The 132835-nt window shown below is 38.8% G+C and overlaps 2 protein-coding genes and 1 pseudogene across 11 annotated transcripts; all 3 read right to left on the minus strand.

Annotated features, from left to right (window-relative positions):
- Positions 1–13684: 13684 nt before the first annotated feature.
- LOC140512539 (ankyrin repeat domain-containing protein 26-like) lies at positions 13685–74235 on the minus strand. 10 transcript variants are annotated; one of them, XR_011969796.1, is made up of 16 exons: positions 70165–74234; positions 64546–64806; positions 50246–50506; positions 45531–45589; positions 43461–43551; positions 41262–41475; positions 40581–40764; positions 38816–38959; positions 30772–31743; positions 26245–26391; positions 20929–21041; positions 17412–19005; positions 16950–17110; positions 16560–16663; positions 15261–15306; positions 13685–13859 (listed from the first exon to the last, which is right to left on the minus strand). XR_011969796.1 is itself a non-coding variant. In XM_072621695.1 (9 exons), exons 5-9 carry the CDS (start codon positions 43510–43512, stop codon positions 31375–31377), a joined length of 963 nt encoding a protein of 320 aa, XP_072477796.1. In that variant the 5' UTR covers positions 43513–43551; positions 45531–45589; positions 50246–50506; positions 64546–64806; positions 70135–74234; the 3' UTR covers positions 30490–31374. The 10 variants fall into 10 exon arrangements, 1 of the variants encoding a protein (XP_072477796.1); XR_011969791.1 differs by having other exon boundaries at positions 70135–74234; XR_011969794.1 differs by lacking the exon at positions 13685–13859 and adding an exon at positions 13892–15063 and having other exon boundaries at positions 70135–74234.
- LOC140512541 (importin subunit beta-1 pseudogene) lies at positions 36950–38072 on the minus strand (annotated as a pseudogene).
- A 4890-nt stretch (positions 74236–79125) lies between the features above and the next one.
- On the minus strand, positions 79126–106302 carry LOC140512540 (putative ankyrin repeat domain-containing protein 26-like protein). The gene is made up of 6 exons (XM_072621697.1): positions 105868–106302; positions 89055–89169; positions 88721–88894; positions 87050–87156; positions 83242–83379; positions 79126–79425 (listed from the first exon to the last, which is right to left on the minus strand). Exons 1-6 carry the CDS (start codon positions 106095–106097, stop codon positions 79401–79403), a joined length of 789 nt encoding a protein of 262 aa, XP_072477798.1. The 5' UTR covers positions 106098–106302; the 3' UTR covers positions 79126–79400.
- Positions 106303–132835: the final 26533 nt, after the last annotated feature.

Consider the following 132835-nt stretch of genomic DNA (forward strand, 5'->3'; position numbering starts at 1 on the left):
CTATCTTGATAGACCCAGTCTTCACTGAAAAAGTCACAAAGATGTACCTTATTTCAAACCCAACGTAGACAATCCCAGAGAATGAGACAGGGCCAGAGCCCAGTTCAGTATTTTTGCCCTCTCCTGCTCTGAACACTTCCCCAAGCACTCTGAGAGGAGATACAGGCACAGCTACTCTTTCCATGGTCATGGAACAGGTCATAGAACTGCATCCAGCTCCATCCCTGAGGCCATAGATAATCTCCCCACCCCACTCCGTCAATCCAGGACAGCACATTGGTAACATTTGAACACTGAATACTCCTTGATCTCAGGAAATGATCTGCTTTGACTCCCTCAGTATGGGACCCAAGCTGGGCAATTCTACCACTCTCCTATCTCCCTCTGCCCTGCTGGGCATCATGACTCCTCTTGCCTTGAATTGAATGCAGAGGAAACATTCTCCCTCCTTGGCCTCAATGGAGACTCCATTTCCATAAGAGGTCACTCGTTCCATGACTTCCACTGAAGAGCCACTACTGGGTCCAAGATATCTGCAGGAATGAACATGGGTAACAGTTGCTCCCCTTGCTTCAGATGAAAGAACAGTTACCTTTGACTCAAGTACTCCTTTAAAGACCTGCCTGCCAGGGAACCTTTCCTCTCCACTCCCAATGATTACATTTAGAGAACACACAACTACCATGGAGAACTCTTCCATTCCATAGAAACAGGGAAAATCACTGCACCAACTCCAGTGCAAGCTGAGGTCACTACCCCAGAGAAGTCAGATGCCCAAATGTGAACAGAATTTGGCTCAGCTGCCCAACACCCTCCTGCTGTAAGGATAGTCCCAAATCCTGCTGGGGGAGGCACATGTGTATCCTTGGCACTGACAAAAGGGAAAACTGGGTTCAAAATACTGTCTGTTTCCTTTGTGGAGAGAAGAGATAAACCCCATGCAACTCTCAAACAGCAAACACATTCCGTGGGACACCCAATTTTTCCAAGGCTACAGACAACACACACTATTGACATCATGATATAAGAAACGAAGCCAACCATTCTACAACCATCCCCTGTCTGCCCACGATGGGACTCGCAACAAGCCAAACTCTACCTCCTACCACTGAACCTAGGAGAACTTTCATCCTGAGGGGGTGACCATTACAGTTCGACCAGGGGCTGCAGATACATCTTTCCCTCCTAGTGTTAGTCCAGAAGAGATCCTAGATTTCATCGTTCCTGAAAACAGGCAGTTGGCTAATAATATGGCTTTCATCACCATCCCTGCATTTGAGATGAGTCAGGAGTGTGGAGCAATGGTACTAAGACTACTTTTCCTACTGAGACCTCAGCTGATCTCGAGGCAAGTCCTGCTGGACTATCCAGCACCAGGTCAGATGGTTATTCCATTCTACACCACAACCTCCTTACCATGGGCTTCAGGCTTGGAGCAGGAGCAGTCTTGTCTCTTGTATCAACAATGGTAACTGATGATACCTTTAGTAGCAGTAGCTCTGTGGCTGCAACAGGAGAAACAACCGATAGCACCTCCTTGTCTGCCACATCTGAAGTCATATCTCTTCCCATGACTGGGATGGGTAACACCTCTACTTGGCCAACAATTCTGTTGGGGGTGTAAGCTAAGTTTCACGTGGACAGTCTTGGGCAGGTAAAGGTGAGGACTTCTAAACCCCAGAGTTCTCATGAGGCCCCCCAGGGAATAGCTGGGAATTGAGGCATGAGACACGGGCTATCTCATGCATCTCCACCTCTTCTCCCTGGGATACGTGCTGGGAAGAGCATCCCACCCTTGAGATTGGCCCAGCGTCTGAGCACACCTATTGTTGACTAGCTAAAGGCTGAGAGCACGCCCGGTATTCACGTGCAAACTATGCGGCGGGAGAGCTTAAGTAGGGTCAGGAAAGCCTGAATGCGCTCTTTGCGCTGAGGGGCCCTTAGAGGGCAGATTGTCCCTCCCCTCTCCCGCTCCCATCCTCTTGCTGTACGATCTTTGCCCCTTGGGAGGAGGAGGATTCCTCTCTCCTGAGGAAGAATTCACCCTGCACATGTAACCAAGACCCTGAATAAAGCCTAACCCTTGTTCGACTCTGGAAAGTCTCTTCTCTCAATACGTTCATCTGGTGGGCCACCGAAGACCTGCGAAAGGTAAGACTCGGGTAGCCCATCGGCCTCAAGCCCGAACACAATTCACTATTCTGCATGACCTCCTGAAATCATATTACTAGAAGCTGTGATATAAATGTCTTAAAGTAAAGAAAACTCTGAAGTAGACGTGCACCTTTGTTCAAAGACTCATAAGGAGTAAACATTAGAGGTGTGGATTGAATCATGTTCCTTTGAAATTCTTCCAGAAATGTAGTAACCAGATTTTCCTGTCTCATTGCTTTCCACAGTGAAACCTGTGGAGTAATAGCAACTTTGGAAAATTATTGGTAAGGGATAATACAGGTATCTATCAGTCAGTTGAGCTTAGCCTAATTTTCCTTTTTTTTTCTTTTTGCAAGGTAATTGGGGTGACTTTGCAACGGTCACACAGCAGGTGTCAAGTGTCTGAGGCTGGATTTAAACTCAAGTCCTCTTAATTTCAGGATGAGTGCTCTATCTACTGAATCCTCTAGCTGCCCCTGAGTCTAATTTTCTATCCTAATTCACTCCTCTTCCACAGATATCAATAAAATTGCAAGTAAGGATCAATAGCTTATCATCTTATTTCTCTTCCGCACGTCTCCGTGGGATCTTCATGAGTCAAAAATAAATCTTGTGATGGAATAGGTTCACATAGATTGGTGCCTCACAGACAAATGTGGCCACATGAAGGCTAGCAAAGCAGTGTGTAGCAGTCTGAGAGAATCCTTAGGCCAGAAGTAAGACTTGTCCATGAACTGAAGCTTAACTAAAGAATGAGGGTTTGGGAGATATCTTCAGTAGAGAGGGAGCTGAATGAATGAATGAATGAGTGAATGAATAAAAGAAAATCTGTCTACATAAGACCAAATTTCGCCCATTAACCCTTAGGCACGCTTCAACCAACTGCCAATCCCAACTAACTTCCAAGGGCACAGGATTCTCCAAGAGAAGCACAATTGCATTGGATAATATGGGTGAATCTGACCTGGGAAGAGAATCATCAGAGTCCACCAGCATCACCATGACTGTCTTGATGGTGAGAGATTACATTTCTGACACTACAAAAGAGATAGTCAACATGGATAAAACTCCAGGTTCAACAGCCATTGAAACACCACCTTCTCATGGTGGCCACAATAACAGGTGGCCTCGGGCCTCAGACACACAGGAGAGTCATGCACCTTCTCAAAGAATCCTCAGTGCTACCTGTGACATCTCCTGGAGTTACCTTGGGCACTGAAAGTCCCATACTTTCCTTGCCCCCAGTAGAGGCAACAGCCAGCTTATACTCCAGTGGTCTCTTTAAAGGTTAGTTCAGCTGGAACAATTACTTCTCTATGCCCTTGGGACACTCTTGTATGAGAAGTATCCCATAGAAAGAATCCCAGCATGACCCAGGTTCCATGACCCACTCCAGTTGATTCTTCCTGTGTCACTGTCTCAGTCACAGGAAATGAAATCAGCCCCATTTTTCCTCTGTCTTCAAGTTCTATGGCCATCAGTGCCATGGGAATTGCACCAAGCCCAGATATGCCTATGAGGTGAATCACCCCAGAAAAGCAGGATACCTGCCCCAGACAGTAATAGAGTCAGGATCTGCCCTGTCCTCAACTGCTCCTAGCATCATCCCAACATCTACGAGAAGAGATATGAACATTTTCTTAGTGTCTGAAGAAAAGTAAAGGGAGGGTAAAATACTGGGCAACACTTTCCTTGAGACCACAAGATATTCCTAGATATGGAGGCGACATGTCCAGGAGTAACTTTTTTCACCTCATAGGACCTCCACCTCTTTTGTCCCCAACCTCAGTAAAGGGCCCAGTCATTCCAGGACTTTCGCTTCACGCTCTGAAGGGAGTATGACATGCTGAGAGAATCCCACCTCTATGGCTTGTGACTGAACCCACAAAGCCCACATCTCCTGAGGTTACTGCTTCTGACTAATCTCAATGGTGGTTTTGCCTTCTCCACCAGCACCTTTATTTGGAAAGTCACTGGAATAGGCCACCCTGCTCTCTCAGAGCCCAGCAAAATTGTACCAGGGATGTCTCTCTTGATGAGCTGAATCCTGTGGAAGGGATGAGCGAAATACCTGATCATTTTGAGATAATCAATAAAAGACACTGGATTTAGTAGTAATCACTTCAGAATCAAGGATGTCATGCCCATTAAGATCCCACCTTCCTATAGACAGAAAGGGGGGACCTTTCTAAAGGAAGGGGGGAATCTTAGCAGGAGTTTGATGGAAGTCAGAAAAATGAGGAGGGAAAGGACAGCCAGTGAAAATGTTCTGAGTTGGGAAATGGAGAGGCAAAGCAAGGAAGAGCAAGAAGACCAGTGACACTGGGGGAAAGGAGGTGTAAAGTACCAGAATCTTCCCAAATAAAAGCAGAGGCAGATTGTGAATGGCTCTGAAGGAAAACTGGCATTTTCTATTTAATGCTTGAGGTAACAGGAGACCATTGGAGTTTATTGAATGGGATGACGACGTAGTAAGACCTGGCCTTTATGAAAATCATTTTGGTGGCTGAGTGGAGGATGGACAAGAGTGTCTTATGACAAGAAAAACAACCAAAAGGCTACTGCAATAGTCCAGGAATGAGGTGATGTGAGCCTGCACCAGGATGATGATAGGGTTGTAAGAGAGAAGGGGCATATAGGACAAACGTTATGAGAGCAAAATCTGCATTCCTTGTCAACAGATTGGATAAGGGGGTTTGTGTGAAAGTGAGTAGTCAAGGCTGACCTCCTGGGTTGTGAGCCTGAGTGATTGGGAAGATGGTGATAACCTGAAATACAGAAGTGAAGAAGAAATGAAGTTGTTTATAATTTCAAGTAGGTTTTACTTGATTCTCTGGGATTCTCTAAGTATGTCATCCAGGTAAGTATAAGCTTCTGGGTACAAAGGGAGAAGGTACCACAGGTGCTTCACTGATCACTTTTCTACCTGGGCCTCATATGTCCTCAGCTTCTCTTATGGGAGAAGTAGCAAGTAGGTTAGGTACAACTTATGGCTGAATTCCACCAGTGATTGTAGCTTACAATCTCTAGTCCCATTTAGAGACTCAGAGAGAATCTCAGAACTCCCACTGGCCACAATGGAGCACACTCCATAATGTCACAGTCAAGACGGCTGAGGATATCTCTATGGCTCCTACACAGAACAGCACAGAAGCTCAAGTGAGCTCAGTCCTGCTTCTTACCACCAGCACCAGTTGCCTAGTTCTCCCTGGAAAAAGCACAAGTTCACTCCCCCGCCATCTACCAAAGCTGAGCAAGGGATTTAATTATCACTGACACAGATACCACCCCTACATGGCCAAGGTCACTCTCTTCTTCACCTCCTGTAAACTTATCTGGAGTTACTCCCTTCACAGTGAACATGAGCTCAACTGCCCCAAGTACTGATGTCACAAGTCTCATCTTCAGCACTAAAATCACAGACATTGGACCGTTCTCTGCTATGGGCACTCTCGGCCTTGAACACCTAAGTACAGTATCAGAGTACAGCACAAATGGGGGCAGATCCAAAATGGTGAAGTAGAAAAACGCACCTACTCTAACTCTTTCCCCACAGCCCATAAAATGCCTGTGAAAATGACTCTAAACAAATTCTAGAGCAGCAGAAGTCACAAAACTACAGAGTGAAAGGGATTTCCAGTTCAAGACAGCCTGGAGGGCCACCAGGAAAGGAACAGGACATGGAGCAGAGCTCAGCACAGCCTTGGCCATGTGGTGCCAGCAGGAACAGGACCAGAGCAGAACTTGGGGGTAGAATTCCTGGAAGCAGCTGCGGTTCCCAGATCCTTCAACCTACAAATGCCAAAGACAGCTTCAGAGGTCAGTGGGAAAGCTTTTTCACCTGGGTTCTACATTAAGGGCTTGGAAGGTGGTATTCCAGAAGTCAAAGGAACTAGGATTAAAACCAAGAATCATCCATCCAGAAAAAACTGAGCATACTGCTTCAGAGTAAAAGTGGTCATTCAATGAAATAGAGGACTTATAATAATTCTTGATGAAAAAATCAGACCTGAATAGAAAATTTGACTTTCAAAGACAAGAATTAGGAGAAGCACGAAAAGGGAAACAGGAAAGTAAAATCATAATACACTTAGTAATGTTGAAATGTTTACATTCCTACATGGAAAGATAATATTTGCAAATCTGGAAACTTTTCTCAGTCTTTGGCTATTTGGAGGGATCATACAGATATACATACATAGAAATAGATAGATAGATAGATAGATAGATAGATAGATAGATAGATAGATAGACAGATGATAGATAGATAGATAGATAGATAGATAGATAGATAGATAGATAGATAGATAGATAGATAGAGGGAGAGAAAGGGATGATACCAAAAACAAATTAAGTTATGTGAGAGGAATACATTTGGAGGAGAAAGGGAGAAATAGAATGGGACAAATTATCTCTCATGAAAGCGGCAAGAGAAAGCTTTTTCAATGGAGGCAAAAAGGGGGGAGGTGAGAGGGAAAGAGTGAAGTTTGCTCTCCTCACATTTGGCTTAAGGAAGGAATAACAAGCACACTAAATTTGGTAGGAAAATCTATCTTCCTCTACAGAGAAGTAAGGGAGAAGGGGATGAGAGGGGTGGGGGAATGATAGGAGAGAGGGCAAATGAGAAGAAGGAGTAATAAGAAGCAATCACGTTAGGGGAGGGACAAGGTCTAAAGAGAGAATAGAATACATCGGGGGGCAGAATAAGACGGAGGGAAAAATAATCAGTCTTTCACAACATGACAATTACGGAAGTCTTTTGCCAAACTACACATATATAGCCTATATTGAATTGCTTGACTTCTCAGTGGGGACGGGTGGGCAGGGAGGAAGGGAGATATGTTGTAACTCAGAGTTTAAGGAATGAATGTTGAGAATTGCTTTTGCATGCAACTGGGAAATAAGAAATACAGGAAATGGGGTACACACATCTATCTTGTCCTACAAGAAAAGAGAGATGGGGATAAGAGAAGGGAGGGGTGTGAAAGAAGGGAGAGCAGATTGGAGGAAGGGGTAATCAGAATGCACGGTGTTTTGGGGGAGGGGAGAGATGGAGAGAAAATTGGGAACTCAATATCTTGTGGAAAAGGAATGTTGAAAACTAAAAATAAATAAATTTCAAAATAAAAAAAAAGGAAAAACAAAAAGCACAAATGCCCAACTGACCACCACTTCTACTAAACATCAACTGTTCTCGGACATTAATCTTGAAGGTTTATTGGTCACCACTGCTGGTTCAGCTTTAGTGAGGATTGATGCTCATAGTGTTCTGTATGCAGGCAGAGGGGAGCTCAGAGCTTCCTCTGACCACCTTAACCAGAGAGATCACAGAGAGCACCACTCCAAGTAGGACTCAACACAACAGGTGAAGTGTGCTCAGCCATTGCTCCACCTACAATTCCAGAAGAAACTTCAAAAAGTCTGAGACCATGCTGAATGCCAGAGATATAAGCCCTTCCTCCATGTGACAGGAGGTAGGGGAGACCCCAGTGACACTTGTTCATATTGGATCAACTTCAAGTGTGGCTGCTGTGTCCCAAGCTCATCTGAAATTGAAAGTTCATTAATCATCACCAAAGTCCCACCAGAGAGTGACACAGAAGGTTCATTTTCTTCTAATGCAATTGAGGCCATTAACACAGTGACCATAGTAGATTCCACTCTGATCTCAGGGCTGGCAGAGAACCAGGCTTCCAAAGGTGCCATCTCAGAAACAGAGCCCAGCAGGACCAATTCCACCTTGTTTTCTCTTTCAGAAAATCCCATGACACATGACACCTGTCCTGAGATTAGAACACGTAGTGACCAAGCACTGTCCACTGGGCCAAATGAGAAATTACTTGAAACTGGCACCAGGACTGCTACTTTTGTTTTCAAAACGCTTTCTGAAGTCATTGTTTCAGCACCACAGACAAAAACCGAGGGAATTCAAAGTCAAACCATATCTATCCTGGATGGCAAAACTGCACTAACAGTGGCCACTGGCCCTACTTGAACATTGATCTCTCTATTGTCAAAGATCTCAGCTTCTATCAGCATGGATCTGGAAACAGTGTGAAATTGAGCTCCTCAAGCAGTCAGGCTTCAAGAAAGTTGCATACTTATGGGCAAGACAACACAAAGAAAGAAATGGTAGCCAGTGTGAGGCATCTGAGTTATGCATCTTGCAGGAATAGTGTCTAGGGAACCAATGGAGTGTATGGACACATGATATTAGAGAAAAATGGCAGAGAAGTTTTGGTCACAGTTCCACATCTGGAGAGGATCTGGGGGATGAAAATGTAGCTGTGTAGTGGAAAGGTTGTAGTGAAATGAAGCATTACGTTGGATTTCAGGAAAAAAGAGATCAGGAGAATCATTCACCAGTGGCGACCATGGAAGTTCAGGGCACATTTTTTTTTATTGGGGTTGTTCTTTTATTTTAATATTTATTTTTAGTTGTCGACATTCATTTCCACAAAATTTTGAGTTACAAATGTTCTCCCCATCTCTCCTCTCCCCCCATCCCATAAAGCCTTGTATTCTGATTACCCCTTCCCTCAATATGCCCTCCCTTCTATCACACCCCACCCTTCTATTATCCCCATCTTCTCTCGTTTCTTATAGGACAAGATAGGTTTTTATACCCCAGTACCTGTATTTCTTATTTCCCAATTGTATGCAAAAACAATTCTCAACATTTCTTTCTAATACTTTGAATTCCAATATCTCTCCTTTCCTCCCTCCCCACCCATCCCCACTGAGAAGGCAAGCAATTAAATATAGGCTATATATGTGCAGTTTAGCAAAAGACTTCCATAATAGTCATGCTATCATAACTATCTTTCCCTCCATCTTATCCTGCACCCCATTTACTCTATTCTCTCATTTGGCCTTGTCCCTCCTTAAAGGGTTTACTTCTAGTTACTCTCATCACCCATTTGCCCTCTATTCTAGGATCCCCTTCACCCCACTTATCCCTTTACCCCTACTTCCCTGTTTAGAGTGAGGGAATGGCGAGCTGTGCAGGTCACCAGTCTTACTTCTCCTCCAGAGCCATCTGAATCAACTGGCCAGATATTCATCAGGATGCCTGGAGATGACCCAGCTTGAGGCAGTTGGGGTTAAGTGACTTGCCCAAGGTCACAAAGCTAGTGAGTGTCAGTGGTCTGAGGTGAGATGTGAACTCAGGTCCTCCTGAATCCTGCACTAGTGCTCTATCCACTGAACAAGTAGGTGGTGCAATGAAGGATGAACACACACACTTTCCTGTAGTGTAAGATAGATTTTCATACTAAATTGAGTGAGCATGTTATGCCTTCCTTAAGCCAAATGGGAAGAGAGTAAGTTCCACTTTTTCCCTATCAATTCCTCCCTTTTCTTCTCCATTGAAAAAGCTTTTGCTTGCCTCTTTTATGAGTGATAATTTGCCCCATTCCATTTCTCCCTTTCTCTTCCCAATATATTCCTCTGTCACCCCTTGATTTTATTTTTTTAGGTATCATTCATTCTTATTCAACTCAAACTGTGCTCTGTGTTTATGTGTGTGTGTGTGTGTGTGTGTGTGTGTGTGTACAATCCCTCCAACTACCAAAGCGTTGAGAAAAATCCCAAGTTTTACAAATATTATCTTTCCATGTAGCAATGTAAACAGTTCAACTTTAGAAAGTCCTTTATGATTTCTCTTTTCATGCTTCTCTTGATTCTTGTGTTTGAAAGTCAAATTTTCTCTTCAGTTCTCGTGTTTTTATCAAAATGCTTGAAAGTCCTCTATTTTTTTCCCCTGAAAGTATTATACTCAGTTTTACTGGATAGGTGATTCTTGATTTTAATTCCAGCTCCTTTGACTTCCGGAATAGCATATTCGAAGCCCTTCCATCCCTTCATGTAGAAGCTGCCAGATCCTGTGTTATCCTGATTTTATTTCCACAATACTCAAATTGCTTCTTTCCAAATGCTTGCAATACTTTCACCTTGACCTGGGAACTCTGGAATTTGGGTACAATATTCCTAGGAGTTTCTCTTTTCTTTTTTCAGATCTCTTTCAGGTGGTAATTGGTGGATTCTTTCAATATTTATTTTCACCTCTGTCCCAGAATATCAGGGCATTTTTCTTTGATAATTTCACGAAACATGATGACTAGGCTCTTTTTTTGATCATGGCTTTCAGAGTCCCATAATTTTTCAATTGTCTCTCCTGGATCTATTTTCCAGGAGTTGTTTTTCCTATGAGATACTTCACATCACCTTCTACTTTTTTCATTCTTTTGGTTTTGTTTTGTAATTTCTTGGTTTCTCATGAAGTCATTAGCTTCCACTGTTCTAATCTACTCATTAAGGAACTGTTTTCTTCAGTGATCTTTTGAACCTTCTTTTCCATTTGGATAATTCTACTTTTTAAAGCGTTCTTCTCCTCATTGTCTCTTTGAACCTCTTTTGCCAGCTTAGTTAGCCTATTTTTAAAGGTGTTATTTTCTTCAGCATTCTTGGGTCTCCCTTAGCAAGTTGTTGAGTTGATTTTCAAGCTCCTCCATGGCCTGGCACCATTGCGTATTTATTTTGCAGGTACTAGATGCAGGAGTATTGACTTTCTCTGGCAGTATTCATTGTTTTTCCTCGTCCTACAGAATAGAAGAAAATACCTCCTCACCAAGACAGTAACCCTCTATAGTCTTATTTTTTTTCTGCTCTTTTGGGTATTTTCTCAACCAGTTATTTGACTTTTGAATTTTTTTGACAAGAGGAGGGTATATGCTGGGGACAGGTAAGTTCTCACTTCCTCCAAGGTGGTATAATCTAGGGAAGGGAGTTTAGTCCTCTCTTGGCCTGTGCACTGCTCCGGGAGTAAGCAAAAACTTTTCTGTCAGAATTCCCTCTCCATAGCCACCTCCAACTCTGTAACGCCCCACATTCGTGGTCAAGCCTGCAATTCAGATCAGTGGCTTAATTCCCCCAGGAGTTTTAGTAGGGCAGGGCGCTAGAAATCTCTTTCACTCAGCCGTTTTGTGGATTCTGATGCTCTAGAATTTGTTGAGAGTCACTTTTAACACGTATTTTATGGGCTATGGAGGAAGAGCTAAAGCATGTGCTTTTTCTACTCTCTCATCCTGGCTCCTGTCACCTCAGGGCAGACTTTCTAGTGACAAAGCACGAATCCGTCAAGAATAGCCTTTGGTGTGGGCATCAGGGCAGTAAAGTGGCTGAAGGAGAAGTGGACAGAGTGTAATTTCAAGGCCCTAGCAGGGCTGATGAAAGGGTTTTCCAGGATGAAGTATCCATGATGTATATTGGAGAGGAAAGTGAAGTCCGAGACTAGGCATTATCCCAAGGAAAGAAAGAATCCCTCTGAGAGGAAATGGATATCCCTGCCAGAATAACACCAAATCTGTACACATACTAACCAGCTCTTCTGGTAATAGCTTTCTCTTCCAGGGACACAGTTTGTGGGTTAGTGGGTTTGATGTGACAAGCAAATCAACAGAGTCTATCAGCATCCACATGACTCACTCCACGGTGAGACATTCTATTTCAAAGACTGCAAGAAAGAGAGTTATTGAGGAAATCCCTCCAGGCTCAGCGACCATTTGGGGTACTCTTCTCATTGTGGCCATGATCACGAGTGGGCTCAAATCTGAGACTCCCAGAGGAACAATATGTTTTCCCATAGAAGATCAGTTCCATCTGAGAGATTATCTGGATTGACCATGGTTACTCCCATAAACCTCCCATGGTCCTTGGCTGCAGCAGAGCCCACACTCAGCCAAGGATCTAGTGAGTCTTGAAAAGCCACACGAGTGGTATGAGATACTCAGACAGGACCAGAGACAGGTTCGGCTGCCTTGTCCTTCACTGCTCCCAGCACCATCCCAGCAGATGGTGGAGGGGACATAAGTCTTTTGTTGTTGTCTGCAGAAGGGCCAACAGGAGGTCAAGGGGTGTACAGCAACTTCGTACAGAGCACAGACCTGAACAGAGGCCTGAGTTTCCCTGGAGCTCACTGCATGAGGTGTGAGGGAGGGATGGTCTGACTACAGTGGGCCTCCTCTCCTGAGCTAGAGTACAAGCAGGCTCAGTGGTTGGTGAACTCTGCGTTACTGTCTTCTCAATTCCCGTGGCTGAAATAAGGTACACCTGGAGTCCTGGTGTTGGTGCTTATGGGTTTCACTCCCTCTGGGGTTCAGGATCTCCTCCTGGTTCTCTGAGCGGGGCCATCTGGGACAGCTCTGGGTCCCGCATTGTTCCCCTTAAGCCACAGCAACGGGGTGTCTCCTTTTGATTTTCCTAGTCTCTTGAACTAGGAGACTGTTCATCCCTTCAACTGATCACACTAATTCCAGGATTTTTCCTGGAGAGGTATTCTCTGGGTTTTTGAAAGTCAACAAGCCGAGTGTCCAAACACTTACAGATCACTCTGCTATCTTAGCTCCCAGAAGGTCAGGTGAGTGACTTACATTTTATCTGTGGGCTTATAGTCACAGGAGGAGCTGACGTTACCTGAGTTTTCGTGCTTCTCTCTCCCTCAGTTCTGCTGCACTCCTGTCCTTGACTGATATGTTTGAGAATCTGCACTGCTGTTTCTGCTTCAATCTGCCCCTGAGGTTCCTGCTGGTATGGCCTGTGCACTCTGGGCTCTCCCGGTTCTGTGTAACAGATTTTTCTTGTCTACATTCTGGCCCGTCCTGGACTGGAAATCTGCCACATTCCTGTCTGCCAGTGGATTCTGTCACTCTAAAATTTGTTGGGATACTCTTTTTTAGTGATATTTGAAGAAATTTGGGGTAGAAGTTAGGTGAGTACGTAGTCTCACTCCATCACCTTGACTACACCCCCCTCCCCACTTATTCTGTTTTTGTGGACTTTTGTTTTGCGGGGAATAGGGAAGAAGAGAGCAGAAAGATTTCATCAGAAAACTCGAAAAGAATTTTTATGACTAGTGTTTGTGATCAAGTCCTCATTTCTAAAATGTATAGAAAAAGAAGTCGAATTTACATGAACAGAAGTCATTCCTTAAGTGGCGAATGTTCAAAGGGTATGAACAGGCAGTTTTCAGAGAAAGAAATTAAAGCTATTCATAGTCATATGGAAAAATGTTCTAAATCACTATTGATTAGAGAGAGGCCAGTCAAAACAGCTCTGAGGGAGCCTCTGTTGATCCACTGAGATGTTTGCAATCAGCAGCAGGCTGATGATAGATGTCAGCCAAGTCTTCTCCAGCAACGAGAAAATTGAAGAAAAAGACATCTGTAAGTAAGCTCGTCCTCATCTTCAATTAAAATTCGCAATTAGTTTAGCAAATGTATATCAATAATTAGTAAAACTACCTATCTTCTTTGTTACTTTCTTAAATAGAAAACACATTACAACCTTTAAAGATAGATGACTAAAGCATTTTAGTCAATTTAGCGGTTTCTGGAGTACTAATAACAATTAACAACTTGGGGGAGAGTATTACAAATATAAAGAAATAAAAGTTTTTAATAAACAGTTGTACATACATATGAATACAAACATATACACATTGTACATATTAAAACTACACAACATATTTTAAAATACATTAGTATTTTTTCACATTCATATTCTTAGTGGAAAATCATTATACATTATTAAACATAGTTCATTACACAAATGAAAATTATTTCTTCCTTTCAAGTGAGCATTATTCTGGATCTTGATTTGGCTTTGGCATTGTGGAGGATTTATCCACCGATCCTATTGGAGAAGTCCTTCAAGATATAAAAAAAAGTTCATCAGTAGCTAGTGGAAAAAGTAAGAACAATTCACATCATACACACACACACACACACACGTGTGTGTGTGTGTGTGTGTGTATATATATCTGTGTACACACAACATATTTATGTATGTGTGCAATTTTTAAATTTTGCTTGGAACAAATGATTCATGTGAAAAAATTCTGCATGCGAGAAGCATGAAAACGGTCAATGGTCCAACTTCGTCTTAGAGTTTCCTGAACACTTTGAAGTCAAATGACTTGCCCATGGTGTCATGGGTAGCATATATCATAGGATAGGGAGGACATGAACTCAAGTTTACCTGGAAACCATCTACCATACAGAGTTGCATTAAAACTCAAGTCAGATCATGTCTGCATAATGCTTTGCAAAATTATAAGTGCTTTAATAATGTCAGTCACTATGATTACACTTAAGATGTGTGTTGATTTTGGAAGAATTCATTAATGTAATACTGCTTTGTTGTCCTTTGCAAAAATTACTGTGAGAAGAACAATTATAAATATGTTCATGGAGATCTGTTTACTTATGGTCACAATGAGCTCTATTTCCTACTTAATTAGCATAACGAATTGCTTGACTTTTACCTTTGAGCTCACAATCCAACCAACCAGGCCAATTGTTTCATTTGACTATTTGAGGAAAATGCGAACCGCACTTCCATTTAGCTAAAATTTCTATTTTTACGTTAAATTGTTAGCAAGGGTTTCAATATGAATATTGCTTTATTCTTTCAGGAGTATTGGTCACTGGACAACCAGTATAACTTAAGATTCTAACACTTCAACTGATATTCGTAGATGGTTTTTGAGTTGTGGGATTCTTAGTATGTTTTCCTCCTCTCATGACCCTCCTCTGTAAAATCACAGTGGAATCACAGAATTAAATAAAATAATAGAATTTCAGAAATGAATATGAGTTTAATGGCACTCTATGCCAAACAAACCTTGAAGAGCAATCTTGACTACATTCTCCTAAAGTCACTGAATAATTTCATATCTAAAGATCAGAAGGCACTACATAGAATTGAGGACCGATCATTCTTCTGTTTCATGGGATGCTGTGGCCAAAAACTGCATTACCTACTGACCAGTCTTCAGGATCTACGTCACTCTGTAATTGGCCAGCCTTGTCTTCTGGAAACAGACACAAGGTGGCTCGTGCTTATTCTAGCCTATTGGAAAAAATCTGCTAGCTTATTGGAAAGAACCTGTTAAATCACCTGCACAGAAGAATCCAAGGTTACTTCAAAGTGATGAAGAAGAGTGAGATGACACTGAAGCAGCAACTTTGTGAGAGAGTTCCAGCATATTTAAAAATCAGGTATAACATCAAATCATAACATTTTATCTGTGAGCAATTTGGACATACCATCATTAAGTTCCCTAGTTAGTCTTTCTTCATACTCCTTCCGCATCTGAAATAACATTAAAATGCAAGTCAGAACAATGAAGTACATGAGGAATAGAGAACTCTAGATAATACACAGAACTCAAAATCTCTTAAGCAGGGGAAAACAGATTGTTGATCAAGGAGCTGAAGAAATAAGAACACATGTATAGATCTTACACCAAAAGATTCAGTGAAACTAGCAAAAAAGTAGTGAAGATGAGGTGATTCTCAAAGCAAAAGAGTAAATATAATTCCTGTCTATCTACAAGTAAAACAAAGTGGCCAACTGATGGTCAAGAAGGAGACTTTTACGTGGCATATTTTACTCAAAATTGCAAAACTACTGCTTTTCAAAATGAATATTTTAATTCAAGTCTTCACAGGGAAGACAGGTTTGTTAAGTAACATTCATGTTTCCTTATCATATCTAAATGATGCAGTTGTTGACCTCAAAAGTTTAATCCTTTCATCTTTATGAATTGATCGATTCATTCAATATCTACATTTTTGGGGCATTTTAGCAGTGTCAACAAAAAATCTAAACATTTGCTAGATTAAATGTTTACTGTATAACATTTAGCTTGTTCGTACTGGGAGGTCCTTAGAAATGGGCATATTTTCCAAAGGGAGAGAAAGATGTCATAGACATCCAATATCTCCTAAACTTCCAACCCTAGTTGAAGAAAATCTTTATATAAATATGAACTAAAAAAACTAAATTAGGAAATAATTCTTCATAGTACATGAGATCATTTTGTAAAAAATTTCTCTATGATATTGGGGAAAAAAAGAGGGTGTGTTCCTGTGGGTAAGGTTTTTTGTGTTTATGTAGTTGTTTAAGAAGATCTGAAAAAAACAAACAGAAAAATCACAGTTTGACTGTATTTTAAGTGTTAAGATGCCATTGCCATGGGAAAGCAAATAGGAGGAGATGAAGCCTCTCTTTAAGTACTGGTTGGTGGGGAAATAGTATTCCATTGAAAGAATAATTATATGAATGCCACTTGTCAAGGTTACATAAATTGAGTAAAACTAGGTATGACTATTTCTGAGAAGTTCACCAACGATAGTGGTAGATCTAAAAAAAAGTTTTAATACTCAAGATCTAGCACTTCAAAATATTATTAGGTAACAGGACAAGATTTAGTAGATCATTTTAATATCTCACAAAAATCAATATGACACATTCAAATATCTAACCAGGAAATTTAACGAAGATTAATTACTTTAGATTATAGTTTTAATATAAAGGAAGACCAAAAATTCCAAATGACTAACCTTTGCCAACAAAGCATCCACAGTCCTTTGTGAAGATTTTTGGTTTCCAGTATATTAAATTTCACGAGTTGTCGTCTCATTTCAGCTAGCCTCTCCTTAGTACTCTGAACATTTCAAAGCACAAAAATGATTAGAATTTTTCGTAAATGTTTGGTGTTTGTTTTTATTACTGCTATCATTATTGTGTGAATTTTGAAAGAAACTACTGAAAAGAATTAAAGTATGTAGGCTATTAAAGTTTTTCCGTAATTGAGTTATTTCCATTAAGGTCCTTTCCCAGTAAATGATATAAAAAAAATTGAGTCAAGAAAAAGGTTTTCATACTGTCCTCGGAAAATTAAAAACTAAAAAACCAAAAAGATACGTGTAAATCTGAGATTCCTTACTAACCTGATTTTAAAGAAACCGTCAAACTTGCATTCCATAAATTGGTATTGGAAATTAGTCGGTTGGTTTTCAGGGTAGCAAATCTGGGTGATTATCCCAGGCAGTGCTTGTGCAGTCTTTCTCCCAGGATTCAAGTAGCACCAAATGACTCAGGGATGCAGTCTCTTGGGGGGAAAGGAGGTGACTCAGCCGAGGCTAAAATATATTCCTGAGGCTCTGAACTTTATAAGCAGCCTATAATACCTACCAACCATTGTCACCAGTATTTATAGCAAGGAAGATTGCTCCAAACCTTTTTCATGAAAAAATAGTGTCTTCTGGCTGTCCAAAACTCTAATCTAAAACCTCCTGCAATATTTGCTTTCTATCTCTTCCCCTCCAATAAATTCCTTAGATGAGTTTTCATCTGTATAGAAACTGAAGGGATTAGACAGTAGGGCAATTGAGGGACCCGATTTGACTTACTCTGGGTCAATAGGATGTCCCTGCATTCTTCAGTTCTGCTTGTCACCATTGGGAGAGGATTATTTACAAAGCATTACATATTTCTGTAGTCCTTTCATACATTTCCAGAAATAATTTAGACCTTGAAGTGTTGTCATTCAATGAAATGAGAATGATATTCTAATGTTCAAAATATCTACTTCATCCTAGAAGGACTAATCTGTAGTGGACAGTAAAAACAAAAATATGGTATACTTAAAATAATTTAATACGGTTATATATTTATTGAGAACTGAAAGGGATCTCAGAAGCCTCCTAATCAAGCATGCTCATTTCAAAGATGAAAAAAAAAAACCTGAGGTCTCGGGAAGTTAAATGACTTGTTGAAGGTCGTAAGCATCAAAGGCAAGATGTGAAGTCATATCCTCTGTCTCTACAACAAGAGCACCATTTTGCCAATGTACCACACTGCGTTCCTTTCTACTTAGTTAACATTAAAAAAAATTGGTTTACCTATATGTACCAAAATATAGAATCTCTACAGGTAATACTGATTTCCCGATGAAGACATCTATTTGTGCATCAAGAATTCGTTAAAAATCAACATGGAGAGCTTTGAAAGCAATCTGAGAAGTTGATGGACCATTTTAAGTGTCTCTGTTTGGGCTTATAGTTGCTTCACACCCCTCTGGGAAACAACATCTCCTTTTTCATATTCTCACCCTCTTTTTGTATTACTTTATTAAAATACTGACTTTATTTCACATGTATACTTTTGTCTCCCCACCATTTCCATTTGTCTGACCACCACTACAACCATGCCCTAAAATAACATTCAATATATACTTAAATGAAGCAAAGGATGGAGTTCCATCTTTGAAAACTATACAAGCATTTTGGACAACACATTCTTGGCAACATAATCTGGATGACATATTTCAGACTCGGTAGGGAAAGTTCTCACTCTGCATTAGGAAAGGACAGCCAGATATCAACTGTTACAGAAAAAAGAAGGAAAATTTTAACAAACTGTTCAAACTTATTGTCTTAAAAAGAGATTTCCTCCACAGCCCGAGATCTTGAATAGCCTCCTGACCAGACATCCGGAAGCAATTCTTTACATAGTGGATGAAATTGCCTTCCACTTTGGGGAGGGAACTACCCTTTTCAATGCTTATCTTCATTTTTGCTTTAATATCCTCTCGAGAAGTAGGTCCTGTGGGAGTCTTGGGAGTCTTGTCCTGCTGTTTGAAGGATTCTTGACCTTTTGGTTTTGTTGTGGACGGCTTTGAATCTTTTCCATTTTGATTTGATTTTTGTGCATTTTTTTGCTGCAACATAACGAACAGATTTCTTCGCTGGGGGACGATGCAGAATGAGATGATGAAGAGGAAGATGTTATGAAAGTCTTAAATATGTCTGGCAAACGATCTGCTCCGGGAGTTGCTAGCAAGATTCCACAGAGAAAATAAAACTGTCTCAAGAAGATGAAGATGATGATGAAGTAGGTGATGATGATGAAGACGATGATAGCTTTGAAGATGAGGAAAGTGAAGAAAAGATCGCTTCATATTCTCTTAATTTATTGTTTGTTGTTATACACAGGCTTTTATATCTGTGAGAATGAACAGAAAAATTTAGCGAAACTTTTTATAATTTAAATATTATACAAAAAAGTCTTATTTTTGACCCACTCCCTTAAATTATTTTCAGTCATAGCAGGGAAAATAAATCCGTAAAGAGTTCTTGACACCACCCAACTCAACGGAAAGTATTTTGTTAACTAAAGCAGAGAAACAGACGCCTCACTAATCGCTTCATCTATATTTCAAAAGATGTATATTCATCCTCAGCTCTTGACTAACATAACTTCACTGTAGAATATTTGCTAAATGATCACTGGTTATGCTGTCATATTTGCAGAAAGAGGGATACCTTCCAGTAATACATTTATTTTGAAAAACAGATATTTTGCAGTAATGTGTTGTGCCTTGGTCATTTTAATTGTAGATCTCTGTAAAGTAGTTGGTGAAGTATTTAGCGGTCTTAGTCCACAAAACATTAATAATGTCATTTAATATTAGAATACAAAATTTCATTTAAAATGTTCCTTTAGTGATGTAAATATAGGTAGTCCCTAACTTGAAAAGTCAATTGGATCCGAAAAGTTAATCTCTGAATTGACTGCTTGGAACAGGAAATGCATTTGGAACTAGTACTCCAAAAAGGAGTTCAATAGAAGCCCACCAAAACCTAATTTAACCATAACACAACTGAATTACTGTCCTGGAAAATGCATGATGATTTAGAAACTCTCCTCCACCGATGAAATGGCAGCCTCTAGCCTGTGGTCAGAGGATCTTACATCTCAACAGTGATAGGTTTTTGCCCTGTTCAATTAAAATTCATCTATTGTAACTCAATTAGAAATCATTAAACGCTTATGCTTAAAGGTTGTGATGGAATACAAAATTTAGACAGACCTTGGTTCATGCTCTCATTCAAGTGAAATGTAAGATATATGTGTAGATAACTGAGATATAGAACAAAATGTAAGAGCTTTGGGGGAGTACAAGAGATATTTTGATGTCAAATCTGATGATAAAGGTCATTCATCATCAACAACAGAGATCAGAATAGGCCGCAAGAAAGAGGTGGACTTGGGGGATGATGAGTGCAGAGGGCATGGGTGAATATCACAGGCACAGGGCAGAGATGAGAAAGCACAGGGCATGTTTTGAAGGACAGAGAATAGTACAGTTTCACAGCACCTTAAGTTGTAGAAGAGGAAATAACATAATTTAAGTGTGGAAAGGCAGGCTGCTGCCACATTCTGAAGGGCCTTCATTTCCAGGGCAATATATTTTGTAGGGTCTAGCTCAAAAGTCATATCCTTAATGGAATATTAATGTCAGAAGAAGCCTATGTCTCCTTCAGTCTCTGACTTCATTTTCTTCGGAAAAATCTTAAGCACTTACCTCATTCTTATTTGAACATCTTATTTGAGTCCCTACGTTACCTCTTTTACTAGAATCACCTTCAAAGCAGGAACTGCTTAAATCATCCACCTCTGTCCCTCCAAGAACAAATACAGTACTTCATATGCAACAGATGTTGAATAATACTTTTTTAATGAGTGGTAAATGAACAAAATGAAGTAACCAATGAAGGAAATAAATTAGGATGGAAAACCTAGAGACTTACCTGACAGAAACATTTATGAGCAGAAACAATATATTTAACAAGAGAGTGCCAAATGCTGTATAGCATAATTCTAGAAAACACACTTTAAGGTACAAGTGCTATACAGAATTTTACTATAGCTTCAAAGTCGCAGGGCAGAAGGCTTGTTTTCCAGCAGTAATTTAGTGAATAAAATAAAAGTGAAAAACTCTTTCTTCACTTCAAGTTATACATATTGTAATTGTTGATGCAATGGTTCATATATAAAATGAATTTGTACTTAGGATGTAACAAAATAATTAAGTCCTTGCTTACTTAATGTTTGGATGAAAAAGCCTACAAAAAGGAGTCTTACCCACTGAGGTCTTTCTGTAATTCTTCATTTCTCTTCAGTTCTCGTTCTAGACGATTTTCCAGAGACTGATTTAATTCAGTGAGTTTCTTCAACTTTTCCCTTTCAGTATAAGGCTGTAAAAATATTTTTACAGAGAAAAATGTTACAACTCAACTGACATTTCTAAAGAGGATGCTTTTCATCAATTCCAGATACAACTGTAAATATTAGTTAAACCATAGTTTGTAAAACCTGAACAAATATGAGGAGATTTGAAAATGATTCATCTTACTTTAAACAACAAAGCTTTCCTGAGATTTCACAACAAACTCTTTCTTTTTTTTAATGCTTTTTACATCAAAGAAAGTTCTCATTTGATTTCAATAAAAGTATTACCTATCCTAATAATATTAATAAATTTAAAAATGGAAGAAATGCATAGTATGAATAGAAAGGGGGTCAAGTTTGCCAACATACCACACCATGGTGGAACGCTGGCTTTTCTCCTTTCTCTAGAGCCAATGGAAATGTTCCCTTCATTTTCATTCCCCCTTAGTGTTGGCGCAACTGGCGCATGTTATAAGCATTCCTGTGCTGAGATGTCTATATATGTATTCTCAGGTAAGGCTGGAAAACTACTCTCCAAATCTCTTTCTATTTGACTAAGTGAGATGCAACCCGTCAATTGTTTTAGATTATGAGCCAGGTAATCTTCTCTGTCGTACAAAGGAAAAAGAACCCTCCTCATTCTTCTGAATTCTGCTACCCTTTCTAGATTCACTCCTATTTCTCATCTTTGCTTCCACACTTCTCCACTGAATGATTACAACAGCTGCCATTTCTTCATCTCTTATTCCTGTTTCATTCGCCTATTTACCTAGGATTGTTCACTTATTTATTTCGTATGTACTGTGATTTAATTGGTATGCGGAATTCTCAGTGAAAAAATTCAATCTCTCAATGCAAGGAATTCCTGCCTTCAACCTGCAATTGAGAATCTGCAATTCTAAGAGTTTTAGCGAATGATTTAGAGTACCCAGAGGTTACAAGGCTGGCCCAGGCTCACAGAGTCATTTATGTTAGCATTGGAAGTCTGTATTACCTCCTCACTACTTAAAATGCATTCTCAATAGGCACAAATTCTCTCTGCCAAAAATCTTTCTTCTAAGTCCATGACTTCACTGAAACATAGGATTCTCTTGCTCTTATCTGATTTGTCATTTATTATCCTTTCACAGTGTTTGTCTTTCCTCTTATATCTCATGACTACCACTTTAGTCTTGGACTAGTACCTCAAAGAGAGGATTAAAAATTGAGGGGGTGGATATTTTAATCCAACTTTCTCATTTTCCAGATTGGGAAACAAGCACAACGATATTGTCACTCGCCTATGGTTTAATTAAAAACAAAAGGACTACAGGGTCTTTCTGTTCTAGTTTTACCCCTACAACAATCCTTACTACAAGATGCTAAGTAAATCGTTATAAAACACTGTCTAGATCATATTGAGACTGCTACGTATGGGCTAGGAGATTGAGGCTAAAATTCTCTGCCTTCTTTAGTCTAAAATCTGACCTTATTCTTTTTTTCCTAACTTTTACTTCTAGTTTCTTTACAGCAACCCTCCTCACCCTCCTGTGCTTCTTCTAGTTTCCTGGACTTTACTGCACATCTGTTCTGTTGATCCCTTCCCATATCTCAAAGGCAACTCATATTTCTAACCTTTCTTCAAAGCTTTTCTTGGTATCTTGCAACAATGATCCTTGTCTTCACCATATTCTTAGGTATTTTGTTCGGCAGCGCACAGAGAGTATGCCATTCTTGTTAGTTTTGAAATTTTGTACCATCACTCACTTACATCTTTTATTATTTCAGTATCTATAGGTGATATATTGTGTAAGAATATAGCAGGAATTCAATAAATACTTTTTCACCGTAGATTTACAAGAGCTGACTAGGCTAGAAGTAAGGAGCAACAACTGCAGTAAACTCGCTTACGATCGTCAGAGTGTTAGAGCAAAAAGGGGCCCTAGCGTTGAGCTAATACATCATTTTATAAACGAGGAATCTGAAGCCTGAAGACAGAAAACAATTTTTCAAAGTCATATGGATGGCAAGGTCCTGAGGCAGGGCTCAAAATCTGGGAAAAAGTCACTTTCAGGTGTAGGTTTTATACGTGTGTGTGTATGTGTGTGTGTGTGTGTGTGTGTGTGTGTGTATGTAAAACATAAATTGAATTTACCTATTTGTCACTTGTTACAGTAGAGCTGCTAAGTCAGTAAATTTGCATTGAGTAGTATTTTGTGTTGAGAAGAGCAGGACTGGATTAAATACCATCTGCTCTAATCTCCAGCTATAGTGATCTCTACTTTTTATAAATACTTACATGCTTATAATTCAGTTAGCAATTGTTAATATGCTACCACGTATTATAAAGGAACTTGCTATATTTTGTGCTGGCACCCTAGTGAGAATGCACATTCTTCAATGAGAGAGGGCATGTCTTCCACATAATTTTGGTAACCCAGTCTGCACCTATCATAGGGTAATTTACATAACTGGCATTCGCTAATTGTTGTCTGTCCTTCGTTGACAAAGAAGACCATGCCATCAGAGAAATAATGACATGACTTGCACTTCACTCAGTTTTTTTGAGTGAGGGAGAACTGTGCAGGTCACCAGCCTCATTTCTCCTCCAAAGCCATCTGAATCCAGTGACCAGATATTCATCAGTATGACTGGAGATGACCCAAGATGAGGCAGTTGGGGTTAAGTGACTTGCCCAAGGTCACACAGTTAATGAGTCTCAAGTGCCTGAGGTGAGATTTGAACTCAGGTCCCACTGACTCCTTCACTGGTGCGCTATCCACTGCACCACCTAGCTGCCCTTCATTCACGAGTGAATGAAGTGTTGAACCACGAAGAAATAGTCACTTGGATTAAGTATCTTGTAGTGGAAATTGTCAGGGAAATTAGAAAAGCAATGGGGTCAGTTTGCCCTGAATTCCAATTAACTGTGCTAATTCATATTGCTACAGATGGACTCTAACTTATTGCTTCCTTGCTATATATTCTACGGCTCACTTCACACCTAGTTTCTTGACTGCAGCCTGATGCCAAAAGCTTTTGAAGGTTAATATTTTAATCAATATGGGTCAAAAAGAAGATGAGGCAAAGAAAGAGAATGAGTGGCAGGGGAGGTAATTGGGAAACAAAACTTATTTCTTTCCAATACTGTCTTCTGAAATTTAGTAAAATTCTCAAGCATAAAAATATGAAGGAAAAGAAGTCTGCCGAAGAATGAGATTGGATCTCACATTTATTTCTTAGATAAGACAAGTATACTGAAGCTAATCAAGTAAGAGAACACTTTTGTAACATTAGGAGGAACTTATCAAAATGTGGGAGGCAATGATTATTTGCATATAATGGACACTTGCCTTTATGTTTTCAGAGCAGAGAAACAAGAATTTATTAAGTGCCTACTATGTGCCAAGCACCATGCAAACACTTTTACAATTATAATCATTTGATCCTCACAACAACCCTGGGAAACCGAAGGTTTTGTAATCTTCATTTTATAGTTGAGGAAAGTAAGAAAGATTAAGTGACTTGCATAGGATCAGATATATAAGGATCTGACGTCACATGTCAAGTCAGGACTTTCTAACCCCACACCCAATATTCTATCCATTTTTCCCTCAAGGTACCTCTAAGCGGAGAAAAAGCTCATCATCAAAAACTATTTTGGGCCACTTTGGCATAGATTTCGATGACTTTACCATCGGTAATGGGTACTCGCTTGAAAATATGTTTTGGAGAATATCAGAAATATCCATTTCTGTACTTTTTGGCTGGTATAATGAAGAATGCCACACCTTTCACTACTTATAAGTGTGAAACAGCAACTGATGATTGAAAAATATATTCCATAATAATAAAGGGAACACTTTAGGAGAATTTGACTGAAACTCTTCTATGCTTAACGTTGCTTTCATTCTAATGATTTTTAATAATAACAATAACATAATTTAATGCTGAATTTCTATTTGCCCTTCGGGAACTCTGGGAAATTGAAAATTTATGAAAAGTCAGACTAGAAATTCTCAAAGTACTTTAGTCCAAATATCACCTTGGAGAAATTTTAATTTCAGTCAAAACTTCAACTCATGGCAAAGTCAACAAATAGATATTTAGTTTTCTTCTTCCTCTTCTTCCTTTTCATTTTCTTCTACTTTTGTTCCTCTTCTTCCTCCTACTATTCTTCTCCTTTATCTTCTTCTTTTACTACTACTACTACTACTACTACTACTACTACTACTACTACTACTACTACTACTACTACTGCTGCTGCTGCTGCTGGTGCTGGTGCTGCTGCTGCTGCTGCTGCTGCTGCTGCTACTACTACTACCACCATTTCTAGTGCTACACTATCACCACTTCCACTACTATTACTCCTAGTACAATAATAACAATTACTTCTACTACCTACATGCTGTGAAAAGGAAGTTCTATCGAAAATAATGGAGTATAAAAAATCCCTGTCCTCATGAAATTACAATCTAGTTGGGTAAACAAGACTTAGACACACGAAATGATAGTTTGAGAACAGATGTGAACATCATAAGAAAATCAATATAGAGTTAAATACTAACCTATATGTTGACAATGAAAAAGTGGTGCTCAGAAAATTAAGAAATCAATAGGGCTGAAAAGTCACAACAGACTTGTGGGAAAAGAATAATAAGTTTGGAATTCAAAAGCTTCTTGGAGGTGAAGGTGGGTAGGTAGCATACATGGGGAGGTGTAACTACTCAAGAACAAAAACATGATGAAGTTAGGGAGGTGGGAATCAACAAGGTGAGATCAGTTTGATTTAGAGGATAATTATGGACATATTCATCTAATTACTTTAATTCTCAATTTCACTTTGCATGCATAATTTATATATTTACAAATTGTGAAGAAATATCATTTTCCATTTTTTTTGAAGAGTAGTTTGAATAAAAGCATACAAATAACTTCTACTTCACAGAGCTGTTTTGGAGATTAAATGAGAAAATGAATGTAAAGGGCTTTCTAAATATAAAGTCGGATAGAAATGAAAAACACTTGCTTCTTTGTGTCAGGATGGATAAACAAAATTGTCAACCCCCTAAAAAGTGAGTAAAATTACTAAAATTTCAGTGTACAAATGGTGGAGGTTATAGGTTTTGTTCTGTCAGTTTAAATGAAAGGCACAGAGTTCATAAAATATGTAATATTGGTGAAAAAAGAAATATTACGCTGAACACATTTTTCATAAATGGGAAGTTACTGATTTTTTTGCATGCATACTTTGTTTTTGGCTTCATCTCTTTCCTTCGGTGGTTTTTTCTCAACTTCAAAATCATTTCGAGCAAATGATGTAACCTCTAGTGAAGTGTCGGTTATGTATTGCTCTTTTAAGAAATCAGCAAGTTCTTCTTGCCTTCATACTGTAGTCTGATAGAAATATGTCCAAATAATTTCTGTTACTGATTTCATGAATCAATATCAGCTGATATAAAATGAATATACCTACAAAATTAGTTGATATCAATATTCTCACATGCTTAATTTCATCAACCTATTCATAATTATCATATATTAGAGCTAGAAAAACTCCAAGGGACTATTTAATAAAACTACCTCATTTTGCAGACGAGAAAAACTAAGTCTTAAAAGGTTAAATGAGTTATCCAAGGTCATAATGGTAATAGTTAATAAAGGAAAGGATTGCAACTTGCCTTCTGAGATTGCAAAAGTCTTTTGACTATATCACTCACCCTCCATTCAGCATGGATCAAATGCATCCTCCGACCTGCTGAGTACACTCCTCATAAAGCAATTCATTCAGCCTGATTTCCCCATTATCTCTTTTTGAGAATAATTACATCACCTCCAAAGCTTCCTAGGAGCTAATTTTTTTTTTATGCGCAATTCACATGGAAGGTGATGTAATAGGGTAGGGAAGAATATATAGTTTCTTATACTTGACAGAAACATTAGGAGTTTCCCCTTCTATTTTGGAAAAAGGTAACAACGTTATTTCTATGCAACTGTAAGAAAAGGTTTCATTTTCCTTGCTCTCATGGTTTCCCCTGGAGAATGAACATAAGCACTGATATGCTTGTCAGGCTTGGTAAAAGCACTTGATATGAATGATCTGGTCTGCCCAAAGCCAAAATAACCACAAAAAATAAGGTTTTTTAAGGTGAAGGTTACACTTCACATCTTCCACTGTCTTTGCCAAGTCTTCAAAGCAATTCCTTTTTCAGTTCTGATAGGAAATACACTCCTGGTAGCAGTCAATGGACAGAAAAAGAGGAAACTATCGAAAATATGGTAGTTCTCATACTTATGTGTATATAGTATTGTGCAGGGTCTCAGTTTTGTAGAGAGGAGGCATGCCATTTCATTTTCTATCCTAGAAGGAAGACGTACATACATGTACACATGTATGCATGAATATGTACACACAGAAATGCACACTTGTATATGTATATACAGATATGCTACAAAAATCCTGTTGGTTTTCACTATACAGCAAAGCAAATGATTTCAAAGTTACTTATAACAAATGAAGCCGAAAATCAAAAGGAATCAAAACTTTTCTCTTTTTAGATAAGATTAAGTCCCTTGTAAAAATAAATCTAACTAAAGTTTGACAAACTTTTTTAATCCAAATGCAATACCAGTGTACAGTTGTGAAGGATAAAATTGATATAATTAATTGAATTTCTACAAGTAAACTAAATTCTTGTATGGAATGGCTAGATTCAAATACATGATCATACACAAGCAAAATTTGAAAAAATAGTTATACAAAATTGTTACCCAGTATAATATTTGGTAGACCTGCTAGCCATTGCATATATGAAAAAGCACATATAATGAGAACATCTATTAGACTGTAAAACTATTCATCATCAACGAATAAAATCAGTGATTCCAGAAACTCTAATTTTGCACACTGAGCAAGAACTGTTAGTAAAACATTTTTAAAAATGGAGATAAATAAAGAAATTAGTAGGGAAGCAAAAACAATTTTTTTTGAAAAATGGAATTAGTACCACAGGCAAAAAAATTAATGTTTAATGGATAATCATATCCTTTTTGAATAGAATTATTGTCTTAAATTTTAAAGGAAACTATTAATTGATCTTTGGAATTTCATTAAAACTGTGATCCAGATGTTTCTAAAAGTAGTTCACAGCAGTTTGAATTAAAACTACTCATACTGATGAGTATGGTTAAATAGTTATAAAAAGGGTAACTGTAAGATTCAAAACTTGCAAAATAAGCATGCAATGGTCTCAGGCCACAGAACAGCTCAAAAAAGGTTTTGAATATCAAGTAAGAGAGTTGCAGGAATAACTAGGAAGAGAAATGAGAGCAATGCAAGAAAATCGTGAAAAGCAAGTCAACTGCTTGTTAAAGGAGACCCAGAACATGCTGGAGAAAATGACACCTTTAAAAGTAGGCTAACTCAAATGGTAAACGAGGTCTGAAAAGACAATTAGGAGAAGAAGGCTTTCGAAAGTAGAATTACTCAAATGGCAAAGGAGGTTCAAAATCGCACTGAAGAAAATACTTCTTGAAAAATTAGAATGAAGAAGATGGAAAGTAATGACTTTATGAGAAACCAAGGAATTACAAAACAAAACCAAAAGCATGAAAAAGTAGAAGACAATGTGAACTATCTCATGAGAAAAGCAACTGACCTGGAAAATAGATCCAGGAGAGACAATTTGAAAATTATGGGACTACTTGAAACCCACGATCAAAAAAAAAAAAAGAGCCTAGATATCATCTTTCATGAAATTATCACGGAAAACTGCCCTGCTATTCTAGAACCAGAGGGTAAAATAAATATTGAAAGAATTGACCAATCACCCGCTGAAAGAGATTCGAAAAGAGATGCTCCTAGGAATATTGTAGCCAAATTCCAGGGTTCTCAGGTCATGGAGAAAATATTGCAGGCAACTAGAAAGGAAGAATTCAAGTACTGTGGAAATACAATCAGGATAACACAAGGTCTAGCAGCTTCTGCCTTAAGGGATCGAGAGCTTAGAGTATGATATTCGAGAAGTCAAAGGAACTAGGCTTTAAACCAAGAATCACCTACTCAGCAGAACTGTGTATAATACTTCAGGAGAAAAAATGGTCATTCAGTGAAATACAGGATTTTCAAGCATTCTTGATGAAAAGACCAGAACTGAATAGAAAAGTTGACTTTCAAACACAAGAATCAAAAGAAGCATGAAAAGCTAAAGAGGAAAGAGAAATCATAACGAACTTAAAAAAGTTGAATTCTTCACATTCCTACATGGAAAGATAATATTTGTAATTCTTGAACCATTTCTCAGTATTTGGGTAGCTGGAGGGATTATATGCATATATCTATCGACAGAGTGCACAGGGTGAATTGAATAGGAAGGGATGATATCCAGAAAAATAAAATTAAGGGATGAGAGAAGAATATATTGGGAGGAGAAAGGGAGAAATGGAATGACGCAAATTATCTCTCATAAAAGAGGGAAGAAAATGCTTTTTCAATGAAGGGGAAAGGGGGGGAGGTGAGAGGGAAAAGGTGAAGCTCACTCTCAGAACTATTGGCTTAAGGAAGGAATAACAAGCACACTCAATTTTGTATGAAAATATATCTTCCACTACAAGAAAGTGGGGAGAAGGGGAGAAGTGTGGTGGGGGAATGATAGAAAGGAGGGCAAGTTGGAGGAGGGAGTTGTTAATAGTAAACACTTTTGGGGAGGGAAAAGGTCAAAAGAGAGAATAGAACAAATGGTGGGCTGGATAGGATGGGGGGAAAGATAGTTAGTCTTACACAACATGACCATTATGAAAGTCTTTTGCAAAACTACACATATATAGCCTGTGTTGAATTGCTGGCCTTCTCAGTGAGGATGGGTGGGGAGCAAAGAAGGGAGAGAAGTTAGGACTCCATCTTTTAGGAACTATTGTTGAGAATTGCTTTTGCATACAACTGGAAAATTATAAATAGAGGTAATGGGGCATACACATCTTTCTTTCCATGCAAGACAAGAGAGAAGAGGTGTATAAGGGAAGGCAGGGGTGTGATAGAAGGGACGGCAGGCTGGGGAAAGTGGGTCATCAGAATACGCGGCTTTTTCGGGTGGGGAGGGAAGAGATGGGGAGAAAATTGGGAACTCTAAATTTTGCGGAAATGAATACTGAAAACTAAAAAGAAATAAACATTAAAAAAAGGGTAACTAATATTTCACAGTAGTTCAATTGAGATGTCTGACTTGAATTGTTATATTATTACAAGAAAAATTTTGTAGCATTTTTCTTGAATTTTACCATGTCAAATTATTTATTCCATTGTATATTTAAATTGGAATATTAGGCATATTATTAGAATGATAAATTTATCAGTATTTATGGAAAAGTAACTAACCTATTTACTAAATCAAAATTGCATGGACTATATAATTTCTTTAGGTAGAGTGAGTCATCTTATCTAAAAGACGATTTAATCATTTCATTTTTAATTTATTTTACACTATTATTTTGATATTTATTATTATTCTCATTTATTTATTCAATCAATTCTTTTGATTTTATTGCATTTTGTTACCAATTTTATAGTTGTTATATTTGTATTTCATTATTTTATTATGGTCTACATCCTACTATTGATTCTTATTCTCCTTTCTTACATATCAGAATTTTTACAAGGAAAGTTAGTCACATCATCTGCTGGCTATAAATTCAAATTCCTAATTTATCTTCATGAATATTACTTTGATTTTCATTTCAAAAAGTTAAATACTTATCAAATGACATTATTTAAGGACCTACTTTTATTTCTGCTTTCTCCTTTTTATATTTGTGCATCATCACTCTTAAGTAATTATATTCCCCGGTTAATTCTTTATTTCTTTCTTTTCTCATAAGACCTTGCTTTCCAGTATCACCACGAACGTAATGGAAGTGATCCATAAACTGTCCACAGCTCTCACTCATTACCTTTTCTTTAACGATATATTTGTTTTGGGCATCTTCAAGCTGTTGTTGAAGTAACACATTTTCATTCTCGAGTTGGGCTAATCTTTTTTGGACAGATTCACCTTTGAAAATGTATTTGTGCATTTTTTCCTTTTCTACTCGATTTAGGTTTTCAAGTTCATTTGCTTTGTCTTGGGTCTGGTTTAATTCTCTCTGTGTAGTTTCTAAAGTGAGTGTCTTTTCTCTGAGGGAATCATGTACACAGTTTAGCTCCCTTTCTAAACTGCTGATTTTACCTTCAGCCTTCCAGAGCTTTTGAGAAAGAACACCATTGTTCTCTCTTAGACTACCCAAGTGATGAATTAGTTCGTCCTGTAAACGAAGCAACTCGTCTCGTTCTCGCTGAATGGTTTGTTCAAGGTCTTGATTAGATTTGATAGGATTTGATATCTGACTTCATTCATGATCGTGAAGAGCAGAAGTCAGACGGGAACGATATAAAGCAATTACTGCCTCTAGTCTGTCTCTGCTTCGTTTTGCCTTCTCCAATTTAGAATTCAGCACTTCATTTTCCGTTGTCTGAACGTTTAGTTGTCCGCTGTATTGGGATGTGATTTTTGTTAATGCTTCTTCCTTTAGTTGTAATTTATTTTGAAGTTCATCAATCGTTTCTTTTAAAACTTCAGTGTCTTCTGTAAATTGATTTTCTTTTCCCTGAAACTCCATTTTTACTCTGTGTAGTTCCACTTTGAGCATGACAACTTCATCCTGTAGGATTTGATTTTTATCCGACAGATCTTTTTCTTTTTCATTGCTTTCAGGAACCTAAACATAATAAACAGGAAAAAAAATGATACTCAAAATATAATTATGCATTCTGATTTGTCCTTGCTATTTCAAAATAAAGCACAAGGTGCCAAAAAGCATAGCACATTGAAAGAAAAAGTAAATTGAGGGAATTTCACCAGTATCGCATTTCTGTCAGACTCGATTTTCCCAAAGACCAGTTCTTAAAACTGTTTCATCAATCAGAACATATATACTGTATTTTGGGGCCCCAAATCTGTCTGCCATTCAGCATATTTGATTTCCTTTGCTCTCTCCATTCTATCCCACCCTGGCTACTCATGGCGTTACAGTAACAATAACAACACCTAATATGGAGACATATTAGTACCTAATAAGGTACTTTGCATAGTACTTTCAATACATTGTCTCACCAAAGCCTTGCAACATACTTAAGAGGGAAATATTCATATTACTCTCTCGATGTTACACTGAGGACTTAGATGAGGAAAAGTTATTAGAGGACCTGTCCATTGTCACACTTACTAAGTATTCTAAGAGATATTTCAATCCAGGTCTCTTCAGACTCCAAATCTAGCACTCTTTTCTTTTTTTGTTGTATTTGTTTTCACTGTTCTACAACCACTTCTATATCCCTTTGATTTCTCCCCTCCCTCCCACCCTTGCCGCCTACCTTCCCACTCCCTTCCTGAGACAGAATACAGTTTTATATGGGTTCTGCAAGTACATTTCTATTAAATACATTTTCACCTTAGACATGTTGCATAGAAGAATTAAAATGAATGGGAGAAATCACAGAGCAAATCAAAATATAACACAAAAGAAAATGATCGGCTGCATTCTGCAATCAAATTCCATAGTTCCTTCTCTGGATGTGGAAGGCATTTTGCCTTAAGAGACCACTGGGAATTTTTTAAGTCCTTGCATTGCAATGAAGTTCTAAGTCTACCAGAAAAATCCTCACACACTCTGTGTGTGAGAACACAAAGTTCTCCTGGCTCTGCTCCTTTCATTCAGCATCAGTTTATATGTCTTTCCAGGCCTCTCTGAAGTCTTCCTGTCCATCATTTCTTACAGTGAAATAGTATTCTATTACATCCATATACCACAACTTATTCAACCATTCCCCAATTGATGGGAATCCCCTTAATTTTACGTTTTGGACAACCACATAGAGCGCTGCTGTAAATATTTATGTATGTGTGGGACTCGATCCCACCTTTATGATCTCTTGGTGATACAGTCCTACAAGCAGTATTGCTCAGTCAAACGGTATGCACATATTTATAGCCCCTTGGGCATAGTTGCAAATTGCTCTCCAGAATGGTTGGATGAGGTCACAGCTCCACCAACAATGAATTAGTGTTCCAACTCTCCCACATCTTCTCCAAAATTTATCATTTTCCTGTTTTGTCATGTCAGTTAATCTGGTAGGGTTGATGTGATATCTCAGAGAGATTTTGACTTGCAACTCTCTAATTAATAGTGATTTAGAGCATTTTTTCATATGACTATAAATAGCTTTAATTTCTTCCTCTGAAACATGCCTGTTCACATCCTTTCATTATTTACCAATTGGGGAATGACTTGCAGTTTTCTAAATTTGACTCACTTCTCTATATATTTTAGAAATGAGGCCTTTATCACACACACTAGCTGCAAAAATTCTTTCCCAGTTTTCCGCAATCCTCTGAATCTTTGGTCCCATTGGGTTTGACTGCGCAAAAGTTTTTCAGTTTAATGTAATCAAAAAATATTCATTTAGCATTTCATAATGGTTTCTATCTCTTTTTCAGTCAAAAATTCTTCCCTCCTCCATAAATCTGATGAATACACTATTCCTTTCTCAACTAATTTGTTTATAGTATAAATCTTGATACCTAGATCATCTAACCATCGGAAGTATCTTCTTGTGTATGGATTCAAGCACTGGTCTATGTCTAGTTTCCACCACACTATTATCCAGCTTTTCCAGAAATTTTTGTCGAAGAGTGAGTTCTTATCCCAGAAAATGGGATCCTTGAGTCTATCAAACAGTAGGGAACTATATTCATTTCCTGCTGTGTCTTGAGTATCTAGAAATATTCCACTTGTCGACCCCTCTGTTGCTTAGTCAATACCAGGTAGTTTTGATAATTGCTTTATAATACAATTTCAGATCTGGTAGAGCGAAGCTACCTTCTCTTAGCATTTCTTTTCATGACTTCTTTTGATATTCTGGACTTTTTGTTCTTCCAGATGAATTTTGATATTATTTTTTCTAGTTCTAGAAAACAACTATCTGATAGTTTGATTGGTACGGCACTGAATAAGTGAATTGATTTAGGTAGAACTGTCATTTTTGTTGTATTAGCTCAGCCTACTCATGAGTAACCGATATATTTCCACTTTTTTAGAACTGACTTTATTCGTGCGGAAAGTGTTTTCTGATTGTGTTCATATCATCCCTGGTTTTGATTTGACAGGTAGACTCCCAAATATCTTAGAGTGTCTGTCCTAGCTATAAATGGCATTCCTCTTTCTATCTCTTGTGCTTGGCTCTGTTAGTAATATATAGATACACAGAAGTTGTGTGTCAGTTTATTTTGTAACCTACAATTTTGACAAAGTTGTTTATTACTTCAAATAGTTTTTTACTTGAATCTCTTGGATTCTCTAAGTATATCATCATGCCATCTGCCAATGGTGATAACTTAGTTTCTTTTTTTTCAATTCTAATTCCTTCAATTTCTTTTTCTTCTCTTATTGCTACAGCTAATATCTCTAGTCTCATATTGAATAATAGTGGTGATAATGGATATCCTTGTTTCACCTGTGGTTTTATTGGAAATGCATCTAATTATCTCCATTGCATGTAATGTTTGCTGAGGGTCTTAGGTAGATGCTGCTTATTATTTTATGGAAAGTTCCATTTATTCCTATGCTCTCCAATGTTTTCAGTAGAAATGGGTGTTGTATTTTGTCAAAAACCTTTTTCTGCATCTATTAAGATAATCATGTGGTTTCTGTTAGTTTTGTTGTTGATATGATCCATAATGCTAATAGTTTTCCTAATACTAAACCAGTTCTGCATTCCTGGTAGAAAGCCTACCTGATCATAACGTATTATTCTTATGAGTTGCTATATTCTTTTGCTAAAATTTTATTTAAAATTTTTTCAAGTGTATTCATTAGAGAAATTCGTATATAAATGTTTTTCTCTGTTTTGGTTCTTTTTGTTTTAGGCATCAAAATCATATTTGTATCATAAAAACAATTTGGGAGGACTCCTTCTTCCCCAATTTTTTTAAATGGTCTACATAGTATTGGAATTAGCTCTCTTTTAAATGCTTGATAGAATTCATTTTTGAATCCATCCAGCCCTGGAGACTTTTTGCTAGCGACTCCATTGATGGCTACTTCAATTTCTCTTTCTGAGAAAGTGATATTTAAGCCTTCAGCTTCCTCTTCTATTAATTTGGCCAATTCATATTTTTTAAAGTAATTCTCCATCTTATTTAGATGTCGAATTTATGGGCATACTGTTGGACAATGTAATTTCTAATTATTATTCCAATTTCTGACTTATTGGAGGTGAGTTCACCCATTTCATTTTTGATATTGGTAATCTGGTGTTCTTTTTTTTAAATAAAAATTGACCACAGTTTATCAATTTTACTGTTCTTTTTATAAAACCAACTCTTAGTTTTATCGATTATTTTAATAGTTTTCTTAATTTTAATTGTATTCATATCTCCTTTCGTTTTCAGTATTTCTAATCTGATTATTTCCTTGGTGATTTTCAATTTGTTCTTTCTCTAGCTTTTTCAGTTGCATGCCCAATTCATTGATTTCTTTTTTCTCTACTTTATTCATGTAGACATTCAAAGATATAAAGCTTCCCTTAAGAACCGCTTTTGCAGTATCTCATAAGATTTCGTAGGTTGTCTTATCATTGTCATTCTCTTGAATGAAGTTGTTGATGGCTTCCATGATTTCTTATTTAAAGGACTCCTTCTTTAGGATTAGACTATTTAGTTTCCAATTACTTTTTGCTCTATCTTTCCCTGGCCTTTCATTTCATATAATTTTTATTGCATTATGATGTGAGAAGGATGAACTGACTATCTCTGCCTTTCTAGACTGGATCGTGAGGTTTTTATGTCCTAGTACATGGTCAAGTTTTGTATATTTGCCATGTACTGCTGAGAAAAAAGTATATTTCTTTCTATACCCATTCAGTTTTCTCCAGAGACCTATCATATCCACCTGATCCAGAGTGGAATTCACCTCCTTCTTTCTTGTTTATCTTCATGTTAGATTTGTCAGGTTCAGGGATCGGGAGGTTGAGGTCCCCCACTAGTATAGATTTGCTTTCTATTTCTTCCTCTAACTCCCTTCACTTTTCCTCTAGGAATTTGGATGCTATACCAATTGGAGAATATATGTTCATTAATGATATTGCTTTGTGGTTTCTTTGTCTTTTAGTCGGGATATTGTTTCCTTCCTTATCTCTTTTGATTAGATCTATTTCTGCTTTAGCTTTGTAGGAGATTATAATTTCTACCCCTGTTTTTGTTACATCAGAAGAAGCGCAATATATTCTGCTGCAACTTTTTACCTGGATCTTGTCCTTCAGTTATCAGTTCATGGATCAGGGGTCTGATCTCCAGTAATTTCAGCACATCCTTCCCAAAGTTGTACCTAAGTGTCCTATCAGTCCAGCAGCACAAGCTACTACTACATCTATGTGATCCTCATCTGCAGCAATGTGATCGATGTAGGAAAGAATAAATTCTACTCTGGACTGCATCAGGCTCGCATCCAGGTGTACATTCTCCTGGTCTCCCTTTAATCCCTGGATGATTCTGGTGTAGGCTTCCAAACACCTTTCCCTTCACTCATTCAGATAATACACCATGTCGTAGTGTGACTTGTCCACCTGGGCTTAGGAAGCCTCCTAAAAAATATTCACTACCACCTCAAGATACCTCTTAAACTCTTCTCCAATCACAAGGGAAATATCACCAAATACTGACAGAATCTGTGGATTGACAAATTTATGGACATTTTCATTTCTCAAGTTCACCAATAGCAACTGCATCACCTCTCACTGAAAGGTAAAATGTTGGAATATAGGGCTTGGCACTAATCTTCCACCAGGCACACAACAGCCAGACAAACCTGGTACTCTGCATCATTCTTCAAACCACTTCTCAAGAAGGGTTTAAAAGCATCCATCTATTTCAGGATTTCACCACCCAACATTTCTATCAATGTGCTCACGGCCATCAGGGCATCTTCTTAACTCTGCCCCAGACCCAGTTGTGCTCTGGAACATCCTCAGCAAGGATTCATGGCCACATCAGAAATCGGAAAAGCGTCCTGGTGCTGCACTTTCCAGAGAACATTCTGAAGAGTAGTATAGAGCAACGACTGAAGGTCATTGAAATGAATTCTGTCTGATGTGCTCTGTATGTGAGACTCTATCTCCAGCACTTGCTGCAGTCGTTCCTTGATGACCAAAGTCGTCTCCTGGACTGGAGAATAACAGCCCTTGGCACTGTTTTTCACTATTTCCATCAGGGCTTCATATGCAGCACTCCTCAAGTTATTCTGGTGTCTGTTAGGTCTATCCGTGGTCTCTAGAAGTTTCAGGACCATGAGTTCAAATGAAGTAGATACAGAGTAGGTAGTTGGTTTTTTTTGATCATCAACTACATCTGCAGCCTCACAAGCAGCTTCAGTCAGACTAGAGAAAGCCCAACACACGTTGCAAGCCACACTGAGTTCAGCACTGAGACCCTCTAAGAGACACTGTAATAAAGGAGCAAAGTAGACACCACTGATGGCAGCCTCAGGGAGCAGCTCACAGATTCTGCCCACTGTCCAGGCAATTGTGTCTCGAACCACCATCCCGGGAACTTTCAGTTAGGCTATGTGAGTGGGCATTGCCTGAATAACTAGAGGTCTGAACTGATTCCAAGATGCAGACAAAAGCCACTGCATCCCAGTCTTAAAACTTCTTAGTATAAGTTGTGGGAAAAATCGGCCTTTCATGGATCCATAGCATCTTCATAGCATCATTGATTTAAATTTTCTCGTCCAAATCGCTCATTTTAGGGATGGGAAAAGTGAGACCTGGAGTGTGGTCAGTAGCGGGTAACCTAGGCCTAGCCATGCAATTTAAAGGAGTAATGAAAGAATTGTTGAGGCCAAAGTATAAAAAGTTGATATTGCACTCCCATCATAGTAAAACTGGTCCAGGAGCATTGGTCCCCATTCAGGACCAGTGGAAAGAGCTATATCAAAAAGCTAAGAAGCCCCATTCTATGAGATCCCTTCTGTAAGGCAAGGGGGATTGTGTGAAGAGGTAGCAGGTGAGTTAAATGAAGCTCTCCAGTGCCCAGGAACCAAAGGATTACTAAGGACCAAAAACTCAAATGATTTACCTCAAACCACTGGGGAAAAAAAAAAGAAAATGAAAAATTCTAAATTTGCCATTTGATGAACATGTGTTTCTATCATGCTAAGCAATGATGAACGCAAATGAATGAATTCTTGTAGTGGATAGAGCCTTATGTCAGAAATCTAAGTGAAATTCATTCTTTCTGAAAATACTTTTATTCCTTCTCTTTCATGAAACATGAGCGAGACAACAATGTGAAGTAGACCAAACTATTAACATATGGTTTGTTGTAACCCTTCCTCTCTGCCCTGGAAAGCAGAAACAGAAGAAATCACTTAATCAAGGAAGAAAAGTGATTTGTGTATGAGGTGTCCCCTTCTGCCTGGTTGCATTCCTTTCACCCCCTAAGGACCCTGAAGAGCTGTCCTTTTCCCATGTCCAGAAAGGGTCAAGGCATTACTGAGCAGCAGGGATTTTTTTCAGTAGGAATAACCTAGAGTCTCTGGGGCGATCATGCCATTCAAAGAAAAGAAACAACCAAGCAAAACAACCTGTGCTCATTTTGGTCACCACATATGTCCCAACCTCTCTAATGCAGACAGATGGACGTGACTGAGGATAACAAATATGTTCCAAAATGAGGAACAGAAATCCTGACTTTTCAAATATGTAGTTAAATTGGAAAATGACCAAAGTGAATACCTCAGAAGTCTGAGACACTTTGGAAGCAACTGCTTCTTTTTCTTTCTGCTTCCAAAGAAGATTATTCAGAGTTGACTCTTGCAAAGTTCTGGCTCGCTGCTCATGAACAAGTTGTCTTTGAGTGTATTTTAGCTCTTCTTCAACCTGGGGACAACAATTTCATAAAATTTTTAATCATCTTTTCCCTTCAAAAGTCAGCAAATACATTTTACCTTTAACTGGAATATAGAATCTCAAAAAGGAAGGAAAATAGATTTTAAACAATTCAGAAAAGTAGGCTACCGAAAATGAAAGTAATAAGAAGGATAGTAACTGAAAATTACAAAGGAAACTCAACAACTATTTAGTTCAATCCATACCATCGTTATGTGTCTAACTCTTACCAAACTCAACTTGAAGCCTTCACAGGTGGGGGAACTCTCAGTGAAACTCATTCTATTTGTAGGGATTCTATTTGTTAGCAATTTTCCCCTGACATTAACTGTAAAAATGTACATTTTTGCCACTCCATCCATTGCTCTTAGCTCTGTCTCTTACACTGAAGAAGAGCAAAATTCACTCTTCTTCCACCTGACTGTCCTTCAATAACTTGAAGATATAAGGATAAACATCTCTAGTTCCTTTAGCTGATTCTCACATGCAATAGGCTCCAAGGGCCTTCCTCATTATGTTTGCCATCCTGCTTACTAGTTACCTTAATTCTGTGGGAGCCACAGATGAATTCAATAGTACAAATAAAGTCTATTCAGGTCAGAGTGAAGAGACATGTTTCGAAACTGCCCTTCTCTGAATGGGAGGCAAAATTACACTAGGTTTTTGGTGGTCATATAGCAGCACTGACTCAACTCCAGCTTAGAACTGACTAAGATTCCTGCATCTTTTCAGACAAAATGCCATGTAATCATATTTCTCCCAGCTTATACATATGAAACTATTTTTGTATCTAATTACATAATTTTACATTCATCCTTACTGAATTTCATCTTAGGCTCAGTCCAGTGCTCTGAGTAATGAAGACTTAGCCTTTCCTCCATTTAGAAAGACTTGAATAATGTTAATTGCATAAGAATTGCATCAGTAAAAGGTAAAGATGCTAGAGAACAGTAAACTATTCTGAAAGACGGAAGGATTGGGTGCTAAAGTGTCGCACAAGGGACAGAAAAGGGGATTGAACTTGCAATTTCATTGGCTTAGAGAATTTGCAGGTAAGGCATCTCTATCTACCAATGTGCTCTGGAATTTATATTCTTATCGAAGCTGAGGATAGAGCAGTGTTGTCCATTAGGTCCCCCACCCCCAGTACTGGGGTCTGTGGGCAGCTTTGGGAGAATTTGAAACTTATGGCCTGGGGTCCATCTAGATTGTCTGCCCAGGGTCAATCAGTCAGGAAGTGTCCATGGCAACATTTGAACCCTCGTCCTCATGGATTTGAGGCCAGCTCTATTCATTACACCATACTGATTCTCTACTGTGAAACACACTTTCAAAAGTATCAGCTTCAATTTATTTTTTCCATGGACATTTAGACTGTAATTTTACATTCAAATGCTAAAATACGGGCAACTTTTCCTTTTTTTGTTACGTATTTAGTATTTAAGAGTACTCATTTACAAATCACTGAACCCAACCTACTAATACCAGAAATAGAAAGCATTGCCATTTTTAGGATTCAAAAAAATGCAGTATTGATCCCCCCATCCCCAGGGAACCCATACATATTCTTAACAAGAAAAAATTGAAATAGTGAGTTTAGATTCCAATTTACCTGCTGAAAATGCTTTCTTACTGTTGTCAGTTCAACTTCCAGAGATCTGGCACTGCATTCAAGTCGCTGGGTGAGATCCACTATTTTGCTATATTGCTCTTCTTCTCTTCTCAACTGTTCCATATGTTCTTCAAGTAGCATTTTTGTAGTCTCTAGCTTTATTTTCCCTTGGTTCAAGGTAAACCTAGATTAAAATTGCCGTTTATAAATGACAGGTCAGTGGAAATAAGGAATAGAATGCCATTTAAATATAGTCATCTGAATGACTAAAGGAAAAGAATATTAATTTAGGGGTAACTGGATCCATGTACGGAACTCACAGTCAAGAAACTCCTTTTAATGATGCAAATTGAACGTCCTGAGTTTTGATGCATTTGAATGACTCTGGTAAAAAGTGTAGAGGGGCATGTAGATAAAATTCAATCCATTTTCCCATCACTATGCATTATTCAGATTTTATTTTTTACCTCATTTTGAAAAAAAATTAAATTGCAAGGAAATGTGCTATAGTTTTGATAATTCACTAAAAAATTAACTCATAGATGTCCATGGAGTAAAAAGGAATAAGTAGGGCTTATTCATAACATTATTTTTGCCTTCCAACTTCAAATTCGCTGTCACATTTCTTCACCGTTAAGAGAAATGCTTCCAAGGCTTTATCGAAAATCTTGAGTTCCATACCTGATGCTACAGAGTTCTCTGTTGCATACTGCTTTTTGATGCTCTAACTGGGATTTCATTTCTATTGTTTCTGACATTTCCTTCTGCATTCCACTAATCATGTTTTCTAAATTCTTAACTTTTCTGGCGAGTAGTGTGCATTGTGATTTTTTACGATTGACTGATTGATCATATCTTAGAACTTCATCCTTAATTTTCAAATATATAGTAGGATCTGTGCAGAGAAAAACACAAGTCAATACAAATTGAGTATTTTAAAATCTGCAGAACACTAGCAGTACATTTAGAATTCAAATGCTCTGGGAATTACAAAATAATATCTATCCATATAAATCCTAAGAATATAGGAAAATATTACTTTGTCACAAGATTTACATTGAATATGAAAACAGCCTATCTCCCTGTGGGCACTGTGGACAATTAAAAAGAATCTCTAAGTTACCCATTACTTTATTAAAAAAAAAAAAAACCTTTGAGAGTTCATTATTTTTCACAATATGGGAGAAGTATATGTGAGAAGTAAATATTCTGGTGTGTACTCTGTGTGGACAAATAAGATTAATAAAATGCGTCATATACTTAATATCTATGCATTGCAAATATACTGAATTATTTTATAAGTAGAATAAATGTTTTACTTTAAATCGTTGTCTATAAACACTGCTTCTTCTTTAGAGACTTATAGCATAAATAAGTATGTAACATGCATACAATAACATCTGTCCTCATTTATTCATTGGTCAGACTTCTGGTAACTTTAAAGAAAATATAGCTGAAACACCAGAGGAAACTGAAAAAATCTTCTGAGCATTATGGAAAATAGCTGCTGTCCCTTTATTTTTCAGAGAGATACGTCACCAAATTTAGACCTAATCCGGAGTTAGAAATGTATCAAGTTACAGATTCAACAGACTTTGTTATTGGGTTTCCCCTGGTAACTTCGAAGTCTTCATATATTTTAGTGTTTAACAGAGTTGAAGCGACGAGACCTAACACAGTTTCTAGAGGTAGACACACTTATTGGAGCACGAAGTGAAGCTGACAGTAAAGGAAATGATAAGCTCAAAGATTCAAAGCAAAGGAAGAAACTGAGGCACGGAGAAGTTTAAGTGCTTGTTAAGATTCACAGAATTAGTAGGTGTATAAGGCAGAATCTGAACCTAGCTACTCATGGCGTTGTGCCCAGTACAATGTCCTATATGCCATGCTGACTGAAGAATTATAACAACGAGGCAGAACATTTGAAAGACTGTTGATACTTTGGCTCATTTTGTGAAAGATTTTAATATTTTGATTGTTTTTTCCATGAAAGAGCTCACTGCCTGTTACCTTTATACATCTAGTCATGTCATTCTCTTCAAATGGTTCTTCTATTACCAACCAAGCAAATAATATTCACATATCGTATCCTAGCATGCAATATTAATAACACATATTATATAATACAGCACATAGAGGCTTACAAAATACATCCCCCCACAACAATCCCGTAATGTATGGCATTTAATAGGTGAAGAAACTGAAGCTCCCAGTTTGAGAGATTTGTCTATAGACAAAATATTGGCCCTCTCCATTATCTACCTTTCCCTTTTATTTCTTACTGCTATATATTGTCCAGTAAAACTGGATTTTTCGCTGTCATTTCCTGCCTTTTTACTCAAGAGTTTCCATGCCTGGAATGGTCATTTCATCGCCCTATACTCTCATGTTCTATACCGACTGAGTTCATACCAATCCTTCAAAACTCAACGCAAATGGTACGTTCACAGACAGGTTATTTATTCTTAATAGTAAATGTTCTTTCTACACTGAACCTCATGTAGTAATATGACTGTATTCCTCCAACACTTATATATATTTTAATATTTGAGTTGTCTATGTAGGTTATATCCCCTATTAAATTGCAAACTCAATGAGAAAACTTATCCAAACTTTGTATGTTTCCCACACAGTAGGTACTTAGTAATTCCTTTTGAACTGAAACAAATAGAAGGTGGCTGAGAAATTTACTGGTCTGTAGTCAACATAATTCCTTTCACTTTGGACACGGTCTGCCAGAGATTAGGCTCACTTCCACTTTACTATGAGTCAGACATCTCTGATTTCCGTTTAACACTCTTATTCTGTCAGAAAATTTCAAAATGTTCTTACTTTTGCAAATAGCACTAAGTTGTTCAATCAATATGAAAACATTCTTACAGTTTAAGGGAGGTAAATCGTAATCCTCTGGAGCTGTGTCAGATGACTGCATGAGGTCATCATGATCATTTGCATCTCTCTGTACTTTGTCCTGTAAAATATAGAACAGCAGGGTAAAATAACACAAATTTTAAAATAATAACAACGGCTAATATTTGTGTGGCACTTTAAGGTTTTCACAACACTCTGTATACATTATCTCATGCCATCCTCACCACCATTTTCTGACACAAGCATAACTGATAATGATTTTACAAAAGTTATGTGGCTTGTCCAGCTTCCTACTAGACTTACAAAGCTAGGAGGCCACGGATAGATTCAAATTCAGGTCTTTTTTGGTTTGTTTTCAGTGTTCTACATCCACTTCCATATATCTTTGATTTTTCCTCTCCCACTCACCCTTCTGCCCTACCTCCCACCTCCCTCCCTGAGATGGCTTACAATTTTATGTAGGTTCTGCACATTCTTGTACATTCTTATAATGCATAATGCATTAATACATTCTTATTACATTCTTAATACATTTTTATTAAACACATTCTCACCTTCGTCATGTTGGATGGAAGAATAAAAATGATTGGGAGAAATCATAAAACAAACCAAAATTTAATACAAAAGAAAATGATCGCCTGCATTCTGCATACAAATTCCATAGTTCCTTGTTTGGATGTGGAAGGCATTTGGCCTTAAGAGACCATTGGGAATTTTTTATGTCCTTTCATTGCAATGAAGTTCTAAGTCTACCAGAAAAAATCCTCACACACTGTGGTGGTTGCTGTGTACAAAGTTCTCCTGGTTCTGCTCCTTTCACTCAGTAGCAGTTCATATAAGTCTTTCCATGCCTCTCTGAAGTCTTCCTGTTCATCATTTCTTATAGCAAAATAGTCTTCGATTACATTCATATACCACAGTTTATTCAACCATTCCCCAATTGATGGGCATCCCCTTGATTTCCAGGTTTTGGCCACCACAAAGAGCACTGCTATAAATATCTTTGCACATGTGGGACCCATTCCCATTTCTGTGATCTCTTGGGCACACAGTGCTAGAAGCGGTATTGCTGGGTCAAAGAGTATGCACATTTTTGTGACCCTTTGGGCGTAGTTTCAAATTGCTCTCCAGAATGGTTGGATCAGTTCACAGCTCCCCCAACAAAGAATTAGTCCTCCAACTCTCCCACATCTTCTCCAACTTTTATCATCACCCTATTTGTCATGTTAGGTGTGCTGTGATATCTCAGAGCTGTTTTGGTTTGCATCTCTCTAATCAATAGGGATTTAGAACACTTTTTCATGTGACCATTGGTAGCTTTAACTTCTTTCTCTGAAATCTGCCTGTTCATATCCTTTGACCTTTTGTCAATTGAGGAATGACTTGTGTTGCTGTACATTTGACTCAGTTCTCTATACACTTTAGAAATGAGACCTTTATCACAGACACTAATTGCAAAAATTCTTTCCCAGTTTTCTGCTTCCCTCCTAATCTTAGTTGCATTGCATTTGTTTGTGCAAAAATTTTCAGTTCAGTGTAATCAAAATTATCCATTTGGCACTTCATAATGTTAGGTCCTCAAGACAGCAGTCTGTGAATCTAGGAATATACTGTTTCATAAACCCACGGATGCCAGCTTCTCAGATAAGGACTCACAGTTGGCCAAACTCAGGTCTTCTTGACTCCCTCTACTATGCCACCTAACTAATTGGAAGCTAAATGATTTAGCTTATAAAAATTATCATAATCATAACATTTCTTTCCACTTATAAATAGTCTTCATTTTATATATGTGGGAAATGAAGGAAAATCCAGAAATATCATTAGGCTTCGATTCAGCTATGGACAATTTCACTAAGAGACTATTTCTAAAAGTATCCGTTTTCAGACGAAAGATTCCTATACCTTATTATGCAAAAAAGCAGTCCTATGTGTTCAGTGAAAAATGCTTTTATGTTTTAAACCAATTTAAATGAATTTAAAAGCAAACTAAGTCCTGAAAAACTTTCAGTAACACTAGCATGAAAGGCAGCTTTAGTAAAGTAAAATATCGGAAATTTGAATGTCATTTTTACATACCTGTTGCAGGTCACTTTTATCAAAACTTTCTGAGCATTCCTCTGATGATCCTTTAAATTCTAAATATCATGTAAAATTGATATGAATATTTAAGTAACAATTTATATTATTCAGAATTATTTTCTTACATAAATAAAATCCCATATATAATTTACCTATTTTAATCTCTTTTAAAATAAGGAATAGGCAAAAGAAATTCATACTAATTATGCATTCATCAAATTATTTTGTATTTGCAGTCTAATGAAACAATTTACATTTCTAGTGGGACAGTCTTTTCAGACCAAATCCCACGAAGTGTGAGGATAGATTTATGTATTTAATCGAGATGAAACCTTTACAGTTCAAAATTCAAGGTAAACCAAGAGACAGTGATCATACGTGATCAATCTACTAGTTAGGCCAGCAGTTATCAATTAACTGGGTCACTTGTATTTCTCACTAACCAAAGACAACAAATCCAAGATAGGATTACTGGCCTCCATGGAATTTGGGGAAATATAAGAGAACAAAGAACGGGGATGGATAGGTGGGAAAACAATGAGTATACAGCATCCTGGGAATCAGGACAATGTGAGTCACGTTGGAAATTGGGAAGGAACCATTAGCAACAACCACTTCCTTCTCTCTTGTGACTAAGAAATATTCATTGCTTGAGTCTGCCTGCAGGGTCAGAGACAGAGGATCTGATTTCTTTAGATAATAAGCCAGACATCCTGGAAGGATAGCTTGGTGGTATAAAGACACTTGATCAGATTCCGTGGTGTCCACATGCCTCCGTTAAGGCTAGAAGATCACTTTGCAACGAGAATAGAAAAATGATCCACAACACAACTAGATTTCTAAATATAACTCATTACAGGACTGATGAATTTCTGAGTTAAGTTCAGAGACAAAGAATCATGACATAGTCAGTGAGAGGACAAAATAAATAAATGAAAATTGGCAAATCCGTTTGGTTATTTCAAAAGACAGAGCACAAAACCTAAATCTTAATATGTGAAACCACTGGCTAGGATCATTGCAAAAGAATGGAAAAACAAGACTTCTTCCTTAATGCCATGTTGCCTAGGGAAGTAAAAGTCCATGAGATCTGTATCATGAAGTAACTCGATAAGCTTTTCTCAGCAAGCCAAAATCTTGGAAGGAAGACATGTAGATAATACTCCAGCAGTGAATTTGAAAGTCACTATACAACTTTCAGGTTCCTCAGAGCAAGACAGAGGATGATTACATAGAGAGAAAATTCCAGACCTGAAAATATATACAGAACTTTAAAAGAATAGGTAGAAATAACTGTATATTTCACTGTACAACAAATCCATTGAAAGAAAATCAAAATAATCATTGAAACCTGAATATGAGATCAATTTCGTAATTTATACAGCATCTAATAATAGTGTTACAAACCAGCAACTAACTAGGTCATTTAGTATTTGACACTGAAAAAAGTAAAGTAGCAAATCACAGTTATCCCAGAGAAGACTATTTTATCACAAAGGTCTAGGCTACTGCCTTTCAGTGTAGCTGGATTATGTTACACTGATTAAAGGAGAAAATAAAAATAGCTGTTCAAAAGACACCTGCTAGATTATAGGCTGCATGATAGGAGAAACAAGAAATGAATTTTGTCATCGCATGACTTAATCATTTATTTTGCTTACGTATTCCAATAAAGATTGGAATGCAACAATTTGAGAAAATGATCGACACATGAGAAATTCACAGTGTCAACCGTGTAAGATTCTGCATGAGCTTGTTTACCTTCTATTATTACAGGGAGCGGTGGTTCACCCTGCTTCTGAGGGACTTGCTTTGCTCCTACAATCACACTTCCAGCTCCAGCTGCTTCATCTTTCAGGATAGGACTCACTCTAAAGTCTGCGGATCCTGACCAGTTTTTGGTCACTGGCAGTGACTGGTAGGGATGATTCAAGTTAAGAATCAAATCCTTAGGATGTCTGTAACTGTCCCTTTTCTGAGAACTAGTGGCAGATGCATCCGACAAGGAAATAGTGGAGTTAAATAGTACATCACTTTTATCCACCTGGCATATTACTTAAATTTATCAAGGAATGTCACTCAAATTACTACCGAGCTTTATGACTTGATTTTGTTAATTTATGCATCATGTATTTTATCTATGTCATGCGTGGAATAACCAATTTCAAGAATGGTTTCTTTTTTTTTTTTTTATCCTACCCTCTCTTTTTGAGATTACCAGTTCTTACTCCCTCATCAAGATTTGTCTCCATGTATAGTGTCAAACAATTTCTTAAGAAGGAAAAGCTTCAGCCAAAGCTTTTATTTTGGGATAAACTTTTAAAATTAACATTCACATTTGACTTTCACTACTTAGGATCACAAAACAGACCCTGACCCTATGAATTTTACCCAGCATGTTATTTGCAAAGAACTCTCAGGTGAGGAAACTCCCCTTGAACAATGGAGACTGGCACTTTCTCTACACCTTATAGTCTTAGAGGGTTTCCTCGAGAATATAGATGTTAAAAAATTTGCCCAGGATCACCTAGCCAGGATGTGTCAGCGATGACATTTCAGACCATGTCGTTGTGGCTTCCAGGCCAGCACGCTATGCACCATGTTAAAGTATTTTTGCACAAGACATGCTCACAGTTAGGATCCGTTCACTTCCTTTATTTTTTTGGTGAACTCCCATTTGATCTATGTATAGTTGCAACCATTTTATAACATTTGAACTATATTAATTAAATGGGAAGATAGCTTTTTTTTTTGAACCATGTAACTTCTTAAAGATTAATCATTCGAATTTTAACATCCACAATAAATTTACCATGAAAATAACAGTTTATGGAGTTTAAATATTCCCTTTTAAAATATAACAAGATTACTTCTATACTAGACTCAAAAAGTGCAACTAAAGGACAATGATGTAGGAAAGCAACAGCAACACAAGGACACCGAATCAACATTTAATTTCTGGGTCTTTAAAATTTCTCTCATCCTTCATTTAACCACGGCATCCCTTCAAGTTATTATTGCCCACTATCTCTCCTCCGTTTCACTCTCTAAATAATAGAGTTATTTATATTCACTCAGCACACTTTTTTTCTGTCTATGAGGCTTAAGATGAGGTTGATTACATATTTTCTTCAGTTTGCATTTTCTCTGGTAGACAGAGGGAATGAATAACCAAAGGTTTCAGAGCCAGGGGATCAGAGGGAGACGAATGAAGTTTGAGAGACAGTGTGGATGAAGATCTGACTCCAGAATGAGGAAGGCCTGACCTTGAGTCCCACCTGTGACTTTGATGTTGCCTGTGTGATTATTAGCACACCATCTACCTTGTCAGTGCTCCAGCCCATTGTCTGAGACCCTTAGTTTCACAGAAGGTACTAACTTGTCCTGGTCAAGGAAGTTAGTTCTTCTCAATGGAATTACAAGCCTAGTCTCACAAACAAAAACAATCATGTGCCATGGACTGCTATAGCATGGAAGACACATGTATAACAAACTCATTTAACTGAAATTGAGCTCATTGTGGTTCCTGAAAGTAACCACCCAAATAGAAAAGGGATTTAAAGAGAACTCTCTCTTCCTTCAGAAACTTTGTGTGGTGTAAGCTCGAGGACAAATTCCTGCATTTCATCAGTCTTCCTGACAATTATGTGCCATTATATCGATTTGTTGGTTGCTTTGAAATGGATGCTTGTTATGAAGAATATGAGTTAATGTTACCGTGCACACATTACTACATGCATGGATATGCAATCCTTCCCAAGTTTGCTAAAGTAGACACAAGAGTCATTGTTCTATCAGAACTCCTCAAAAAGAGAAATATAGTTTAAATCTGGCAATAGGGAGATGCTTAGGGTTGAGCGCACAAAGTAGAAAGCTCTGCGTGTATGTGTGTAGGGAGAAAGAATATGTGTTTGGCTCATGCGAGCCCCAGTGAGACTTTGATCTCACCTCTGATTTTGATACGGGAGTTCAAAAGCGGTGGCTGTCTGGACTGGCACAGCAAGATATAGGGTCCGTTGCCCCCATTTTCCCCAGGCCCTGCGATAAGGGTGATTAAGGAATGTTGTAAGAAGCAGCTCTCCCATGGCCAGAAACTCCCTTTGAAGAAATCAGACTAGAATAAAGTCAGAATATTAAGCCCTCTGACGTGTCCCCCTATCAAACCAAATCAGCAATGAAGTTATGCAAGCAGTCATCCTGTACGCTTGTATTTATCACTCTTATAATCAACTAACTGGGTCATTTCACATCTTAGAAAAGGTAAATTGATTAAATTTCAGCTTGAGGAAGATACCTTTAAAGAGTTCAAAATGAGAGCAAAACCACGCCTATACGACCATTGCCTGTGAATGTGAATTCATATAACCCGAATTGTTTAACTTGTTAAACATTTAGAAAGGGAAGTAGCAAATCACAGTTATCCCAGAGAAGACTAATTTATTACAATGGTCCAAGTTACTGTCTTTCAGGGTTTGTGGAATATGTTACAGTGATTAAAGGAGAAAATAAATATACCTGCTCAGAAAACACCTGCTTTATTCTAGGCTGCATGAGAGGAGAAAAAAGAAATGAATTTGGTCATTGCATGACTTTTTCATTTATTTTCTCTTGTCTCTTGTAATAAAGATTGGAACGCAAGAATTTCTGGAAAAAATTGACCCATGGAAACTACATAATGTTAACTGCACAGCCTTCTTCATTAGCATCTTTACCTTCTATTTTTCGAGGGAGCTGTCATTCACCGTCGTTTTGAAGGACTGCTTGTGCTTCTGGACTCACAGCCTTGTATGCATTCTTAGGGCCTCTTCCAGCTCCAGGTGATTCATTTTCTTGGACAGGACTCACTCTAGAGCTTGTGGATCCTGACAGACTTTTGGTCACTGGCAGTGACTGGAAAGGATGATTCAAATTATCAGTGAAATCTTTAGGATGTCTGTAACTGCTCTTTTTCCCACAATTAATGGCAGATGCATCTGAAAAGGAAGTAGTGGAGTTTAATGGTACATCAGTTTTATCCACCTGACATATTACTTAAATTTATCATGGGATGTCACTCAAATTACTACCGAGCTTTATGATTTGATCTTAATTTACACATTATCTATTTTGTCTCATGTGTAACCAATAATGGTTTCTTTCTCTTTTTCAGCCTATCGTCTCTTTCTCGGAAATCCACCTCTTACTTCCTCATGAACATTTATCTCTATGAGTAGTCCCAAAGAATTTCTTAGCCAGATGTTTAAGGAAAGGCTTTACTTTTGGGATAACTTTTTAAAAATAACATGCACATGTGACTTCTCAAAATCCTTAGGGTTAGGAAATAGATTTTCAACCAATTATGTTCAACCTGTGCTTCATTTACAGAGAACTCTCAGTTGAGGAAATTCCCCTTGAGTAATGGAGGTGGGCACCTTCTGTGCAACTTACAGTTTTTCACAGTGTCGTAGAGAACATAGATGTTAAACAATTTGCCCAGGAATCCCTTAGCAAGGATGTGTCAGAGATGACACTTGAAGCCATGTCTCTGTGTCTTTGAGGCGAGCTCTCTATCCACAATGTTCAAATATTTTGCCACAGAAAATACTCACAATCAGCATTCTTTCATTTACTTTATTTTTTGTAACGAACTCTCATTTGCTCTCTATATAGTCGATACAGTTTTTTAACATTTGAACTACTTTAATTACATGAGAACTTAGCTTTTTATAGAATGATCTAACTTTTATGAATTAATCTTTAAACTTTCAATACTCCATATCAATTTAGTATGAAAATAAGAACTTATAGAGTTTAAGCATTCCTTTCAAAAACATGACAAGACTACTTCTATACTAGGCTCAAAAATTGCAAATAAAAGACAATGCTTTAGGAAAGTGAAAGAAGTAGCAGAAGACAGAATCAACATTTACTTTCTGTGGCTTTAAACTTTCTCTGATCCTTCATTCAATGATGGTATCCCTTCAAGGTATTATTATCCAATATCTTTCTTCTTTTATACTCTCTCAATGGTAGAACTATTTATATTCTCTCCACACACACTTTTATTTTGATATGGGGCTAAGATTCTACTGAAACTGCTGACTCCCAGATTTTCAATGGTATCTTCACTGCTAAATTTGATAGCGTTTTTCTCCGTCTTCCTTTTGCTGCAACTTACACAGCAGGATAGCCTTGCTCAGGAGGTTGATACACGTATTGGTAGAACAAGCTCATTGCTGGGGAGGCAGTACTAGCTCAGTGCTTGGAGGCTTCAAAGGAACTTATGGGAGAGAAGAGGTAATGGATTGTGGTGTGCTACTGAAACCTGGGTAGTATACCAGCGCCATGCCAGGGAACTGAATCGCTTCCATCTGAATTTTCTTATTAAGGTACTGAAGATCATCTAGCAGGATAAGATAAGGTTTCAGACGCTGTGGACCTTACTCGGAACTGAACTGCCAAGCATTCAAACTCCCCAACTCCATTTAAGCTGGTCATGTTGAATGTAAAATTTATACTAGCCAAAGAAGCTATTTTATGAAGAACTGCCAAAGGGCAAGTGTTCATATGGGATTGCTTTCTCTTCCTGGTTCCAATGAAGCCACATAATATTATGCAAGTTTATGATTTCTTGATGGCTACTCTTTGGTCACTATTTACTGTCATCAGGCTATGTAATATCTTTTCCATTTTTAGAAGTGTCTGAAAATTCACAGGCTTTAGAAAGGAGATATGAAATGTCTTTTGAAAGATGGATTTTATTACATATTTTCTTCAGTTTGCATTTTATTTGATAGACACAGGAAATCAACAACCAAAGGTTTCAGAGCCAGGGGATCAGAGAGAGATGAATGAAGTTTGAGATGCAGTGTGGATGGAGATCTGACTCCATATTGAGGAAGGCCTGAGTTGGAGTCTCACCTGTGATTGTATTATTGCCTGTATCAGTTCAATGAAAACTTACTTTCACAGAAAGTAATAACCTGCCCTGCTCAAGGGAGTAAATTGATCCCAGTGGATTACACGTCTAATCTCTAGCACCAAAAAGGATTGTATGACATGCACTTGTATCATAGGGAAGAAATCTGCCCAACAAACTCATTAAACTGAAATTGATCTTATTGTGTTTCGGCAAATTAACCACCAGTTTAGAAAAGTGATTTCTAAGAGAACGGAATTTCTAAATTTAACTCATTTCAAGACACATGAATTTCTGAACTAAATTCAGAGACAAGGAATCAATACTGAGGCAGGACGAGGATGATTTTTTTTAAAGACAAAATCAGTCTGATTATCTCAAAAGAGAGAGAGAAGAAAAACTAACTGTTAATATGTGAACCACTGGGAAGGGCTGTCTCAAAAGAAGTAGGAAAAGTCCTCTTCCTTGATACTGTATTGGAAGGGGAAGTCAAAGCAAATGGGATCTGAATCACTAAGTAACTCTCTAAGCTACTCGAACTGGGCCAAGAAACATGACAGCAAGATATGTATATAACACACCAGCAGTTCATATGAAATTCATTGTAAAAATGTCAGTTCCCTCAGACGTAGACAAGAGTATGATTGCATGGACTGAAATTCACAAGAATGAAAAGATTAACAGAACTTCCAAAGATTAGCCCCAGGTCAACCATATACTACTGTCCATATTTCTGATTTCCTGATGCCTACTCTTTGCCACGATGGATTGTCATGAGGCTGTGGAATCTCTTTTCAAAACTTACAAGTGCCTGAACATTAACAACTTTTACTATGCAGATAGGTCATTTTATTTTAAGATGAAGTTTGTTACACATTATCTTCAGTTTGCATCTTATCTGATACATAGAGGGCATCAATAACCAATAGTATCAGAGCGAGGGGATCACAGAGAGACGAATGAAGTTTCATATACAGTGGGGATGGAAACATGGGGAGGGGAAACATGTACCTGGATGAATAAAAATAAAAAATCTCGCATTAGAGACTGACGCCCTCATACCCTCCTCCCCCACATTGATGAAAGCAAAGGGATCCTTGATTGATCTCTCTTCCTATTTCCAATGAAGTTATATACTACTATGTACTTTTGGGACTTACTGATGTCTACTCTTTTCCCACCATTTATTGGCATCAGGCTGTGAAATCTCCTGTCTAAAGTTTCTAAATATTCCCACGTTTTAGCAAGGAGACATGTAAGTTGATTTGAAAGATGGAGTTTATTACCTATTTTCTTCAGTTTACGTTTAATTTGATAGACGTAGGGAATCAATAAGCAAAGGTTTCAGAGCCAGAGGATCAGAGAGAGACGATTGCAGTTTGAGAGGCAATGTGGATAGACATGTCACTCCAGAATAAGGAAGGCGTGAGGTGGAGTCTCACCCGTGATTTTGATATTGCCTGTGTGACTCTTAACAAACCACTTCTGGTTTCAGTGCAACCTTAGTTTGACAGAAAGTACTAACCTGTCCTGGTGAAGGAAGTTAATGGAGCCCAGAGGATTACATGTCTAATCTCCAGCACTAAAAAAATTGTGTGATACGGACTGGTGCCATAAGGAAGACTTCTTCATAGCAAACTCATTAAACTGAAATTGATCTTATTGCGTTTCCTGAAAATACCCACCAGAAGAGAAAAGAGATTTACAAGAGAATGGACTTTGTAAATATACTTCATTACATGACACATGAATTCCTGAAAAAATTTCAGAGACAAAGAATCAGGACTAAGACAGTGCCAGGATAATTTTTTTTTTCTTTTTAAATGGCAGAATCAATCTGATTATCTCCAAAGACAGAGAGAACAAATCCTAACTCTAAATATGTGAAACCACTGGGAAGGACCATCTCAAAAGAAGTGGGAAAAAAGTCGTCTTCCTTGATATCATGTTGCAAAAGGACGTCAACCTAAATGAGATATAAATCACTAAGCAACTCTTTAAGCTACTCTGATTAGGCCAAGAAATAAGACAAGAAGATATGCAGATAACACACCAACAGTTCATGTGAAATTCACTGTAAAACTGTCACTTGCCTTAGAGGTAGACAAAAGTATGATTGCATGAAGGGAAATTCACAAGATTAAACAGATTAAAAGAGCTTCCAAAGATTAGGAAGAAATAACTCCATATGCCCCAGGTCAAACAAATCCATGGAAATACAACCAACAGAAACACTGAAATCCGAATATGACACAATGATCATCATTTATGGAGGTTTTAAGGACAATATTACAAAGATATTCCCTGGTACGATAAATATATTCCATTTCATCTAATTTCATAGAAGCAATTACTCAGATTTTGTACTTAGAATTTTCATTCCTTGGTATTAGATATGAGTTCTCATGATTAAGGTTTAAAATATTGCCACCACACTAAACCTAATCATATCAGCCCTCTCTCATTTCAAAGTCAAGTGGAAGTCATGTCATCATTTCTCTGATGGCATGGTGTTCTTCACCAATGGTGGACAAACAAAACAACATCATAAAATAAAAAAAAAAATAAACGCTAAGGCTATAATGTTTTAGACTGTGCAATAATACACAGGGATCATGTAAAGTAAACCTGGAAGCTATTCCTGGCTAAACACTTTTTTTTTTGTTTGATGCCCTGTAAAGCAGGTGGGCACTCATCAGTGAGTGGGGAATCCTCAGGGTTGAATGCACTAACTAGAATGCTGTGCATGTGTACGTGTACGTGTATGTGTACGTGTGTGTGTGTGTGTGTGTGTGTGTGTGTGTGTGAAGAATGTATGTTTGCCTCACTCGAGCCCAATGGAGATTGGATCTCGGCTCTAATTTTGATTCTAGAGTTCAAAATTGTGGCTGTCTTGACTGACACAGCAAGTTGTTAGAGTCGTTCAGCTCCATTTTACACAGGCCCGTGGACAAGGGTGATTAAGGAATGTTGTAGGAAGGGGTGCTCCCATGCCAGGAAGTCCCTTTGAAAATATAAATCCAGAAGAAAGTCAGAGTATTAAGCCCTTTGACGTGATGGAATTTTAAACCAAATCAAAAAAAAAAGAGGTTATGCAAACAGCCATTCTGTATGCTAGTATTTATCACTCTTATGCTCAACAAATTAGTTCATTTTATATCGAGGAAAAGGTAAATTGGTTAAACTGAAGTTTTGGGAGAGCAAGCTCTAAGAATTCAAAATCAGAGAAAAACTACGCAGAGATGGACATTTTGCGCAAAAATTAATTCATATAGGGCGAATTGTTCACCTTGTTAAATACTTAAAAAGGCAAGTAGGAAATGACAGTTTTTACCCTGGAGAAGACATTTATGACAATGCTCACTGCTTGTGGAATACGTTACACTGAGTAAGAGAGGAAAGAAAATACCTGTCCAAAAACATCTGCTTGATTCTAGGCTGCACGAGAGGAGAAATAAGCATGAATTTTCTCATCGCAAGATTTATCACTTATTCTTTCTTGTATATTGTAATAAAGACTGGAATGTAACAATCTGAGAAAGCAAGTGATCCACGGAAAAATCATAATGTGAAGTGCTGAGATTTCTCCTTTAGTTTCTTTACCTTCAGTTTTTTGAGGGAGCTGTCGTTCCCCGGGAATTTGAGCTACGGGTTTTGCTTCTGGAATCACAGCCCTGAATGCGTTCTTAGGGCCACTTCCAGTTCCAGCTCCTTCTTCACTTTGAAGAGGCCTCAATCCAGTGCGTATGGATCCTGACAGGCTTTTGGTCACTGGCAGTGACTGGACGGGATGATTCAGGTTTACAGTGACATCTTGAGGACGTCTGTAACTGTCCTTTTCTTGACAACTAATGGTAGATTCATTTAAAAAGGAAATAGTGGAGTTAAATAGTACATGAATTTATCCATCTGATATAAGACTTGAATGTGTCATGACATGTGACTCAAATTTACTGCCGAGCATTATGATTTGATTTTGTTAATTTACACATAATCGGTTTTATCTTTTGTGTCACGTGAGAAAAAAAATCCCAGTAATTGTTTCTTTCATGTTTTCAGCATGTCGTCTCTTTCTTGGATATCCAGCTCTTACTTCCTCATGAAGATTTATCTCCATGAGTAGTCCCAAAGGATTTCTTCATAAGATGCTTGAGAAATGCCTTTTCTTTTGCAATAGGCTTTTAAAAATACAATGCACATTTGACTTCAATTCTTTACTGTTCGGAAACAGATTCTTAACTAACAATGTCCAACCTGTGCTTCACTAACAGCGAAATATCAGGTGAGAAAATTCCTCTTTAATAATGGAGTTTGGCACGGTCTCTGCCACACATAGTCTTAAAGGGTGTCCTAAAGAGGTGAAGCAATGTGCCGAGGATTACCTAGCCAAGATGTGCCAGAGAAGATATTTCAATCTATGTCTCTATGACATTGAGGAGAGCTCTCTATTCACCATGTTCAAACACTTTCTCACAGAAAATACTCAAAGGTAGCATCCGTTCACTTACTTTATTTTCTGTAACGACCTCCCATTTGCTCTATGTATAGTCACAATGATATTGTAATATTTGAACTATTTTAATTACATGGCAAGATTGATGTTTATTCAATAGTCTAATGTTTTATACACTGATATTTTAACTTTCAACACCCACAATCAATTCAGCGTGAAAATAACAGTTTATTGAGCTTAATCATTTCCTTTTAAAATATAATAAGATTATTTCTACACTAGGCCTCAAAAGTGCAACTAAAGGACTACGATGGAGGAAAGCAATAGAAGCAGCAGACTAGGGAATCCACATTTACTTTCTGTGGCTAAAAACTTTCTCTGACATGGCATTCAATCAAGGCATTCCTTCAAGGTATTATTGCCCAATACATTTCTCCTTTATATTCTCTCAATGGTAGAGCTATTTATATTCACTCCTCTCACAACTGTATTTGGAACAAGGCTAAGGCTCTACTGAAGCTGTTGACTCCCAAATTGTCAATGGCATTTTCACGGCTGAAGCTGATAGTCTTTTTCTCTGTCTTTCTCTTTTTCAGCGTACACAGCAACATAGCCTTCTTTAGCAGATTGACCCACATATTGACAGAACAAGCTCATTGCTTGGATCCAAAGAAAACTGTGGGAGAGAAGAGGTAATGAACCGTGTTGTGCCTCTGAAACCTGGTCACTAGACCAGCGCCATGCCAGGGAACTGAGTCGCTTCCATCTGAATTTTCTTATTAAGGTACTGAAGATCATCAGGCAAGGTAGGTTAAGGTTCCAGGCCTTGTGGTCCTTACTCAGAACTAAACTGCCAAGTATTCAACCTCTCCAACTCCATTTGGGATGGTGATGTTGAATCTCAAGTTTGCGCTACCATAAAAGCCATTTTACGAGGAACTCCAGAAGGGAAGTATTCACATGGGGGTTCGAAGAATCCATAAAGGGACACTCTCCAGTGCTCTCTTAAGAATTTTGGAATTGAATGTGTGTCCTGGGATACACTGACACACGAGCATTCATCGTCGCCTGCCCACATCACAGAAGGTTTTGTGCTCTGTGAACAAAGCACAATTGAGACAGCAGCAAGGAACAGTGGGATGCTCATACTGGGAGTACCGAACTCAACTATGCACACTCCGTAATAGTGCCTGTGTGTGGTGGACAATCAAAAGGAACCGTTGGTGTGATCCTCCACAGTCGGACACGTGGAATCTTGACTCTGGCGTAGTTACGCCACATTGGTCCTCTTTGGGAGCAAAGGACACGCACGCTGGCAGCCTTGGCAGACTGAAGAGAGAGACACTCAATTGCTGGTGACAACTGGATCACATCTTGATTTTCCAGGAGAGAGGGATAGCTTCTGCAGCTACAGCTGAGCAATATTTGTTCGTATGTGCATATTCTGTGTGGATATCATTCCAAACCTGGCCATAGGCAGAGGACTTTCCCCCGGCAGAAATGAATACAGCAGACTATATGGAACTCAGAACATAGGCAGAGGGCAATGAGGGCTCAATCTCTCTCAGTTTCCACAACATCCACAGCAGCATCCAGAACAATGAAATCATGGTTCCTTGGGCTCAATGAACATATAATTCGTTCTGCCTACTGTTTAATCTCTATTTCTCTTTCTCAGGAGTTCCTAAGGAACAAGGACCCTTGTGTCTCCTTTTGTAAACTTGGGAAGGATTGCATATTCATGCGTGTAGTCATGTGTGCTCTGGAATATTTATTTTTATTTTTTTATTTAACTTTTAACATTTATTTTCACAAAATTTTGGGTTACAAATTTTCTCCCCTTTTCTCCCCTCCCCCCCCCAAACCCAAGCATTCTAATTGCCCCTGTGACCAATCTGCTCTCTCCTCTATCCTCCCTCCCTGCCGTTGTCTCCGTCTTCTCTTTTGTCCTGTAGGGCCAGATAGCTTTCTTGACCCCTTAACCTGTATTTCTTGTTATCCAGTGGTAAGAACATTACATTTGGTCCTAACACTTTGAGTTCCAACTTCTTTAGCTCCCTCCCTCTCCACCCCTTCCCCTTGGAAGACAAGCAATTCAATATAGGCCAAATCTGTTTAGTTTTGCAAATGATTTCCATACTAGTTGTGTTGTATAGGACTAACTATATTTCCCTCCATCCTATCCTGTCCCCCATTACTTCTATTTTCTTATGGTCCTTTCCCTCCCCATGAGTGTCGACCTCGTATTGCATTCTCCTCCCCATGCCCTCCCCTCCATCCTCCCCCCCACCCTGCTTGTGCCCCTGTCGCCCACTCTCCTGTATTATGAGATAGGTTTTCCTATCAAAATGAGTGTGCATTATATTCTTTCCTTTAGTGGAATGTGATGAGAGTAGACCTCATGTTTTTCTCTTGCCTCCCCTCTTTATCCCACCACTAAAAGTCTTTTGCTTGCCTCTTTTATGAGAGATAATTTGCCCCATACAACTTCTCCCTTTCTCCTCCCAATATTTCTCTCTCACTGCTTGATTTCATTTTTTTCTAAGATATGATCCCATCCTCTTCAATTCACTCTGTGCACTGTCTCTATGTATGTGTGCGTGTGTGCATGTGCGTGTGTGTGTATTCCCACCCAGTATCCAGATACTGAAATGTTTCAAGAGTTACAAATATTGTCTTTCCATGTAGGACTGTAAACAGTTCAACTTTAGTAAGTCCCTTATGACTTCTCTTTGCTGTTAACCTTTTCATGGTTCTCTTCATTCTTGTGTTAGAAAGTCAAATTTTCTTTCCAGCTCTGGTCTTTTCATCAGGAAAATTTGAAAATCCACTATTTCATTGAAAGACCATTTTTTCTCCTGAAGTATTATACTCAGTTTTGCTGGGTCGGTGATTCTTGGTTTTAGTCCCAGTTCCTTTGACTTCTGGAATATCCTATTCCATTCCCTTCGATCCCTTAATGTAGAGGGTGCTAGATCTTGTGTTATCCTGATTGTATTTCCACAATACTTGAATTGTTTCTTTCTAGCTGCTTGCAATATTTTCTCTTTCACTTGGGAATTCTGGAATTTGGCCACAATGCTCCTAGGAGTTTCTCTTTTTGGATCTCTTTCATGTGGTGTTCTGCAGATTCCTTGAATATTTATTTTGCCCTCTGGTTCTAGAATCTCAGGGCAGTTTTCCTTAATAATTTCATGGAAGATGATGTCTAGGCTCTTCTTTTGATCATGGTTTTCAGGTAGTCCCAGAATTTTTACATTGTCTTTCCTAATTCTATTTTCCAGGTCAGTTGTTTTTCCAATAAGATATTTCACATTATCTTCCATTTTTCGAATCTGCGCGGTTTGTTCTGAGATATCTGTCTTTCTCATAAAGTCCTTAGCGTCCATCTGTACCATTCCAGTTTTGAAAGATCTATTTTCTTCAGTGAGCTTTTGAATCACCTTTTCCATTTGGTTAATTCTGCTTTTGAACGCATTCTTCTCCTCATTGGCCCCTTGCACCTCCCTTGCCAACTGACTTAGGCTAGTTCTCAAGGTGCCAATTTCTTCAAGATTTTTTTGGTTCTCCTTTAGCAGGGAGCTGATCTGCTTTTCATGCTTCTCCCTCATTCCTCTCATTTCTCTTCCCAGTCTTTCCTCCACCTCTCTAACTTGATTTTCAAAATTCCTCTTGAGCTCTTCCATGGCCCGAGCCCATTGGGTGGGCTGGGGCACAGAATCCTCGATTTCTGTGTCTTTGCCTGATGGCAAGCATTGTTCCTCCCCATCAGAAAGGAAGGGAGGAAGTGTCTTTTCTCCGAGAAAGTACCCTTCAATAGTTTTATCTCTTTTCCCTTTTCTGGGCATTCTCCCCAACCAGTGACCTGACCTCTGAATGTTCTCCTCACACCCACCTCGCCTCCTGGTCCTCCCAGCCAGTGTTTGGGGACTGAGATTCAAATGCTGCTTCCCACCTTAGGGTTTTTGGCAGGGGCAGGGCTGCTTTTCAGTGTGACAATTAAGTTCAGATGGTCAGGGCAGGACAGGACCGCCTCTCAGGCTCAGTTCCCTCAGGGGGTTTATGCACAGACCTTCCGCAATGGATCCAGGCTCCCGCCCGTTTCGGGAGCCCTTGTCTGCAGCCGCCTCTCAGCTTCTATCTCCTGGGGGGGCCCGAGCCATGGGGGCACCCCACTCCCCTCTCGACCCACCAAAGAGACTCTCTCACCTACCCCCGTCAGTCACCTGTGGGTGGGGGGGCTTGTGCCGCCACTGGAGATCCCGTCTCTGGAGCCTTCTCGGATCTGTACCTCTCGGAGCCACGGCTGCCACAGGTCTGGGCTGCACTCCAAGTCTGCAGCGCGACGGACCGTTTGCGAGAGGTTTGCAGGTCTCTCCGGAACAGAAATCTCCCTCGCTCCAATATTCCGTGGTCTCTGGGTGCAGAATTCACCGTGGGTTGGTCCCCTCTAGCCGTTCTGTGGTTTGTGGGTTCGGAGCTATGTGTATGTGCGTCTTTCTACTTCGCCATCTTGGCTCCGCCCCCCCTGTGCTCTGGAATATTAACTCACATTCTTTATAACAAGTATCCATTCCAAAGCAACCAACCAATGGGTATAATGAGACATAATTGTCAGGAAGACTAGTAAAATGCAGGAAATAGTCCCGGAGCTTACACCACGCACAGTTTCTGAAGGAAGAGAGAGTTCAAGAGATCACCTGAAGGGATAGAAAGAGGGAACACCGGGCAGCAAGTTGTGCAGACTAACTGATGTATCTGTTTGGTTTGAAGACGAGTGTGAAGATGAGCAGGATTAAGTAAGGCTGGTTAGGGTTTGACTGTCAAAGTCCTGAGTAGTCAAGACGTCTTCCCGTCTGAAACATTTACAAGCACGTGAGTTACTCTGCTGAACAACAGGGAATTTCTTTTTGAACTTTCTATGTCATCCTATGGTCACCTAATTAAAACATCCTTGCACTATGTAACTCGATGCCAACGTGCAGGAAAGCAAGCCACAAGCTGCTTAGAATGACGAGAAGAGACACCATCCACGCCTCGTGGGGAAATGAATATGGGGAAGGGAAACTTGTATCTGGATGAAAAAAATAAAGAAAATTCGAATTAGAGAGGGAGGCCCTCATCATCTCCACCGTCAAATTGATGAAAGCCAAGGGATCGCTGCTTCCTTTCTCTTCCTGGTTTCAATGAAGGCACTTACTCCTGTGGTCGTTTAGGACTTCTTGATGGCTGCTCTTTGCTCATGATTTTTTAGCCTCACGCAATGAAATCTTTCTAATCATTCAAGGGTCTGAAAATTCAGAGGTTTTAGGAAGGAGACTTGTACGATTTTGGGAAAGAAGAAGGTCATTGCACATTTTCTTCAGTTTGCGTTTTATTTCGTAGACATAGAGAATCAATAGGCAAAGGCTTCAGCAGCCAGGAGATCAGAGAGAGAGACGAATGAAGTTCGAGAGGCAGTGTGGAGGGACATCTGACTCCGAAACAAGCAAGGCTTGATGGGGAGTCTCAGCCGTGCTTTGGATATTGCTGGGGTGACTCTTACCAAATCACTTCTGCTTTCAGTGCTCTCGTCAGTTCTCTGAAACCTTCCTTTCACAGAAAGTACTAACCTGCCCTGGTCAAGGGAAGGAATTGCTCCCAGTGGCTTACAAGTCTAATCTCTGGCACTAAAAGGAACTGTGGGATATGGACTTGCACCATAGCATGTCATCTGCAGAACAAGTTCGTTCTAATGAAAGGGATCTTATCGGGTTTTCTCAATGTAACCACCAGGATAGAAACGTATTTACAAGAGAACGTCATTTCTCAATTTAACTCATTACAGGACACATGAATTCTGAACTAAATTCACAGACAAAGAATCAGGTCTGAGGAAGTGCCAGGATTCTTTTTCCTTCGGAAATGACAAAATCAATCTGATGGTCTCAAAAGAGAGAGGGAACAAAACCTAACTCTTAAAATGGAAACCACTAAGAAGGACCATCTCAAAAGAAGTAGGAAAAAAGTCCTCTTCCTTGATGCCATACTGCAAGGCGAAGTCAAAAAAATGCGATCTGAATCACTAAGTAACTCTCTCAGCTACTCGGATTAAGCCAAGAAACACGACAGCAAGTGATGCAGAGAATACACCAGCACTTCATGTGGAATTCACTGTAAAAGTGTCAGTTGACTCAGACGTAGACAAGAATATGGTTGCATGCAGTGAAATGCACAAGAATGAAAAGACTGACAGAACTTCTCTAGATGAGGAGGAGATAAGTGCATATGCCCCAGGTCAACAACTTGTATTGCAACACAATCAACTGAAACATTGAAACCTGAATATGACACGATGATCATCATTTCTGCAGTTTCTAAGGACAGCATTACAAAGATATTCCCCGGTAGGACAAATGTACTCCATTCTATCTAATTTCATGGCAGCAATTACTGTGATTCTGTACTTAGAGTTTCCATTCCTTAGTGTTGGATACGAGTTGTCATGATTAAAGTTCAAAATATCTGCACCACGCTAAACCTACCCCAATCAGCCCTCTCTCACTCAACACAAAGTCAAGGGCAAGTCATGTGGTCATTTCTCTGATGCCATGGGGGTCTTCGGCAAGGAAGGAAAAACACAACCCCATTATGCCATAAATAATGAAAACACTTGGGTTAAGGAATTGAGACTATGCAGGGAGACACAGGGATCATGTCAAACAAACCTGGAAGCTATTGCTGGCAACTTACCTTTTTCTTGGGTGTCCTATACAGCAGGTGGGCACTCATCCTTCACTGGGGAAGCCTTATGGTTGAATACACAAACAAGAATGCTCTGTGTGTGTGTGTGTGTGTGTGTGTGTGTGTGTGTGTCTGTGTCTGTGTGGGTATCTGCATGTGTGGGAAGAATGTGGGTGTTCCTTATCCAAACCTCATTGCGGCTTGGACCTCACGTCTAATTTGCATCTGGGAGTTCCACACTGTGACTGTCTTGACTGACACAGCGTGCTTCCCTGCCGTTTCCCTAACACGCTTAACCAACGGTGATTAGGGAATGTTGTAGAAAGCTACAATGGCCAGCAACTCGCTTTGAAAACACTGCACTACAATAACGTTAGGGGATTAAGCACTCTGTTGTGTCTCCCTGTAACAACAGATCAACAGTGAAGCAATGCAAGCACCCATCTCTATGCAAGTATTTATCAGTCTTGCACTCAACACACTAGATGTTTGCATCATCTAGGAAAAGGCAAATTGATTAACATTAAGCTTTGGGGAAGAGAACCGTAAAAATCCAAAAAGGGAGAACAACTATCTCAGATGGATATTTGGTGTGAATATTCATTGCTAGAAGCCGAATTCTTTCACTTGTTAAATACTTTAGAAGGCAAGTAAGAAATCACGGTTATCCAGGAGAAGACTTATTTATGACAGTGGTCAGTGCTTGTGGAATATGTCCCGCTGATTAAGGGCGAAAACAAAATACCTGTCCCAAAAGACTGCTTGATTGTAGGCTGCATGAGACGAGCAATAAGCATGAATTTTGCCATCGCATGATTTGTCATTGATTCTTTCTTATCTATTGCAATAAAGACTGCAATGTGACAACTTGAGAAAAGCAGCGACCCACGCAAAATTCATAATGCCAACTGCAGAGGCTTCTCCATGAGCTTCTTTACCTTCTGTTTGTGGAGGGAGCTGTCCTTCACCGTGCCTCTGAGGGACGGGTTTTGCTTCTGGAATCGCAGCCGCATATGCGTTCTCAGGGCCACTTCCAGCTCCAGCTCCTTCTTCACGTTGGGCAGGATTCGTTCTAGCGCGTGTTGATCGTGACAGGCTTTTGGTCACTGGCAGTGACTGGACAGGATGATTCAAGTTCATGGTCACATCTTTAGGACATCTGTAACTGTCCTTTTTCCGAGAACTGATGGTCGATTCGTCTGAAAGGGAAATAGTGGAGCTAAATTGTATATCACTTTTATCCACCTGACATAGGATTGAAATTTCTCATGACATGTCACTCAAATGACTACCTAACTTTATGACTTGATCTTGTTAATGTACACATCATCTATTTTATCTCTTGTGTCACGTGTGGAAAAATAATCCCACCAACGGTTTCTTTCTTGGTTTCAGCCAATCGTCTCATTCTCGGATATCCAGCTCTTACTTCCTCATGAAGATTTATCTCCATGAGGAGTCCCAAAGAATTACTTAGGAAGATGCTGCAGGAAAGACTTTTCTCTCGAGATACCCTTTTAAAAATACCATGCACATTTGACTTCTCCAATTCTTTAGTGTTAGGAAATAGGTTCTTCACCAACAATGTGCAACCTGTGCTTCACTAACAGCGAAATATCAGGTGAGAAAACTCCCCTTTAGTGGTGGGAGTTGGCACGCTTTCTGCCTCATATGGTGTTACAGAGTGTCCCAGAGCACAAAGACATGAAGCAACTCGCCGAGGATCACCTAGCCAGGCTGTGTCAGAGATGATACTTCAATCTGTGTCTCTGTGACTTTGAGGAGAGCTCTCTATCCACCATGTTCAAACACTTTCTCACGGAAAATACTCACAGTTACCATCCGTTCACTGACATTATTTTCTGTAACGACCTCCCATTTGCTCTATGTTTAGTGGCAATAATATTGTCACATTCCAGCTACTTTAGTCACATGACAAGATTGCTTTTAATTCACTAATTTAACTTGCTATAGATTAATCTTTTCACTTTCAATACCCACAATCAATTCAGCATGAAAATCGCAGTTTATTGAGCTTAAGCGTTTCCTTTGAAAAGTTGAGAAGACTACTTCTATACATAGAGGACACAAAAGTGCAACTAGAGGACTATGACGTAAGAAAGTGATTGAAGCAGCAGAGGAGGTTATCCACATTTACTTTTGTTTGCTTTCAACTTTCCCTGACACTTCCTTCAATCATGGTATTCCTTCAAGTTATTATTTCCCAATTTCGTTCCTCCTTCATACTCTCTCAGTGCTAGAGGAATTTATATTCACTCCTCTCGCAATTTTGTCTTGCAATAAGGCTAAGACTCTACGGAAGCTGTTGACTCCCAGATTATCAATGGCATCTTCAGTGTGAAAGCTGATAAGTCTTTTTCTCCGTTTTCCTCTTCCTGCAACTTACACAGCAACATAGCCTTGCGAAGGAGGTTGACCCACGCATTGGCAGAACAAGTTCATTGCTTGGGAAGCTCCAGAGGAATCTATGGGAGAGATGAGGTAATGCACCATGGTGCTCCTCTGAAACTTGGTCACTAGACCAGCGCCATGCCAGGGAACTGAGTCGCCTCCATCTGAATTTTCTCTGGAAGATTCTGAAGATCATCTCCCAGGAGAGGAGAAGATTCCATACGCTGCTGTACTGAACTTGGAAATGAACCCCTGATCATACAAATTCTGCAACTCTAATGGGGAGTCATGGTGAATGCAAAATTAACAGTAGTCGAAAGGTATATTTTATTAAGAACTTCCAAATGGCAAATGTTCACAGAGGGATTAGAAGAATCAATAAAGGGACACTCTGAAATTCTCTCTTAAGAATTTTGAAATTGACTGTATACCGTGGGACACACTGGCACAGGACCTGTCATCCTCGCGTGCCTGAGTCAGAGAAGGTTTTTTGCTCTGTGAACAAAGCAGAATTGAGATAGCTACAAGGAAACCTGGGATGAACATTTTGGTAGTATTCACCTCAATTGTCCACACGGAGTATTCGTGCCTGAGTCATGGTCAACAATTCAATACTATTATTTGCGTCATCATCCACAGTTGGACACATTGAATCTTAACTCTAGCATACTTATGTTGAGTTGGACCTCTTTCAGAACAAAGCACACTCATGCTGGCCGCATTTGCAGATTTCGGAAGAAAATATTCAATTGCTACTGAGAACTGAAACACGTCTTTAATTTCCAGAAGACAGGGACAGCTTATGCACCTGGAGGTGAGCATTGTTTGTTCGTATGTGTATATTCTGTGTGGATATCATTTAACGTCTGCGAATAGGGAGATGATTTTCTCCCCGCAGAAATTAATAAAGAAGATTGTGCATAAATCAGAATATAGGCTCGGAGGAATTAGGGCTCAATATATCTCAAACAGCATCTACAGTACTGTCTAGAACAATGAAATCATGGATCTTTGGGCTAACTGAACATAGAATTCTTTTTGTTTCTATATAATACTTGATCTCTATTTCTCTTTTTGATAAGTTCTGAAGGAACAATCACTCTTCGGTCTAAGTTGAGTGAACTTTAGGAAGCATTGCATTTTCATGTATGTAATAGTAGGTGCTATGTAAAATTAGTTCATATTCTTTATAAGAAGTGCACACTTAAAAGCAATCAACAAACCGATGTAGTGGAAATTGTCAGTCAAGAGATGATCTGAAGGGACACAAAGAGGTAACACAGGTGAGGTCAATATGCAGAGTAATAGAACCGTTGGGTTTGAAAGTGAGTCTAAAGATGAGTAGGATGAAATAAGGCTGATTTAGAGTTTGACTTTTAAGATCCTTAGTAGCCAACAATCATTCATCTCGTAAACATTTGCTGGCAGGAGAGTTACTGTTCTAAACAATTGAGAATTTCCTTTTGAACTTTGTACTTTTTCCTATGGCCACCTCGTTTTAACATCCTTAGATTATGTAGCTAGATGCCAACATGAAAGAAAGTACAGCAAAAGCTGCAAAGAAATGAAGAGAACAGAAACCATGAAGGATTCTTGAGGAAATGAATATGGGGAGGGGAAACGTGTATCTGGATGAAAAAAGGGAAAAAAAAAACTCGCATTGGAGATCGAAGGCCTCATACCCTCCTACCCCAAACTGATGAAAGCAAAGGGATCGCTGGTTGCTTTCTCTTCCTAGTTCCAATGAAGCCGTGTACTACTATGTACGTTTACGACTTCCTGATGGTTACTCTTTTGTCACGATTTATTGGCATCAGACTATGAAATCTCTTTTCTAAAGTTACAAGTGTCTGAACATTCACAGGTTTTAGTAAGGAGATATGTAAGTTGCTTTTTTTTTTTAAGATGGAACTTATTACACAATTTTTTCAGTTTGCATTTTGTTTGATAGACACAGGGAATCAATAAACAAAGGTTTAAGAGCCAGGGGATCAGAGAGAGACAAATGAAGTTTGAGAGGCAGTGTGGATAGACATCTGACTCTGGAATGAGGTAGGACTGAGCTGGAGTTTCACCCGTGATTTTGATATTGTGTCTGTGACTATTAACATACCACTTCCCCTTTCCGTTTTCCAGTCAGTTCTCTGAAACATTAGTTTCACACAAAGTACTAAACGTGCCCTAGTCAAGAGAGTTAACTGATCCCAATGGAATTACAAGTCTAATCTCCAGCACTAAAAAGAATAGTTTGACATTGACTTGTATCTTAGGGAAGACATCTGTTTAAAGAATTCATTAAACTAAAATTGATCTTATTGTGTTGCCTGAAACTAACAGTCAGAATAGAAAAGTGATTTGCAAGAGAATGGGAATTCTAAATTTAACTCATTAGTGGACAGATGAACTTCTGAACTAAATTCAGAGACAAAGAATCATGACTCAGGCAGTGAGAGGACGATTTAAAAAAAAAAAAGACAAAATCAATCTGATTCACTCAAAAGAGAGAGACAGAAAAAAACCCAGATCTTAATATGTGAAATCACTGGCAAGGACTGTCTCAAAAGAAGCAGGAAAAAAGTCCTCTTCCTTAATACCATATTCCAAAGGCAAGTCAAAGGAAATGAGATCTCTATCATTAAGTAACTCTTTCAGCTCCTCTGATTCGGCCAAGAATCACGACTGCAAGGTGTGCAGATAATAAGCCAGCAGTTAATGTGAAATTCACTGTAACACTTTCAGGTACCTTAGAGGTAGACAGAGTATGATTGCATGGAGTGAAATTCACAAGAATAAAAAGATTAACAGAATTTTCAAAGATTAGGAAGAGATAACTATAAATGTTCCAGGTCAAACAAATCTACTGAACCAAATGAACACAAATCTTTAAACCTGAATACGACACAATCACCTTCATTTATGAAGATTCTAATGACAGCATTACCAATATAGTCCTTGGTATGGTAATTTTATCCCATTCTATCTAATTTCGTAGAAGCAATTACTGTAATTCTGTACTTAGAGTTCTTATTCCTTGGTATTATATATGAGTTCTCATGATGAAGGTTCAAAACATCTCCACCACACTTGTACCACATTATACAATAAATAATATAAATACTTAGGCTAAAATTGCAACTATGCACTGCGACTGTGCAGTGAGATACAGAGATCATGTAAGGTAAACTTGGAGGCTATTGCTGGCAATACATCTTCTTTGTTTGATACCCTATAAAGCAGGTGGACACTCGTCAGTGAGTGGGATTTCCTTAGGGCTGAATGCATAAACTAGAGCGCTGTATGTAAATGTGTGGGAAGAATGTGTGTTTGCCTCATCGTAGCCCCACTGAAGCCTGAATCTCACCTCTAATTTTGATAGGGGAGTGCACAAGCTGTGGTTGCCTTGACTGACATGTCGAGATGTAGGGGTAGTTGCTCCCCCCTTCTCCCCAGACCCTGCGAGAAGGGTGATTAGGGAATGTTGAAGGAAGCAGTACTCCCATCGCCAGAAACTCCCTTTCAAAAGATCAGACTAGAATAAAGCAAGAGGATTAAGCCCTCTGAGGTGTCTTCTGGCCCACTACATGAACAGTGAATCTATGACAGCAGCCATGCCGTGCGCTAGTATTTATCTGTCTTATAATCAACTAACTCGTTCATTTCATATCTCGGAAAAGGCAAATTGATTAAATTTCAGCTTTGGGGAAGACAGCTCTAAAAAATCCAAAACCACGCATAGATGGGCATTTTGTGTGGATATAAATTCATATAAGCCGAATTGTTTAGCTAGTTAAATATTTGAAAAGGGAAGTAACAAATCTCAGCTGTCCCGGAGAAGATTAATTTATCACATTGGTCTATGCTACTGCCTTTCAGTGCTTGTGAAACATGTTACATTGATTAAAGGCGAATATAAAAATACTTGTTGAAAGACATCTGCTTGATTCTAGGCTCCAGGAGAGGAGAAACGCGAAATGAATTTTGTCATCACATGACTTTATCATTTATATTTTCGTATTTCTTGTAATAAAGATTGGGATGTAACAATTTGAGAAAGCAATCGGCCCATGGGAAATTCATAATGTTAACTGTACAGGCCTCTTCATTAGCTTCTTTACCTTCTATTTTTAGAGGGAGCTGTGGCTCACCCTGTTTCTGAGTGACTGGTTTTGCTCCTGGAATCACAATCTTGTACACATTCTCAGGGCCACTTTCAGCTCCAGCTGCTTTATCTTCTTTTACAGGAGACACTCTAAACTCATTGGATCCTGAGTGTTCTTTCATCACTGGCAGTGAGTGGCACGGATGATTGACATTACAAGTCCTATCCTTAGAGTATTTGTAGCTCTCCTTTTTCCGACGACTAATGGCAGATGCATCTGAAAAGGAAATGGTGGAGTTAAATAGTACATCCATTTTATCCACCTGATGCATTATTTAAAGTTACCCCAGGATGTCATTCAAATTACTACCTAGCTTTATGATTTTATTTTTTTAATTCATGTGTCATGTATTTTATCTCTTTTGTAACGTGTGGAAAAATACTCCCAATAAAGGTTTCTTTTTTGGAGCCTATCCTCCCTTTCTCAATTACCAGTTCTTACTCCCTCATCAAGATTTATCTCCATGTGTAGTCTCAAAGAATTTCTTAATACGATGCTTCAGGAAAGGCTTGTCTTTTCAGATAACCTTTTAAAAATAACATGCTTTTGACTTTTGACTTTTCAAACTGCTTAGGGTTTGGAAATCGACTCTGAACCTAAGATTTTTTATCCTGTCATTAATTTATAGAGAATGCTCCTGTAAGGAAACTTCCCTCTAATAATGGAGGCTGGTTCCATATCTGCAACTTATAGTCTTAGACAGTTTCCTTAGGCACTTAGAAGTTAAGAGACGTGCCCAGGGTTACCGAATCAGTGTGTGTCAGTGATGAGACTCGAAACCATGTCTCTTTGCCTTTGAGGCCAGCTCTCTATCCACAGTGCTAAAATTTTTTTTCTGGAGAACATGCTTACAATTATGATCCTTTCAATTACTATAGTTTAAAAAATGTACGAAGTACAGTCGCATCATTTTTTATAATTTGAACTGCTTTAATTTGACTAGAAGATACGCTTTTTCATGAATATGCTAACTTCTTGAAGATTAAGCTTTTAGCTTTCAATATGCATTACAAATTCAGCATGAAAATGCCAGTTTAAAGATATTAATTGTTCCCTTTTCAAATATGATATGGCTATTTTATACTAGGTTCAAAAAGTGCAAATAAAGGACAACGATGCCTGAAAGGGATAAACACCAGTATATGTAATAAATATTTAATTTTCTGGGTGTTTAAGTTTTCTTCCATCCTTCCCTTAGTCATGGCATCCAATATCTCCTCTCCTTTTCACTATCTCGTTTCTAAACTTTTTTATATTCACTCCTTAAAACCTTTTATCGCGTTTTGGTGTAACACTAATGAAAGTGCTTACTCCCAGATTATCAATGGTTTCCTAACTACTAAGTCTTACAACCTTCTTCTCAGTCTTCCTCTTTCTTGACCTTACATAACCTCAGGAACTGCTAAAATCCCATGCCTCAGGGATAATCTTCCTCCATAGTATTTCTTTGCCACTCTCCTAATTTCATTGGGATGTGATGAGAACAGCTTATAAGAGACTTTCTTCACGTATTGACCAGGGGCCTAGACTGACTGACCGCAGGATTATTCTCATTATACTTTACCTGAATTTCAGCAAAACATTTGGCAAATTCTCTCATGTCTTCTTTGTGGACAAAATGACAAACGCAAGTTAAAGCACAAGACACAAGTAGTATGGCTAGATACATTTTCATCTCCCTTTCTTGCAATTCGTTCAACTATGTGCTCAACATGATTCAATATAGCAGCCATAACGGCTAGAGCAATTTTAGATTTCATTAAAATAGAGATCATGTTCAGAGCAAAGGAGATGTTAGTCTGGTTGACCTCTGCTTGAATACTGTGCTTAGTTCCGGGCAGCATATTTTAGGGCTGGCTCCTGGATCTCTCAGCCTGTTTTTCCTCCTGAACCTTAAAATTCAACATGAACAGATCTGAACGCATCATTTCCTGTCTTCTCATCTCTGTCTCTGAAGTCATCAATCCTTTAATATTGCTCATCTTTGTTAAAAACAGGCCGTCTTCTCAGTCGTCTGGCTCTATGTTTTAACACTTCTTTCATTCCACAAATGTGTGTGTGTGTGTGTGTGTGTGTGTGTGTGTGTGTGTTTATGTAGACACAGAGATCCGAAAGTTACTAAGTCCTTTTAATTCTACCTCTATATAACATCTGTCATCCTCTCCAGTTCCTTCATTCCTAAATCCACCTCCTATTTCATGAACTTTTACCTGAATTCTTGCAATAAATTACTAACTGATATTCTCATCTCTGGTTCTTATCTTCTCTGGTCCCTTCAACACAAAGTCAAAAAGTAATCTTCTTAGGGTACTTACCTGGCCATTCTCTTCCTGTAAAACCTTCTGTGGTACCCTACTGACTCCACTCAGAGAGCATCAGAGTTGTGAAATCTTCCTTCCTCAACTATTATCCTTTTTCATCCTCTTCCCCCCTCAATTTTCCTGAAGCACAATTATCCTTCTCCCTTACCTCCTTTACTCCAGACATAGTTTGCATGTTGTATCGCTTCATGGAAAGTAAATTCCTTGAGGTAAAGGAATGTTTGTTTTTATCATTTCACCCTACAGTAACACAGCAGACATTTGAGATGCACAGGATACATAACAGTTGCTTAGTGATTATTAACTTGAACTGGGAGAATACATTATAACTGGATTTATTGCCTTCATGCAATACAGAAAAAAAGCTAGGAACCATAAAAATACAATTTGAAAAATGGTGTTCAGAACAGAAATGTAAAAACCTGAAGACTACAGGAAATGTCTTCTATTAGCTGTGATTTTTAAAAATTCATTCATCCTCATATTTGTAAAAAGGGGGAAAAGTACAATACCATAAATGACATCTAGATCATCTAAAACTAATTCTTCAAATAAATCTGTAAGAGAAGTGGGGAGAAAGGGGAGAAAAAAGAAATATAAATACTTAAAATTATTTTTTGCAATAAATTACCGACTGGTCTTCTCATCTCTGGTTCTTACCTTCTCTAGTCCATTCTATATAAAGGCATGATATATTTTTCTTTAAGCACATAACCAGGCCATCCTCTTGCTCTAATGTCTCCTGTGGTACCCTACCTGCCTCAGTTGCAGGGACATCAGAACTATGAAACCGTCCTTCTTCAACCAATACCCATTTCTATGCTCCGTCCCTCTTCAATTTCATAGAACACTATTATCTTTCTCCACTCCCTTAACCTCCTTGACTCCAGTGTTTGTAATATAGACCATAAAAATGAGAAACTGTAGGTGAATAAAACTATTTATAGCAACTCTTTTTGTGTTGGCAATAATTGGAAATTGAGGGAATACCTTTCAGCTGGCAATGGTTGAGCCAATTATGGTATATGAACCTAAGGGAATACTATTTTTCTATAAGAATTTTGTAAGAATTTATTCTATAAGAATTGATGAGCAGGTAGACTTGAGAAAAACCTGTAAAGACATACACAAACTGATGCTAGTGAAGCGAGCAGAAAATAGAAACCATTGCATACAGTAACAGAAAATTTATATGATGACAAACTTCGATCGATTTAACTCTTCTCAGCAAGACAAGTATCTAAGACAATTTCAAAAGATTCATGTTGGAAAATGCTATTCAAAACCAAAGAAAAGAATATGCAGATAGAAGGATACAATTTTGTTCTTCTTTTTTTGGTTCTTCATTCTCAGAGTTTTTCGATTGGGTTCTAATTCATCTTTACAGCATGAATGATGTGTAAGTATCTTTGATTAAAAAAACAGAATTGTGCAAATGGAAAAAAATCCACTAAAGAAAGCAACTCTTTTAAAAGTAGAAATGGCCAAGTGGAAAAGGAGGCACAAAAGCTAACTGAAGAAAATAATGTCTCAGAAATTAGACTCTGGAAATGTAAGTAAATCACAGAAGGATTGAGTTGGTCAAACAGAAAGTCATAGAAATGATCAATAATTTTATCAAAAGAATGACAATAATGAGAAAACCCACCAAAACATGGGATGAAGTCAAAGCAGTTCTTAGGGGAAATGTTATACTCTACAGGCTTACAATGAATAAAATAGAGAAAGAAATCAATGAATTGGGCATGCAAATAAAAAAGTTAGAAGAAGAACAAATTAAAAATCTCCGAACATATGCCAAATTAGAAATGTTGGAAATCAAAAGAAAGTTTAATAAAATTGAAAGTAAGAAAACCAATGAACACATACATAAAACTAAGATTGGTTTTATGAAAAAACCAAAAACATAGATAATACTTTGGTTATCTTGATTAAATAAGAAACAAGAAAAACCTATTCCCAGAGTCAAAAATTAAAATGGTGAATGCACCACCAATAAAGAAGAAATTAAAGCAAGAATTAGGCACTATTTTGCTCAACTATAGGCCAATAAATCTGACACTCTTGGTGAAATGGATGAACACTTACAAATATATGAATTGTCCAGATTAATAGAAGAGAAATGAAAATACTTCAATAATCCCATTTTAGAAAAAGATATTGAACAAACAATCAATGAACTTCCTAAGAAAAAATATCCAGGGCCAGATGGATTTGCAAGTGAATTTCACCAAACTTTTGAAGAAAAACTAATTCCTATACTATTTATGCTATTTGGAAAAACAGGTGAAGAAGGAGTCCCGCCAAACTTCTTATATGACAGAAATTTGCTACTGACACTTAAACCAGGAAGACTCAAAATAGATAAAGAAAATTATAGAGCACTTTCCCTAATAATATTCATGCAAAATTATAAATGAAATGTTAATAAAGAGAGAGGAGAGGGAAGTGAGGGAGAGAGAAAAAGTTGGAACTTAAAATTTCACAAAACTGAATGTTGAAAACTATCTTTACATGCAGTTGGAAAAAATACTACGAAGAAAAAAGAAAAACAAAACAAAACATTTAAACACTAATTGAATGTCATTCACACTGTTATTAAGAAAAGCAGACAAAATTTAGAAAAAGAATAAAGAAGTAAACAATTAAGATGCCTATACCGTGTTCATTTCAGTAAATTTCAAACTTTCCTAACCATCTATGTTGGTTCTGAAATATTCCACTTTTCATTTAAGTGCTGACCCTATTCTTTTTTTTCAATAAAATAATGGAAACATAAACTAATGCTAGAAGGGATATCAGAGGATATCTAGTCCAACACAATTATTTTAGAGGTGAGAAAAATGCAGCTGAGGAATGTCAAGTGACTTGTTCACATTCACACAGGTGATATTTGAATCCAGTTTTTCAGACTTTGATCCGTGTTTTTCCAATGAGAATGTGCCTGCTTCTCTTAATTTGAAATATTAAATATAATAGAATATTTTCCAGCTCCTGGGCACATAGCACTCTATCTTCAGCCTTAAGCTAAAGAGACTTTGAAAGTGGTCACTATGTGCCAGGCCTAGAGGCCTGAGGGCTACCCGAGTCTTACCTTACCTCTATCACAGGTCTTCGGCTGGCCAAACCGGATAAACGTATGAGAGAAGAGACTTTCCAGAGTCGAACAAGGGTTAGGCTTTATTCAGCGTCCTGGTTACAAGTGCAGGGGAAGCTCTTCCTTAGGAGGGAGCGAGGAATCTCCCAAGGAGGCAAAGATCTTACAATAAGAGATTGGAAGTAGAAGTGTAAGTGGGGAGAGAGGGGGAGGGGAGAGCGAAGAGAGGAAAAACGGAGCCTTCTGTCCTGTCAGGGCCCCTGCCGAGCTAAGAGAGCCTTCGGGCTTTCCTGATCCTAATTAAGCTCTCCAGCCACATAGTTTGCACCTGAATACCGTGCCTGTTAGATAACAATAGGTGTGGCCAGATCCGGGACAGTCTCGAGGGGGATGATCCTCCCATCACGTTTCTCACGGGCAGAGGCAGAAATACACAAGATTGCTCGGTCTCACTCCTCGATTCCCTGGTGTTTTATGGGGGGCCTCATGAGAACTCTAAGATTTAGAAGTTCCCACCTTTACCCGCCCGAGACTGTCCACATAGAATTGAGCTTCCATCCCCAGCAACTATGCAGGTCAGAATTCCAGCTTAGAAGCTGAAGGCTCTTTTGATAGCAGTATTGAGGTTCTTTTCTCTGGCTTATTTATTCACTGCAATGCAGTGAAGCAGTATTGATGACCTAAGGGAGTACAAATTATGAATTAAAGTTCTCATGCACTTATGGCGCCAAGTCACAGGAGTGTTTGAATTTAAAAAATGCACAACTAAAGAAGCACTTGTATGTCATGCTATAGACTAGTATTTAAACAGTATAAAATGTTTTATAAGGGAAGATGATGAAGGAAATCATTGCAGTTGACTAGCCATATTATCTATTGTCAAAATAAAAAAAAATACTTCACGAATATCAAAAAATAAATTAGCACAGAAACATAGTACTTTAGAAGGGATAGAATTTCAGAGGGCATTCCAAACCCTTTACTTTCTGTTTGTAAATGGAAACTAAATGAAAATGAAATTCAACGAGTTGAAGGAGCTAATTTGTGGAAGAGCCAGGAATACACCACATAGTCCTAAATCCTGCCTGCTTTATCTATCTACACTACAGCACTGTCTCATTGGAGAAGAATAACTTTACTTGCGTGCATTTGTCATTCCTGGTTCATGGTATTACCCACGATGAACTATGCAGGAAGATGACATTACACAATTAAAATTTTATGGTTGCAAAAAAGAAAACTGAGTATCAATATTCAGAGAGCAGGAAAAAAAGAATTTTGGATTTCAATGTTTTGGGATAATTTATGGCTTTTCTCCCACGACCCTGAATTAAAATATCAAAGTAATCAGAATAAAGAATTAGGGAATACACAACTCCAGAAGATAATAATTTGTCAAAGTTGCAGAAAACTCATAATATTGGGTGATTCTGACAAAGAATTTAGGGTTATTCACAATTAATGTGAACACAAGAATGCAAGAAATAATGGCAAGAAAGCAAGATGTTGTTCTAGGGAAGTGAAAATGACTACCAGGCCCCAGGATCAGAATTCTAACCCACTCACACTTCATGATAAGAGTCCTGTTCCCTTTGACAATATGATTTGTAAGGAAATTTGTATGCAAAGGGTTCACGATTAAAAATACTCAAGAAAGAAAAGGTTCTCAATTTATTACTACTCTAAGCTTCACCCAAAATCAATGAAGGTTTATGGTTTAAGGTAAATAGTTCCGTAACTCCGCAAGTTCAAACGAAGTGAAGAGATCATCAATTTCAAGTCTAGTGACAAGTGAAGCGATGCGGCGCTACTTCACTTGTCCATCGAATAAAGAATTTTACCAGTTTTTTGAGGAACATAAATGGAGTGCAACAAATAAATGTCTTTTGGTGGAGAATGGGTATTTGAAGAAAAATATGTACTTTATAATAGCAATTTATGAAAATTTATTTTTCTTCTTATGACTATCCCCAGTTGTTTTAAACTTTTAAAATTCTAACACCAATAAGTTTATGTTTATACTATGATTTTGGCTGCTATAGAAAATGTTATTGGTTACTATACATTTCATAAAATCATTGTACACAATCAGTTATCTGCCATGACCATATTTATGAATAGCTCTTATCTCTCAGAATTCCTAGTCTTCAATTGTCTTTATATTTAGTTCTGTATTCTAGAATATAACATTTTCTTGATTGGTAAACTTCATAGATACTCCATCTTCAATGAAATTCCTTAGTGCAATTATGTTTATTAAAACTGGATATGGCATTTTAAAAATATTTGCACCTAAAATGTGTTTATATAGTTATATGATAAAAATTGAGGAACAAAACTTGACTTTTTTAGCTTTAATCGCTTGTCATAACAATTTCATGTATGTAGCTATGGATAGCCTATTTTACAAATGAACAAATGAGGGAAAATGTGGTTCACTTATCACCTGAATGTCTATAGGAAATTGAAATACGTTGTTTTGGAAAGGTTATTTTGCAGGTAGTAATAATATATACCTACAATTAAATACTTTTTCTTCTGCCATTATGATTTCTCATTTCTTTCACGGAAGGGTTTACATAGTTCATCTCTTTCAGATAGATACTGTAATATACCATGGTTAAAAGTACATGATCACACTTTCCTTTTAGCTCTGTTAGCATGTTCAAGTCACTTAAGCTTTCTGTTCCTCAGTTTCATCCCCATTCAAATGAGAGTACACAGAATCAGAACACCCACACTAAATTTCTCACAAGGCAATGAGTAAATTGATTTGAAAAAGAAATCTCATAAATGTGGAATGAATTCATTATTACAAGTCCTGGTCATTAAGATTCCAAAGGGTCCAGCTGGCAGGATTAAATATTAGGAGCTAACTCAGAAAATCTCCTCACATTGAAAGTTTGAATCAAGAGATTAGAAAGTCTTTCTAGGGCCATGTTGGAGATGGGCACATATGTAAATATCTACCAAAATTCTAGGAACATATATGTATTATATTTCATATCTCTGTTACAGGGCCCAGCTAACTCCTGTGGCTTTTGTATCTTCTATGGTATCTCTGACATGAAAGCTTTATGAAGATTAATGAATTTTGGAAACATTTAAAATGTATATATTTTTAAAGCTTGGATAAATGATTTACACAGAGTTCTAAAAATGGAAGAGGGCTTTGCTCATCAGTTATTTTACTATTCTATCTTTATATGTCCGATCAGGTCATCTGTGTATGTGTGTGTGGGTGTGTGTGTGTCTGTATGCAAACATGTTACAGTTATAGGAGGTCCTTATATGTTTATTTTCCCCATGTTTAAGAATCAAATATAAATAAAATTGCTAAATGTAATATGTTTTAAAAGTATTCAAAGCTTTTTTGATGATTTGGTTAAATACATTTAGAATAATGAAGAAATTTGAAAATTGGTATTGTAACCTACTTGAAGAATTTTTGGATAAAAAAGAAAATACTAACAAAATATATTGAGGTTGTTTTCAGTAAACAGTTCCAGGATAGTAAACTACAAGGATAATTTAGTAAATAATAAATAATTAGAAGTAATAAAAAATATATAAAATAAATAATAGAACAATTCCAAACGTTTTAAATAGAATATACATATATACATGTATATGTACACACGAATTTTAAGACTGCTTTTTCATTTCCATTAATTATTTCTTTGGATTTGTCAGTCCTACCTTCTTTATCCTCATCAGGTACATGGAAAGAAAATTTTGGATCAGAAGAACTCTCCAAACTGCTGATTTGGGATGAATTGAGCTGCTTACATTTCTTCTGTCTTTCATGTTTCAGTTTCTAGGTAATTGCTATGTATAAAATAAAATATAAACCATAATATTTCTACATCAAGCAAGATAAAATTATATGCACCAAGTTTCATCATATCTCAAACTTTAAATAATTAGATTATCACCAAAATTTTTTTATTCTTTTGATAAAGTATGTAGAGTATAACTAATCACCTATATTTACTAAACCTGTACTCTGAGTCACAGCAATATAGAATTAAATATAGGTTCAGAGCTTTAGGTCATCTACTCCCTCTCTTCATTTTACAGATTAAGTAACTGAGTCACTGAAAAGTTAACAGCTATCCAGCATCACACATGTATTGAGAAGCATGATTTCTCCCAAGGTATCTCTGACTCCAAATGAAACACTCTTTCCCCTATACCAAACTGCCATTCTGTAAATTTTAATGTTGGCTGCTAATATCTATGAATTAACCCTTTTATTATCTCTCATTTGCAAGCATACCAGAAGTAATGTGATTTTTTCTAAAACTCACTTTTGTCTAATATAAGTGAAAGGTGTCAGCTAAGGTTAAAAAACAAAGTGGACGGAGGAAAGATGGTGGAGTAGTAAGACACACATACACTAGCTCTTCCCTCATAGCCCATAAAATACCTGTCAATAATGACTTTCAACAAATTTTAGAGCAGTAGAAGCCACAGAACAAGGAAGTTAAAGAGATTCCCAGCCCAGGGTGAACTGGAAGGTCGACGGGAAAAGTCTTTTGCACCTCATGCAGAGTGGACCACAGCCTAGTCTTGGTCATGCAGCACTTGGAGGGGCAGGACCAGAACAGCCCTCAGGGGTGGAACCCACAGCAGCAGCAGGGGATCTCAACTACCTCAACCCACATGTGCCAAAGACAACTTCAAAGGTCAGTGAGAAGGCTTTTTCAACTGCTCCCCCACTATCCCTGGCTCCAGACACTGTAAAAGGCAGCATGGTGAGGGCCAGTGGTGGCTGTGGTGGCTGCGGTGGGTGTAGTGGCTGTGGCAGGTAGCAGCCAGCCTCCAATTTGTGTCCCTCAGCTTAAAACCTCTGGGGGAATTGACCAGCTGACATGAATCTCAGCTGCATGCCCTAACTGGGGGTGAGGAGGAGTGCTAACGCGGTCACAGATTCTGGGCAGAAAAGTTTTTGGTTGCTCCCTGTCCAGTGTTTACTCCTCTCCCTTGATTGAGCCACCTTGGAGGAAATGAGATCTTTCAAGTGTCCAGAGTATACCCTACTCTTGACAAAGGATCCAAAAGTCAAGTAACTGGTTGGGAAAGTGTCCAACAAAGAGGGGGGCAGGGAAGAATAGAGAAGAATACGTTCTTGGTGAACAGGTATTTTCTCTGATCCTTTTGGATGAGGAAGAAGGTTGCTCACCATCAGGGGAAGACATAAACGTCAAGACTTCTGCATCCCAAACATCCAGAATGAATAGACAATGGCCTCAGACCATGGAAGAGCTCAAAAAGGATTTTAAAAGTCAAGTTAGATAGGTGGAGGCAAAATTGGGAAGAGAACTGAGAGGGATGCAAGAAAATCATGAAAAGTGAATCAACAGCATGCTAAAGGAGACAAAAAATGCTGAAGAAAATAAGCTTTAAAAATAGGTTAACTCACTTGGTTAAAGAGGTCCTAAAAGCCAATGACAATAAGAATGCTTTAAAAAGCAGAATTAGCCAAATGAAAAGCAGGTTCAAAAGCTCACTGAAGAAAGTAGTTCTTTAAAAATTAGAATGGAAGAGACAGACGCTAATGACTTTACGAGAAACCAAGATATAACAAAACAAAATGAAAAGAACGAAAAAAATGGAAGAGAATGTGAAGTATCTCATTGCAAAATCAACTGACCTGGAAAAGAGATCCAAGACAGACTATTTAAAATTATGGGACTATCTGAAAGCCATGATCAAAAAAAGAGCCTAGACATCATCTTTCATGAAATGCTCAAGGAAAACTGCCCTGATATTCTAGAATCAGAGCGCCAAATGAATATTGAAAGAATCCATCAATCATCTCCTAAAAGAGGTCCAAAAAGAGAAACTCCTAGGAATATTGTAGTCAAATTCCAGAGTTCCCAGGTCTAGGAGAAAATATTGTGAGCACCTAGAAAGAAACATTTCGAGTATTGAGGAAATACAGGCAAGATAATACAAGCTCTAGCACCTTCTATATTAAGGGAACAAAAGGCTTGGAATAGGATATTCCAGAAGTTAAAGCACCTGAGATTAAAACAAAGAATCACCTACTCAGCAAAACTGAGTATAATACTTCAGAGGAAAAAATGGTCATTCAAGGAAACAGAGGACATTCAAGCATTCTTGATGAAAAGTCAAGAACTGAAAAGAAAATTTGGCTTTCAAACACAAGAATGAATAGAAGCATGAAAAGGTAAACAAGAAAGAGAAATCACAAGGGACTTACTAAAGTTGAACTGTTTACATTCCTATATGGAAAGATAATATAGGTAACTTCTGAAACTTTTCTTAGTATCTTGGTAGACAGAGGGATTATAAACACACACAGACATATACATATACATATATGTGTGTATATATATGTATATATGTACATATATATATATGGAGAGAGAGAGAGAGAGAGAGAGAGAGAGAGAGAGAGAGAGAGAGAGAGAGAGAGAGAGCGCATGGTGAGCTGAGTAGAAAGAAATCATATCTAAAACTAGAAAATTAAGTGATGAGAGAGGAATATATTTGGAGGAGAAAGGAAGAAATGGAATGAGGCAAATTATCTCTCATAGAAGAGGCAAATAAAACTTTTCCAACCGAGGGGAACAGCAGGGAGGTGAGAGAGAAAAAGGGATGCTCACTCTCATCACATGTGGCTCAAGGAAGGAATAACATGCACACTCAATTTGGCATCAAAATCTATCTTACACTACAGGAAAGTAGGAGAGAAGGGAACAAGCAGGGTGGAGGAGATGATGGAAGAGAGGGCAAATGAGAAGAGGGAGTAATTAGAAGTAAACCCTCTTGAGGAGGGACAAGGTCAAAAGCGAGAATAAAAGAAATGGGGGGCATGATAGGATGGAGGGAAATATAGTTAGTTTTACACAACGTGACTATTTGTGGAAGTCATCTGCAAAACTACACATACATAGCCTATATTGAATTGCTTCCCTTGTCAGTGGGGATGGATGGGGAGAGAGGAAAGAAGAGATGTGAGAACTCAAAGTTTTAGGAACAAATATTGAGAATTGTTTTTGCATACACCTGGGAAATAAGAAATACACGTAATGGGGGTATAGACATTTATCTTGCACTACAGGACAAGAGAGAAGATGGGGATAAGGGAAGGGAGGTGGTGTTTGAAGGGAGGGCACATTGGTGGAAGTGGCCATCAGAATGCAAGGTGTTTTGGGGTGCGGGCAGGGGAGAGATGGGGAGAAAATGTAGAACTCAAAATTTTGTGGAAATAAATGTGGAAATCTTAAAATAACAAAAAAACTCACTTCTCTAAATCACACCTTATAAGTAAATTATAGAACTTTTATGAAGATAAGATAATAAAATGTATGTAAAACATCAGAAAAACTTTAAGATGGCAGCTATTGTCATCATCATTATTACTTCTGAAAATTCTGTTCTCAGATTACCTGACTCTACTTTGTAGCCTGTCTCGTGTTTGTTTCCTCTTGAACTTGGATGACCTAACTTGGCCATTTGCCTAATTTCTTCTAAGTTCCTTGAAGTATGCTGGCCAGATGCTTGCTATATTATGCAACTATGAAAGTCGCAGGCAGTCTCAGTTGTATAGAAGAAAAAGTATTTTAAATGCAACTATGTAAAAATAATTAGAATTATAATGTTACTACTTACAGGACATGAAGAGTGTCAATAGCAAAGTCTTCAGCTTTCTTTCCATTTTTATCTTTACGAGAAATATCAATATCATATTTAAGAAGCAGGCTGATCACACCTCTTGGTTCACAACTAGCAGCAATCATCAGAGGTGTTCTAGAATGCCAAAGAAACAATTCACATTTAAAAATTTAAACTAGTGACATGTAATTTGATGTTTCTTGATATGTTTCAACAGGATCATTTGTCCTATATGAGTCAACATGCATGTGGAACATGAACACTTAGTGATGGATATGAGTACTTTTACTATTTATGTGCAGCACGAAAAATGGCAATTAAGACCAACATGACAATAAGAAAAAGAGGGTTTTTTTGGTCCCCATAGAGTTTTAGCAAGGACTGTAAAATTTAAGGCTTTATGACAGAGAAGAAGAGAGGGTATCAAAGTGACTTGTTTACAACAGTTCAGGACTTTCAGAAGGGCCATGCACAGAGTTTCCATTTATCTACTAGCGTTCAAAGTCAAGTGGAGGGTCTTTGCAAATGATTGGATTAGAAATTGGCAACTCACTCTGTCGCTATTCCAATGCCATTTCCAAATGTGGAGCTGACCCTTGGTTGTCAAAGGTTAATTCAGAACTTATGTCTTAACAAACCTGCAAGTCTTTAACCATGGATATAGCAATGAATTCTGCTGTTTAAAGACAAGTCCAGAAAGATTCATCACCAGAAAGCGAGCACCACTTGATTTGAGGAATGCCCATTAAGTCATGAAGGCAGTTGATTAAGAGTTAGTGTGATTATGAGCTGCACTAGTAGAGAGAATTTCCATGATGAGAACACAAATTTTCTAAAATACCGACTTTTTGGTATGCTGAATGATGGACTTTCTGCCTCAGGCAGTATTATACCAATATTAGTAATGTCAAGTAGAGGTTTGCTATCCATTGGCTACTTAGCGATAACCAATACAACAGGCTGACTCTGCTAAATGTTGAAATAGTTTAAGAAGTATCCTCATTTATGAAATCATGGATATTTTAAAGGTATTTTGAAGGGTTAATAAGCTCTTTCTAGCAGGTAGAAATGTTCATTCTGTTTAAAGCTTTTTGTCTGATCCAAACTATCAATAGCAAACATAAAAAGAGCCCAAAAGGAACTAGTGAATTATAATTGGGTGGGAAATAAGGGATTACAAGAAAGACTGAAATGAATGGAGTCATCAACTCTGGCATTAGTGGTTAATATCATATGTTTTAAAATATGAGCTTTTTAAGATAGTGTTTAATTCTGGGAACCAAGATGGTGGAGTAAGCAGCAAATTTCCATAACTTTCCCACATTTACCTCCAAGCTACCATAAAATAGTGCCCCTAAACAAATCCTGGAACACCACAACCAGCAAAAATATGGGGTGAAACAATCTTTGAGACCAAGAAATTAGGAAGGTTGGCAGGAAAGGTCTTTCTTACTTGGGAAAAAGGGAGCACAGTCCAGGACAGGAAGTGTCCCACTAGGCCAGGAGCAAGCTGCACCTCAGCAAAGCAGTGGTAGGTCATGAGCCCCAGTATGGTGGAACAGGGCAACGCCAACAACAGGACCACGCATGTGCCTCAGAACAGGCAGGAGCATCGGCAGACTCCAGCTCTGAGAACCCACATGCCTTCACCAGAGCTCCAGGCAAACAGGTAGGCTCCATCCTTACAGGTGCTTGAGCAAACAGCCATCCCCCTGTGGCCACAATAACAAATGCTTCAGTGTGTCCTTAGGCAAATGCAAAAACACTCCACCAGCCATAGCACATGTCAGACATCAGCATTAGAACATCACTTCAACATCAGGCAAACTCCCAGACTCCTGCTTCCTACAGCAGTGCCAGCCATCTCCACTCCCACCCCCTTAGCACAGCTCCAGACAAGAGTGTCCGCAATGGACCTCAGTAGAACATCAGTGCAGCACAAGGTAAACAGTCAGGACCTGTAGACCCTCACACAAGAAGCCTGAAACAGTGCCCTTTCCACACTGTGAGCAGAGCTCAAATTGAAAAGAAATTGACACTGAAAAGAAAGAAAAAAGACCAAAAAATACGAGCAAAACAACCACAATTTTAAAAAATCTGCCCATAGAAAGTTATTGTGGTCACATGGAATATGGAGAAAAAAATTCAGTGGAGGACAATTTCAAAACATCTATAGGCAAAACCCCAAAGAAAAAGGAGATGTGTTCTCAGTCCCAGAGAAAGCTCACGGAAGAGATTAGACAGGAACTTAAAAATCATATAAGAGAGGTAGAAGAAAAAGTGGGAAAAGAAATGAGAGTGATCCAAGAGAATTACGACAATATGAAAGATACAAACCAACCAATGACATGAGCACAATTACAAAACACTTTTCACACAAATAAAGTCAGATTAAAATAAATGGAAAAATGTCAGTTCCTCATGAGTAGGCCAAGCTAATATGATAAAAATGACAACTCTACCAAAATTAATTGACTTGTTCAATGCCATACCAATTAAACTACCAAACATTATTTTATAGAGATTAAACGAATAAAATTCATCTGGAAGAACAAAAGGTCTAGAATATCAAGAAAATTAATGAAACGTTATGCAAGGGAAGCTGGCCTAGCTCTACTGGATCTAAAAGTGAATTGTATAAAGCAGCAATCATCCAAACTACTTGATACTGCCTAAGAAACAAAATGGTGGATTCATGGAATAGGTTAGGTATCCAACACACCATAGGCAAGGAAAACAGTAATCTATTGTATGATTAACCCAAAGGCTCCTTAAGGAATAAGGATAAGGATAAGAATGGACAAAAACTGCAGGGAAAATTGGAAAAAAAGACTCGTGACAGAAAATATAATCCACACCCAGAGAAAGAACTAGGAGTCTGAATGGAGATTGAAGCATACTATTTAACTTTTTTTTTGCTTTTTCTGTCTTCGGATTTTTCCCTTTTATTCTAATTCTTCTATCACAACATGACTAGTATAGAAATAGGTTTAATACGATTACACATGTACAGCCTATATCAGGTTACATACGGTCCTGCGAAGGGGAGAGAGCAAAGAAAAAGGGAGAGCAGGGAAGGAAAAAAATTTTGAACTCAAAATCCTAAAAAAGGGAAAGTTGAAAACTAAATATAAATAATTAAACTTAAAAAGAAAAAAATGAGAGAAGGAATCGAGAGAACATAGTGCTTTCCTCGGCCTCAAATATTAAAAGAACCAGGAGAAGGCTCCAGAGTGTTTCTGGGATCCTCTATGAAGAATTAATGGATTGACAAGAAAAAAATCATGTAAGATTAAAAGGCATGGCAGAATTAAAATCTGAACCAGGAACATTATAAGATCATGGGACTAACAAAGTCATTCCTAGTATTCTTGCATTGATTTGTATTTGCTAATGCACATATCCTTAAGGATAATCAAAGGAAGAAAGAGCAAAAATTACACACTTCAATTCTCATGGGTGACACGAAGATTATTTCATATAGAGAATCAATTGCATCACTAGTGCACAAAACTTCTATGAGACGATCTTCAGTAAAAAATCAGTTTAAAATCAAATAGAGAAAATTGCAAATAGATATCACCAATTCACATTGGATGGTATGCCCACATGAACTGCCTTCCCTGTTGTAGAAATATAAATAATTACTTTTCTTTTCATACTTGATGTTTGTGGACATTTTCATCCATTTACAATGATGATCAATTCCAATTACTGTTGTTCACTAAGAGTTCCATGATTTAAGTTGTTCTTATTCCTTTAGTGTCTTTCCCCTCTTTTTTCTTTCAAACCTTAATTACAGTACCTGCCAAAACTATCTGAGGTATTCACATTTGCTCCATGCTTTAAGAAAAGATCCACCATATCTCGGTCATTTTCTATAACTGCAAGCAAGAGTGGTGTAAGGCCTTCCTGCAAAATCATATTAAAGATATGGTTACAGTATGCAAGAAATATTTATGTACTTCCATTCAGTTTAAGGCATTTTATGAACATCTGTGAACTTGCTAACTAACATGCCAAGGAAAACTGGGACAATGGAACTTTGGAGAGAAGAGCAGGGCATAAATTCTGCTCCTGTTGAGTAATTTCTGTGTGATCATAAGTAAGTTGTTTCATCTATCTGGAACTTAGTGTCCTCATATATAAAATGACCAATTGAAAGTCGAAAGCCTCTGGGAATTCATCCAGAGATTAATTTGTGATCAGGACATAGAAACCCAAGATTTGTAAGAGACTGTTTCATATTACTTTAGGAATATCCTCCTTTCTTGCTGTGTTCATGTCATGACCAGTTATTGTGTGCATGCAGGCAACCTTATTTCCACTGTACTCTGCCAAGCTAAAACTATATTCTGGTCAGTTTTAAGGTTGCCTGGTTCTCTTCACCCATTCCCCTGAAGTGTGTACAACCAACCTCAAAACTCAAGAAAATCTCGCCTCGACGTGGTTAAATCTGGAAGAAAGTCATTCCCTTGACATTTTCCCTCCCTTCCCAACCTTTCATATGTATGATTTATTTTGTTTTCTCACTCAAGTGGCAGTGACTAAGAGTTAAACCTTTTTCTTAAAATTCAGGCATTGTTCAGTAATTTCAGAAAGGGAATGGCATAGTTTTTAGGAAATAGAAAAAAAAAACAAAAAACAAACCTACATACACGTAAGAATTTGTTCTTGTGAAAATTCTGTGTGGTTTTACACTTAATAAGAACACGTTTTGAGAAGATTATTTTTAAAAACATTATGGCATATCTACATGAGAAATTAACATTGCATTATCACAAGTAAAGGTCTACAGGTAGAAAAGCACTGTAGACAAATAGCTGATGGAAACATTGCATTCTGAGGAGCAGACCTAACATAGCATGCAAAGGAAATTCTGACTAGACAGTTGTGATGCAATGAATAGAGAGCTAGCCTCAAAGTCAGTAAGACCCTGATTCAAGGTCTGCTGCCGATACTGGCTGGGTGACACTAGCAAGTTCCTGGTCATTTCAGCATTTCAGAACACTCCCTAAGTCATGGTTTCGTTACTTTTTTGTGTGTGTCATGGACACCTTTTCAGGATACCATTTTCAAATTCCTAAAATATAAAGAATGCAAAGGAAGCCAAGGACTATAACTATAACAAGAGTTTGAAATAACTATAAAGTAAATGTTGATTTTTTTGAATCAATGGATCCTAGATTAGGAATCCCTACTCTAAGATTAAATTTCAGAGCAGATGACGGTCTAAAGCAGTAAAGGGAAGTTCTACATTAGGAGGTCAGATGTCAATGAAATCGTCTCCTCTGATCCCCCTTGCCATCAGAAAATTTGAAAGGACAATGAACTTTGACTACAGAACTATTTTAAGTTATTTTAATTAAATAAATGCTTCCAAGAATATATGAAATACAAATATGTGAATTGGACATTAACTGATTTATGTGTTTTAGCTTATAAAATACTTTGTTACTAAGAGGTAGGATTCTACCTTGTTTCTTGCTTTCATTACTACATTATGCCTAAGCAGCTTGGTTGCTATCTTGATGTTATGTCCACAGGCAGCATAGTGAAGTGCAGTGTTGTGGTAGGTGTCCCAATGAAGAGTGTCTGCACCACGTTCCAGCAGGATAGCTGCACAATCCTCCTGCTGACACTCTACTGCCTGTCAATATAATGTAGAGAAAGAGATAATGGTACTCCAATATAAAATTTAGTATACTAAAATATCATTAATGATATTTAAGTGAGTAAAGCATATTTTCTTAATCTAAGAGAGAAATCAAAAGACATTAAATAGACCAAAATGGTTACCTAGTGCATACCTTTATTAAAGGTGTTTGACCCTTATTGTCAAGTAGGTTTAGCTTGCATTTTTTCTCTACTAAGAGGGCCACAACATTTGGAAATCCATGAGCACAGGCCAGGTGGAGTGGTGTCCTATGAAAATGAGAGAGCGATGTGATTGCTTCATAATTACAAAAATCAAAATTGTTCTGTTATTGTATACTGTAGTTCTAACACAGAAAAATTTTAACATACCAATATAAAAATGAAAATTATTATGATGCCTGAACTGTAAGTCACTGCCAAAATAAATATAAGTGGTCACTACTGTCGCCTAAAGAAACCTACAATGTGTATTAGCTCTCATTACTGGATATGATGAACAAAAGTGCCTGGGGGACAAAGAGCAGTAGATTTAGATTTCACTAGAGACTGGCATGGAAACTTTGCTCAGTTTCTGACCTCAAGTGGTTCTCCTCTCCATAGGCAACTTGATGGTCCCTTGTACCTTGAGACTCACCGTATTGATGCCAGTCTTAGTGCAGACACCCTACTGGCATAGCCCACTGCAGCTCAGAACTCATGAGTCCAAGAGATCTGCCAGCCTCAGCCTCGCTGGCAACTGGGATTATAGGTGTGCATCACCTTGGTTGGCTGTTAATTCTAATAATAACTTTTTACACTAAGAGTATTCATAATTACAAAGTATTTAGTAAGGCAGCTGCCTCAGGGGGAAAAAACATTTTCAAATTTGTATATTGTGTATTGCGACAAGCACATATGCATATGTGTGTGCAATCTCCACTAAAGCCATACTGCAATGCAACATTGGACAGGTGAAGGGGCTCTGTGAAGCTAACGGCTATCCCAGCAGGGTGCAAGTTTTGGTAGCTCTACCATGCTGGCAAGGTAAGAGCCTGGTATGTCTGCTGTCCACAGATCAACCTAACTGAGCTGATAAAGATTTCACCAGGTTGTTCAAAGGAGGATGAATTGTTTTATCAGAAGTCAATCTCAAAGATTAGCTGTGTTATTCAGTCTTTCAGTCATGTTTAACTCTTAGTGAACCTCATTTGGGGTTTTCTTGACAAAAGATGTTGGCATGGTTCCCCATTTCCTTCTCCAGCTCATTGTAATGATGAGGGAACTGAAGCAAACAGGATTGAGTGACTTGCCCAGAGTCACAGAGTTAATCAATGTCTGAGGCCAGAGTGGAACCCACACAGATGAGTGTTCCTGACTCCAGGCCCAGCATTCTATCCATTGATTCACCTAGCTGCCTCTGGCTGATCATCTGCCAAGTTGTAAAGAGGTCATGGTATGTATGTGTGTATGTGTTCGTCCTTCGTTGCTGAAGAAGACCATGTCACCAGAGAAATAATGAAATGACTTGCACTGACTTTGTTTTGAGTGAGGGAGGGCTGTGCAGGCCACCAGCCTCACTTCTCTTCCAGAACCATCTGAATCCAGTGACCAGATATTCATCAAGATGACTGGAGATAATCCAGCTTAAGTGACTTGCCCAAGGTCACACAGCTAGTGAGTGTCAAGTGTCTGAGGTGAGATTTGAACTCACGTCCTCCTGACTCCTGCACTGGCTCTATCCACTGTACCACCTACCTTCCCCTTAAGATTCATGATATGTATTGGTGGAGGGAATATCCATACCAACAATATCACGTATTCCTGAAGTAATGAATGTGGATCTAAATATTCAAAGATCGATAGTTTTCATTTTTCTTCTTCCTCGGGACTCCCTGTTTGCCTTTTCCCTCATGCCTTCTTCACATGGGGAGAGGGAACAGCTCTTCCTTTCCCTCCTCCCAGCTGCAATGGTGATGTGCTTGGATGAAGCCTGAGAAATAAGGCAACTAGTAGGTAGTAAGTATTTACTGTGTCCCAGACACTGGGCTAAGCACTTAATAAATATTCTCTCATCTGATCCTTGTCATAACCTTGGGAAGTAGATGCTATTATTAGCCTCATTTTGTAATTGAGCAAGCAGAGACAAAGAATGATTAAGGAATTTGCTCAGGGTCACACAACTAGAAAGTATCTGAGGATGAGTTTGAAATCAGGTCTTCCTGAACTTCCAGGCTCAATACCCTATCCACAGTCAAAAATCATTTTTGACCAAGACAATATTATCTTAACTTAGTAATTATAAAAAACATAAAAAACAACACGAAATAATATTTCTGTGTCTCTTGAAAATACTGGATGCTAATGCTTCAAGAAAAAAAGGGGAAGATGAAATGAAGCCTTTGATTATGGAGATTGTGAAGGGAAGTAGAATAAATTTGAGATTGGTTCATTCAGTTTACACTCATTTTCTATTATTGAATCCAGTTGTATCCCATCCCTATCAGCTATGATTAGGGTAGGATCTTATTTTATTCCAGAAAGGGACAAAAAGAAATGGGAAGCAGGGCAAAAGAGCCAGGGTAGATAGAGATATTCCTGGGAAGACATTGGCAGATAGAGGGGAAGGAAGTTAAAAACGTGTTTATATGCATTTGAGAATTACTTAAGCAAGAAACCGAGTTATGGGTGGTGAAAGAAATCAGAAAAGAAGGAAGCAAAACTGCCTCAAATGTTAGGGTAAAGGATCATCAAAGAGAAAGGTATCGGGTCAGCCATCATACTGACTGAGTGGCAATATAGGGGGAGGCCAACTTCATTGCTGTCTATTTTAGGGAAGAATATTACCACAAAGACAGAGGAACGACAAGAATCTGTGACAACTTTCAATCGGAATTCACATGTAGATGCTGTTAGCAATTACAACTTTCATCATTCTGGGAATGTTTCTTTCCATGTTAAGTACAGTTAATCTTCAAACTAAGGGATAATTATCTAGTTGACATACCATGCAGGCTCAACAGGCTAGCATTCTCTTCATAACTGTTCATATTGAACACTTTGAAAAGTATCTCAACCTTGAGAATGGACTAGCACTAAACTGTATAGTGACTGGTGGTAGGTTTTTCTTTTCCTTCAGTTTTAGATAACATTTGTATTATAAACAAAGTTTCCTACACTCATTTCTGTTATCATCACTCTATTTTAATTGCTTTTTAAATAATCGCCTCAACAAAACGACATATATTTATGGGAAGGGCAAAAGTTATTAGTCTGCAAATCACAGCATGTGTATCAGAGGAAGGTGAGTAGGGATAGTCAGAGAACCACGAAAGCCTTTGGTTTCAGCCACTTCAGCGAGCCAATTCTCCAGCTACTTTGACCCATGAGGCTGTTCTCACATATCCATTCCTACTTTGGCTCTATAAATGTGAAGGCAGATGAACTGACATGGACCTATGTTCACGGGACACATGGAAATGTCTGCATTTCTTGGCTTTTAGACAACTGAAAATATTAATAAGAACTCATAATATAGCTATCACTTTTAATTTTGAAAGCTGACATATGACTAATATTCGAAATTACTTTCAATATATGGGTCGTGGTTACAAGTCAACGTTTCCTTGTTTCTAAGAGCACATATCATATTATTTTTGTATGTTTTCACCAAATAAGAAACTATACATAATTCAATTGGGACACTCTGAACCCTCACATTTCCACCCTGGATTCCACAGATGTTCAATATTTAAGAAACAAAATAAACAAACAAAAAAGATACATATGGCCTTGAAAATTATATTTAGAACTTAACTTCCCTGTGGATAATTTAATTGACTTATGTTTAAAGGTCCCCATGCATATGTTTTTGAATAAACTACAGAAAGGCAGCACAGTATGGCGGATAGAAAGCCAGCCTTGAAGTTGGCAAGATCTACCTCTGACTCACACTGACAGTGTGACCTCTCATGGATCTAAGCAATTTTCTAAGATTCTAACTTGCTGGAAAGCTACTGGCCTGGAGTGTAAAGGGAATTCTCTCTACCAATGACACCACATATTCAGTCCACATCCCATGAGAAACTCTAACATACACATTTACTAAGATGGCTGTATTAGGCATGTTGAGAGAGTAAGGAAGCAGATTCTATAAAATACACATGAAAAACAGTCTCCTTACACTCACCACAGTAGCCAAAAGTCAAACCTCTTCATCCCTCCTCAAATCTCGCAAGTTTCACTCTGCACTTCCTCAGCTAAAAATCTTGCCTCATATTTGGCTGAAAATAATTGAGGCCATTACCTGAGATTTCCCTGCCCCGCTTCTTCTCATCTAATATTATCCAAATGCCTTCTGTCACTATCTCCTCCATCATCCATCTCACAAGAAGAGATAACTCTTCTCCTTGCCCATGAAAAAGCTTCTATAGGTACAAGTGATTCCATTCTATCATATCTCCTGCAGCTTATCACCCTCCCCTCTAATTCATATTCTGGTTTTCTTCAGTCATTCCCTGCCTAGTGGCTACTTCCCTGCTTGCCTGCAAACATGCCCACAACTTCCACCCCATTCCCAAAATCATTTTCACTTCATTAATCTGTCCTCGCTCTCATCCTACATTTCTCATCTCGTTTGTGCCTAAATGCTCTAAGAGGATCATTGATTATACGTGTCTGCACCTTCTCTCTGGGCCCTTTCTTTAAACGCTACAGACTTGAGCCCAGTGTGTGGGGTGCAGAACAGCACAATGCAGCAGCGACAGGACCAGGAACAGGCTTCAAGGCACCACCGGTAGCAGTTCCCAGATTGCTCAACCCACAAACGCCACAGACAGCTTTAAAGATCAGTAGGAGGGCTCCTTCAGCCAGGAGAGGGGAGAGGAATCTGGACCTCCAGCAGCAGGCACTGCAGCTGCAACTTTTGGAGACTTCTGCTTAGAGCCCCTGGGGGCATTGAGCCACTGATCTGATTCTCAGCCCTGAGCTCCACCCAAGGATGAGAAGGAACACTGGCAATGGAAATGGGGGTGGTTGTGGTGAGGAAATTTCAATTACAGGTTCTAGGCAGAAAAGTTTTTGGTTGCTCCCAGACCAGTGTGCAGGCCAGGAAGGGAGTGAACTTCTCTACCTTGATTGTGCCACTGTGGAGGAACTGAGAATTTACAGGTCCACAGAGTATGCCCTCTTCTTGACAAAGGAGTCAAAAGTCAAATAACTGGCTGGGAAAATGCCCAGAAAAGGGAGAAAAAGAAGACTATAGAAAGTTACTTTCTTGGTGAACAGGTATTTTCTTCCTTCTGTTAGGATGAGGAATAACAAAGCATTACCTCGGAGGAAGTCAAACTTCCGTGTCCAAAACCTCCAAAATAAATATGCAATGGTCTCAGACCATGGAAGAGCTCAAAAACGATTTTGAAAATCAAGGAAGAGAGGTGGAAGGAAAATTGGGAAGAGAAATGAGAGGTATGCAAGAAAATCATGAGAAGCGAATCAACAGCTTGCTATAGGACACCCAAAGAAATGCTGAAGAAAGCAACACCTTTGATTTTCTGATTCCAGGAGTCAAGATGGCGGAGTGATTGGTAACTGGTATTTCCTTCGCCTTGATGACCTTGACCAGAACGGAGATTAGTTCCCTGGAAAAAACCCTGGAAAAGTGGGAGCAGCAGAAGGGGTAAACAGACTCGCAGCACAAGAGGCTAGAAAGATCGCTAAGAAGGGTTCCTCATGCTGTGGCCAAAGGCAATCAGTGCAGGATCAGAGCTGTCCCAGATAGTCCTACTTCAACAAACCGGCTGAAGTTCCTGAATGCCAGGGAGGTGAAGTCAGCAACTGCCAATACCGGGACCACAGGCATGCCTCAGCACCCCAGTGGAATCAGGGAGACACGAGCACAGAAAGCTGAGCTTGCCTATGCTCTAGCTCAACAGAGGAGCTGCCTGCATCCAGATCAACACTCCCCCACAAATGACGAGCTTCTTCCAGGGTAATTGTGGGGAAACCCAGAAAGTTCTAACTGGCCTCTGCTGTCAAACACTAGCCAGCTCAGCACCAGGTAAACGGCAGCATTTAATTTCTAGCTGGAAGAACCAGAGGCCACAACACACAAAGTCTCAAGTTTTCAGCACAGAAACTTTGGGACAGAGCTCCCTATGCCACAGACGCAGAGAACTACTTTAAAACTCAGGAAAAGGGTTATTATAATGAGTAAAAAGGAATACAGAAAAGAAAAGACCACAGAATCTTTTTATGGGGACAAGGACCAAAACACAAATACCAAACAGGTCAACAGTGAGAGTGTACTCCCATCTGAAATTTCAGAAGGGAATATGAACTGGTCGAAAGAACAAAGAGTCTTCTTGAAAGAGCTCTGCAGGAAGTTTAAAACCCAAATTATAAAAATAGAAGAAAAACTGACCAATGATTTTGAAGATATAGAAAAGAGTGCACTGAAGAAAACAGCTCTCTAAAAAGGAAAATTGAACAACTGGAAAAGGAAGTACAAAACCTAACTGGTCTGAAAATAACTCTTTAAAGAGAACAATTGGGCAGATGGAAAAGGAGGTGCAAAAGTTAACTGAAGAAAACAATTTGACAAAAAATAGAATGGGCCAAATAGAAGCTAGTGAATCTATGAGGCATAAAGAATCAGTGAAACAGAATCTAAAGAATCAAAAGACAGAAGAAAATGTTAAAAAAATCTAACTGGAGAAACAACTGACCTCAAAAACAGATCCACGAGAGAAAATTTAAGGATTATTGGTATACCAGAAAGTCATGATGAAAAAAGAGGCTGGACAACATCATCCATGAAATCACCAAGGAAAATTGCCCAGAAGTCCTAGATATGGAGGGCAAAACAATCATTGAAAGAATCCACCATTCACCTGCTGAAAGGGACCCCAAACTATAAACACCAAGGAATATCATTGCCAAATTCCGAAATTATCAAGTGAAGGAGAAAATACTGCAGGCAGGTAGAAAGAAACAATTTAAATATCGAGGAGCTACAGTCTGGATCACACAGGACCTGGCAGCTTCTACATTAAAAGTCTGAAGAAATTGCAATATGATATTGCATAAGGCAAAGTAGCTGGGACTACAACTAAGGATTAATTAGCCAGCAGGGTTGAGCATGTTATTTCAGGAAAGGAGAAGGATACTCAATGAAATAAGGAATTTGCAGGTCTTCCTGATGAAAAGGCCAGAACTCAACAGAAAATTTGATCTTCAGACACAGATCTCAAGAGCAGCATAAAAAGGTGAAGAGGGGAAAAAAACTTGTTACATGGCATTGGTAAACTGTTTACATCCCTATAAGGGAACGTGATATTTGTTAATCTTGAGAATTGTATATTTATTATGAAAAGTAAAAGGGATATACATAGATAGAGGAAGGGGGTATAAATTTAATGATGTGATGATAACAAATGAGATTTATGGGTGTGAAGGGATGGTAATGGGATATGTGAAAAAGAGGAGGCAGAAAAAATAAATTCTATCACAAAAAGAGGCACAAAAATATATTAGAATAGAGGGAAAGAGGGGAGGAGATGAGTATTGTTTGAAAGGTATTCTCAGCTGATTGGATTCAAGGAGAGTACAATAAACTCAGTAAATGTAGAAATACAACGAGCTCTACAAGAAATAGGAAGGGAAAGGGGAAAGAAAGGGGAGGGGAGGCTAAAATCGAGGGAAGAAGTATAAGGGAAAAGGCGATTAAAAGGGAGGGAGGCTGAAAGAAGGGAGGAGAGACTGAGGGAGGCAGCAGTCAAAAATTAAAACTCTTGGGGAAGGGAGAAGGGAGAAGTAAAAGAATAGACGAGGGGAAAAGTGATGGAGGTAAAGACAGAAATAATAATCATTACTGTGAATGTGAATTGGATAAACTCTCCCAGAAAACGGAGATGGATAGCAGAATGGATTAGAAACCGTAATCCAACAATATGTTGTTAACAAGAAACACATTTGAAAAGGGGAGGTACACACAGAGTTAAGGTAAAAGGTTGGAACAGAACTTATTGTGCTTCAGCTGATGGGAAAAAAGCAAGAGTAGCAATCTTAATCTCAGACAAAGCAAAAGCAGAAATCTATCTAATCAAAAGAGATAAGGAAAGAAACTATATTCTACTAAAAGGCACCATAGACAATGCAGAAATTTCATTATTAAACGTATGTGCTCCGAATGATATAGAGAAGTGCTCCAAATTCGTAGAGAAGTTATGGGAGTTACAGGAAGAAAGAGAGCAAAACTATACTATTGGGAGACCTCAGGCTCCCACTCTCTAAACTTGATAAATCTAACTGCAAAACAAGCAAAAAGAAGTTAAAGTGGTGAAGGTGAATATAACTCTGGATAAGGTAGATATCTTAAATATCTGGAGAAAATTGAATGGAGATAGAAAAGAATACACCCTTTTCTCAGAGCTACATGGGACAGATATAAAAATTGACCACGTACTAGGCCAGAAAAATCTCACAGCCCAGTGCACAAAGGAAGGGATGGTCAATGTATCCTTCTCAGATCATAATGCAATAAAAATAATATGTATTCCAAGGTCAAGGAAATATAAACCAAAAACTAATTGGAAACTGAACAATCTAATCTTTAAGAATGAGTGAGTTCAACAACAAATTATAGGAACAATTAACAACTTAATTCAAGGGAATGACAATAATGAGACAACCTACCAAATTTTATGGGATACTGCAAAAGCAGTTCTTAGGGGAAGTTTTATATCTTTGAATGCCTCCATGAATAAAATAGAGAAAGAGGAGATCAATACATTGAGTAAGGAACTGAAAAAGCTTGAAAAAAGAACAAATTGACAATCCCCAAGTAAATACCAAACTAGAAACGCTGAACACCAAAGAAGAGATTAACAAAACTGAAATTAAGAAAACGATTGAACTAATAAATAAAAATCAGTATTGCTTTTAGTAAAAATAAATAAATAAATAAATAAAAAACAATAAAACTGATAAACTTTTCATGAATTTGATAAAAAAAGAAGAAAACCACATTACCAATATAAAAAAATAAAGGGTGGGGGGAGGAGCCAAGATGGCAGAGCAGAAAGACGTGCATATGCTAGCTCTGAATCCACAGCCCATAAAATACCTGTAAAGAAGAACTCGCAACAAATTCTGGAGCAGCAGAAGCCACAGAACAAAGGAGTAGAGGAGATTTCTGTTCCAGAGAGACTTGAAAAACTGACCCGAAAGGTCCGTCATACACTGGACCCAGAGCAGAGTTCAGCCCTGCCTCGGCTGCGCGGCACCGAGAGGAGCTGATCCGAGCAGGCTACAAGGACGGCATCTCCAGCAGCCACCCAGGTCCCTCCACCCACGGGTGCTAAAGGTCAGTGAGAGAGTCTTTTTGGGTCACCGAGAGGGGAGCGGGGTGTCCCCATCACTCAGGCCCCCTCTGGACGCAGCAGCAGAGGCAGCAGCAGACAGGGGCTCCAAAACCAGGCAGGAGCTCGAATCCAGTGTTGAAGGTCTCCGCATAAACCCCCTGGGGTAACTGAGCCCCATGAGGCGGCCCTGCTCCCACCTGAGCATCTGAACTTAATCTCACACTAAATAGCAGCCCTGCCCCCGGTGAAAGCCCTGAGGCTGGGAAGCAGTATTTGAAACTCAGACCCCAAGCACTGGCTGGGCGCATCTGGAGGAGAGATGGGTGTGGAGAGGACACACAGAAATCAAGTCACTGGCTGGGAAAATGCCCAGAAAAGGGGGGAAAAGATCATAGAAGGTTACTTTCTTGGTGAACAGATATCTCCTTCAGTCCTTTCTGATGAGGAAGAACAAGGCTTACCATCAGGGAAAGACACAGAAGTCGTCAAGGCTTCTGTATCCCAAACATCCAGAATAAATATTCAATGGGCTCAGGCCATGGAAAAGCTCAAAAAGGATTTTGAAAATCAAGTTAGAGAAGTGGAGGAAAAACTGGGAAGAGAAATGAGAGAGATGTAAGAAAAGCATGAAAAGCAGGTCAACACCTTGCTAAAGGAGACCCAAAAAATACTGAAGAAATTAACACCTTGAAAACTAGGTTAACTCAATTGGCAAAAGAGGTTCAAAAAGCCAATGAGGAAAAGAATGTTTTAAAAAGCAGAATTAGCCAAATGGAAAAGGAGGTTCAAAAGCTCACTCAAGAAAATAGTTCTTTCAAAATTAGAATGGAAGAGAAGGAGGCTAATGACTTTAAGAGAAACCAAGAAATCACAAAACAAAACCAAAAGAATGAAAAAAATGGAAGATAATGTGAAATATCTCCTTGGAAAAACAACTGACCTGGAAAATAGATCCAGGAGAGCCAATTGAAAAATCATGGGACTACCTGAAAGCCATGATCAAAAAAAGAGTCTAGACATCATCTTTCGTGAAATTATCAAGGAAAACTGCCCTGAGATTTTAGAACCAAAGGGCAAAATAAGTATTCAAGGAATCCACTAATCACCACCTGAAAGAGATCCAAAAAAAGAAACTCCTAATAACACTGTGGCCAAATTCCAGAGTTCCCTGGTCAAGGAGAAAATATTGCAAGCAGCTAGAAAGAAACAATTCAACTATTCTGGAAATACAATCAGGTTGACACAAGATGTGGCACCTTCTACATTAAGGGATCAAAGAGCTTGGAATATCATATTCCAGAAGTCAAAGGAACTAGGACTAAAACCAAGAATTACTTACCCAGCAAAACTGAGTATAATACTTCAGGGGAAAAAATGGTCTTTCAATGGAATAGAGGCCTTTCAAGCATTCCTGATGAAAAGACCAGAGCTGAAAAGAAAATTTGATTTTCAAACACAAGAATTAAGAGAAGCATGAAAAGGTAAACAGCAAAGAGAAGTCATAAGGGACTTACTAAAGTTGAACTGTTTACAATCCTACATGGAAAGACAATATTTGTAACTCTTGAAACATTTCAGTATCTGGGTGGTTGGTGGGATTACACACACACACACACACACACACACACACACACACAAACACACACACACACATAAACACGCACACACAAAGATAAAGACCACAGAGTGAATTGAATAGGAGGGGATCATGTCTTAAAAAATGAAATTAAGCGGGGAGAGAGAAATATATTGGGAGGAGAAAGGGAGAAATGGAACGGGGCAAATTATCTCTCAGAAATGAGGCAAGCAAAAGACTTTTTAGTGGAGGGAAAAAGAGGGGAGGTGAGAGAAAAATATGAAGTTTAGTCTCATCACATTCGACTAAAGGAAGGAATAAAATGCACACTCACTTTGGTATGAAAACCTATCTTACAATACAGGAAAGTGGGGGTGAAGGTGATAAGCAGGGTGGAGGGATGATTGAAGGGAGAGCAATGGGAGGAGGGAGCAATTTGAAGTCAACACTCATGGGGAGGGACAGGATCAAAAGAGAGAAGAGAAGCAATGGGGGGCAGGATAGGATGGAGGGAAATATAGTTAGTCTTGCACCACACGACTATTATGGAAGTCATTTGCACAACTACTCAGATATGGCCTATATTGAATTGCTTGCCTTCCCAAAGGGAATGGGTGCGGAGGGAGGGATGAAGAAAATTTGGAACTCGTATTTTGAGGAACAACTGTGGAGTACTGTTCTTGATACTAGGAAATAAGAAATATAGGTAATGGGATATAGAAAGTTATCTGGCCCTACAGAATAAAAGAGAAGATAGGGACAAGGGAACGGAAGGATGATAGAAGAGAGGGCAAATTGGTGATAGGGGCAATTAAAATGCTCCATGTTTTGGGGTAGGGAGAGGGAACAAATGGGGAGAAAATTTGTGACCCAAAATTTTGTGAAAATGAATGTTAAAAGCTAAATAAATAAATATTAAAAAAAATTTAAAAAATGACAAGTTTGAACTCACCTCCAGTGAGGAGGAAATTAATACCATAATAGGAAATTACTTTGCCCAACTGTACGCCCATAAATTCAACAATCTAAATGGCATGGATGATTATTTTAAAAGACACACATTACCCAGACTAACAAAAGTGGCAACTGAATACTTAAATAACCCCATCTCAGAAAGAGAAATTGAACAAGCCACCAATGAACTCCCTAGGGAAAAATCTCCAGGGCCAGAAGGTCCACAAGTACATTCTATCAAACATTTTAAGAACAATTAATTCCAATATTTTAGAGACTATTTAGGAAAATAGGGAAAGGAGTCCTCCCAAATTCTTCTTATGATACAATTAAGGTTTTTATACCTAAACCAGGAAGAGGCAAAACAGAGAAAGAAAACTGCAGACCAATTTCTCTAACTAGTATAGAGGCAAAAATTTTAAATAGGATTTTAGAAAAAAGAAAATTAATCACGAGAATAATATAGTATGATCAGACAGGATTTATACCAAGAATGCAAGGATGGTTCAATATTAGGAAAACTATTAATGTAATTGATAATATCAAAAACAAAACTGACAGAAACTACATGATTATCTCAACAAGATGCAGAAAAAGCTTTTGACAAAATGCAACACCCATTCCTATTGCTAAGAATAAATGGAACGTTCCATAAAATAATAAGCAGTATCTACCTAAAACCTTCAGCAAGCATTACATGCAATGGGGATAAGCTAGATGCACTTCCAATAAGATCAGGGATGAAACAAGGATGTCCATTATCACCACTATTATTCAAGATGGCACTAGAAATGTTAGCTGTAACAATAAGACAAGAAAAACTAATCGAAGGAATTAGAATAGGCAAAAAAGAAACTAAGATATGATGAGATTCTTAGAGAATCAAGTAAAAAACTCCTTGAAATAATAAGCACCTTTGGCAAAGTTGCGAGTGACAAAATAAACCCACACAAATCTTCCGCATTTGTGTATATTACTAACAAAACGCAACAGCCAGAGATAGAAAGAGAAATCCCATTTAAATCTAGGGTAGATACTATAAAGTATTTGGGAGTCTACCTGTCAAAACGGACCCAGAAATTATATGAACACAATGACAAAACATTTTTCACACAAATAAAGTCAGATCTAAGTAATTGGAAATGCATCAGTTGCTCGTGGGTGGGCCGCACCAATAGAATAAAAATGACAATCCCACTTAAATTTATTTACTTATTCAGTGCCAGTCCAATCAAACTATCTGATAATTATTTTGTAGAGTTAGAAAAAGTAATATCAATATTCATCTGGAAGAACAAAGGGTCCAGAATAGCAAGGGAACTAATGAAAAGAACTGCTAGAGAAGGTGGCCTAGCTCTACCAGATGTGAAATTGTATGATAAAAGAGCAATTATCCAAACCACTTGGTACTGGCTAAGAAAGAGAAGGGTAGACCTGTGGAACAGGTGGGTTACCCAAAACCCAGTAGTCAGTGAATATCAGATTGGCTAACATAACACAACAGGATGATGATAAATGTTGGAGAAGATATGGGAGAGTTGGAACATTAATTCATGGTTGGTGGAGCTGTGAGCTGATCCAGCAATTCTGGAGAGAAATTTGCAACTATGCCCAAAGGGCTACAAAAATGTGCATACTCTTTGACCAAGAGATCATAAAAATGAGAAAGAATCCCACATGTACAAAAATATTTATAGCAGGACTCTTTGTGGTGACCAAAAAGTGGAAATCAAGGGGATGCCCATCAACTGGGGAATGACTGAATAAATTATGGTATATGAATGTAATGGAATACTATTGTGCTGTAAGAAATGATGAACAGGAAGAAGTCAGAAAGGCCTGGAAAGACTTCTGTTAACTGTTGATGAGTGAAAGGAGCAGAAGCAGAAGAACTTCACACACAGAAACAGCCTCAGTGTGCAAGGATTTTTCTGGAAGAGTTAGAACTTCATTGCAATGCAAGGACTTAACAAATTCTCCATGGTCTCTTAAGACTAAATGCCTTCCACATCCAGAGAAAGACCTATGGAATTCGATTGCAAAATGTAGCAGATCATTTTCTTTTGTAGTGACACTTTGGTTTGTTTTATGATTTCCCCCACTCATTCTAATTCTTCTATGCAACATGACTAAGGCGAAAATGTATTTAATAGGAATGTATGTGTAGAACTTGCATAAAATTTTATGCCAACTCGGGGAAGAATGGGGAAAGGAGGCGGGAAGGAGAGGGAGGGAGGGGGAAAAATCTAAGTTATATGGAAGTGATTGTAGAACACTGAAAATAAATAAAATAATAATAATAATAACAACAACAATAAAATAATACTTTTAAAAATAGGCTAACTCAATTGGCAAGAGAGGTCCAAAAAGGAAATGAGAAGAAGAATGCTTTAAAAGACATTTCCAAATGGAAAAGGAGGTTCAAAAGCTGACTGAAGAAAATAATTCTTTCAAAATTAGGATGGACCACATGGAAGCTAATGACTTTTTGAGAAAACAAAAAATTAAAAAAACAAAACCAAAAATTGAAAAAATAGAAAATAATGAGAAATATCTTATTGGAAAAGCAAATGAAGTGGAGAATAAATTCAGGAGAGAAAATTTTAAAATTATGGAACTACCTGAAAGCCATGATCAAAAAAAGAGCCTACACTTCATCTTTTATGAAATTATCAAGGAAAACTGCCCTGATACTCTAGAATCAGAGGGCAAAGTAAATATTGAAAGAATCCTCAGATCACCTCCTGAAAGAGGTCCGAAAAGAGAAACTCCTAGGACTATTGTAGCCAAATTCCAGAGTTCCCAGGTCAAAGAGAAATAGTGCAACCAGTTAGAAAGAAACAATTGGAATATTGTGGAAATAAAGTCAGGATAACACAGGATCTGGCAGCTTCTTTCCTAAGGAATCAAAGGGCTTGGAGTATTATATTCCAGAAATCAAAGGACCTATGAATAAAACCAAAAATCACCTACCCAGCAAAAGTGAGTATAATACTTCAGAGAAAAAAATGATCATTCGGTGAAATAGAGGACTTTCAAGCATTTTTCATGAAATGATAAGAACTGAACAGAAAATTTGACTTCTAACTACGAGTCAAGAGAAATATGAAAAGGTAAAGAGGAAAGAGCAATCATAGAGAAGTTTCTAAAGTTGAACTGTTTACATTCCTTCATGGAAATATAATTTTTCTAACTCGAAACTTTATTCAGTATTCAGGTAGTTGGAGGGATTATAAAGACACACACACACACACACAAATATACAGACACACACGCACACAGAACACAGGACGAATTGAATAAGAAGGGATGATACTTAAAAATAATAAAATTGAGGCATAAGAGAGGAGTATATTGGGAGGAGAAAAGGAGAAATGGAATGGAGCAAATTGTCATTCATAAAGGAGGTAAGAAAAAGTTTTTTCAGTGAAGAAGGTAAGGGAGGAGGTGAAAGGGAAAAAGAGAAGTTTACTCTCTTCATATTTGGCTTAAGGAAGGAATGACATTCTCCTTCAGTTTGGTATGAAAATATTCCTTGCACTACAGAAGGGTAGAGGAGAAGGGGACAAGTGGGTTGAGGGAGGTGATAGAAGGGAGGGAAAATAGGAGAAGGGAGTAATCAGAAGCAAACACTTTAGGGGAGGGACAAGATCAAAAGAGAGAATGGAATAAATGGGGGGTAGGATAGGATGGAAGGAAATATAGTTAGTCTTACACAACATGACTATTATGGAGGTCTTCTACAAAACTACATTTATACAGCCTATGTTGAACTGCTTGCCTTCTCAATGGGGATGGGTGAGGAGGGAGGAAGGGAGAGAAGTGTGAATTCAAACTATTAGAAATGAATATTGAGAATTGTTTTTGCATACAACTGAGAAATAAGAAATACAGGTAAGGGGATATAGAAATCTACCTTGCCCTACAAGAAAAGAGAGAAGAAGGGGATAAGAAAAGGGAGGGGTGTCATAGAAGGGAGGGCATTTTGAGGGAAGGGACAATCAAAATGCAGGGTGTTATGGGGTGAGGGAAGGGCAGAGATGGGGAGAAAATTTGGAACACAAAATTTTGTGGACATGAATGTTGAAAACTAAAAGTAAATAAACATTAAAAAAGAAAAAAAACCCACCACAGTCTGACTTTCAAATTGTCCAAACATATGAATGCTCCCTTAACTGCCCAATCTAATGGTCTTTTCTCAATTCTCATCTTATTTGACCTTTCTGAAGTCTTTTCAAACTAGAACCCTTTTCACCTTGATATTCCTAACTCACTTTGTTTTGTAACACCACTCTTTCCTGGTTCTCCTCCTAAGTTTCTGCTTCTCTCCTCAGTCTCCCTTGCAGATTGCCATCCCCATTAACCTGACCTCCTAGAAAGCAGGGACAGCCCTCAGATTTCTTTGTATCTGTTGCAATTAGCTGGGTGCCTGGCACATTAAACGAAATTAATAAAAGCAGAAAGTACTTTTCTGCTTTGTTGCTTTTACACTCCATATATAGTGAACATATTTCTCCAGATGGCAGCGAGGTGGCCCAGGAAATAGGAGTGCTGGGACTTGGATCAAGGAGACTCATCTTTATGGGTTCAAACCTAGCCTTACACAAATATTAGTTATGTGACCCCGGTCAAGTCATTTAACCTTGTTTGCCCTAATTTGCTCATCTGGAAAAGGACCAGGAGAAGGAAATGGCGAACCACTCTGGTATGTGTGGCAAGAAAATCCCCCAAAGGCCTTCACAGAGAGTCAGGCACAAGTGAAAGGCTGCAAACAACATTTCCCTAGAACAGGGTAGCATTTTCTCCCACCTGACCACTGAGAAAGTGGAAGTCAGCTGGAGGCTAGCTAAAGGAAAAGTGAAGGAGTTTCCCTTCATTAAAAATGGGTAGGCAGGAGGGGAAGGGGGCGCCAGGAGTCAGGACTTGGGATCCACTCTCCAGCAGGCAGAGCCTGACCCTGCGCTGTCCCTGGTGCTGAGGGCAAGAGCTTGGCCAAGGCGTAGCCCAGACACAGGCACCCCCGTGGAGGGAGGAGGAAGGGGTGTCTGAGGCTGTTCCTGGGGGCCTTCCCTTCACTCTCCCCCACCGCCCTCTCACCTGCACTTTTCATCCAGATCGTTGACTCCAGCCTTTCCGTGCAGCAGCAACTTCCGCACTTTCTCCACATTCCCGAAGGCGGCAGCGTTATGGATGTTATCTAGGTCCTTGGCTTTCAAGATGTAACCAGTAGCCGGGTCGAAGGGTCGGACCCCGCTGTCCCTCCGGGAGAAGTAGGTGGGAGCTGTGCCTTCAGCCCTCCTCCCAAAGATATTTAAAATCTTCTTCATGCTGTCAGCGGGTATCAGAGAGGGTGGGGGAATTCACGAGGAGTTCTCCCTTGGTGTCACGGACTTCTCTGGGCCTTCGCCGATTCTCCAAAGAAAACTTTAACCGCCAGAGGCGCCAAGTGAAGTAACTCCTAAGCCAGTAACAGCAAGGAATCGATCCTAGAGACGGCTGTAGCCCTAGCAACGCCTCCAGGGGCACCGAAATGCGCATGCGTTCTCCAGATGCAGGAGTCACGCGCATGGGCCCAAAGGTAAAGCTAAGCCTGGGTGAATGCGCACGTGGCAGGTCAGTTAGCTCTCCGCGGGAGGGGTCCACAGCTCAAGATCGCGAGGGCGGCTGAACCCCAGGCTGGCTGTTTCCTGTGCTCGAGGTTCTGTGGAGACTCGCGCTGTGACAGGACAGGATGCATAGAAGACGGGGGGGGGGGGGGGGGGGGGGAGGCGATGGGGGCCAGGTGAGACCTAAGGGGAGGGTGGGGCATGTGGACTGGGAGCACTTGGGTTGGAACGTCGAATCCCGGACCCGCTCTGTTGTTTCCCTTTGTGAAGTCGGGTAAAGCACTTGCTCTCTGAGCCTCAGTTTCTTCTTCTGTACAGGGAAGACTTGGGTCTCGATAACTTCCCAAGTGTCTGCCAGCCATGAATAATTCTGTGAAGCCCAGACTGAAAACCAGCACCATGTTGGTGCTCTGATGTCTGATGGACGCCCTGGGACAAACGCAGTCTAGGTTCCTCTCTTCTCTGATTCTCCCTTCAGGAGGACAGGGCAATGATTCCTCTGGGACAGGAAGCCTGGCACAGGGAGGGTGGAGCTGGCCTTAGCCAGGCAGACCTGGGTTCGAGCACAGCCTATGCAGAATTACAGTTGCCGTATTGATGCTGTTATTAGGGTGGGGGCTGAGGGAGATACAGCAGTTCTTTGGAAAAAGATATCTCAGGTTCAGCTGATTATATGTAACGCTAGAGAACAGAATGAGATTATTTTTTTTTAACATGGCCAGCGCAGAAATTTATTTTGCTTGAATTGACAAGCATATCAGAGGAGTTTTGATGTTCTTTCTTTCTCAGTGAGGAGTAGGGCAATTGGACGAGAAAAGGTAGATTTCTTTCTGAAAAAAATAATAACATAAATTTTAAAAAATATACCTATTACATAGCTACATGATAGTGATAGATTATTGCGCAGGAAAAAATGATGAGGAACAGGAGGCCCCAGTAGATAGAAGGCCAGCCTGGAGGTCAGGAAAATGAGAGTTCAGGTTCTACCCTGCCATATTCAAACTGTGGAACCCTTGGAATGCCATTTAACCTTTCAGGGATCTGAGGCAGCTCTCCTATAAGCCTCTAAGGATATAGATAAGTTGTTTATCTACACAAGTGGAAGGAGTTAACACACTTGGAATTGCTAGTAAAATGACAGGTCTGAATAAAAGGAAAAGGAAAAAAAGAGGAATTGTGCATAACAGGTATTCAGAGAAAGGTGGGAAAATGTATGTGGACTAATGGAATTAAGTGAACATAACCAGGAGGACAGCACAAAAAAGGAAAATCACAATGGAAATGAAGCGCCCAAAGACAGTAACATTGTAATTGTGATGACTAAGCTTTGAGATTAGCCCAAGAGAATTAGGAAATGAAGCTTGCCTTCCCATTCTGTGGAGATGGGGAACTGTGGGAGCAGAGTGTCACACAGGTAGTAAATGTCTGAGGCCATGTGAACTAAGGGCTTCCTGATTCCTAAGGCTCTACCCCCTGACCACATAGTTGCCTCTTAGACAAAATGGGTTAAGTGACTTTCTCAAGGTCACACAGTAAATATCTGAGGCCATTTGAACTCAGGTCTTCCTGACTCCAAACCTAGCATTCTATCCACTGAACTATCTAGCTGCTCCCCCTTGCTGAAGTTAGTAAATGACTATTCCTGTCTTCACAAGGGAATCCTGTGATGACAGGAAATATCCATCCATGATCAAGAGGTTGGTACCCAGACCAGACTTTCCGCATGCTACCATTTGCATGAAGGACAAGACTGCTACCCTGAAGGTGGAACAATTTTTGTTTTCAGTCTCAAGAGAGGTACCTACTGAATGCCCAAGAGTGCTTTTGCTGTATCTCTGGAGATGCAGGCGTGGCATCTACTAGGACCACATCAATCTAAAGAGTGGATATATATATATGTGTGTGTGTGTGTGTGTGTGTGTGTGTGTGTGTGTGTGTGTGTGTGTGTGTGTGTGTGGCTGGACTCAAGATCACAGCCTCGCTTGAGAGGCAGGCTGATCTTACTTCCAACCCCTCCTAAAGGCATCCTTCTCCAAAGCCCTCTCTTAACTCCCCATCTTTTCCCTCCTTCCTTCCTGGAAAGTGGCTCCTCACTGTTCAGCCCCAAAACCTCTAGCCACTGTCAGGGAGCCCTGCTTAAAAGCAAAACTCCAACTCCAGCACCAGAGTGAAGCCTCTGCACTTTTTATTCCTAGACCTATTCAGCTCTGGTCCTTTGTATACTGCACCCTGAGGTCTATGAAGGTCTTTCCATCTGACTCACAATGGAAAGATCCTCTATTTTTTGTCTTCAAATATAAGTTCCTTGAGGACAACCTTACTTTTCTAAATATATTCCCAGTTCATTTCATAAATGTCTAATAAATGCTTTCCCATTCATTGTTTGTTCCTCATTCATACAAAGTAAACAGAACCAGGAGAATCCAGACTGTGACTGCAATGGTGGCAAGGAAAAGAAGACACTCTCTTAGGGAACAGAAGAAAAAGGAAGCAGAGTTTGAATTAAAATGGCTAATGTTTGTCCAGGGAAACAGATCATGAAAAAGGCTTGCATCCTCTCTACTTGTAATCACTCAAACGTGCTGGAATGCTCTCAGGTCCTGTTGAAGAGAGAGTCACTGAGACTTTCTCTGTAGCCCTTGGGAGCATTATTGAAGCCAAAGCGGTGGGCCTGAGATTTAGCAAGGAGCTAAACACAGGCCATGGTATAGGAAAAGAACCAGATTTATGTGGGATGATTTTAGGGTTTCCTTGTGGGGGTTGGAGATCTAGGGTAAGTCTTGCAAGATAAAGGCACAGGGTGAGGACTGTAAAGTCCACATAATAATGAAATCCCATTCCCCAGGAAGAGGGTTGGGAACAGGGAAATTTATGTTCCCCCAGGATGAGGGGTGGGAACAGGGAATCTGATGGTTCAGGATAAAGGGAAGTTGTGGTAAAGGGAGACTTTAGGGCACCAAGGGATTCACAAAGTCAATCAATGTTATTTTAACTCTCAGGGCACTGTTTCTATCCACATCGGTCCTGACTGCAGAAAGAACCAGACCCTAAATATCCCATCGACTTCATCATGTGGTTGAGGAGCTAACCATAAATTGCCCCTGAGAGAGCAGGAATAACTCAGTAAGGACTCAGAATTGGTTAGATGACTGTGATGAGTTGGTTGGATGCTTATGCTTGGACCCTAATTCTAAAATCACATCTCTTAAAAATCACATTTCTCTCTAACCTCAAAACACTATCTCAGGCAGTCTCCCTCCAGCTCAAGGACAGCCTGCCCCAGCAGGAACCGTTATCTCCCTTCCTGCCATAGTAGCCAGCTGCACCTATAGAATTTATCACTTAGAGACAGCTGCATACTGACTAAACGAGCTGTGCACTGGATCATAGCAACATTTATTACTTACTGACCAGTCATATGTATCTTCTGCTTAAATGTATGTGATCTCCTTTACATTAATCTTGTCTAACAAGGTATTGATGACAGAAGTATGATTTTTTTTTCTGATGAACCCTTACCATTGGTTGCCTTAGTGACGTTTCAGACTTAAAACCACACCTCCATATAGCCCCGCCTTGGGCTATTTCCCGAAGAATATTGTGTAAAATACCTGCACAGTAGGTACCAAAACCTTTAAGAACAGATCACTCCCTAATCACACCCCCAAATACCTAGTTAGCATATTTGGCACACATCTTACTATACAATAACTTATATAAAGTTTTTCTATAACTCTTTTAAATGGCAAGTTCCTTAAGAACTCTTGCCCGCTGAAAAACATAATAATAATAAACTTTTTTGCCTACTTGATTTAAGACTTCTTGAGTCCAGCGACTTCTTTCCAGACTAGTTGACAGGGATCTCTAGCGGTTCCTATACCTTTCTTGACCCTCATCATATTTTTGGCGACTCCTCCAGGGCGTAGTCAGACGTCTCAAGTCTTCTCCAAGTCAAGGTAAGCTTTCTTTTCCCTTAAGCTTCCTAAGCTTTTCCCTCTCCTTGCCCTATAGTTGAGGTTCACCCCGTCAGCACATAGGAAGTCTTACCGGGGTTCAGGCAGAGCCTCCAACAGGCTCTGGCATTCTCCCTTGAAACAAGGGATGCCTTGTGGGGTTCAATGCACTTTCTCTCCCTTGGGACGCCTGGAAACGACTGACTGTCGGTGCTGTTGGTACCCTTTCCCCCTTTTGCCTATCACCCTAAAGCTTACGGGCAGAAAAGGTGCACCAATCTCCTCCTATACCTCGAGATTTTTCTCTAGGATATCTCTTGGAAAAAAACTTGGTCTTCAAGACCTCAAGAAAAAGAGTCTTATGTTCTTTTTCAACACTGCCTTGCCTCAATACATTCTGGAGGACCAGAAGCGATGGTCTGGTGGTGGAACCCTAAATTATAACACGGTCTTACAGCTACATCTCTTTTCCCACAGGGAAGGGAAATTTACAGAAGTTCCCTACTTACAAGCTTTTATGACTCTGTCCCACAATCCAGACGTGTGGAAACAATGCAGGATGCTCCTAGTTAAACTTACACCAGCAAAGGGGAATCAGAATGAACTTCACATACTTGATGATCCCCTCCTTTCAGAACCCCAGCTTTGGCTCCTGGAGCACCTACACAATCTCACAACCCCCTTGCCACTCCATCAGCCCCTCCCCTTCTTCCTCACTTTCCAAACCATATAAGGAAACTAACAGACTCCTGCAACTAATCCTTCCCCCTTAACTGCCGGTGCCACTTGCTCGTTGGTCTCCTAAACCTATACTTTCAGGGAATTCACCAGTGGCAGCACTCCCGAACTACATTTCCCAGGAACCCCTGATATTAGCAGAACCGCCTGCTCACTGGTCTTCTGGGCCACTGCACCCAGACCCCATTCCCCAAAATCCTTCGTTCCCTAGTCCCCCTCTCACTAGTCAGGGAACTCTTTACCTTACCCCAGTCCAAAGCTCCTGAATCCTCCTTTCTCTCCAAGGTGTTCCCATTAGGGAAAGTAGCAGATACCACTGCAGGAACAATTCGGGTTGGGCGCATGTTCCCTTTTCAATAGCTGATCTCGCCCAGGTTAAGGAAAAACTTGGCCATTTCTCAGAAAACCTTACTAAGTTTATAGAGGGCTTTAGAGCAATCCTCCTCCAATTTAAATTATCATGGGGAGACTCAAATATCATTCTTTCCACTTGTTGCACCATTGAGGAGAAAAAGAGTATCTGGGATTCAACCCCGAGTTTTGGGGATAATCTGACTGTACCCACACCCACCAGGTACACCCTGGGAGCCACAGAGGTTGGGTTGTGGATCCTGGATGGAATTATCAAAGGGATGCAGACCATATGTTGTTATGCTTAATAGAAGGAGTGAAAATGGGAATCAAAAAGACTGTGAATTATGACCGTCTCAGAGAAATTACCCAGGGAGTTTATGAAAGCTGAACTCTCTTCCTAGGATAGCTAGTAGAAGCCTTAAAGCAATTCTCTAACCTGGATTCCAAGTCCCCTGAGGAAGCAACTATTGTGGGGATGGATTTTATTGGCCAGTTCACTCCACACCTTCAGCATAAACTTAGGAAGTTGCCCATGGGACCCCAGACACCCCATCAGCTGGATTGAAAGATCTGTGAATGATTCAGTGTCACCACAGCAGGAGGTCTGTAGTGGTGTACTCCAGAAATGTATGTTTGGTGGCTAGAACCTGCCCCCTCAAGGTCATTTAAAGTCATTATCAATAATTCTGATAAATTCTTAAATGGCTTCTCCACCAGATTTGTCAATGTCACCAAGGTGGAGGGATAATATATTCAAGTACAAACTCAGGATTCCAAAGAAGGTCAATGAGCTGGATGTAATGGGATTAATTTTGATGTTGAAAAATGTAAAACTGCATAGTTCAACTTCACAGGGATAAAATTAAGAATGCTGGTCTTTAGATCGCAATTCTTCTCAAAAAGATCTGGCAGTTGTAGAGGATTCTAGTGTGAAAATGATTTTTAGTTGTCAAATCCAAAAACTTTTCTCAATCTTGATTCTCCTTGCCCTGTACACAGCCTTGGACACTCTCTCAGTCCCTTCTCCTTGAATATCTCTTCTCTCTGGACTTTTGGTTCTCTCTCTCCTTTTCCTCTTACCTATTTGATCATTCCTCAATCCAAATTATGACCGGTAACCATGGGCATATCTCAGGATTCTGCCCTGGGTTCTCTTCTCCTCTACTATTTACTTGTTAATCTCATCACCTCCAGAGTAGATTTAATTAATGTAGAGATTCATTTATCTCTATGCTGACAATTCTAAAGTTTACCTTTCCTGTCCAAATCTCTGTGCAGAAATGTTGTTTCACCTTTGAGGTCCAGTTGCAAGACATTTGCAAAACAGAACTCATTATCTTTTCCCCAAAACCTGCCCGATTCCTACCTTCCCTATTATTGTAGAGAGCAACAACACCTTCCCATTCCCTTTGGCTCACAACCTACGAATCAGCCTGGATTCCTCACTATCTGTCATTGCCACTCCTCTTTTCTACCACAACCAACCTGTTGCCAAGGCCCACTGATTTCACCTTTCCAACAACTCTAGAGTATGCACTCTTCTTCTTTCCCAAGCAGACTTTCATGAACTTATGTCTAGATTGTTGCAGTGGATGCTTGTGTCTTTCCCCTACAATTCATTCTCCATTCTAATTCTAGAGTTGTTAATTAGTTAATTGGTTCTGGACTTGAAACCTAGGGCAACCCGCTGGAGGGACATCAAAGAAGTAGCCAGTGTAAAAATATATATCAGGTATGGAGGAGGTAGTTGTATTTCTATCCAGAAGAGAGTGTGCTGAACCAAAAAGAATCATAGAATGCCTACAATAGAATATATTCTAGTTCAGCCAGTCCAGGAGTTAATATTCAAACCTTACTGGAATAATAATACCTACAGGAGTATAAACTACTCTGGTGGAGGTAACACTTGTTATCTATATTTCTTAACTATAAAAATGCACACATTCAAGGACAAGTTGAATTGCTCTGTTTCCATCAGAAAAGCTTTCCCCATCCCTTCTTGAAATTCAACTGGTGTGAAAGCTCACCTTCATTTTGATTGATTTAATTTTTCTTACTAGCTGCTGCCGAATGGTGTCTAAAAGAGATGTGTGTGTGTGTGTGTGTGTGTGTGTATACATATATATTTAAGTTTCTAACCTATACTCCTTGTGGATGCTTGTACAGGAATTTCTACCATGCTAGCCTAATAAAGGCTTCTTTTGCTTTATCTCAAGACTCTTGCTGAGGTGTTATCCCAGACTTATAATGACACCTTAGGGTCAACTTCAAATATTATTCCACCACACCCATGATCTATTCATATAGACTCAGATTCCAAGGATGAAATGGAGTTCTGAGGGGGTGTACTATCTCTGTAGTATATTCAAGGAGTTCCAGTCCATTAATTAATTAGAAGGCTTTTGTCATCTGACAAAATCTGAATACATCTGAGTACATCATCTGAGTACAAAGACCTGAGTCTTCATAGTCTACAGAAATTAGTTACAGGATATCTATATATGTTCTGGAGGTAATTGGGGAGGGTGTGTGTGTGTGAAAATAGCCTTGTATTTGATTGGAATGTCACTGTATCACTTTCTAAGTCGGGGACAGGGTGGGTGTGCACAAGGGATGCTACACATGAATACTTTCCCTCTAGGGACAGCTTGGCTGTGTAGTGCATAAAGCACCAGTGCAGGAGTCAGGAGGACCTGAGTTCAAATCTCACCTCAGACACTTGGCACTCACTAGCTGTGTGACCTTGCCCAAGTCACTTAACCCCAATTGCCTCATCATGGGTGATCTCCAGTTATCCTGATGAATATCTGGTCACTGGAATCAGATGTGTGTGTGTTCATCCTTCGGTGCTGAACTAGACCATGCCATCAGAGAAATAATGACCTGACTTGCACTTCACTTTGTTTTGCACAGCGTGCAGGTCACCAGCCTCACTTCTCCTCCAGAGCCATCTGAATCCAGTGACCAGATATTCATCAGGATGCCTGGAGATGACCGTGGATGAGGCAATTGGGGTTAAGTGACTTGCCCATGGTCACATAGCTAATGAATTTCAAGTGTCTGAGGTGAGATTTGAATTCAGGTCCTCCTGATTCCTGCAGTGGTGCTCTATCCACTGCACCACCTACCTGCCCTTATGCAACATTATATGGTTCTACACATGCATACCTTTTAAACATATTTTCATATTAGTTATGCTGCACAGAAAAAATTGCAATGAATGAGAGAGAACATGAGAAAGAGAAAACAACAGAACAAAAAAAGAAAAGAGTTTGCTTTGATTTTCATTCCAGCTCCACAGTTCTTTCGCTGGATGTGGATGGCATTTACCATCATGAGTGTTTTGGAATTGTTTTAGGTTCTTGCATTTCTGAGAAAGGCTAACTCTATCAAAATCAGACATCTCACACTGTAGCTGTTATAGACAACAATGTTCTCCTGCTTGTTCTGTACACTTCACTGAGCATCAGTTCATTTAGTTGTTTCCAAGATTTTCTGAAATCTCCTTGTTTATCATTTCTTATAGTACAGTAGTATTCATATATATGTGTGTGGGTGTGTGTACACACATCTATGTGCACATATATACATGTATATGTATGTGTATATACATGTGTGTACATACATGTAATATATGTGTATTTATATATATATATTTATTTATTCATATACCACAACTTGCTCGGCTGTTCCCCAGTTGATGGGCCTGCCCTCAATTTCCAGTTCTTGGCAACCGTAGAAAGAGGTGCTATAAATATTTTTGTACATGTTGGTCCTTTACCCAAGGACCAGTGTATACCAAGGGTATGCACATTTGTTACAGCCCTTTGGGCATAATTCCGAATTGCTCTGTAAAAAAACAGTTTTTTATATTCATTTTTACAACTTTCAGTTCCAGATTCTCTCCCTTCTTCCCTTCCCACCATCCATCATTGAGAAGGCCAGCAGTTCTGTACAGGTTATACATGTGCAATCTTGCAAAGCATTTCCTATATATATATATATATATATATATATATATATATATATATATATATATATATATATATATATCAGGTAAATAAGACTCATTCAATCATAAAAAAAATTATAAGCATAATTAATCATATCGATAATTATTTGAACAGAGGAAGAAAAAATTTTGACAAAATATAACAACCATTCTAGTTAAAAACACTGGAAAACATGGGAATAAAGAAAACTTTTCTGAAAATGATAAGTAGTATCTAACACAGGGAAGAAGTATTATTTGCAGGTGAAATAAGCTAGAAGCCTTTCCAATAAGGTCAGGATGAAGCAAGGATGTCCATTATCACCATTACTATTCACTATTATACTAGAAATATCAATAAGCTATAGCAAGAAATTGACCAAATAAGCTCAGGCAATGAGGAAACAGGTAATACAATGGCTTAGGGAAACCTAGAGAGTCAACTAAAAAAATTGTTGATACAAGAGGATAGAAAATAACTGCACACAAATCATCAGTATTTCTGTCTATTACCAAGAAAATTTCAGTAAGAAGAGAAAAATAAATATCATGTCAAATAACAACAGGCTGTATATATGGGAGTCTATCTGCCAAGAAACACACAGGAATTACTTGAACACCATCATAAAATCAGTTTCATACTAGTAAAAACAAATCTTAAAAAACTGCAGAAATATTCATTGCTCATGGATAGCTGAATACAACATAATACCAAAAACAATACTACCTAAATAAATGTATTTATTCAGTGCCATATCAATAAAAGTACCAAAGAATTAATATGCAGAGCTAGAAAACAAATCATTTAGAGGCACGAAAAGTCAAGAAAATCAAGGGAATCAAAAAAAAGGCAAAGAAAGGGGTCCTAATCAAGAGCAGACCTCAAAATATACTATAAAGCTGTAACCATAAAAAAAAATTGGTATAAGATAGGGAAAAAAGTGGCTGATGAATGGAAGAGATTGGGTACATAATTTATAGAAGAAAACGTGAATAGTAAGTTAGTGATTGATAAACCCAAGTATCTTAGCTATTGGGGCAAGTATTCACTATTTGACGAAACTATTAGGAAAGTTGGAAAGGAATTTAAGAGAAGTCAGACATAATCTAACTTCTCATACAATTTACAAAGATAAGCTCAAAATGGGTACATGATTTAGACAGAAAGGGTGATTTCATAAGCAAATTAATGGAGGGTGTAAGATATGATCTGTCAGACCTATGGATAGAGGAAGAGTTCATGACAGAACAAGAGAAAGAGAAGGTCATGGGAAGGATACAACTTTTATTACATTAAGTTAAAAAGGTTTTAAAGCAGTTAACATTAGAAGAAAGAAAGAAACTGGAAAAAAATATCTTCACAGCAAGTCTTTGTGATCAAGGTCTGATTTCTCAAGTATATCAGAAACTGAGACAAATTTCTAAGAATAAGAGCCATCATCCAATTGGCAAGTTAACAGGCAGTTTTTAGAGAAAGATATCAAAGTTACTAATAGTCATATTTTCAAAAAAATCACTCTTTGAATTACTAATAATTAGAGTAATGAAAGTTAAAACAACTCTGAGATACCAACTCACACCTATCAGATTGGCTAACGTGACAGAAAAGCAAAATGACAAGTGGTGGAAAGGATGTGGGAAAATAGGCATGTTATACATTGTTGGTAGAGATGGGAACTAGTCCAACCTTTCTGGAGAAAAATTTGGAAAACTTCTTAAAAGCTAGAAAACAGTGCATGCCCTTCAACTCAGCAATACCACTACTACGTCTACATCCTCAAAAGATCAAACAACAGAGGGAAAGTACCATATATACAAAACTGTTTACAGGAGATCTTTCTCTCAGGGCAAAGAATTGAAAGCAGAGGGGATGCCCATTAACTGGGGAATAGCTGAACAAGTTAAGGTATAAAAATGTGGTATATTTCCACAAAACCTCAGAAGACTTATATGACCTGATGCAACGTGAGGTTAGCAGAATGAGGAGAACAATTTACAGTCACAATAATGTAAATATTGTTGCTGCTTTTGCTTCATTTTTTGAAGAGGACAATGACATCACAAGTTCGTATTTTGACTTGCTTGTGAACTGTGAATTGATTAACTCCTCCAGAGTTTCTCAAGTCCAGTGACAGCACAGAAGTCAAGATGATTGGTCTTTCCCCAGGATGAAGTGGATGACCATGGTGTCCTTGATGTCTGACCAAGCTCTAAGTGCTCCACAGCACGTGCTTCAACCACCCTCATGGTCATTGAAACTGCCCATCCTCAGGGAAGTCTTCATATTCTTGAGGTAGATATCTCTTTAATTCCCTGACAAGTTTGACGTCTGTCAGTTACCCTCAGCCTGGTTTAGCCAGTCTGGGAGATGGTTTTATCAAAGTATGGCCATTGGGCATGCTGCAGCTTCTTCAAACCAAAGATGAGAACCACCCATCTGTGGCACTGTAAATATAGCTAAGTAAAACTTAGCAACTCTGATCAACACAATGACCTACCAAATTCCAAAGGACTTATGATGAAAAATACTATTCACCTCCAATTAGAGAACCGATGGATTCAGAGTTTAGATTGAAGCATATTATTTCTCATTCTTTTTCTTCTCGAATGTGGAAATTTGTTTTGCATGGCTTCACATTTGTAATGGGCTTTATATTTCTCACTGGTTGGGAGATGAGTGGGAGGCAGGATAGAAGTCCCACTGAAAATAGAATTTAAATGTATATATGTAATTTTATGCATTAGATACTTAAATTCAATTTTGTTTTTATTTATTAAAAGTTTAATCTCTTTTCATAAAGGGAAACTGTATTCATATAACGAAATCTAGGAACTGAAAGAGGAGAAGAATAGGGGAAACAAAATATTTGGCAGCCAGCCAACACAGGGAAAAACAAACGTGATGTTATTATTGGACCTAGTCTGGCAAGTGTCTTAGATTAAACGAAAGTAGATTTCAAACGATTCAGAGGAAACACAGGACAGTAGGATCCCACAGAGTAAAATCTTTTAGGGGAATTCTTCCTATTAGGGATGGGAGATTTTCAAGAATGAAATTCTGAAGACAAGAGGAAACCATGCCAATGAGAGGAAAATCAGATTTGTTTCAAGAGAGTGATGTGGGTGCATAGGAAGCTCAGATTACAGTTTTGCCTTAATCAAGAAATGGGCATAAAATGTAAAGAATGTTAGGTAATGAGAATGAATATGAGTGGTCTTGTAAAAATGTGCTTTCCAGTGTTCTGATACGACAAGAAGGCAAATACTGCAGTAATAAATTGGTAATACCATATTAATAATGTTTCAGTACAGATAATGTTGACCCCTAGATTTTTAATACAAATTTTGTATTAAATGGACTGAATATTTCATAGAAATTGACTGAAAATGTCATGTTAATTTGCCTGATGTGGACGGAATTCATGAATTATATTGATATGTACCCATATTACGTCATAATTTTGTAAAGAAATCTCACCCGTTATAGGTGATAATAAGCAAGGGTTTTGTACTGACCCTTTTTCTAAGCTTGGAAGGAAGATGCAAACAACACAACATTGCCAGCCCTCAGGGTGCTTAGGGAAACAGAAAAGGAAACTAAAGGGGCTGGGCGAGTAATACTAAAAGGTAGAAATAATCCAGGAGGTGCAGCCTGGAATACAATGAAGACATGTTGGACCTGGTCAACCTCCTTCAAATGGAAACCCTAGAAGGAACCAGCCAAAGTGAGGAAGACCTAGGGTTTTTGCCCTGTGACAAGTTCAAAGATGAAGTGGAGTAGGCTTCCAGTGTGCAGGGTTTTTTGTGGCATGGGTAACTGGGGCAAAGGAAAGGCAAGCAAAGAATGGGTGGCTCTGCATCCCCAGGACCACCACTGCTCCCCTAGGCTTGGGTCATGGAGTCAGACAATGGAGATAGAGGAACCTCGCCAGAGCCTGCTTGGAGGGAGTCTTTTCTAAAGCAGGATGGGAGGGAAGGGTGGTGCCCAGGAGATGGCCACCTCCAAAGCCTTGGGTTAAGCTCTGCTGAGCATCTGGGTGGTATAAAGTGCCTGGATCAAGAACGTGCACTTTGGGTCAGGGTATAGCTGACCAATTAGTCTGGTCAAGGTGAAGCTCTCATCCCATTAAGGCACTTGCCCCACCTTCCTTTTGATTTTCTTCCTTCCCTTCCTTGCCAGCTTACAGGACAGCCCCAACACACGTGCCTGAAGCAAATACGACCTTCAGTGAGGCCTTGATTTGGGGCATGCATAGAGAGGGTCCCTGTTCCCTGCACTACACTTCCCAGAAGATAGCGGGGCTTACTTTTGTAAGATTTCATGCTGTATGTTGAATATAACTGGGTATGTATGGCCGGAAGCTACCCTGGTGAATCTGGAAGTTGTGCAGATAAGCTCAGTCCTCGCCCCTCTGCCCTGTGGGCCCTCCTGCTCAGGATGGTGGTACAGCCCTATGCCCAGCCAGCTTCGGAGCCCTGTGGGGCAAGCGTGGGGACAGGCAGGGCCGGGGAGAAGTGCAGGTAGCCTGGCTAGCCCCAGCCTGCCAGGTGAGGGAATCCCCGGGAGGGTGGGCAGTGCCCCATGGATGAAGGGGACCCTCCCCTGCACTTGGTCATTCTCTCGTTCGTTGCCTCAGGGGTTCACCAGTTCATTTATTCCTGTAATTGCTCCTCATTCCACCTGTTCAGTCCCTGGGGGGGTCAGCTTCACTGTGTGTGACATCAGCTTCACTGTGCATGGTGCCAACTTCACTGTGTGCGATATCAGCTTCACTGTGCATGGCGACAACTTCACTTTGTATGATGTCAGCTTCACTGTATGACAACAGCTTCACTCTGTATGATGCCAGCTTCACTGTGTGTGGTGTTAGCAGGTTTGAAGGCCACACCAAATGTCAGAGAAGCCTTTCATTCCCGAGGTTTCAGTGACTTTGGAGAAACGAGCCCAAGCCTAACCTGAATGTATTAGACATGCATTTTGATTTATTGCCTTTGAAAAAAAAAGAAATACGTTTTGATATCTTTTGCTTCTCAGTCATTTCCATTTCCCAGCATCAACCTTCCTCTCTCCCTTGATAGGCATCCCTGAAAACATGTAAGGGAGCGACGGACTAACACAGTGACACAGTCAAAGGTAGTCAGAGACCCACACCCACAAAGCGCTGACGTGGAGGCACTTTCTGGGTTCTGTTCTGTTTTCACAGTACTGAGTTTGAATTGCCTTGTTTTCAGCATTGTATTAAATGTACAGGCGGTTTTACTTCACTCCGCATAGTTCATAGAAGTCTTTCACAATACTCCAGTCATCATATTTATCATTTTTTTGGATGAATACTTCCCCCAGTCCATTGGTATTTACTTACTCCAGCTCCTTGATATTACAGAAAGTGCTACTGCAAATATGTTGATGCATGTAAGTCCTTTATTTTTGTCATTGACTTCATTGCAATAGATTGATAAAAGGGCTAGGGATTCAGGAGGGGGCTACAGTGTGAACTTGAATTGGTTTAACAAGGAGTCAGGATGGAAAAAAGAGGAGAGAGTGAATAGTACAGGGTGAAAATTGAGAAGTCAAGAAATCAGAGTTCATGGGGTAGGAGAAGAGGAAGTCTGGGAGCATGGTTGAAGAAAAAAGGGCAAAATTTGATGCTTAGGTGGGACAGGGTTGGCATGACAGGTGAGGTTGGAGGGAAGCAGAGGGATTTCCTGGCTAGAACTAAATTGAGGTAAAAAAGGTGGCAGAATTTAGGTGGCAAAGAGTCAAGTTTGCAAGGGGAGGAAGGACATCAGAGAGCACCCTAATTGAGTAGAGGAGAGGTACCCAGTAGGAGAGGGAGCAAAACTACTGGGACCAGAGAGAGGATGAGGTGAGTGGACTGAGCCAGAGGCTGGGGTCTTAAGTGAGGGCCCTAGTACGGCTTGGATAGTGGGCAGGGTCAGGGATTCATGAGATTTATATGAGGGATTGGGGCTAGATTTAGGCCAGCTAGATGTTGCATGCTGCACCCCAGAGTAGCAGCAGTCATGAGCCCCAGTGAGACCCTTTGGGGAATGAATATACACATCAGGAAAGAAGTGTTTACGTGAGGCATTGAAGGAGATAGTGAAGTGTTAGAGGTGTGTGTGTTTGTGTGCTCGCCCTTCGCTGCCAAAGATGACCATGCCATCAGAGATGACATGACTTGACTTGCCCTTGATGTTGTTTTGAGTGAGGGAGGGCTGTTTAGGTCACCAGCCTCACTTTTCCTCCAGAACCATCTGAGTCCAGTGACCAGATATTCATCAGCATGAGTGGAGATGACCCAGGATGAGGCAGTTGGGGTTAAGTGACTTGCCCAAGGTCTCACAGCTAGTGAGTGTCAGTGGTTGGAAGTGAGATGTGAACCCAGGTCCTCTTGAATCCTGCACTCGTGCTCTATCTACTGGACAAGTAGGTAGTGCAATGAAGGATGAACACACAAACACAAGGGAGACCTAAAAGGAGTGGTCAAACAGGAAAACCAAAAGAAAGACCATTGACAAGGAAAGGATGATGAAGATTATCAGATGAAGCAGAGAGGTCAAAACGTATGAGGACTTACTTTCAAAAAAAGACTATCAAATTTGTCAATTAAGAAAGCATTGATCATTTTGGAGAGAGCAGTTTCATTTTGTAATGAATTCAGAAGCCAGATCGAAAAACTTGAGGAATGAGAGGAAATTAATGTAATTAGCTTTAATTAATAACTTTTTTGGCAGTTATTAAACTAGGACAACACAGAAATAGTATATTTATTGGAATCCTTGGCGCAAAAGCGTTCATTGGTTGGGTTGCTCAATGTCAGAAGTTGGGAAGAGTTGGTGAAAGTAGGAGAGAAGAGAAATTCGTAATCTCTAAAGTTCCCGTTCTGAGAGAGAACACGTGACATTCTTAACTTTTTTCAGGTTGATGAAGGGAGAAAAAATACTGGGAAGAAGCTGATATTGTGAAGTAGTTGTCAGTCTCTTTCATGTCCTTATCCCCAGTTTGACACATTAGAGACTTCAGGAATTTCTCTTTAGGTGAGATCTGGTTGATCTCTCTTGGTTGAACTGAATTATTTTAATCACAATGGTAGAATCATCTGCTCTATATATTGCTTGCCATATATTCTACATATTTTTTCTCTAATTTCCAGTTTGTTAACTTGGATAAATGGATTTATTTGCTACGCTATATCTGTCCATTGTGAAATAAGCATTTGCTCAGAATGGGATCAGCCTTGGGGATATGTATATGTGCGTATTCACACATAGACCTACATGTGTGCATACACATATATGCACGTGTGTGTATGTGTAGATATAACTAAGTGTAACTTCATATACATGCATTTGTGAATGCACACATGTACACATTGTGTGTGTCTGTGTGTGAGAGAGAGAGACAGACAGAGAGAGACACACACACCCACTCACACACCCGCACACACACAGAGTGCTTGGGGCCCTCCTTCCCATTAAGGAATAGTTATCAAAAGTGAAGCTGGGAGGGTAGAACCAAGATGATGGAGTAAAAGGAGCATTCCTGCTGAACTCTCCTACCATTCCACACCAAAAACCTTCAAAATAGCCCCTCAAATAAAATTTTAGAGTAGCATAGTTAACAAAAGCTCAGGGTGAGATATTTTTCCAGAACAGGACAGCTTAATTAAGAGGTATGAAAAAAGGTCTTTGACATTGATGTGGGTGGCATGCAGGAGTGCAGTGGTGTTGCCAGATATGAGGTTTGAAGGCTGTAGCATTGACTGCATCTTTCTGCATCCCACTACCTTGGAAACCCTAAATATAGAGATTCTAAGAATCATCTGTGAAAACAGCAGATTGAAAAAAAATGAGCTAGGGACAGTTCTCCTACTTCCCAATTTTAATATAAAGCATTCAAAGTCAAGAAAAAAAGCTGGAAAAATGAGCAAAGAACAAATAAAGACGTTGACCATAAAAAGCTGCTTTGGCAATGGTTAAGATCAAGAACAAACTCACAAGCCATTGATATGAGAAGATTTGGAAGCAAAGCCTCAAAGAAAAATGTAAATTAGACACAAGCTCAAAAGTATTTCTGAGCCAGCTAAAGAAAGACCAAAAGAAACATTATGTCAAAAATCAAGTAAGAATAGTAGAGGAAAAATAGGGAAAGACATGAGAGCAATGCAAGACAATTATGAAAAGGTAAACATTTTGGTAAAAGATGAGCAGAAAATACGAGGCTGGGGGGGGGGGGGGGGAAACAACCTAAAAAGTCTAATTGATCAAATGGTAAAAGAGGTACAAAACTAGGCCAATGAAAAAAACCTTTTAAGAAGCAGAATTGCCAAAATGGAAAAAGAGCCTTAAAACCTCACTGAAGAAAATAATTCATTAAAAATTAGAATTAAGGAGGAGCTAGATGGTACAGTGGATAAAATACTTACTTGCCTTGGAGTCTGGAGGACCTGTGTTCAAATTCAGCCTGAGACACTTACTACTTCTGTGTCCCTGGATTATTCATTTTACCCTTAATGCCTCAAAAAATAAAATAAAATTGGGCAAATAGAAGCTAATGGCTCCATGAGACATCAAGAAACAGAATAAAGCCAAATGAATGAAAATGTATGAAAAAATGAATATTTAATTGGAAAAACAACTGACCTGAAAAGTAAATCAATGCGAGGTAATTTTAAAGGCCATAAAAAAGAGCCCAAGACACATTTTAAAAACTTTTAAGGAAAATCTATCCTGATATCCTAGAATCAAAGGGCAAAATAGAAAGTGAAAAGAAAAAAAGCACCAATCATCTCCTGAAAGAAATATGAAGATGGAACTCCCAGGAATATTATAGTCAAATTCCAGAACTCCCAATTCAAGGAAAAAACAATGCCAAGGAAACTACAGCAATATATCACAAAGATCATAACACTGATCAGGTGGAATTTAGAACAGAAATGCAGGAGTAGTTCTATATTAAGTGTAGTTGACCTCTCAATAATAAAAACAACCACATCAATGAATACAGAAAAAGCTTTCAACAAAACACATCCATTCCTATTAAAAACATCAGAAAGCATAGGAATAAATGGAGCCTTTATTAAAATGGTAAGTAGTATCAGTCTAAAACCAAGAGCATACATTTGTAATGGAGATAAATTAGAAGCCTTTCCAAGAAGATCAAGTGTGAAGCAAAGATGTCCATTATCACCACCACTATTCATTATTATACTGGACATTCTAGCTATAATAATAAAAGAAAAAGAAATTGCAGGAATAAAACTGGGCAGTGGGGACACAAAACTATCATTCTTTGTGGATAATGAAGAACTAGACAATCAATTAAAAAACTAATTGAAACAATTAAAACTTCCAGCAAATTTTCAGGAAATATTATTAACCCCAAATAAATCATCACCATTTGTAAATATTACCAACAAAATCCAGGAAAAGAGGAAGGAGAAATTCCATTTCAAATAACTACAGACAGTATAAAATACTTGGAGTCTACCTGAAAAGACACACTTACAAAACTATGTGAATACAATTTTAGAACACTTTTCACATAAAAAGATCTAAATAACCTGGGAACTATTCATTCCTTATGGGCAGGCTAAATTAATATAATTCAAATGACAATTCTACTGAAATTAATTTATTTATTCAGTGCCATACCAATCAAATTACCATGTTATTTTATAGAGTTGGATGAAATAGTAACAAAATTTATGTAGAACAACAAAAGGTGAAGAATATCAAGGAAATCAATAAAAAATACAGGCAGAAGGTAGCATAGCCGTACCTTATTTAAACTCTATTACAAAGTGACAATCATCAAAACAATCTGGCATTGGGTAAGTCAGTAGTACAACAGCGTTAAAGGTTAGGTACACAATACAAGGAGGCAAATGCCCATTGTCATCTAGAATTTGATAAACTCAAAATTTCAAACCTTGGGGACAAAAAGTCATTATTTGACCAAAAAACAATTCTGAGAAAACTGGAAAGCAATTTGGCAGAAACCAGTCATAGACCAGTAGCTCACACTGTGTACTAAGAAAAGCTTGAAAGAGAACGGTGATATCATATGCTAATTAGGGGAACATGGGAAAAAGTTGCCTGGAAGATAAGGAAAATTTTATGACCAAACAAGCAAGAGGTAACATGGGAAGTAAAATGGCTAATTTTGATTGCATGTAACAAAATTTTAAACAAACAAAACTAATGTAGCCCAAATTAGAGTGAAAGCAGGAAACTGGGAAAAATTTTTGACAGTAAGTTGCTTCAGATAAAAGTTTCATTTCTCAAATATATGGGGAACTGATCCAAATCTATAGAAATAGAAACCATTATCCAGTTGATACGGACAAGTTTTCAGAAGAATAAATCAAAACTATCAAGGTCATCTAAAATGCTCTAAATCACCAATAATCTGAGAAATGCAAGTCAGAACAATTCTGAGATGCTTATCAGATTGGCCAATATGAGAGAAAGGAAAAATAATAGACCTTAGAGGGGATGTGGAAGAATTGTTACACTAAGGCACTATTGGTGGAGTTATGAAATGATCCAACCTTTCTGGAAAGCAATTTGGAATTATGACTAAAGAGCTATCATCCTGTGCATATTCTTTGACCCAGAAGTACAAGTACTTGTTCTATAACCCCAAGGGATCAAAGGAAAGGGAAAATGATTTATATATACAAAAATATTTGCAGGTGCTCTAAAGGTGGCAAAAAATTGAAAATTGAGAAGCTGCTCATCAACTGGGGAATGACTGAACAAGTTGTAGTATATGACTGTGATAGAATATTATTGTGCTATTAGAAATGATGAGCTACATGGTTTTAGAAAAATCTTGGAGCTGATGAAAATGAAGTGAGAAGAACTACACGGTACTGCACACAGAAATAGCATTATTATAACATTAATTAACGGTGAAAGACTTAGCTACTGTAATTAATATAGTGATTCATAGTAATTCCGAAAGTCCCATGGTGAGAAATGGTACTTACCTCTGAAATGAGAACTGATTAATTCTGAATGAAGATTGAAGCATATATCTTCTTATTTCATTTTTCTTGCTTTTTTTGCAACATAGCACATGTGAAAACGTTTTACATGATTTCACATGCAAAATGAATATCATATCATCTTCTCAGTTAATGGGGGAGGGGATTGAAGAGAGGGAGAAAACTTTGAAATCAAAAATAAATGTTTTAAATTTCTATATTTAACTTTACATCATACATTTCAACAAAATTTTGGATTTCAAATTTTCTCCCCATTTGTTCCCTGCCCCCACCCCAAAACCCCGAGCATTCTGATTGCCCCTATCACCAGTCTGCCGTCTCTTCTATCATCCCTCCCTTTCCTTATCCCCATCTTCTCTTTTGTCCTGTAGGGAAAGATAACTTTCTATACCCCTTTATCTGTATTTCCTATTTCCTAGCTGCAAGAGTAATACTCAGCAGTTGTTCCTCAACTTTGAATTCCAACTTCTCTTCATCCCTCCCTCCGCACCCATTCCCTTTGGGAAGGGAAGCAATTCAATGTAGGCCATATCTGTGCAGTTTTGCAAATGACTTCCATAATAGCCATGTTGTGTAAGATTAACTATATTTCCCTCCATCTTATCCTGCCCTTCATTGCTTCCATTCTCTCTTTTGATCCCGTCCCTCCCCAAGAGTGTTGACTTCAGATTGCTCCCTCCTCCCACTGCCCTCCCTTCCATCATACCCCCACCCTGCTTATCCTGTTCTCCCCCACTTTCCTGTATTGTGAGACAGATTTTCATACCAAAATGAGTGTGCATTTTATTCCTTCCTTGAGTCGAAAGTGATGAGAGTAAGCTTCATGTTTTTTTGTCTCACCTCCCCTCTTTTTTCCTCCACTGAAAAGTCTTTTACTTGCCTGTTTTGTAAGAGATAATTTGCCCCATTCCTTTCCTGTGTTTCTCCTCCCAATATATTTCTCTCTCACCACTTAATTTCATTTTTAACGATATGATCCCATCCTATTCAATTCACCCTTTGCTCTCTCTCTCTCTCTCTCTCTCTCTCTCTCTCTCTCTCTCTCTCTCTCTCTCTCTCTCTCTCTCTCTCTCTCTCTCTGTGTGTGTGTGTGTGTGTGTGCGTGTAACTCCACCAACTACAGAGATACTGAAAAAAGTTCCAAGAACTACAAATATTGTCTTTCCATGTTAGGAATGTAACTCGTGCAACTTTAGTAAGTCCCTTATGATTTCTCTTTGCTGTTTATCTCTCCATGCTTCTCTTGATTCTTGTGTTTGAAAGTCAAATTTCTTTTCAGCTCTTGTCTTTTCATCAAGAATGCTTGAAAGTCCTCTATTTCATTGAAAGACCATTTTTCCCCTGAAGTATTATACTCACTTTTGTTGGGTACGTGATTCTTGGCTTTAGTCCTAGTTCCTTTGATTTCTGGAATATGATATTCCAAGCCCTTCGATCCCTTAATGTAGAAGCTGCTAGATCTTGGGTTATTCTGATTGTATTTCCACAATACTTGAATTTTTCTTTCTAACTGCTTGCAATATTTTCTCCTTGACCAGGGAACTCTGGAATTTGGCCACAATGTTCCTAGGAGTTTCTCTTTTTGGTTCTCTTTCAGGAGGTGATCGGGGGATTCTTTCAATATTTATTTTGCCCCCTTGTTCTAGAATATCAGGGCAGTTTTCCTTGATAATGTCATGAAAGATGATATCTAGGCTCTTTTTCTGATCATGGCTTTCAGGTAGTCCCAAAATTTTTAATTTGTCTCTCCTGGATCTATATTCCATGTCAGTTGTTTTTCCAATGAGATATTTCACATTATCTTCCATTTTTTCATTCTTTTATTTTTTTTGTTATTTCTTGATTTCTCATAAAGTCATTAGCCTCCATCTGTTCCATTCTCATTTTTAAAGAGCTATTTTCTTTAGTGAGCTTTTGAACCTCCTTTTCCATTTCACTAATTCTGCATTTTAAAGCATTCTTCTCCTCATTGGCTTTTTGAACCTCTTTTACCAATTAAGTTAGCCTATTTTTCAAGGTGTTATTTTCTTCAACATTTTTGGGGTCTCCTTTAGCAAGGTATTGACCTGCTTTTCATGCTTTTTTTGCATCTCTCTCATTTCTCTTCCCAGTTTTTCCTCCACGTCTCTTACTTGGTTTTCAAAATCCTTTTTGATCTCTTCCATGGCCTGAGACCATTGAATATTTATTTTGGATATTTGGGATACAGAATCCTTGATTTTTAAGTCTTTCCCTGATGGTAATCGTTGTTCTTCCTCATCCAAGGGATGAGAGAAGACTATGGCCTCATTTTTCCCCCTTTTTTTTGGACATTTTCCCTACCAGTTACTTGACTTTTGGGTCCTTTGTCAGGAGTAGGGTATACTCTGGGAATCCGTAAAATCTCAGTTCCTCCAAGGTGGCACAATGAAGCGTGTCTTGGTCTGGGTGCAGAAAGGGATTTTTGTGCCCAGAATCTTCACAGAGTTTCTTCTCCCCAGCCACTTGGTCTCCAGTTCAGCCAAGCCAGCCCTGGGGGGGGGGGGGGGGGGCGGGGAATTCAGTCAAGCTATGGGGGCAGAGCCTCCATTCAGTGCGAGAGAAAGACCAGCTCCCTCAGTGCCTCTATACAGTGCTGAGGTAAGACTCAGCTCCTCAGTGTCCCCAGGGGTTTTGCGATCCAACAATGGTCGCGGACTGCTGTAGGGGCTGCTGGGCCTCTGCAGCTGCTGCCTGAGGCTGGAGCTATGGGAAAGCCTTTCTCCCTTCTTGACCAACTGAAAAAGCCCCGTCACTGACCTTTCACGCCTGTGGGTTGAGGGATCTGAAAATCTGCTGCTACTGGGAGTGAGGATTCCGGGACTGGAGATTCTGCCCCCAAGTGCTGTTCACAACTGGGCAGCCAAGTCTGGGCTCCACTCCGCGTCCAGTTCAACAGAAAATAGACGGTTCCTGTGGGCCTCTCAGGTCACCCTGTGCTGGAAATCTCCTCCACTCTGCTGTTCTCCACTTCTGCTGCTCCAAAATTTGTTGAGAGTCCCTCTCTATAGGTATTCTGTGGGCTGTTTGGGGAGATCCTGCATTTTTGTGTCATTGTACTCCACCATCTTGGCTCTGCCCCCTAAATTTTTTTTCAAAGAGTAACTTAAACTTAAAAATTATTTCCCCTAGACTTACAGTATTTAAGGGAGAAGCTATAAATCTTAACCATTTCTAAGAAGGGCAGAGTGGCCAGCTACTACCTCCAATCTCCTGCTTTCCTTCCTGGCAAGAATCAAAGACTCCTTGGAGAAGGGTGGGAGGAAGGGATTCTAGAAATATCTGCTTTTGCCTCCCTGAAAGTCACATCTAGACAGACCCACACAGGCACTCATAAAGTACATGGGTCAACAAAAAAGAACCCATACCCTCTTACACTAGATTTTGGTGAAGAGTTTGATATACTATCTCATGCCGTTCTTATGGAGAAGATCGAGAGCATAGTATAGTCAGATGGCATAGCTAAGTTTAGAAGTGACATTAGATGACTTTGGAACTGGTTGAAGGGCATCCCTCAGAGAATATTTATTAACGAGCTGATGTCAACCAGAAAAGAATTCTCTATTAGCATGTCCCATGCATCTTTGCTCAGTTTGTTTAATGCTTTTGACAATGACTCAAAGATAAAGATGGATATGACTAATGTTTAGGTTATTCAAACTGTGTGGTATAACTAACATACTGTAAGATAAAATATTCATCCAAAATAGACCTTAACACAATGGAATATAGGAATTAAATTTTTTTAAAATAAAATTGGATACAAATTTAATAAATTTGTAACCATTTATACTTTGCATCAAAAAACAACCCTACAAGTGTATGTAGGCAAGGGTAGTAATTATTTGGGGGAAAAAAGGTTTTAACAGAGTTTAAGGTTGAACTGCATCAACTCTGACGTTGCAATCAAAAAAGGGAATGTGATTGAGCTGCATTAAGGTAACTGCAGCTTTTAGTAATGAGATGTCCCAATGCACTCTGCCCTTCTTAGATGACATCTGGAGCATTGGGTTCCATTCTGAGTCCTACTTTTTTGAAAGGCCATAAATAACTTAGACAGAACCTAAAGAAGGGCAAACCAGATTGTAAATGGTAGTGATTCCATCATGTGAACGAATGGCAGTTGAAGTAGAGATATTTAACTTGTAGAAGACAAAACTGGAACACAGTGTCTTCAAGCATTTAAAACTATGTCACATGGGAAAGGATTTAGATTTTTCCATATGGCTCCAGAGGGCAGAATTCAAAGAAGTGGGTAGAAGTCTCAGCGGCAAATTTGGACTTGAAGGCCGAAAAAAAAATAATTGTTAGAGCTCTTCAAAAGTGAAATGATCTGTCTTGTATAAAGTAGTGGTTTTCCAAAGGCCACATGATGTCCCATAGACAGTATCATAGTGGGGACTCTTTCAGGCATAGGTCTGACTAGACAAAAACTGGGTTCCTTCTGAACATGTTGCCTCCCCAATTAGAATCCGAAGTCCTTGAGAATAAGATCTATTTCTTGCCTTTCTTTGTATCATAAGAACTTAGCATATATAAAATGTGCTTCTTCAATTAACTTTTCTAAAGTCTCTACCCAATGAAAGAGCACCAGACTTGGGGTTAGAAGAATCACTTGCTAACTTCAAACAGTTTCTTCTCTGGGCCCCAGTTTCCTCATCTCTAAAAGAGGCAAATTGAAATGTTTCACTACAGATCAATTTCTAGTTTTTAAGCTATGATTTTCCCCACCCCTGAAGCAGGAGCCTTCCCTCTCCCTTTTGTTCCCCTAACCCTCCCTCCTCCTTTCTCTTCTCTCCCCACCCAAACCATCACTTTCTAAATTATGTCATACTCATCTGAAGGTAAGTGACAAGTAACAGGCAAACAAATATGAGCAAACAGAATATAATCAAGTGAAATATTAGATAAGGAAAGAAGGAAGTCACTAACATGTAGTAGTATTGAGAATGGCTTCTTGCAGAACATGGGATTTTAGTTGGGACTCAGAGAAAGACTGGGTAGCCTGCAAATAGAATGGAAGAATGTGCATTGTAGTTTTCACAGAGGAACCAAGGTGTTTCTTCCAAAATACCTAAGTATAGCTTCCAAAAGAGTATTTATTTAAAGGACTGATATTGAATCACCTAAACCTAGGGAATATTGAATTCCTAATGACTTACTTTCAGCTGGAAATGTGTTTAAGCAGGACACACTTTTGGTAAAATTAGGCAACAGATGAAGTGGGTTGTGTGAAAATTGTACCTTATTCTGGTCACCTCCTTCTAATCAATATAGTCAGTAAATTTATAGGTAACCGCAATAAAGGGACAATACCAGGAAATGAAATTGCAAAGAGGAGCCTGAAAGTCATGTACAAACTGTCTTAAAGGTCAAAGGAGCATGATTGGCAAATTGTATCATATATTAATGAAAATTCATATCTAGGTAACATGTGCTAGATCGGGGGAAACCATCTAGGTGGTAATGTCAAGATTTTGATGCTGGGAAATGTGAATTCCAGACAAAGTCCAGCCTCTGCAGTTTCAGATCAGCAGAATATCCAAAGGGTGCTGATGACTTTGAGATGATGTGGATATGTCCATGAACTATCTCCAAACTGTCATAGATAGTTGGACTGTTTCCACAAAAAATGAACTCTTGCTTCTTCCTCACGCCCAGTACTCTTCCATCTGAATCAGGTCCATGCTGGCCAACTCTAGCCCATAGTTACATGAGTGATATTCTCTGCCTCTCCCCTTCCCTATCCTTTACTCCACATCACCTGCCTTCCTTCCACTCCCTCCCTTTCCATGACATCTGTCTCTGTATCACTCTTCATCATTTGTCTCTGCTTTTACAGGATATTTTTGCCCCGTACTCGGTTTAATTAAAGTGTTATTGCCACCTCTTTCCTCACTGCCAACTTATGGCGTTTTCTGGCAAGTACCTGAAACACTGGATATGCCTGCCCCCATTTCATAATTTCATAAATTATCAATTCATAGATATTCAGCCCCTCAAGCCTCCCGCATTCTTTCCAGCATTGGTCCTTCTCTGATCACTTTCAGGTGACTCAAAAAGCTCATGCTGTATCCACATTCCTTCCATATCTTTCAAAACCTCTTCTCTAGAAAGGATATGTTTCCATTAAATATAAAGGACTAATATTTAGAAATCTTTATCTTTTAGGAGGGAATAGGGATGAGGAGTTTTTCTAACTTCATAGACTGACAAAGCATTTATCTAAAGAAATGGAATTCTAGATAGAATTTGAGTCCTGCACTTCTGGAGGTGGGGGAGGTATTTTGGGGGCTTCCAAATGACAGCAGAGTAAAATGATAGTGTTGAGAATGGAAGAAAAATGGTTTCCTTAGAGTGCCTTGGGCTGGAAGTTATTTAATGTTACAC

The sequence above is a fragment of the Notamacropus eugenii genome, chromosome 6 (genome assembly GCF_028372415.1).
Source record: "Notamacropus eugenii isolate mMacEug1 chromosome 6, mMacEug1.pri_v2, whole genome shotgun sequence".
Lineage (NCBI taxonomy): Eukaryota > Metazoa > Chordata > Mammalia > Diprotodontia > Macropodidae > Notamacropus > Notamacropus eugenii.

Bases quoted from the DNA above. Each gene is read 5' to 3' on its own strand.
- LOC140512539 (XM_072621695.1), bottom strand. From the start codon at position 43,512: ATGCAGTCATCTGACACAGCTCCAGAGGATTACGATTTACCTCCCTTA. The intron at 40,765-41,261 runs GTATGGAACTCA...ATTTTAATCTAG, and splicing joins AGAGAACTCTGTAGCATCAG to GTTTACCTTGAACCAAGGGA. The intron at 31,744-38,815 runs GTATTCACTTTG...TATTATGTTTAG, and splicing joins AAGTGTCTCAGACTTCTGAG to GTTCCTGAAAGCAATGAAAA.
- LOC140512540 (XM_072621697.1), bottom strand. From the start codon at position 106,097: ATGAAGAAGATTTTAAATATCTTTGGGAGGAGGGCTGAAGGCACAGCT. The intron at 88,895-89,054 runs GTATGCACTAGG...TTATATTGACAG, and splicing joins GTCAAACACCTTTAATAAAG to GCAGTAGAGTGTCAGCAGGA. The intron at 79,426-83,241 runs GTAAGTAGTAAC...TTTTATACATAG, and splicing joins ATTGACACTCTTCATGTCCT to CAATTACCTAGAAACTGAAA.